Source organism: Spermophilus citellus (assembly GCF_964194105.1).
Source record: "Spermophilus citellus genome assembly, chromosome: 3".
In the NCBI taxonomy this organism is placed as follows: domain Eukaryota; kingdom Metazoa; phylum Chordata; class Mammalia; order Rodentia; family Sciuridae; genus Spermophilus; species Spermophilus citellus.
The window spans coordinates 206,368,396-206,477,274 of record NC_138184.1 but is presented as its reverse complement, the minus strand read 5'-3'; the positions used below and the strand labels follow the sequence as shown (position 1 = coordinate 206,477,274).

Sequence of the window (108,879 nt, the reverse complement as noted above, 5' to 3'; positions counted from 1 at the left end):
AAAGTTCTAAAGAAGGAAGCCTCAGCAGCAAACTGATTTAAATGTAGAAATAAATAGACTTATGACTTTGATAATAGTATTTAGTTTTCTGTATCTCTTGACAAAAAGAAAAGAAAAAAAAATCTCTTTCCCTTGCTTTGCCTTTTCCCCTCCTCCCCAAATAGAATAGTCTGAGTACCTATCTAAGATGCCAGGGTCTTGTGCCTCTCCCACCCTGTCAAGGCTGAAACTCTACAACTACAGAAAGCTCTCTGTAGGCTACACACATGCTCAGGAGTTGCAAGGCAGATTCATCTTTATAATCAAAATCAAAATGTAAAATGTGATTTATTTTATAAAATCTTATGGTGTAATACGTTTGTAGAAATGAAGCCACTGTAAAGTAAAGCATATTTCAACACTCACTACCTAAAATGAATCACAGCAAAAATAAGAGTAAAATAATCTATTCTGGTACATCAGGCTTTTTAAGTTCAGGTCCTACCTGATCTAGTCTCCCTCATGCCCTTCCCACACCCAACATCCTGAAATCCAGCTGCCCTGAATCACTTCTGGTTCCAACCTTCCAGGCTGTTCTACCCGCTCCCCACACCCATCCTCCACTGTCCATCCAACAAGGATGCATGTTCTTCTCCAGGACACAATAAATTAAGCTATTTTTGTTTGGATTTATTTTGTAATAGCCTTGTTTGTTTGTTTGTTTTGTTTTTTGTTTTTAGATTTTAAGTTTACAACAAAAATAAGTGGAAGGCACAGAGATTTCCCATATACCCTCTATCTCTACACATGCAGAGACTCCCACCAGAGTGATATGTTTGTTACAGCTGATGAATCTACACTGACACATCACTATCACCTGAAGTCCATGCTTCACTTTACCTTTATAATAGCATTCTCCCTTGACATTCTGCATTTTGTGGGTCTGGACAAGTCTCTAACAACCTATATCCACCATTACAGAATAGTTTCACTGTCCTAAAAATCCTCTGTGCTCTGCTTATTATTCTTCCCTCCTTCTCCACTAACCCTTCACAGTTGCTGATCTTTTTACTGTCTCTGTAGTTTTACCTTTTCCAGAATGGCATAAGTTGGAATTCGACATTATGTTGTCATTTCAGGTTGGCTTCTTTCTTAGTAGCATGCATTTACATTTCCTTCTTGTCATTTCAAGGCTCATTTATTTTTAATACTGAATAATATTCCATTGTCTGGATGTACCATGGTTTATTTATCCACTCACTTCCTGGAGAAAATCTTGGTTGCTCAGAAAACTTTTTTTTTTTAACACTCAAAGCACTCCCAGGAAACATGCTCTCTCTCTTCTTTGTCACCTACTACTCCCCACAGTCTTGCACCAATACATGTTACTAAATTTATTTCCTGCTTACTAAAATGTGAATTCTTTGTTTTATCATTGAGCTCCCAATATCTATTCCACAGACACTTAAAATAATCGCTAAATGAATAAACACAAAACTTCATTTTCATACAAGAAAACCAACAGCTTTGAAGATCAAGAAAAATATAAAATGAAGGCAATTAACATTATTTTTTTGCTTATGTTGTACATATTGAGCATGGTCCTAAATACGTCAATGAAGTAGCTATTGAAGTCTCTTGTTTTCCAGTGGGGAAACAGAGGTTTTGAGAAAATAAGTAACTTTCGTGAAGAATCATATTTGTGAACACGTTGGCAGTCCAAACAGAAACCCAGATTTTCCTGACTGCAGAGCCTAGGTGTTTCTCTGTATACCAAGCAACAATCAGTGAGAGGGAAAACATTTAAATTTAGCTGCCTGTGGAGAAAACGAAAACGCTCTGTTTTCAACTCAAAGGTCACTTTTTTTTTATGATCCAAACTGACTCTTTTGAAAGAGTCCAGGTGAAAACATTTCATCATTTATCTTTGCCTCATGCACTTATCTGTAAGCATTCCTACTTTTTCTCTTTGCTGTTCCAATTTCTCCAGACCAAGGACAGAGAGGTCTTTGACCTTAGTGTTAGAAGTTCCAAATGGAACAAAGGACTTCATTTACAGAAAGTGCTCCAAGAAAATTTTTTTTAAATCTTTTTTTTTCCCCAAAGAGCAGAAAATCTACCCCCCTTTCAACAAATATTTTTATTGAGGACTTCAATGTGTTAGGTGTGGTGTACAATGGTGCACCAGCTGTCCCATCAAGATATTGCAGTCTAGAGGGATTCTTTAAAGATCAAAGGAGTTAAGGTCTATGAATGTCTTTTAGGATACAGAACTAGAAGTTTTATTACTCATTCTGGTTATCAATTGACTTAAAATGCATGGCTCTTATGATCTCTTATAGTTCTATGGCTTGACTGAACTCAAGTGTTCTTGTCTCCCAAGGGCAACTGTGGTCAGATGTTAACTGGGGTTGTAGTCACCAGAAGTCCTCACTGGCCCACAATATGACTGGCATTTTGATGCTGGCAGTGGGTGAAGAGCTCAGTGGGACTGTCATATAGCCACCATGTAACTTGGACTTCTTTATAGAGTCAGGTGGCTGGATTCCAAGAGAGAGTGATCATCACAGTTCAGGATCTCGTCCTCAGCTTAAAATTTTGTTAGATAGGACATAGGAGAGCAGGCATTCCTGCTTACCAGGGTATACATTAGCCAGCTTTTCATTGCTGTGACCAAAATATCTGACTAGAACAACTTAGACAAGGAAAACTTAATTTCAAGCTCACAATTTTAGAGGTTCTGTTCATGGTCTGCTGACTCCATCATTCTGGCTTGAGGTAAGGTGAAGCATCATGGTAGAAGAGCCTGGCAGAGGAAATCTGCTCACTTAATGGAAGTCAGAAAACGGGGGGATGGGGCTTGCCATGGGTAAAATATAACCTCCAAAGGTATATCCTCCAGTGACCTACTTTCTCTAGCCACGCCTCCCCTGCCAACAGTTACTGCTCAGATAGTCCATCCAAATTATTAATCCATTGAATGGATTAATCCACTAATTAGGTTATAGCCCTCGTGATCTAATCATTTCACCTGTGGATATTGCTGTATTAACACAGGTGCTTTGGGGGATACCTCATACCCAGACCATAAGTATGTCTCATGCCATTCTCTACATTACTCAGTATGTCCCAGCCACATGTCCTTCTTTCTGCACTTCAAATGCTCCTTCAAATAAGCTCTTTCCTCTAACTGGAACACTCTCTCACCTCTCCCAGCCTAGCTTCTGCTCATACTTCAGAGTTCCTTTCTAATTCTTATCACTTCAAACACAGCAAATTTTTTATTTCTTTTTCTTAACTTTCAAACTTTGAAAATAATTATAGACTCATAGGAAGTTGCAAAATTCTTACATAGGTTTCTGTGTACCTGTCATCCCACCTATACCAAGGATGACATGTTGTAACTGTAGTTAAAAACCCAGGACATTGATGTTGATATCATATTGTTACTACACTACTCCAATTTCTTTAATAAATAAATAAATATATACAACTACATATATATGTGTGTGTACACATACACACACACAAACAAAAATTTTCTTTTCTTTTGAAAATCATAGATACAATTCACTTAAGGCTTTTCCCTTTTATTCAGCATAATGGATAAGGCAGAATCACAGGCCTATGGCAATGATATGTTCATCTCCCTATTTTTTGTGTAAAATTATATGACTTTAGTAAAATAAGCATCCTCTTATATGTTATATTAACAAAGGACTATAGATGTTAATTTGCGGTGAAACCAAATGGACACAGGAAGGTATACACTACATCATAAACATCACATCATCAACTGAAAAGATGCAGAAAAATCACTTGATAAAAGTGAACATCCATTTATAATAAAAACCCTGAACGAGTTAGGCATAACTAAGACTAGATATGATGAACTCACAGACACAGGGAATAGAAAAAAGCTGAAAGTGTCATTCTCTGCCTTGTCAGTATGTTCCAGCCACAAAAGAACAGACACTTATTGAGCTCTACTATATGTCAAGGACTTTGCCAAATGGAACATAGTGAGACAAAGACACAGTCTTCCCCTCAGATGGTTCACAAACTGGAAGCAGGAGTGTTCTGAAACTAAAAGGTAAGGGGAAAAATGGATTTAAAAAAAAGACTTCTAATTGAGACCTGAAGAAAAATGTCTGCACTGTGTGGCAGGAAACAGATTGAAGCGCATATTGGCTTAACTTCAGAGGTCGATTCTGGTGCACCAAGCAGAAGGGCCATTAATGCTCAGAGTTGGCTATTACTGGATAAATTTCATGGTAGAATGAGAAAAATAAAGAAGTTGGGCTAGGAAAGTATTGAGCTCAACAAATGGCACAGGCTTCTGTGTTTAGTCTGTATTCTGAGTGCCACATCTGCACTGATGTCACCTGTGAGCCACATGAATAAGCCCTCTTCCTGCTAACAGAGTTCCTCATCTCCATCCCCACGTTCCCAGCACCAGTTTTCGAAGAGGTTGTCCTTTCTCCAGTGCATGTTTATGACATCTTTGTCAAGAATCATTGGGCTGTATGTAGTTGTGTTGTTTTATTTCTGGAATCTCTGCTCTGTTGCCTATTCAGATGCCTTATATTTCTTTCTCTTGTCTAATTATTGTGGCTAAAACTGCCAGTACTCTATTGAATAAGAGTGGTGAGAGTGGACAACTTTGTTTTATTCCAGATCTTAGAGGAAACGCTTTCAGCTTTTTCCCATTACTGGTGGTATTGTCTGTGAGTTCATCATATCTATCAAATTATGCCTAACTTGTTCAGGGTTTTTATTATAAATGGATGTTGACTTTTATCAAGTATTTTTTTCTACATCTATTGAGTTGATGATGTGATGTTTAACCTTTATTTAGTTGATTTGTGAGTGTTGAAATACCTTTGCATTCCTGGGATATTTCCAACTTGACCATGGTGAATGATCATGCACTGTAAGATTTTATTTTCTAGTATTTTGTTGAGAATTTAAAATCTGTATTAATCAGGAATATTGATTATAGTTTTTTGTTTTGTTTTGTCCTTGTATGTTTTTGCTGGTAATGCTGGCCTTGAAAGCACCCTCTTTTTTTAATTCTTTGGAATAGGTTAATAAAAATTGAAATTAGTTTTTATTTAATGTTTCGTAAAATTCACCAGGGAGGCTTTCCAGTCCTAGTTTTTCTTTGTTGGGAGAATATTTACACATTATTGGTCTATTCAGGTTTTTATTATCCACATGATTCAAATTTGGTAGGCTATATGTGTTCAGAAATTTATCTATTTCTTCTAGGTTTTCCAGTTTGTTAGCATATAGTTGTTCATAGTAGTTCCTAATGATCTTTTTAAATTTCTGTCATATTAGTTGTAATATCTCCTTTTTCATCTCTGATTTCACTAATTTGGGTCTTCTCTTTTTCCTTTAATTATGTAGGTAAGATTTGTTAGTTGTTTATATTTTCAAAATTTTGTTTCATCAGTTTTTAAAAGATCTTCTTTTTGATTATTTTTGCTCTGATTTTTATTTACTTCTACTAATTCTAGCTTTTCTGAGTTCTGAATATGCATTATTAGGTCATTTATTTGAACTCTATTTTGTTGGCATAGGCAATTATTGCTATAAACTTTCCTATCTGTTTGTTTTGTCAGTGCTGGGGATGAACCGAGGGCTTTCACCATGCTAGGCAAGATTTCTAAATTTCCCTTTTGGTGCTTTTTTTTTGTATGCTCTATTTCCATTTTCATTTATTTTGAGAAATTTTTAAAGATCTCTTTTGGTTTCTTTAATATCACATTGTTTGTTTAAAAATATGCTGTTCAGTCCCTGTATATTTGTTTAAAGTTTATTTTGTTATTAATTACTAGTTTTATGCCATTATGATCAAATAATATACAATAATATACAATATTATCTATTATGATTTCACTTTTTAAAATTTATTAGAATTTGTTTTGTGGCCTAGTAGATGGCTTATTCTAGAGAATATTCCATAGTTGATGAAAAGAATGTATATTCTGCCCCATTGAATGAAATGTCCTGTAAATGTCTTCTAGATCCATTTGCTCTGTAGTATAGTTTAACTCTGATGTTCTTCATTGATTTTTTTTTGTCTGGATAAGCTGTCCATTGATGAAAGTGGAGTGTTGAAGTCTTTTACTGATATTGTACTGGAGTTTCTTTCTCTGTATAGATCTAATAATGGTTTATTGTTTGTTTATTTTGTTTTTATAAAATCAGGTGCTCAACATTAGGTCCATAAACATTCACAATCTGTATATTTTCTTGTTTAATCCCTTGGTAATTATACAGTGACCTTCTTTGTATCTAACAGTTTTTAAGTCTTCTTTGTCTGATAAAAGTATAGGTTCTCCTGCTTACTTTTGGTGTCCTTTTGCATGTATATCTTTTTCCATCCTTTCACTTTCAGTGTCTGTCATGGTTTATATATGAAGTCTCTCTCAAAGGTCCTGTGTAAATGCAGGAATATTCAGAGATTAAAAAAAATCATTAGATTATGCAAGCTATCACCTAATCAGTCCATGCTAGTTTGAATGAACTAACTGGACTGTAACTAAGCAGGAGGGTCATAGCTAGAGAAGTTAAGTCACTGGGGGCTTGCCCTTGAAGGGTTCACCTTTCCTGTAGCCTCTCCCTCCCTGCTTCCTAGCCACCATGACTTAATGAGAGTTGAGAGGAGGAGAGGGTGCTGTTGGGGAGGGGGTGTTTAAAAAGTACCAGGTCACTAGGAGACGGAGTGGGAGAAGGAAAAGAGACAGAATTAGGCTTTGCCAGAACAGCATAACTGTATTGCCAAAGAAGTTTCCTAATATATACAAGAAGGGGCCAGAAAAGATGAGGAGCAAGGGGTAGAGGAGAATCAGAGGGTGGTGAGCTGAGCAGGGAGAAAGGCTGTCCATATAGAAACTCAAAAGGGAGATGTTGACTGGCTTCTTGGGGAGGGCTTATAACCTAAGAAGAGCCAAAGAAAGGAGTTTAGTCCAATCTAAATGTAGTTCAAGAGATAGTTTAGTGAGAATGTTCTTCAAGGTCTAGTTGGTATATTCCACCTTTCCAGAGGACTGGGGATGGTAAGGGATATGAAAATTCCAGGAGATGTTGAGTGCCTAACAAACATGGGAAGTAAATTCAGGACCATTATTAGACTGGAGTGACTAGGGGAGCCTGAATCAGGGAAGAATGTGTTCAACGAGGATGTTGGCCACAGCAGGGGCCCATTTGTTGGTGGTAGGAAAAGCCTCAACCCATCCCCAGAAGGTGTCAACAAGTACCAACAGAAATTTGTACCACTTTACTGGGGGCATATGGGTGAAATTCAGCTGCCAATCAGAGCAAGGGAGATATCCTCTTGCCTGGTGTAAAGGGAAGGCAGGTGGGCAGAGAATGGAGGTAGGATTGGTTTTTCACAGGAGGCAGAGAGGGTAGAGAGAAATTGTAGCTTCCTCTGGAGAGAGTTTAAGGTGGGAAGTGAGAAACTGTTTTAAAGATGTGGTGTTAGGGTGAAAGAGATTGTGAAAGAAGGTAAGCATCTGTTGAGTGTCAGGTGGGGAAGAGTCAGTCAGGGACTAGGAAGGCAGAGAACCTCAGGTGGAGTAGGCTTTCAGAGGGTGGTGGCCCTTGTCTCAGAGTCTGCCTTGTTGTTGCTGAGTGTCACAAAGCAGGTATCTGTCTGATGGGATTTACAATGTGAGATTCAGATGGCAGTGGGAAGCTTTGAGGCCTGAAGGAGATCAGTGATACAGGGGGCATTAGTAATTAAAGTTCCCTTGGTGGTAAGGAATCTGCACTCCTTCCAAATAGCAGAGTGGGAGAGAAGTATGTGGAAAGCGTATTTAGAGTGAGTGTGGACATTGAGGGAGGCTCCCTTTGCCAAAGTGAAGGCTCTGATGAGGGCAACAAGTTCAGCCTGCTGATTGGATGTATTATTGGGAAGGGGAGCCACTTCCACAGCTGAGGTTAGAGAGACTGTATCATACCCTGCCTGACTCCCTCCTGAAGGAAGGAGCCATCTGTGAACCACGTGTATGTTGCCTGGAGCAAGGGGCCTTCCTGTATGTGGGAGGGGTGTGGAAGAAGCTCCTCCAAAGTTTAAGTGCATGAATGGGTAAGAGAAGAGGTGGAAGAGTCCTCAGGAACAGAGAGGAGAGTAGCAGCACGTGTGGAAAGTAAGGCTGAGATCTTCCACCAGAGAAACCTGTAGAGATAAAAGGCGACAGCAGGGTAAGAAATGTAAGCTCTTGTAGGTGAGGAGTTCCTTTAGATGATGGGGAGCCAGGATAGTGAGTGGGGCTCCAAAGGTGAGTTTCTTTGACTTGTTAATGAGTAGAGAGACTGTGGCCAACGTTTATAGGCAAGAAGCCTATCCACGAACAGTAGGGTCAAGACCTTTGATAGATAAACCACAGGGGTAAAGGTTGGCCCCAGCATGTGTCCGAGGACCCCTAGAGCAAATCCCTGCTTTTCAACCATGTAAAGGTGAAATGGGCGTGTGAGATCAGGGAGATGGAGATCAGGGGCCTGGAGGAAGGCCCGCTGGAGCCTGGTGAAGGCTTTGTAACAGAGTGCGATAGGGGTTCAGAGAGTGGGCCCTGGGCAGTACCATATAGATGCTTAGCCAATATAGAGTAGTTAGGAATCCAAGTTCTGAGGAATCCTGCCACACCTAGAAAGGAAAGGCACCTTAGTTTGGCCTTAATATCGGGATATCTCTGGGAGAAAAAGTAGGTCATTAGTAGTTGTCTCCCATCTGTAATCTCAGGGTCAAGATTAGTATATTGTAAAGCCTTGGTCAGGTGGTCTAGAAATGCTGAAGGGTTTTCATTCTTATCTTGGATGATTTCCTGGAGGTTTTCATAACTGATAGCCTTATGGGCTGCCTTTTTAAATCCTTCCATGAGGCAAGTAATGAATTGGTTTCTACTAGTTACTCCTCCAGGTGAATTATAATCCCAATTGTGGTCCCAATCAGGGATTCCTTCAGTGTCAATCAGATGGGCAGGGGAGATCTGATGTGCCTCATCAGCATATTTTCTACTTGCTCCCAAACTCACCTGCATTCCTTGGGCAGGAGGGTATTAGACAAGATCATATTGACATCGTGGAAGGTCAAATCATATTATTGAGTCAGATACTGAAACTCTTTGATATATGTAGTGAGACTTGAAGTATAGGACCCGGGTGGCTTTACTATCTGTGAAAGATCTGATGAAGAGAAAAGCACATTAACCTGGATTACACCATCTACCCCAGACATCTCATGTAGAGAACACAGAAGATGTGGGTTGGGCAGCATGTGGCAGGAGAAGAGAAGGGTAGAGGGGCCAAGGGAATAGTTGCTGTGACAGCTTCATCAGAAAGAGAATTATGGTATGCTGGGGGCTCATCCGCTGAGTCGAAGAAGGAGGAGTCCTGGGTAGGATCGTCCTTTTGGAAGCAGGCTTGGGGGAGATGAGAGCTAAGAGGGAGAGCTTGTGCGAGAGAGCTTCTGCGGAAGAGCAAGAGTTGCAGAGAGAGGGCTTAGAATGTAGAGAGAGCCTGAACTTATGATATCTCTTTCCATTTTCCCAAACGCTCACAATAGTTAAAAGATCCCTAATAATACTGGAATCTACTAGAGTGCCGTTAAGCAGCATTTAGATCTTTATCCAAAGGATATTGAGGCCAGATCAGATCACACAAGCTGATAAGTTTGGGGGGGGGGTTAGATCCAGGGTGAGAGAGAGAGAGAGAGAGAGAGACCTTAGGTTAGCCGGGAGGCAGCCTAGGGGACTATGGAGGAAATAGATGAGGAGCTGCCCTTGGTGGGAGGTAGGAGGTGAGTTTAGAGGTGGGGCGTACCCCAGTCTCTAATATCATCTAATCAAGAGGACAGTTACACTCAGGGGGTCGTCACCACTGCTGGGTAAGCGTCAGGGCAGGAGCACTTGGGTGCCTGGCCAGGATTGTGTAGTAGGGGCAGAAGCCCATAGAAGGGGCAGAAGCCCTCAGAGATTAACCCAAGGCCGAGAGGTCTCACCAGGAACAACTCCCAATCACCCTTGGTGGCTTTTCTCAAAACTTAGGACCCAAATAAAAGACCACCTATCGGACATTAGGGATCAGCGTATCTGTGAAAGCTGTGGCTGGGGATGACCCTGACCACATAGTAACCCTGGGAGTGCTGGAGGCTTAATAGTCATTTCCTTTAGGTCATTTAGGTCATCCAGAGGCAGGGATTGGTCTTACCTGGAATGTCTGGTGGTGGGTGCAAAGAGGGCATCTGGCAAAATGGAGGGCCTGGTCCCACGATGGTATTTGGATAGGGGTCCTGGGAAGCTCAGTGACCCTCAAAGAGGGGAGTGGGCATACCAGGGATCCCAATCCTGGTTTCAGCACCAAAATGAAGGGAAAGTGAGAAAAGAGAGATGGGTAAGCAAGAAATGAAAGGCAGAGACCAGGCAGAGATACACACGAGAGTTTATCTGTCAGAGCTGACAAATAAAAAGCCATCTCTCTGTAGTGGAGAGTGGCAAAACAGGCTTGGGTTCCAGGACTTTTATGGGGCATACTCAGGAATCAGAGCTGGGCAGGTCCTAATGCCAGTGGTTAGGGATTGGGTTGGTGAGCCTTTCTCAGATACACCCTTGGACAGGAAAGTGAAACTTTTTCCTTAAAATGGCAGCTGTCACTTAAGATGGCCATCCAGATGCTAAGCAAGGACCTTATAATGGGGAGGCCTAGAGAGGGACTAAATGTATTTTGCATTGTGACCATAAGCTCTTGGGGGCCAAGGGCAAAATGTTATGGTTTGGTTATGAGGTATTCCCCCAAAGCTCCTATGTTAATGCAGGAATATTCAGAGATAAAATTATGAGAGCTACAACCTGATAAGTCCATCTGAGTTTGAATGAAGTCATTGGGTGGTAACTGTAGGCAGGTGGGGAGTAGCTGGAGGAGTTAGGTTTCAAGAGCATGCCCTGGAAAGGTTCATCTTTGCTGAGCCTCCTTCTTCTTGCTCTCTCTCCCTGCTTTCTGGCCACCATGAGTTGACCATCTTTCTTTTGCTGCCACAATGGAGTCAGGTGATCATGGACTGAACCTATAAAACTTGGAGCCCTCCTATAACTTGATCCTGTGGGTATTTTGGTCACAGTGATATAAAGATGATTGACACATTGTCCTCATGGATGAAGTGAGTTTATTGTAAGCAGTGTATAATTGTTTATTTCCTGCCACCATCCAGTCTGTCTGTTTGAGTTGGAGAACTTACTTCATTTACATTAAAATTTATTACTGATAGCTAAAGACTTAACTTCTATCATTGTTTTTCTTCTGTTTTTAAGATTCTTTTATCTTTTATTCCACTATTATTGTTCTTCTTTGTGGTTTGATGTCTTACCGTACTGTTTTAGTCACTTTTTTTTTTTTTTTTTTTTGCTGTTGTGACTAAAAGACCCAATCAGCACAATAATAGAGAGGAAAGGATAATTGGGGACTCACAGTTTTGGAGGTCTCAGTCCATAAGCAGCAGGCTCCATTCCTTGGGGTGACACAGGACATCATGGTGGAAAAGTATGGTGAGAGGAAGCATCTCACATGATGATCAGGAAGCAGAAAGAAAGTCTGTACTCTCCAAATACAAATATATACCCCAAAGCCACACCCTCAGTGACCCACCTTCTCCAGCCACATCCCACCTGCCTCCAGGCACCATTCAGTTAATCCCATCAGGGATTAAATCACTGATTAGATTAAGGCTCTCACAACCCAATCATTTCCCCTATGCACCCTCTCACATTGTCTCACACATGACCCTTTTTTTTTTTTTTTGTACCAGAAATTGAAATCAGGGGCACTCAACCACTGAACCTCATCCCCAGCCCACAGTTGCTGAGGCTGACTTTGAACTCACAATCCTCCTGTCTCAGCCTCCCACACTGCTGGGATTACAGGGGTCACCACTGCGCCTGGCACTTCACACATGAGCTTTGGGGGAACACCTCACATCCAAACTGCCCCCACAACACTCATCTCACAATGCAAATACATTTTGTCCATTTCCAAGAGTCCCCATGGTCTCAACAGTTCACGATTGTCCAAAAGTTCAAGCTCAAAGTCTCCTCTGAGACTCAGGGCAAGCTCTCATTGTGCCTATAAAAATCAATAGCAACTTATAAGTATCTAGTGTATAAAGTATAGAGTAAACATTTTCATTCAGAAAAATAGGGACATAAAAATAAGGGATAGGACTAAAGTAAGACTGAAATCCAGCTGGGCAAACAAATCCTGTAGCTTCACATTCAGCATCTGGAACACATGGCATGTGACGTTCTGTCCAAAGGGCTTTCTGTAGCTCCACCCCTGTGGCCTTGTTGGTTGCAGCCCAAGTGGCCTTTCTGTTGGCTCAGCTCAGCTCAATCCCTGCAGCTTTCCTCAGTGGACATTCCACAGCACTGGCAATTTCTTAATCTTGGAGGTCTCTGCTGCAGCTTTGGCTTCTTCCTCACATCTCCATGCATTTTCCTGTCGGGGGTTGCCCACAGGGACTCCGACCCTGCTGCACTAGCCTTCCAGACCTTCCTTTGAAATCTTGGTGGAAGCCTCCATGACCCCCTACCTCCAGCTTTCTGCATTCCTGCTGAACCAGCACCACATCGTTGATGCCAAGTTCTGCTCCATCTCAAGCAGTAGTCAAGCTCCAGGGATCCTGGGTGCAGAAGCCTCTGAGTGCTTGGGTAGTTGAGTATGTCGAAAAAACTTCCTTAGCCTCCTTGTGCAAGAAGAGCTCCCCACTGGTCTCTTCTCAAGATAATTTTTACTTTTACTTCCTTGAGTCTGAGATGGATATGATCTTGCCAATTCCTGAGATGCCCAAAAGCCATCTTTCTCATTGTCTCTGGAAAAAGTCTTTCACATTTCTTTAGTGGCAGTAATGTCTTTAACAACTGCAACTTTCTTGGCCCCAGTTTTACTCCCACTTTTCAAGTCCAAATTTTTCAAATCTTTCTGCTCTGCTTTCTGCTCCTGAATAGCACAATAAACTTGGCCAAAAGCCACTGTCGATATCCATACCACTTCCTGAGTGTTATGCTGCACAGAAATTTCTTCCACCAGATTAAGAAGTTCATTGCTTTTAAAATCAGCCTAACAGAAAGTCTCAGGACATGGGGAAGATGCAGACAACTTCCCAGACAAAAATAACATGAATGGCCTCTAGTCCAATTACCAGTACTGTCCTCCTTTTCTTCTAAATCCTCTTGACCCCTGTCTTCACTGTCCACTATCCTATTGGCATTCTGGTCTTCTGAGCTCCCACCAGAACTGGCCATTAAACTCTGCTTATAATAATCTTAAAGCATGTCCAGCTTGTACTCAAAATTCCTCCAACTGGTTCCAAAATGCTCCAAAAACTTATGAACCACATGGTCAGGTTAGTCATAGCAACAAACCCACTTCCCAGTACCAATTTCTGCTTTAGTCAGTATTTTTGCTGCTGTAACTAAAAGACCCAACAAGAACAATTGTAGAGGAGTAAAAGTTTATTGGGGGCTCACAGTTTTGAAGACTCAGTTCATAGAGAGCTGGCTCCACTCCTCAGGGCTTGAAGTGAGGCCTAACATCATGGAGGAAGAGTGTGGTGGTGGTGAGCAGCTCACATGAGGATTAGGCAGGAGAGAGAGAGAAAGAGAGAGAGAGAGAGATCTCCACTTGCCAGATACAAATATATACTCCAAAGGCATGCCACCCATGACTCACCTCCTCCAGCCACACCTCACCTGCCTTCAGGTAATTAATTCATGGATTGGGTTAAGGCACTCATTGCCCAATCATCTTTCCTCCAAACCTTCTTGCCTTGTTACACATGAGCTTTTGGGGGACCCCTCACATCCAAACCATATCATGTACTGATAAGGTTTGACTATTTATATTTTTATTTTGTATATCTTCTCCCTAATGGGTTTATCCTTTCATGTATTTTTTTTCTTTTCTTTTTTTTTAATTGGATGTTCACAACATTACAAAGCTCTTGACAAATCATATTTCATACATTAGAATCAAGTGGGTTATGAACTCCCATTTTTACCCCAAATACAGATTGCAGAATCACATCGGTTACACATCACATTTTTACATACTGCCATATTAGTGACTGTTGTATTCTGCTACCTTTCCTATCCTCTACTATCCCCCCTCCCCTCCCCTCCCATCTTCTCTCTCTACCCCATCTACTGTAATTCATTTCCCTCCATGTTTGTTATTCCCATTCCCCTCATAACCTCTTATATGTAATTTTGTATAACAATGAGGGTCTCCCTCCATTTCCATGTGATTTCCCTTTTTTTCTCCCTTTCCCTCCCGCCTCATGTCTCTGTTTAATGTTAATCTTTTCTTCCTGTTCTTCCTCCCTGCTCTGTTCTTAGTTGCTCTCATTATATCAAAGAAGACATTTGGTATTTGTTTTTTAGGGATTGGCTAGCTTCACTAAGCATAATCTGCTCTAGTGCCATCCATTTCCCTGCAAATTCCATGATTTTGTCATTTTTAGTGCTGCGTAATACTCCATGGTGTATAAATGCCACATTTTTTATCCATTCATCTATTGAAGGGCATCTGGGTTGGTTCCACAGTCTAGCAATTGTGAATTGTGCTGCTATGAACATCGATGTGGCAGTATCCCTGTAGCGTGCTCTTTTAAGGTCTTCAGGAAATAGTCCGAGAAGGGCAATAGCTGGGTCAAATGGTGGTTCCATTCCCAGCTTTCCCAGGAATCTCCAAACTGCTTTCCAAATTGGCCGCACCCATTTGCAGTCCCACAAGCAGTGTACAAGAGTACCCTTTTCCCCACATCCTCGCCAGCACTCGTTGTTGTTTGACTTCATCATGGCTGCCAATCTTACTGGGGTGAGGTGGTATCTTAGGGTGGTTTTGATTTGCATTTCCTTGACTGCTAGAGATGGTGAGAATTTTTTCATGTACTTGTTGATTGATTGTATGTCCTCCTCTGTAAAGTGTTTGTTCATGTCCTTGGCCCATTTGTTGATTGGGTTGTTTGTTTTCTTATTGTCTAATTTTTTGAGTTCTTTGTATATTCTGGATATTAGGGCTCTATCTGAAGTGTGAGGAGTAAAAATTTGTTCCCAGGATGTAGTTCCCTGTTTACCTCTCTTATTGTTTCTCTTGCTGAGAAAAAACTTTTTAGTTTAAGTAAGTCCCATTTGTTGATTCTTATTATTAACTCTTGTGCTATGGGTGTCCTATTAAGGAATTTGGAGCCCGACCCCACAATATGTAGATCGGAGCCAACTTTTTCTTCTATCAGACGGAGAGTCTCTGATTTGATATCTAGCTCCTTGATCCACTTTGAGTTGACTTTTGTGCATGGCGAGAGGAGGGGATTCAGTTTCATTTTGTTGCATATGGATTTCCAGTTTTCCCAACACCATTTATTGAAGATGCTATCCTTTCTCCATTGCATGTTTTTAGCTCGTTTATCAAATATAAGATAGTTATAGCTTTGTGGATTAGTCTCTGTGTCCTCTATTCTGTACCATTGGTCCACCCGCCTGTTCTGGTACCAGTACCATGCTGTTTTTATTACTATTGCTCTGTAATATAGTTTGAAATCTGGTATCGCTATACCACCTGATTCACACTTCCTGCTTAGAATTGTTTTTGCTATTCTGGGTCTTTTATTTTTCCATATGAATTTCATGATTGCTTTATCTATTTCTACAAGCAATGCCATTGGGATTTTGATTGGCATTGCATTAAACCTATAGAGAACTTTTGGTAATATCGCCATTTTGATGATGTTAGTTCTGCCTATCCATGAACAAGGTATATTTTTCCATCTTCTAAGATCCTCTTCTATTTCTTTCTTTAGGGTTCTGTAGTTTTCATTGTATAGGTCTTTCACCTCTTTTGTTAGGTTGATTCCCAAGTATTTTATTTTTTTTGAGGATATTGTGAATGGAGTGTTTTTCCTCATTTCCATTTCAGAAGTTTTGTCGCTGATATACAGAAATGCCTTTGATTTATGCGTGTTGATTTTATATCCTGCCACTTTGCTGAATTCATTTATTAGTTCTAGTAGTTTTTTTGTAGACCCTTTTGGGTCTTCTAGGTATAGAATCATGTCATCTGCAAATAGTGATAATTTAAGTTCTTCTTTTCCTATTTTTATGCCTTTAATTTCTTTCATCTGTCTAATTGCTCTGGGCAGTGTTTTGAGAACTATATTGAATAGAAGTGGTGATAGGGGGCATCCCTGTCTTGTTCCAGATTTTAGAGGGAATGCCTTCAATTTTTCTGCATTCAGAATGATGCTAGCCTGAGGCTTAGCATAGATAGCTTTTACAATGTCGAGATAAGTTCCTGTTATCCCTAGTTTTTCTAATGTTTTGAACATAAAGGGATGCTGTACTTTGTCAAATGCTTTTTCTGCGTCTATTGAGATGATCATATGGTTCTTATCTTTAAGTCTATTGATGTGGTGAATAACATTTATTGATTTCCGTATATTGAACCATCCTTGCATCCCAGGGATGAATCCTACTTGATCATGGTGCACAATTTTTTTGATGTGCCTTTGTATCCGATTCGCCAGAATTTTATTGAGGATTTTTGCATCTAGGTTCATTAGAGATATTGGTCTGTAGTTTTCTTTCTTTGAGGTGTCTTTGTCTGGTTTCGGAATCAGGGTGATGTTGGCCTCATAGAATGAATTTGGAAGAGCTCCCTCTTTTTCTATTTCCTGAAATAACTTGAAAAGTATTGGTATTAATTCTTCTTTAAAGGTTTTGTAGAACTCCGCTGTATACCCATCCGGTCCTGGGCTTTTCTTGGTTGGAAGTCTTTTGATTGCTTCTTCTATTTCATCTATTGATATTGGTCTGTTTAAGTTGTGAGTTTCCTCCTGACTCAGTCTGGGCAAATCATATGACTTAAGGAATTTATCGATGTCTTCACTATCTTCTATTTTATTGGAATATAGGTTTTCAAAATAATTTCTAATTGTTTTCTGTATTTCTGAAGCGTCTGTTGTAATATTGCCTTTTTCATCCCGTATGTTAGTAATTTGAGTTCTCTCTCTTCTTCTCTTCGTTAGTATGGCTAGGGGTCTGTCGATCTTATTTATTTTTTCAAAGAACCAACTTTTTGTTTTGTTAATTTTTTCAATAGTTTCTTTTGTTTCAATTTCATTGATTTTTGCTCTGATTTTAATTAATTCTTGCCTTCTACATTTGCTATTGTTTTGCTCTTCCTTTTCTAGGGCTTTGAGATGAAGTGTGAGCTCATTTATTTGTTGGTTTTTCCTTTTTTTGAGGAATGACCTCCAGGCGATGAATTTCCCTCTTAAAACTGCTTTCATTGTGTCCCATAGATTCCGATATGTTGTGTCTGTATTTTCATTTATCTCTAAGAATTTTTTGATTTCCTCCTTTATGTCTTCTGTGACCCATTGATCATTCAGTAACGTATTGTTCATTGTCCATGTGATGTAGGATTTTTCCTTCCTTCTTTTATCATTGATTTCCAGTTTCATTCCATTATGATCAGATAAAATGCATGGTATTATCTCCACCCCTTTATATTTACTGAGGGTTGCCCTATGGCATAATATATGATATATTTTTGAGAAGGTTCCATGTGCTGCTGAGAAAAAAGTATATCCACTTGATGATGGTTGATATATTCTATATATGTGAGTTAAGTCTAGGTTATTGATTGTGATATTTAGGTCAATAGTTTCTTTATTCAACTTTTGTTTGGAGGATCTGTCCAATGGTGAGAGAGGTGTGTTGAAGTCACCCATGATTATTGTGTTGTGGTCTATTTGATTCTTGAACTTGAGGAGAGTTTGTTTTATGAACGTCGCAGCGCCATTATTTGGTGCATAAATATTGATAATTGTTATGTCTTGTTGGTGAATGGTTCCTTTTAACAGTATATAATGTCCTTCCTTATCCCTTTTGATTAACTTAGTCTTGAAGTTGATTTTATTCGATATGAGAATGGCCACCCCTGCTTGCTTACGAGGAGCGTGTGCGTGGTATATTTTTTCCCAACCTTTTACCTTGAGCCTGTGTATGTCTTTTCCAATCAGATGTGTCTCCTGGAGGCAGCATATTGTTGGATTTGTTTTTTTAATCCATGTTACCAGCCTATGTCGCTTTATTGGAGAGTTTAAGCCATTAACGTTTAGAGTTACTATTGATATATGGTTTGTACTTCCTGCCATGTTTGATTATTTATCTCTTTTTTTTTTCCTAATTTAGTTTGTTTCTCCATGATTAGCTTTCCCCCGTCCTCTGTCTTTACCGAGGCACTTCCCACTGATGGTTTTGGTTATTGTTTTCCATTTCTTCCTCGTGTAGAGTTTTGCTCAAGATGCTTTGCAATGCTGGTTTTCTGGCTAAAAATTCTTTTAGCTTTTGTTTATCATGAAAGATTTTTATTTCGTTGTCGTATCTGAAGCTTAATTTTGCTGGATACAGAATTCTTGGTTGGCATCCATTGTCTTTCAGTGTTTGAAATACGTTTTTCCAGGATCTTCTTGCTTTCAGCGTCTGTGATGAAAAATCCATTGTCAACCTTATTGGTTTACCCCTAAATGTAATCTGCCTCTTTTCTCTTGTAGCTTTTAATATTTTCTCTTTGTTCTGTATATTGGATATCTTCATAACAATGTGTCTTGGCGTTGGTCTACTGTGATTTTGTGTGCTCGGTGTCCTGTATGCATCTACAATTTGTATATCTGTTTCCTTTTTTATTTCTGGAAAGTTTTCTGTAATTATTTCCTTCAGCAAGTTACTCATTCCCTTGGCATGAATCTCTGTGCCTTCCTCTATCCCGATGACTCGTAAGTTTGTTTTTTTTAAGTTATCCCAAATCTCTTGGATGTTTTTCTCGTGATTTTTTACCAGTCTATCTGAGTTGGCTAGACTCTTTTCAAGATGATATATTTTGTCTTCATTATCTGACATTCTGGCTTCTACTTGCTCCACTCTGTTAGTGATACTCTCGATTGAGTTTTTAATTTGGTTTATCGTTTCCTTCATTTCTAGAATTATTGTTTGATTTTTTTTTATAATCTCTATCTCCTGATAAAGATGCTTAACTTCTTCTTTTATCTGTTTATGTAATTCATTTTCAATGTGATCTTTAAGGTTCCTTTCCATCTGTCTAAGGTGTTCCTTGAGTTCTTTATATGGCCATTTTTCTGATGACTCCAGGTCCTCCTGAATATTTAGGCTGTCTTTCATTGTTTGTACTCCTTTTCTTCCTTGCTTTTTTATGCTCATGATACTTCTTGTTCTGTTTGACTGCTGAGTTACTGTTTACTCTTATAAATTTATTTGATGCTTGGGAGGAGAGGTATTAGATGGGAAGGGAAGAAGTGACTAAAGAGAGTGAGTGTAGGCAGGTGGAATTCAAGAGAGGGGGAATAAGAAAATTGAAAAGAAATGAAAAGACAAAAGAAAAAAAAGTGAAAAAAAAGAAAGAAAAAACGAAAAAATAAGAATTTAAAACAAACAAAAAAAAGTATAATGATAATAAAAAATGGAAATTGAAGTTTAAAAAATAATAATAATAATAATAATAATAGAATAAAAAGAATTAAAAAATTGAAACCATTAATAAGAAAGTTAAAGAATAACAACATCAACTACAAAAAGTGAGAATAAAAAAAAATACTAATAATAATCATTAAAAAAAATAATAATAATGCAGTCATAGAGCTCGATTAACTTCTCTTCCAGTTGGTGGAGCTATGCCCACTGGGCCAGGCTTCTCCTCGTGATAGGTAGGAACCAATCACTGTGCCTCAGCTCTTCTTCCCAGACTGTGCGGGTCTCCAGTCCTGAGTTCCTAGGTCCTTCTCTTGTGGTTCCTCAATCCAGGCCCCACTCACCTGTGACGCTTACCACATTACTGGCTACACGCCAGGTCTGCTGCTCCTGGGAGCCCTGTTTTCACAGATGCCTGGGCACACCCTTTCTGTTTGCCTCCCTCGGACCCTAAGTTTGTAGGGCTTGGGGCTGAGGACCCCCAGCGAATTTGTTTGCCCTCAGGTAGCAACTCCCCTGGTAGCTGGTGCAAGGGACCTCTGTTGTCAGCCCTGGTGGGAGCAATAGCCGGGGATTCTGCGCCGCTAGTCCCACATCACTCCTGATTCCCTGGGTCTGGCTATGGTGCTCAGCTGGCTTTTACCTCTGTGAGATCAGGTGGGCCGACTAGTTATTTCAGTGGGATAGTTAGTGCTGAGTCACGAGAAGCAGGCGATCCGGGGCTTAAATGCAGCAGATTCGTGCTCAGTGTGTGTTTTCTGAGGGGCCCAAAGTGTACGCCCTAGCTCCACGTCAGCTCAGCATTGCCTAGTGATCCTGAGCAAATAGGCTTTAGATAATTTACAGCTCCCTATGCCCGCGCAGTTGAAGAGGTCAGAGACTTGATCTCTCCACGCCTGCCGCCATGTGAGACCTCCTCAATGATATTCATGTTACCCTTACAGTTTCCTGGCATAACCAAGATCTTGGGGTTATACAAACTGCTGCTTCTGTTTCCAGTCCAGTTTTCTAGAACTGAAACCCTGCTGCCGTCACCTCCACCTCTGGGCCGCGCTCTTGGGCGCCGCGCTTGTCCGTGACCTTAGCAGCGCCGCCGCGGCCTCCGCTGCTCCTCGGCCCGGTGCCTAGCACCCAGGGCCCAAGCGGCTGCCGCCGCACCTCTCCAGCCCCCTCCTCCGGAGCACGGGTCCCCTCGCAGGGGGATGCCGAACGACCCCAGAGCAGGCTCTGCCCCAAGGTGCAGCAGGGAACAGGCGACCGAGGCACTTGAGGCCGTGGTCCAGCCTTCAGAGGACAGGGCTCGGCACGCAGCCCAGTTCCAGTCTCTAGATGTGGCAGCTGGACCGTGTAGACAGGGCCATCAAGACAGCATGCAGAAAGCAAATGGCGGCTCCCGCGGAGTGGATTTTCGGCCCCGAAACTACAGCCCCGCCAACAATTCCAATCCACTAACTCTCCCTGTATAGACAATATTCAAAAAAAAAAAAAAAGGGCGGGGTGTACTGAGCTTTCTTTGCCTCAGGTACTTACAATCCACTGCTGATTACCCATTCAGCTTCTCTGCCGGGAGCGAAGTGAAAGAGGAAGCAGATGGGCGCAAAGCGCCCGCGGCTCTGAGCAGGAAAGCGTCCGGGAGCCAAGCGTCTCTTTTTCAATCTCTTTGTTTTTTCTGCTGCTTGGCCGGGTGGTCCACTACAGATTAATGGTGAAAGGAGCTCTAACAAGCTGCGCGAAGTCTCGATTAAAGCCGCTGCTCTGAGCACCAGGCTCAGCACTTCCCTTTCATGTATTTTTATGGTGGTAGTAATCTTTCTTTTACTTCTGTGCATAGGATTCCCTTAAGTAGGTTTGGTAAGTCTTGTCTAATGGGGCTGAATTCTCTCAAGTTTGGCTTGTCTCAAAAGATCTCTATTTTTTCCTCATTAATGATTGTTTTACTGGGTATAGTATTCTACGTTGGTAGTTGTTTTCTTTCAGGACTTGTCATATATCATCCTATTACCTCTGGCCTGTGAGGTTTCTGATGAGAAATCTGCCATTAGTCTAATGGAGGTAACTTAAATGTGGTGGTTTTCTCTTGCAGTTTTTGGAATTGTGTTTGTATGTACTTTTGACAGTTTGACCATAATATGTGATGGTGTGGATCTTTTCTCGTCATGTTTGTTTGGGGTCTTATTTGCTTTCTAGACCTGGATGTCCATATATTTCAAAAGATTGAGAAGTTTTAAGATATTATTGATTGAACGGGATTTCAATGCCTTTCCACTTTTTCTTCACTTTTTCAGATATTCTTTGTTCTACTTGATCTAGTCTGTTGATGTTTTCAACTATATTTTTACTCATTAAACTCTTCATTTCCAAGATTTGCTTGATTATTTTAAAAGATCTCTTTTCTAAGTTTTCCATTTATATCATGAATTATTTTCCAAACTTCAATGCATTGTCTGCATTATTTTGAATCTCAGTTTTATTATACTCATTCTTTTGGATTTCATGAATGTTCTTCTTTCATCAATGTCTGTTGCTACAGAATTATTCTTTTGTGTTCATCATACCTTGTTTTTTCATTTTTTCTAGCCACCTTATGTTGAAATTTGTGCATCAACTGGATCAGTTGTTTCTACCACTGTTATAAGCTGGCTTTGGTAGTAAATGACTTTTTCCTAATGATACATGTCTCAGGGTTTCAATTTGGTAAATTCTTTTGGCTTTGGTTTCAGTTGGACACCACAGTATCGTCTCTTGTAGCCTCTTCGGCTGCAATCAATGGCTTTAGGCACAGGGTGTGTGGTGGCTGAGTCAGACAGCCCTTCTTTTTCCATCCTTGTGTGTGGAGGGTGTGCTCTGGTGGCCCAACAGATGTGATACACACAGCAATAGGAGTCGGGTGCCCATCATGTAGCCATTCCAGCAATGAACGTGGTGATTCAGAAACAATGGAGCACAGTGGATATTTCCTCAGCCATGGTAGCATGCCCAGAAGTGGTTATGGTGACTAGGGACTATCTGTGGTGTTCAGAACATGAAGCCTGGAAATTCTGGCCCAGCAGAGGGTGGCAGCTGCTCAGACTAATCATGGAGGTGGCTTGGACTGACTGCATGGCTAAGCCATTTGGGACAGCAGCTCAGCTATGGCTGATGCAGATTATAGTGGCAGTCCAGGCCAATTAGGATGGCAGATCAGTCCAAGCTAACTATGTGGCCTAAGCTGATTAGAGTGGCTAGGGAAGCAGTGTAGTTCTGCTTCTAGTATTTTGCTCAAACTACAGTAGTCTGGGATCTGGAGGTAAAGGAGATGGCAATGTAAATTCCTTCTGTGAAGCAAAGCTGCAGTGGAGACTATAGGAAGTACACTGAACTGGGCTCCAAGTCTATCCATTCTGTCACTAGTGTTGTTGCTGTTATCTGTGGAGAGGTTGCCCATGATCCCAACAAGGTGTTCTGCGGGAACTCCCCTGACCCCCCTTTCTCCTATTGTGGGGGGTTTTCCTCGGCTGGCAAAACAGGATTACAGATGTCACTACACTTTGATCCACTCTCTGTGCCACTATCCCAAATCTCTAATGGTGCTCTTGTTTCTCTCTTGCTTAATTCTAATGCTACTTGTCTCAAAATGCAGCTTTTTTAACTTGTTATTCTGTTTGTTTGTTTTTTTGTGGAAGAGGAGACAAATGTTGGGTATCTCTATTTGACTATCTGTCCTTCTCTCCAATTTAATTTTTTAATAATTGTATAGTATTCGATTTTGTAAATGCACCAAAATTTTGTGCATTTCTTATTGCTAAACATTTAGATCTTTTGTTTTCAATATTACAAATAATGCTATAATAAGCATCATTGTATATATCTCCTAACTAAATTCCTACAATGGGAATTGCTATCTCAAAGATACACATTTTAAAAACTTTTCTTACATTGTGAAGTAATGATTGAAATTTATATCAGTGACCAAGCTAACTAATAAGGTTTGTTATAGTAGAAATTTTTTATTTATTGTCAGGTTACTAGGCAAAAAAAGCTATTTTGTTTTAATCTTCCTTTCTTTATTATTGAAAAAATGTAATGCTTTTTCTCATGTTTCCATGTTTGGGAATTATTTGAACATATCCTTTGTCAATTTTTTCTTGGAGAAAATGTATTTTTTCTTTTTAGAAGTTCTTTAAAGATATCAATTGCTTACAGTAAATACGGCAAATATGGCCTGCAACTTGTGACTTTCAATCTTGTTTATATGCTTCTGGGCTAAGTTTAAAATTTTTGTAGTTAGAGTACCAATCCTTGTAATATTTTCTTCTTTTTATATTTGTATCAGGATGTATTCAAACTCATGGCACATTTTAAATATCTGCAAATCAGGAGGTTCACCTTTGGAAGGGACCAATTGCTGAGAATAGTGATTTATTATCAATATACAGAAAGAGTAATTGTATTTTTAAAAGCACAAAAATGTTAAAATCCTTGAAGAGTCCTTTATAAGAGCAATGCAAAAGATTTATGTTACATCTGTGTAATATTCACTTCATAATTGCACCTTACTCTACCTCTCAAAATCTTGTATTGATCTGTGCGATAGGCTTCAGAGTATCAGAATAGGAATGCAAGAATCAGCAGGATCAAGACCAAGAGGAAGGAAGCCAGACAGTTCTATGAGACCCAATGTGAAAGGATGTACAGAATAGAATTTATTAGAGTGTTAAAAAATTCCCCCAAATGAATGGGTTTTTAAAGAATCTACTTTTAAAAGCCAAAATTATCCAGAATATTTCAACTGAAAGTATGCATGTATGTGTTTAAATATATTATATATACAAACATATGTATGTATACACACGAACACATTTTGAATAAAAGACTCTAATCATATGAAAGTTTAGTTTTATTATAGGCACTTTATGCAAATGTTTCAGTGTTTTTTGCTATTTATATAATCTATTAGCAAGGCAGTCAGTTACAGTTCAAATGAGAAAGTATAAACAAGATTATATACTTCATCAAAAACAAATCTGCCTGAAATCCTTTTATAAATTCTAGAATGCAATTAAAACCATTATCTGCACCTCCACCCCGTATTTGATGATGTTGTTTCTATTTATCTTCCTGTAATTATAATGTCTCTGAAGATTCTGAACTTGATGAAATAATGTTCAATTGTGGAAGAAAATGTTAAACAGATAACTACATGTTCCAATAAGCACTTGCTTTGTAAATTTGATTAAATGCCATATTTAAAAAATATATATTAAAAATATTTAACATCTCATATGGTCACAGTTCACTAGCGCTTTGCTCCAGCCTGGACACTGACCATTGAAAAATAAATGCCTTTCTGTGCCAGCAGCTGTTGATGCGTGCCCTGCTCCTTGACCTTGCCGTTCTGAAACACGACGATCATGTCTGCATTCTGGATGGTGGACAGGCGGTGAGCGATCACAATGCAGGTGCGGCCTTCTCTGGCTTTGTCCAGGGCTTCCTGGACAACCTGTTGATGAGAGTTACACAAGTTAATTCTGATAATAACCTCTCTGTAACAAGCCCCACAATTTTTCAATATGTCCTTCTTAAATGGTTGGTGCCAGTGAAATACAACAGATTTTAGAAACTGAGGGATCTCTCATACCAGAAGATAACTGACCCCCAGTTTGGATTGCTTCTGAGACACTAGGTTATTGTTCTTAAAGGTATAGCAGTAAACAGAATTCATCCAATCATTTAAAAATATTTCCAAATGTACCTCGCCATACAACTTTCCTAAAAGCTTCTCTCCAATCCAGCACTGCAGCAAAAGGGCCAAACTCAGCCTCCTTGAATTTTAGAATTTTTAAGACAGAAGACATAATCCCTCTTGTTCAGATAGCTGAATTTTTAACCTTTTCTCAAACTGAAAATGATCATCAACATTTATCTTAAGGTACAGCCAGATTTGAACTTTACCCTACCCTCACCCCTCTTCATGCAGTTGCCGAAGAGATGCTGCCAGCAGAGGTGGGAATGAGTCTCCTGAATGCAGCATCTTAGATGAACACAAAGTGAGGCAGAGCTGCTATTTTGAAGCCTAAGTGCTCTAAGACTAATCTGTTTGTATCCTCTTAACTCTCCTAAATAATAGTTACAGAAAGACTTCAAATGCTACTGACATAAGCAACAATCTTTCTGGCTAAATTTTGTTCAGAGAAACATGTAAATTTACACCTTTCAAGGACAATCGATTCATGTGTGGATGAACCCAGTGTAAATTCTCACCTTTTCACTTTCTGTGTCCAGAGCTGACGTGGCCTCATCCAAAAGCAAAATGTGTGGCTGTCTCACAAGGGCTCGAGCTATGGCAATGCGCTGCTTCTGCCCACCAGAGAGCTGAGTTCCTTTGTCTCCGACTCTGGTGTTATATTTCTGTAAACAGAGTTTGGTTATTATGAAAGCAGAACTGATGTTAAAGTTCAAACACACAAATTACTCACAGAAAACAGGAAAATTTTCTGATGGGAAAATTGGAAAAATTTAGGTTCAGAAGTTAAGGATGAGCTCATGGAGTGTTAAACAATAAAAAGCCCTAGATGCTAGGTTTAATCATTCTGATAAAAGACATTTGGGCCTTAAAATAAGTATAAATATGCTATTTAGTATAAATATGCCAAAATTTTTATAAAAAATAATATTGTTGCCATCATCTTATCTTTCATCTTTTGGTTTCATTATATTTGGGACAAAGATGGGTAGGAAAAAGGAAATGTGATTTGTTAACAGGTGGTACATAATAATTGAAGCTCATCCTATTTATAACCAGCAGGTGACGCTCTCTGCATGATTTTAAAGTGAGGAAAGGAAAATTCCTGAGATTTTAGTCTTTTGGTGTCTTTATGAAACTATTCCCAACACCTAAATAATTTATTGGATATCAAGGAATCCCATTTTGATAATCCAACTTACACCTGGAGACTGTAAAATTCACCTTCTATTTAGGGTTGCCTGTTTTTATTTGCTGTATCTGGCAAACCTAGTTCTGTGGTGTTCAGAACAAGGTCTTCCCCTTAAATGGAGTGAGAAGACCCCTGGCAAGGTTTTGGCAGATGCTCCTGGTGGCTCCACCCCTGAGTTGTGGCTGCCTCGGGTAGCAGGTGCATGGAAGCATGTCTCGTGTGAGTGCAGGATAGAGCACTGATTCTGTTGAGGCACAGTGGAGCAGTGATGTAACTCTACAGGAAGGAGGGCAATAAGCAGCCTCCTGCAGGGTAAAGTAAACCCCAGTACTAGCCACTTAGGAGAAGAGGGACCTTACAGATAATACGACTTAAGTGTGCTAGTCTGGGCACTGCCCAAGACAGTCATTATGTCTACAGATGTGCTTTGTGTGCCAGAGACCACAAGTCCAGAAAGGAAGATCCCTGAGGTAGATAAACTGAGAGGGACAGGATATATTTAAAGAGCTAATAATTGTTATTCTTCATATTTGTGTTTTGTAGCCTGCATCAGTCTCAGCTGGGCTGTTAGAATGCAGACTCTACCTCCAATGTGTCTTATTCAGCAGAGCTAGGGGAGGCCTCGAAATCTGCATTTCTAACAAGTTCCCAAGCAATGCTGATCCATGTTCAAAATTTGAGAATCACTGTAGTATGCTGATTTTTAAGTCCTTTGGGTATAGACCAAGGAGCGGGATAACTGGGTATCAAATGATGGTTTCATTCCAAGTTTTCTGAGGAATCTCTATATTGCTTTCCAAAGTGGTTGCACCAATTTGCAGTGCCACCAGCAATGTATGAGTATATAGCAGCTCAATTCACAATAGCTAAACTGTGGAAACAACCTAGATGCCCATCAATAGTTGAATGGATAAAGAAACTGTGGTATATATACACAATGGAACATTACTCAGCATTAAAAGAGAATAAAATTATGAAATTTGCAGGTAAATGAATGGAGCTGGATGATATCATGCTAAGTGAAGTAAGCCAATCCCAAAAACCAAAGGCCGAATGTTTTTTTCTGATTAGTAGATGCTGATCCATAATGGGGAGGGGAGCATGGGAAGAATGGAGAAGCTTTGGATTGGGCAAAGGAGAGAGTAAGGAGGAAAAGAGGCATTGGGCAGCAAAGACAGTGGAATGAGACAGACACAGTGGAATGAAACAGACATCATTACCCTAGGTACATATATGATTACATGAATGGTGTGACTCTACATCGTGTACAACCAGAGAGTTGAAATGTTCTGCTCTATTTGTGTACAATAAATTGAAATGTATTCTGCTGTCATGTATAACTAAGTAAAACAAATTTTTAAAAATGGAGAAAAAAATTGAGGACCACTGACTTTTTATTAGTAAAGGGTTTGTAATTCTATATTTTAAGGGTTCTAGCCTCAAGAAGAGTCAACTAGACTATTAAAAGAGGAGAGGGAACCGTGCCTCCTTCTTGGGGGCCTGTGGTTGAGAGTTACAGTAACTGAAGAAGAGCTCAAGAAAAGAGAAATCTCAGGAGGAGTTAGGGCTACCCAGTGCTACCATCTTTCCCCTAGGTGACTGTCTTCTTCATCAGTTTGAGGCTATTGGACTTTATTTTTTAGAGGGTACTTCCTCATAATAAAGAACATAACTAATGATAATGGGAAAGAGTAGATTAGTTAGGTTGAGATGCATTTCAAAATACAGGATCTAAGAGGGCTTAAGAGATGGTGAGAGATCTAGTGATCTAACTTCCTGCAGGGATTCAAAGGATGGACATAGGACAATGGCCCAGGGAAGTTTTGAACAATCAACCCTATAAATGGAGCTTGGGGTCCACAGAATATACAATGATTGAAGACTACATGACACCAGATGGCTCCTAGAGACAGTCATCTTCCCACATGGGTCCTGCTCTCTGTTGGCCCTAACTCCAGAGAGTGAGGCTGGAAACTTAGAGGATAGCCTCAAGAGGCAGAAGTAAGAGAAATGGAGGAGAGAAGTGGGGAGGCATGATACTTCCTTGGCAAGACAAGAAGCAGCACATTCACAGGTGGAGACAGGCCCTGTACTTGAATTTGGAGGGAAAGGCCTCCCAGGTATTGTACATAAGGGAGTAGAACTTCCGACCTAGAAGCTGAAGAATTGCTTTAGATCTGTTCCCCTTGGGAAATTCTACTCTCCTAAACCCAAATCCATACAACACTTTCACCTTTTCCTTATGTGGAGAATCAGATGATGAAGTAAACATAACATCTGACCAGGACAGGAAGTATGGCTACATACTTATATACAGGTGTGTGGGGGTGTGTTTTGGTTGCTAATTTCTTCTCTTCATCTTTAGGAAACCAGCTCTTTAGAAATCAAATGATAGGGGTTGGGAGGTATGGGCCAGGGTTGCTACATGCTTCTGGGATCTTAATTTGGAGAGAGACTTACATCAGGCAGTGATTCGATGAAGTGGTGTATGTTGGCCTCCTTGGCTGCTCTCACGATCTCTTCCTGTGACACGACCCGGCTGTTGTCCCCGTAGGCGATGTTCTCTCCAATACTGCAGTCAAACAGGATGGGCTCCTGGGACACAATGCCCAGGTGTGCTCGAAGCCACTGGACATTCAGTTGCTTTATATCTTTGCCATCCAGTAGCTGAAAGCAAAAGTTCACAGGGCAACTTTAAGATCAGTGCACTCTTTTTTTAAATCTTTTTTTAAAATTGATTATTTAAAGCATTACATAGCTCATGATATATCATCTTTCATACATTTGACTCAAATTGTGTTTTGAACTCCCATTTTCACCCCAAATACAGATTGCAGAATCACATCTGTTACATATTCACATTTTTACATAATGCCATATTAGTGACTGTTGTATTCTGCTACCTTTCCTATCCCCTACTATCCCCCCTCCCCTCCCCTCCCCTCCCATCTTCCCTCTCTACCTCCCCTGCTGTTGTTCAATTCTCTCCCTTTTTTTCCCTTCCCCTTGCCCCTCATGACCTCTTATAATTTTATGTATCATTGAAGGTCTCCTACCATTTCCGTATGCTTTCCCTTCTCTCTCCGTTTCTCTCCCCCCATTCGTCTTTGTTTACTATAGTCTTTTCCTCATGCTCTTCCTTCCTGTTCTGTTCTTAGTTGCTCTCTTTATATCAAAGCAGACATTTGGCATTTGTTTTTTAGGGCTTGGCTAGCTTCGCTTAGCATAATCTGCTCTAATGCCATCCATTTCCCTGCAAATTCTATGATTTTGTCATTTCTTAGTGCTTCATAATACTCCATTGTGTATAGATGCCACATTTTTTTTATCCATTCATCTATTGAGGGGCATCTAGATTGGTTCCACAGTCTAGCTATTGTGAATTGTGCCGCTATAATCATTGATGCAGCCGTATCCCTATAGTGCGCTCTTTTAAGGTCCTCAGGGAATAGTCCGAGAAGGGCGATAGCTGGGTCAAATGGTGGATCCATTCCCAGCTTTCCCAGGAATCTCCATACTGCTTTCCAAATTGGCCTCACCATTTTGCAGCCCCACCAGCAGTGTACAAGTGTACCCTTTTCCCCACATCCCCGCCAACACTTATTGTTGTTTGACTTCATAATGGCTGCCAATCTTACTGGAGTGAGATGGTATCCTAGGGTGGTTTTGATTTGCATTTCTCTGAGTGCTAGAGATGGTGAGCATTTTTTCATGTACTTGTTGATTGATTGTATGTCCTCCTCTGAGAAGTGTCTGTTCAGGTCCTTGGCCCATTTGTTGATAGGGTTATTTGTTATCTTATTGTTTAATTTTTTGAGTTCTTTGTACATTCTGGATATTAGGGCTCTATCTGAGGTGTGGGGGGTAAAAATTTGTTCCCAGGATGTAGGCTCTCTATTTACCTCTTTTATTGTTTCTCTTGCTGAGAAAAAACTTTTTAGTTTAAGTAAGTCCCATTTGTTTATTCTTGTTATTAACTCTTGGGCTATGGGTGTCCTATTAAGGAATTTGGAGCCCGACCCCACAATATGTAGATCGTAGCCAACTTTTTCTTCTATCAGACGCAGTGTCTCTGATTTGATATCTAGCTCCCGATCAGTGCACTTTTGAATTCAGCAAAGTAGAAATCATCATTTCATACAGCAAAACTAAAAAGTTACTGTGAGATTAAGGAAAGGGTTTTGTTTGTTTTAATTTGAATTGCAAAACTTAATCCAAAAAGATCATCATTGTACACTTTGAGAGAATGTTATGTTATCTTTTTATCTTGGTTTCTGGTATATGCACTAATAGAATAATGTCCCCCTTCTCTAAGATATTCATGTCCTAAACCCAAGAAACCCGTGAATATATTACGTTACACATGTCAGAGGCATTAGAGTAGCAGATGGAATTAAGGCTGCTAATCAGCTAACCTTAAAATAAGGCGATTATCCCGGCTTATCTTGGTGAGCCCAATGTAATCAGCAGGGTTCTTAACAATGGGAGAAGGAGGCAGGGGAGCACCAGAGCAGAGCAGTATGAGGAGACTTGGTCAGTCATCGCTGGCGTTCAAGACAGAGAAAGGGGCCACAAGCAGAAAAGGCAAGAAAATGGATTTTCCCTTGGAGTTCCCAGAAGGAACACAGTTCAGCTGACATCCTGATTTTAGCTTGGTGAAATTATTTGGGACTTCTGACTTCCAAAATTATAAGATATTAAATCTGTGTTAAGCCACTAAATTTGTGACGATCATTTATGGCAACCCAGGAAACTAAGACGAGGTCTGATACTTCTGGGTTGTATCCTGGCATCCTTTTATTTTCACATCTCAATTTTTCACAAAAAATGTGTTCAGCATCAGAATAGAAATAAATAACAATTATGACCACATAATAGTTTTGTATATAAGGTTTCTGATCTGACTTGGATTTAAATGGCTAAATGGAATAGAACCAAGCTTGGCAAGGTAGCTACTGTATCTCTCCATAGTTGTTGATACCGGGGAAAAGAATTAATTTCTTTTAGTTTCCTGTGGGAAAAACATGAATGATGATGATTCACAGATTTACAAAATCAAGGATTAAATAAGATCTTTTGGGCCCTGCTTGGCATAGCATCAGACACAGGCTAAGGAGCTCAAGGGCTGAAAGCAGTTTGTAACTGTGTAGGTGATGCACTTGGAAGTATAGAGGATGAATACTGAGCCCCAGGAGGAGGAAAGGAAAGGCTGCTCTTTCCCTAGGATCCAGTTCCTTAGATTATCCTGCAGAAGACTGGGAAGGACCCTTTATAGCCTTGCTGATGAAAAGCCTTACTCTCTGATCAAGATACGCCTATTGAATAGATCTGCTCTGCAAGAGAACTCCTGGCATTCAAATGAGAGAGCTGTTCACGACCTCTGAAGATGAGAGCAGTGACTCAGCTTTGAGCTTTGCCAATGCAGTGATAAGTATTCACTGAGCCACACACACACTCAGTGTCCTGTGTGGCTGGTTGGGGGCCTCTGAGAGATTGCTGGTCAGAGGTAAGGTAGATAGATCCTTGCTGTAGGAACACAGCTTCTGCCTACAATGCTGGCAGGTACAGGGACAGAAAACACAGCCATGACCTTATTTAGTACCAAGCCCAGTTGCCATGGAGATCATTCTGAGCATTTATGCTCCAGGCTTCCTTACAGTTCGAATAAGTGAGGGTGGAAAAATAGAGGCTGGTGAAAGGCAATAAAAAAAACATGCAAGGATGTGGTTAAAGAGAAAATCTTATTAGATGGAATGCTGTACTTCAGAAATGGAAATCTGAGGAAAGAAAGACCTTAAAAAAAAATATTTCAGGCTTCTACCCCCACGAGGAAAATAGATACTATCTAATATAATCATAGGCAAGTCTGAATAATCTCAATATTAATGAAGCAATTCATTACACTGAATATGATAAACTCTAGGGCCCTGCACAATCCTAGAATTGCAAACTATATAAAATCTGTGTTAACGGAAGAATCCTTTAAGGAAAACATATTTAGAAGCCCAGAATGTAAAACAGATGAAAGCACAATTTCATTGGCTGAGACATGGCTGTAGTCTGTGGGAAGACCAAGGAACTCTAGGGAATTTGTTGAAAACTGCTTAAAGGACTTCGGCTTAAACAAAAGCATAACCAAGAAAGGAAACATTGGCAAGAAATAATGTGAGGCCAAATTACAATGACTAGCTACCTCTATTGGAAAGTATCAAATGTACCATTTGCTTTTATTAGTGCAAAGTTCAAAAGTTAAATACATACATTTTTATGCATATGTACTCTGAAATAATAATAAATTTTAAAATCAAGCACAGATAATATTGTAAATTCTATGACAAGCATGTTTCATACATTCATTTAATATGCACAACTCCTTTCAGGAGGTAGCTATGATTTTAATCTGTATCTTATAGACAAGGAAATGAGCAAAAATTAAGTGACTTCGACAAGGTCACTTAGTCCAAGTAGTAATTAAGGGCACCTGGGTTGGATTTAATTGGATTTAAACACTATGGGATGGATTTGGTAACAAATGTCTCATAATTAAAGATTATTTTCTGTCCTCTCTTAAAAGAGAATGCCTCCATCTTGGCCCAGGTACCTCCTGGGTTATAACCGAACAATGATGAGGGGCTTCTAGCTGTATCCTAGAGGGGATGGAGGACCCTCACCATGGTGCATGGGATGGACCAGAGAGGGGAGAAAGGTATGTTTGGAGAGGGCTCAAGCTAATAAAGTCCCCTTAAACGCATGTTAAGCCTGGTACTTGGACAGTGTTCTCATGGGAGGGAGGCCAGCCTGTCAGGAAGCTCTTCACTATAAGCATTTATGGCAAATTGTCTAAAAAGAAAGGGCCCCAAATCTTTATGGCCCCAGTAATGAGATTTTGTTGAACTTCTTTTTCATTTGAAGTACATATTTATTTTGGAACTTTATTTTTGGATTTGAAATTTTGTTTTCTTTAATAGAATTCTTAGAATTGTGTAACTTTCGGGTCTCACAAACTTGGGTCCTCTCCTCTTAACAATTTCGTTGCGTGATTTTTAAAGATTCTGGACAATTCAGCCTAAACCTTCCTTCAGATTTACCAGTTCAGCAGTTCTCAAACTATAGAATCACCTGAGTATAAAAACAGTCACCCTGGCCTACTTGACTGATCCTGTGTGGCTGTGTTCTTTACTAGCTTTCTAGGCCATTCTAATACACACCAAGGTTTGAGAACCACCATTCCAGGTCAAGGTTTCTCAAAGTATGATAGAAGGCCCGCTGATGCTCATGGGAATTTCTCATTTTCAGGTCCTCTGGTTTAACTCCTTTTTTCAATGCTTATGATTAAGCAATGCTAAAATCTGCAGAGTCATTTGTACACAGCAATAAGAACTAAATGATACTAACCTTCCTGCCAAATTATTAAGGGCTACTAATTGATATTTATAAAGAAAGCTTGGCATATTTACTTGAGTTTATTGGGGGCACTTCTTCTAAGAAGTCTGGCTGCTGTGCATCACTTGGCAGTATTTTAAGGCTCTAGTACAAATGTAATGGAGCAGATAATGGACATCCTTGCAATAAATGAGGACTCTTTGTTTTCAGTGCTCTCTTGAGATGATTATTGTCCTATGCACTCAGCATCCATTTCCACGTTCTTCTGTGTCAGCCTGTCCATACATCAAGGGACTAGAAGGCTAAAATCTCTTTCCCAGGCTTCCTGGATTCTGGAAATGAGTTGGGTCTATCAGTGAGATTCACTGTGAAAAATCTGGGAGGCAGAGCTTACTCTCCATTAGCAGCAGGGACAAACTAACACATGGGTTAGGGCAGATGGAAGTTTTTGTAACAGCCAGACTCAAGTCTTGTGTCTTTAGGTATGGAATAGCTATGGCATTAGCATAACTTTCTGTAACTTCCTGGTCATAGGATCACAGCTGTAGTACTGTGATTTGGAAGCCTGGGAGTAGCTTATTCTATTTTCACTTTTTCAGCCCTTCCAAGGAGTAAGCACCTAATTCCCTTTATTAAATACTTATCTCCTTGAAATACCTAGAACAATTTTTGCTTTCTACACTAAACTATAACTAATATTGCCCACTTTAAGTTATGCTGTGCTTATGTTTATGCACTTGTAAAATAATAATTAATTTATTCTCTTCTTGTGTAATTATTTTACTGTTGACTATGTTTTCAACTCCAACATTTTATTACCGCCAAGTGTTTTTTCCACTGGAAAGTGTTTATGAGTATGCTGGTTGTACAACTTTTAAAATCCTTCATACATAATCAGAAAAGCTTGAGAATCATACTCTTACTGAATTCCCTATTTCAGCAGAACATGCCTCTATTTTCACTGAGATCAAATCACTTACCAAGCAGAGCTTCCATTACGTCTTCCTCTGAACACTACCTTGAGTGCTCACCTATATGCAAATCCTATTTTTCCCTTAAAAACAGCCCTAGGCCTAACTTCTTTTTAAATCTAATGCATGGAAGCATATGACCCATCTCAGTTAAAGTCTTTGAGGGCAAACACTGTCCTATAATTATTAGAACACAATGTTTAACATGCTGTTTAATAACCATCTATAAGGATCTTAATCAGAGACTGAGAACTAACATTTTCTCCCTAGTGCTTCAAAATGTCAGTGATGACTTCATTTAGAATCCTCTGTTCAAACTTTAGCCACAAAATTGAAACACAAAATCAGAATTCACAGAAAACAGAAAAGTAAAAATTAGAAACAAAGTCTTGATATCTATTTAAAAAGAGACTGAGTAAAGCCATAGCTATCTTTAAATACAGTAAAAAAAAAAATTCTGAGTGATTGATTGCTATGGGGAAGTAAAAAAGGGCCCTGGATACAGGCTGAAATTCATTTCAGTCATTAATGCAATGAGGGTCAATATGGCATTCAGTTTTACTAAATGAATAATTCTGACTCTTCACTCATCTTTTTAGTTCAGAAAACAAAAGGTCATTCTCCTCCATATTCTTTATCCATTCTCCAAATGTGCCAATAGTAGTCTATTTTTTGTCTTGGAAGATGTTTCAATGTCCTCTTTAACCCAGTAGTATTATCTCATCTTTTGGCCATAAAAATGCTCCAGATTCTCACTCCCAAATGTGTTCCTTGGACTCTGCCCATTCAGGTTATTGTTCTAACTTGTCTGTCTTTCATCTTTGATCTTTTTAATAGTTTACACTGAAATCTCTCTTTCCCCTCCTAACCATCCTTCAGTCATGCTTACCTGTTTTCTATTATCCCCACTTAAGTGCAAGTATAAAATGTCAGAAATAGCTCATTAATTGCCAGATCCTATCATGTCTTCTCAGTCCTCATCTTATCCAGTCTCTGCATAGCTTCTGTCCTTGCTGACCATATTCTCCTGCTTGAAACAAGACTATCCTTGGCTTTCATCTCACTTGCCTCTCCTAGTGTCCCCTTTGACTCTATGGATATTTCACTTTTTTGCTGGCTCTTCTCACATCAGCTGAAATCTCATCATTGCAAGGGAGATGGGTAGTGAGAAGGCAGCTCAGAAAGCAGGGTAGAGAGGCAGTGTTGAGAGGGAGGCTAAAGAAGGTGGCAGGGCACATGACCCAGCTTGGACCCCAATCTAGGCTGTCACACTTTATTTAAGAAGAGCTATTGTTTAAAGGTTTGAAACCCCTTGGTTTGTCATCAAGAATGAAACACACCCAGTCACTGAGACAATGAAAAATCAGAAATCAGCTGAATATGAAAGTGTGCTCACCACTGTCCCGGCCAAGGGGTCGTAGAAGCGCTCGAGAAGCTGGACCACCGTGCTCTTCCCACAGCCACTGCTGCCCACCAGGGCCAGTGTCTCGCCCTTCTTCACCTGGAGGCTCAGCCCCTGGAGAACTGGGATGTTTGGTCTCGTGGGATAGTTGAACATGACTTCATCAAATGTCACATTTCCTTCCAACATAGGCTAAAATGGGAAGAACAACAGTAAATTTGATGGCCTCAGTCATAAAAACACAGGGTAGAACTAACTTCCTCTACCACCAGGTGTCAGAAAAGAGTGAACAACTATGACAGTTAAGCTTCATCTCTAACTGCTAGAATTTAATAAATAAGATTTAAAAGAGTCAAGGCTTGTATAGCAGGAATTATTAACACAATACAAATGTATGACACAAATGTGTAACTCAAATCTGTTCCCCCAAAATAATGTGTATATAAAAAAAAAACCACCTCATTAATAGGATTTGCTTATAAAGTGGGCAGTATTCTTATCTCCCTGTAATTTGTTAAGATTTATTAATAAATATTAAGATTTATTATTAGCATTTATTAAAATAAACCAATGATCTAGAAAACTTTGTATTATCACTAGCATACAAAAAAGCCCAAATTTTATTAAATTTCCTCTGGATATTTTCATTCAGGAGTTAGGAACAAATTGTATATTTGAAAGAGCAAACTCACTGGCTTTAGGCCTTCCGTACTATAGCTGTCAATCGCTGGGATTTTCTCAATGATCATGATGATATGGGATGCTGACACTTTGGCTTTGGTATAGTCAGGAGCAAATGAACTGACCTGCCCGACAGCCATGGCACCAAAGACAATAGCTGAAAATACCCTGGAGAACAAAAGGCAGAACATGTCACATGGGGAAGGCTGCAATGCTAGTAAACTGCCCCTCTCTGACCAGGGAGTGCCAACTCAAATAATTATGAAACAGAAGTTAAAAAACAAAACAAACACTTTTAAGTTCATGTTAGCGTGAATGACTGCGAAACAGTCCATTTTATCATATCTCTCTCTCTCTCTGTATCTTTATCTTCTTATAGTGTGACCTAAGCCGCACTTCCATTTAAGAAGTGGATTTGTTTTCCTACTCTCTGAATCTGGGTTGGCCTTGTGAGGTACTTTGGCCCACAGGATGTGGTGGAAGTCATTGTTGACAGTACCAGGCCTGTGCCTCGGGGCCTTGGTACTTTGTTCTCATGTTTGTGTTCTCTCTCTCTCATTGCTTGTTGCAGAGAGATGAGTGAGCCCAGATAAAATCCACTATACCCAACCCAAATCAGCCGAACTGACCCCCAGATTTATGGGCAATATAAATGTCATTCTATGTCACTGGGGTTTAGAGGCTAGTTGTTACATAGCATTATTGTGGCAATCGACAAGGAAGGTAGTTAGTATTGCTGAAAGGAGATCAGATTCTTAGAAAACCTGTGAACTATGAAACAAAGAAAAAGGTCCTCATATACCTGAAATCATGCTGCTTTCATGATACATCTGCTTCCTAATGTGTGACATGGGAATCGCAGCCACTTGAGGTTGGAAGGACCTTAGAGGCATTGAATTTGGTTCTCACTGTTTGTGCCTATTTCCCCTAAATTGACTTCCATCCTCTATTTTAGGAAGTAGTATGTTTGATTAAGTCTATTGTTTAAATTTTTTTTTAAACTGCAGGAAAATCTACTTTCTTTTCCACAACACAGCATTTAAAATAGTTTTGAAAAGGTCCTTCACTTCTTTGATAACTCCTTTTACTGCTCTCCTCTGGAAATGTTCATCAATGTGTCTTTTTAAACAGTAGCCCAAATAAATCACACAGATGATTAATTTTGTCCTTGCTATCATTGAAACCTGTAGGATCTTTTCCAAATGGGCTGGTTTTAGCCAGATCTCCCCTTTCGTTTACTTACTTGGAAAATTGGTTTTTCAAACTTAAATGCCCAAGTGTCAGGAACTTTAACCAATTCAAAGGCTCAGAGTAAAGCAATATAATCGAATAATTATCTGATCCAAAGGCAAACAGCACCTGCATATCATTTGTCAGGCATACATATTAGAAAATGGAAATTTTAAATGTTCTGTTAAGCTCATTCTGAATTAACTATAATACACAAACAAGTAATGCCTAAATAGGACAGAAATGCTATAATAACACATTATATTATCAGGCTGATGTATTCTATGTTCAATGTAAAACTTCATTGCTATTAATTATGTGTGCTGTTAAAGGGTAGTGTCTTAGCTTCACCAGTCTAGAAGCTCAGAAAGAATCCCCAATACCAATGATATCCAATTTTGATTTTTAGGTTACAAATACAAACAGCACCTGCATATCATTTGTCGGACATACAGATTAGAAAGTGGAAATTTAAATGCAAATTTATCCTGGAATCTCCCACGTTTGAGTACTTTCATTCATGAGCTGCTCTGTTGGAAAACTCTTTAAAAGGAACCTTGCACAGGGTTAAGTTTCTGCCCAAATGCCAAGGCCTTCTTGAGACTTCTGCATTGATTCACTCTACCACATCACAGATTCAGAAAGGTCAGGCTATGTGTGTCAGCACTGGGAAGAAAAATTCCTGATAAAACCAGCTTCTTCAAAGGAACACATGGAGGAGACTCTGAGGCAAAAGGCTACTTTCTCAATCACCAAAAGGTTTCCTGCAGGTTCACCATAGAGCTTTCTGCCTAGACACAAAGTATGTTTACCCCAGATTTACCTGCAGAGTTAAACTTCCGATATTAGCTCAATACTTACAACAGAACATTTTCAAATTCCATGTCTCCCCTTTCTACCAAGAAGGCACCAAACCGGAAACAAGCAGCATAGGAAAAATACATCATTGCCTGAGTGAAGGAAAATGTGATTCCAAAGATGTGTGCTTTCCTCAAAGAGTTTCTGAAAAGGAGACATTTGAAAACTTACTTGACTTTCATTTCAGACCTTAAAATATAACTTTTGATGGGTGGGCAATGGGGTGACGAATAAAAATGGATTTAATTTCAAAATAATTAAGTTTGATCCTCATTTTACTTGCTAGTTGCATGAGTTTAGGAAACTAACTTATCTCTAAGTCTCAGTGTCTTCATCTTTTTTTCTTCCCCCACATTATTTTATTGGTGCAGTTATTTTTATTATTTTTAAAATTGTATTGGTACAGTTTTACGTAACAGTGGGATTTGTTGTTACATTTGCATACACACACAACATAACAATATGATTTGGCCAGTATTATTCCCCAGCACTTCCCCACCCCCTTCCTATCTCTCATCCCCTGGTCCCCTTCCTGTGTTCCACTAATCCCCCTTTGATTTTCATGAAGATTCCCTCAAGCTCACCACCTTTCTTTTCCTTTTTCTTCTCTAGCTTCTACAATGAGAGAAAATAAAAGACTCTTGACCTTCTGAGTTTGGCTTGTTTTGCTTAATATAATCTCAAATTCCATCTGTTTTTCTGCATGATTTAATTTATAATTTTTTTTCTTTATGACTGAGTAAAACTTTAGGATAAATACCTTGGAGTGGAACAGCAAAGTCACATTGTGGTTCTATGCCTAATCTTTTGACCAGCCTTCATACCAATTTCCATAATGATTGTACTAATTTACAATCCCACAAACAGTGTAAAAGTGTTCCTTTTCCTCCACATTCTCTCCAGCATTTATTATTGTTTGTATTCTTGATGGATGCCATTCTGTCAATGTCTTCATCTTTATGGCAGGTTTAACTACACCTCAATATGTTGAAGTAAAAATAAACTAAGCCTATGAACTCTGTGAAAAGCCTGCTAGGGACTCAGTTGAAAGTTCCCTCTCCCTATTTTAACTACTGGACACAGAACCAATGTGTCCTCTATAGTGAATATTCATTCCACACATGTTTACCCAACATCTATAAGCTGCAGGAACCAGGCTGGGTAACACAGAGGCATGGCACTGCCTTTGGGGACCCAGGAGTTGAGCTAGATAAGTACTTATGTAATAGAGGTACCTTATGAATAATATGGGAAGAAAGAAGCATCACTTTACTCTGGGGGTGTTAGAGAAGATTTTACAAGGGAATTAACATTCTAGGATTTTCTGAGTGACACAGAACTGGGTGATGTAGAGGTGTGGGTAGGAGCAGGTTGGTGAGTGGGCAGTCCTCTGGGCTTCCTAACTCCTTTTTCAACCATGATCAATTTTGCTTTTATCTTTGTCATATTGGAGACTTTATTGGTCTCCTTTCTATTTTCATGAGATCACCTTTCTTTTTTATTAGTGCTTCCCCCACACTCTCTTTAGCTTCCACTTCTGAAAGAAAACACACAAACATTTTCAGAGACAAAGGGTCTGAAAAACAAAAAAGTTTGAAAACCTATCAATACAATCCAGCTCTCTCTCCTCTTAGTAGAGAAAAAAACTGAGACTCAGAGAGGTTGGGCCCTTTCTGGAATGCCCATGTTAAAGGAAGGACAGAAGGCTTCCATTAGGGGAGAAATAAAGAAAGGAATGAAAAATATACTCAGGAAGCACCACTCCTTGGTGTCCCATAGACACTTTGAATTTCATGTGACCTAAAGAGCTTTCATTCCCAAAAAAGCAATAATAGGGTCATCGTCTAACTGGGCATCAGAGAGCCATTCCTCAATGCCCTGTTACTCTCCCCTCACATCTGTTAAATACCACCCTGAGAGGTTCTACCGAAGAGATGCCCCTGCCTTAATTTGTTTCTGATCATTACCTCCTGGATACAGGTGCTTCCTTTCTGGTACTTTCTCTACTTGAGGCCAACCTTCTGGCCAAAGGAATACTTTGTGAAAACAAATCTGATGATTAAATGCTCCTCACACATCCCTCAAACCCTTCAGTGGTTATTACCTGGATGGTATATGCAAACTCTGTGCATACATATTCTCAAACTTCTGCTCCTGAGTCAAAGAAACAACAGTGCGGAAGTTTTCTATTGCTTCAGTAGCAATCTGTAACAGATATCACCCATCATTAAGAGGCACAAGGGCAAACAGGGGCAATTAATTTGAATTCTATAAAGCAGGTTAATAAAATTAATTTTATGATACTATATTATTTTTTATCATTTAGTGTTTACCTATGAACATCTTTTTATGGAAAAGGATACTGAGTAATTTATACAAAAGTTTCAGATTTGGAAGAGACAGAAACTGATTCAATCTTACCTTCTTTATAGAAAGAGAAGCCAAGACTTTAAAGTGACTAAAGCACTTGCCTAAAGCCACACAGCATTACACAGTTTTACAAAATTAACCCAAGAACTTGGTATTTCACACCTCTTGTAGGACTCTTTCTTTTATGATGGTCACATTTAAGTTCACAGTTATTTTATATACTTTATATATTTAAAAAATATAAATGTACATTTATATTTTTCTCTTTGTAACAACTCAAGAATTTTCAGAAAATGTTGAAAAGTCAAGGAATGTATTAAAAAGTTACATATTGGTGTATTTTACACATTAGTTTATGTATTGTAATTTTTCCCCTTAAGCATATGCATCTTTAACAAATTAGGGATTGAATTCTAGACTTGCTTATTCACCATTATTATTTTTTACACCATTATTTTTTGCCTTAACAAATATTAAGAATATTTTCCAGGGTCATTAAATATACATTAATAATGGGATTTTAATGGCCACTTATTCCTGTCAGGCATTCTTTTATTGTTGTACAATGTTTTCAATTGTTTTATTATTAAAACTGTTGTGATAAATGTCCTTGTACCTAAACACTTGCCCATATTGAATGGTTTTCTTAGGAAAAGTTCTTAAAAATGAGATTACTGGGTCAAAGGGAATACACTGTTTTTTTAAGGAACATGGCACATATGGCCAGTTTTTTTTCCGGAAAGTTTCTATCATTTGGTTATATTCTAATTACATGTTACTTCCTGAAAAGCTATTTAATTAGGGCGTGCACATCCTTTGCTACCTTTTGGAGTCTGGGTAAAGGGATGTGGAGGATGCAAGAAACACTGGTATACTAAATCAGATTTCAGTCTATGTCACCATGGGACCTTGAGACACCCCATCTCCTTTTCTTCATCTGTAATGTGAGGGAGTAGATGAGATGGTCTCTCAATTCCTCAAACTCAAATATAATAGGTCACTAAGATAAGTCACTCAACTATTTAAGATATTCTTCCTCTCGCTGACCTTTTTACTGGTCAGCTGATTCTAAAAAAGGCAATGCATTAATTTACAGTGATTTACAACTGAAACGTTGTAAACATGAAGTCCCACTTATTCCTCACTGAATCCTACACCAATTATCTAACTTAAAAGATAACAGCAAATATTTCACAAGACATTAAGTCAGTTTTTGAAGGCTGGTACAAAAAGCTATTCAAAGAAAAAAGTTAATAACATATTCTTAAAAACAAAAACAAAATCTTATTTAAAATAAAATCAAAAATATTCTCTCTTTCAGTGAGGCAAAGACTGAAGTATGTTTACCAAAAGCTACTTAGAAAGGAAGAAAATTTGCAGATTTAATTTATGTTTTTTATAAGCTTCTTTTACACATGTAAACAATAATGTGCACTCATTTTAGAAGATCCTAAAAATACAGAAAGCATGAAATTAGAGGAAAAATTCACCTTCAAACTCCCCAAAGGCAATCCTTGTTCAGACACATTAGAAATATTTTTAATTATAAGGGTTCAAACAAATAGAAGAGGTTTTCTGGATTAGTAATAACATTCTACAAATTACAGCAATGTATGCTGAAAAGCAGATTTTACTGTAAATTTTAATGTAAAAATTTTAAGAAATATTTTGTGTGTAGTGTTTAAGGCAAGAGTGTCTGTGGCTAGAGTATAAATGTCGCTTTTCAGTATATATAAAACTCAATAAGAGAGAGAGTTTGATGGACAGACCTTGCATAGTGAGAACAATATAATCACTTCACAATGTAATCACTTCATCTTAATGCACAATGAAGCAATTAGGAAGAACCTTAATTAGCATCCTGCATCCTCACAGCTTCCTTTATTCCCAGAGTTTCAAACAAAGTCTCAGGAATCACCAGAAGAAAAGAGAACTTCAGTTCAAGAAGTAAATGGCATTGTTTCCCTCATAAAGCATCATGTAGTTGATACTTTTGGAGAAAGGAAAATGCAAATATGCTTCTAGAAAGAAAAACACAAGCAAACCTCCTCACCTTTGTCTTCCTACCTTCAAATAAAATGAAGTTTGATTGTGGCTTTTAATGTTGAAAAGGAAAATGCATCTATTTTATAGAAATGTTCTTAGTCTATATTAATGTGCTAGAACTCTAGAAATCACAGATCACCAACTGAGAGGAGGTTATGAACAGTCTCTGACGTCACAGAGATAATAGGAGCAGGCCCTGACCTCACACAGTAATGAACAAGCCCTGGCCTCCCACAGACCTGCAAGCTTGCCCATCTGCTTCAGGGCAAATCCACAAAGGTAGTCCAGGCCCCTATGTAGCTTTTGTTTTATTAGAGAAGATAAACCATTAATCAACAAAGAAACATTAAGGGCTGAGAAATGTCATGAATTAATTCAGATGTCAGGAAAGGCCTCTCAGTAAAGGTACTACATCTGAGAGTTGAATATGTACAGGAAGAAGCCACATCTGTGGGAACCAGACTAGAGTGTTCTAAGAGTTACAAAAAGACCCATGAGACCAGAGCAGCATGACATAGGAGAGTATAGTAAAGGACAAGAATATAGAGGTCATCAGATCCTGCAGGGTTTTACAGACAGGGTAAGATTGAATTTTATTCCAATGCAATTAGAAGCCATTAGAGAATTTTAAATAGGAGTTAGCATGATCTGATTTGTATTTTTAAGAGATTAGTATACTGATTTTGAGAATAATAAAGACTATAGGTGGACAAGAATTGAAGGAGATCAGTTAGGAAAATTGATTTGAAGTTTGATTTGCGACTTTGGGAAAGATATTTGATCTCTTCCAACAGGCGTAACTCAGCAGGGCTACTGAGAGCATGAAATGAGCAAACATATATAGAGCTCTTCGTATAAAGCCCATTTTTAATAAATATTCAATAAATTGTAACCTGAGAATTAGGATCAGATGGGGTTGACTTTCAATATTATGAGAACTGATTGGTGCAGCAACCACCACTTTCGATATCTGCCTTTGTCCCTCTTCGGAGCCCCCACTGGATTAGAGAATCTCTCACAGTCTGACTTAGAAAATCTACCATATCCACACATACCATTTCCACCTGCACTCTTTCTTCAGCCCTTCTACAGGACTCCAAGAGTCTCATCTCTGATGCACCACCTCAAAGGTGCTGACCTTGGTTTGCAATGATTTAACCTAGGATCTGTCTTCTTCTTTCATAAACAGTCTAAGATTCCCATTCTAAGATTTCACACACCTCAATAAATAATGACATTATTAAAGACTTTTTTGTTTACATTTTGCTCTAGATTTTTCCAGCTTTTATTCAAATAAAGAGTCAACACCATAGGAGAAAAGAAACACAAGATACATTATTACATGAAGTCATTGGCACAGGACTTCCCCAGACTGGTCCAGTGTTTTCCAGGTTAGACCAAACTAGGAACCCTGGGAGCAGCACCATCTGGCTAAAAGCCTGCCAGACATCTCACAGCAGGTTTTTCCCCCACAGACACTGGGAGAAGCACCAAAGCTGGCCCAGCAGAGTTTCCTGGAGATGAGGCAGAATCTGGGAAATGCAGGAGGCAGAGGACAATGTGCCTGTGACAAGGAACATCCTTTAGGACCTGTCACATCACACACTTGTGAGGGACCTGGTCCACAGACAAAGGACTCCTGTGCCTGAGAGCCAGACCCACCATAAACTAACTAGATTCCTGCCCTGACTCTGGAGAGTCTGGAATATCCATTGGTAGATATACTCCTATCTAGACATTAGTCCCAGCTTTGGGACTCTGCCCTGTTCTGACCCCTCATTTCTATAATGATCCAGATCTTATGACATCAGACTGCCTTCTGCCATCTAGAACAGGAGCACAGGTACCTGAATTTGAACCCTGACCCTAAGACTCCTCAGTTCTCTAAGGCACAGGGGACCACTGCCGGAAGCTTCCCCTGGAAAAGGAGATGACACTAGGACTTCCTGCACAAGGTCACTATGAAGAGTAAAGCATTTGCCAGGAAATGCAGTAATGTCACATAAGCATTTGTTAAATAATGAGAAAAGAATAAACAAACACTCAGAAAAACAAGTATTCAGGGAAGGAGAAGCAGAAGTAGGATGAAAGGAGGAGGAATAATAAGAGGGACAGTGGTGATCATTTAAGTCAGATAGAAAAAAGCCCCCAGGATGTTTCCATATTGAACCTTTCCCATCAGACATAACAAAAAGGTCCTACTTTTCTCAATAAAGGAGATTTAAGCTTGCTTAAAAGAAAGAGGGAGAGAGAGAAAAAAAGAGGTGTGGAGGAAGGAAAGGGGGTGGGGATTGAAGGAAGTAAGGAGGGGAGGGGAAGGAAGAGAGGAGTGTGAAGATAGGAGCTTGAAACCAAAAAAGCCTGTAAGAAGCAGTGTCAGTCTGAGCCTAAGGCCACGTTTGCTACTTTACTTCAGTTTCTAATCTGCAGAATAAATGTCAAAAATATATTGCTCTGGGGAATGGTGATAAAACACTCAGAACATAATAAGTAGTAGGGACTAACAAAACAACACTGATTAAAATATTTTTCTCTACTTAGGTAAGCAATTGTATTTTGTTTGACTCACCTTTCCAGAACCTTCTAGTTGTTTCTTATCTTTTAGTGCTTGTCCGGACAACATTTTCATCTCAACAACTCCTGCTATTGCAATGATGGGTACAATTGCTAAGAGTAGAAGTGTTAACTGCCAGCCATAGATTAAGGATATGATAATTCCTGTCCCAAGATTTGCTATATTCTGGGTAATTACAGAAAGCCTGGAGCCTATAGCCTAAAAAACAAATTAGAGACACATTTTTATATTAACTTTAAAATCCACACTTCTATATTCTTAAGAACTGTAACAATTCACTTTCATGAAAATATATTAATTATCTTCTCAGTTATAAAACAAAAATAAAATTTTACTTGTAACAACTTTATTGAGTTTCTAAAATGATGACTTCTGAATAAACTGAAAGTGGATGATCAAAACTCCAGACTGTGATAACATATTTCTCTCTTCTGAATTTTTAATGCCAAGAAAGTCTTAATCAATTAAACTATGATCTCTAAAGCAAGCTCTGAAAATTAGCAAGATAAACTCTGACATTTATATTAAACTGGATGGTAGAAATTTCCAAAATTAGGTACAGTACTACTTATAATTTAAGACTATTATTTGTCATTAAGGATATTCAAAAATATTGAGGCCTATCTGAAATGCTTATTATGCTTAATTTAACCTAGATTTGATTTGGAAAAAATATACACAGAGTTGAAAGCTATAGAATTTAATTTATACTAAGAAAGCATCAAAGTCTTCAGTTTGAATACCAGAGGGAGCCTGAAGCATGACTCTCAGTAGTGTGTGGTGATTGCCAAGCCTCAAACCAGATGTTGGCCTACAAAGTCAACTCAGTCCTTGCTAGATGATTCAATCCTCCCATCTCCTCTACCCTGAAAATACTATACCCTCAACTCATTGCAAATCTTTCTCTGGCTCTCTGATCTGCTTTCTCTGGAAAGGGCCCATGTTATTTTCCATTCCTAAACATTTTTTTTCTGCCCAAGTGAGGCTGATCTTGGGAAAAAATTATAATGGAGTTATATCCAGCATGGCCACTAAGATCTCTGTGACTGAATAATCTTTCCCAACTCCAAAAATGAGCAGGTACATTGATTAAAGCTTCTCTCCATACTAACTTCTGTGATAGACTCCTTCAAAACTCCCATCAATTCCACCAGATTCATCTAACAGCTATTTGATATAAACACTAGACTAGTACTCTGGCGGCTATATGAATGTGTAGAAGGAAACAGGAATAGAGGTACAGAGTCTATTACAATAATACAGGACAGGGGTGATAGTGTCTTAGATTAGTGTGGTCATATGAATGGTGGTGAAATGTGACAAATTCTGGATTTTTAAAAAAGGTTCAGCCTATAAAAATTGTTAGATGGATTTTATGAGGGATCTGAGAGAAAGGGGATTTAAGAATGACTCTAACACTTTGGACCTACACAACTGAAAAAAATAGAATTGGTTTTTAATGAAATTGGGAAATTTGTTGGAGGAGTGGATTGAAGGAGAATTGAGAGCTCTGAGTGGGGCATGGCCAGTCCATGATCAGACATCAGACAGCAGACAACCATGTGCACATGTCAGGGAGACAGGTGGATTTTCTATGTCTGGAACTTAGCAGAGAAGTCATCTGCAAACAAATATTGGTGATTTTCCAGTACAATGGTGGTTTTTAAAGCTATGAGACTGGATGAAAGAGCCTCTGCAGATAGCAAACCCTGGGCACTGAGGTCAGGGCTATAAAGACAAAATAGCAATGAACAGTGGAAGACAGTGGCCAGTGGGAGAAAAAAGCAATGTCCTAGAAAGGAAACCAAGGTTCCTCTTTTAAGACAGGAACAACCTAGGATCTCAAATACTGCTGATAAACTCGTAAGACGATGAAGCATTTCCTATTAAGACTTGTTCTTTCACTTACTTTAGTCTAATTGCTCTGTCACCCTTACTACTTCAGGAATGTTTGAGGAATGCTTGGTGCTCAATGCCTCTGCCTTTGCTGACCTTCTGATTAGAGGTTCCCCTCCAAACACCCACAAGGATGGCATCTTTCCTTCCTTCAGGCCTCTTGCCCATATCATCACTGAGTCTTTCCCTCCCTGACAACCAGCCAGCCCCTACCAGCCCATGCTGCTTCCATTTCCCCACTGTACTTTTTAACAATGGACACTGGCATAGGGTCAGATCATTATCTGTTTCTGAAGGTTCAAAGTTATTTCAAGCAGTGTACATTTTGTTTGGTTACGTTCTATATAACTGGATCCAAATCTTGATTTTTGTTGGTTTGTTTGCTTTCAACAAAGATGTCGGTATGACTTGTAATTATACATCTCTCTCATTCCAAATATAATTTATTCTTCCCAAAATATCTATTAGATAGGATAATTGCTAGGATAGTACTGCCTTACAGGAAGAATAAAGGATAAAGACTATAACACCCAAGGTTGGGGGAGACACAACAGAGATCACATTTTTTTTTTCAAATTCTACATCAGCTTATAGATTTTTGCCATAAAAATTTATAGAAAAAATTTTGTCACTTCTGCTAAAAACCAAAACCTGATGGTTCAGCAGTTTAATAAGTGAAGTTATTCCTTCCACCTTGCTTTAATTTTTTCAAGTGCTTTTCATTTTATTCAACCTACTTTTAAAACATTTTATTGCTCATTTTATGAACTATAATGTCCCTAAACTTTCCAGTAGCAACTATACACATATTTTTTTCAGTAGCAACTACAATTTTCTGTTAATTGAGCACTAAAACAGACTGGTCCTGAATGATACAGTGAAAATACTTCTTTTCTAAATAACCATTCTTCTACATATATCTTGTTAAGAGTATGAATATAACAGCAATAACAAAAGATAGCTTACAAGTTATCTAGACACTAAACAGCATTTAATGTTTAAATAGTTAACATTTTTGTTCTAAAACATTTATTTGTGGATTTGTGTCTATTTAACATTTCCTTCACAATGATAATAATTAACATTAAAATAAGAAAATCAATTTCATGCTGAGGTTCAAATGACCACTTATGACAAAACCAAAAGGAGTCACATACCCCTTTCACTTGAGCAGCATCATTGGCAAGCCTGGTTGTCAATGCTCCAGTGGTGTTTTTAGGGTCATCAAACCAGCTCACATCCTGTGGCACAGAAGAGATTTCATCATAATCACATCAAAGTCCTATTTTGTGAGACTCTTGGCTCCAAGAGGAAAGTGATAAGGTCAATTTTGTTGATCAATTATATCCCCTCTGACATTCAATAGACAAGAAAGGGATTTATATACTAATACATAAACGAATCATTTCATTCATCAGAAAAAGTCTGAATGCCTGCTTGGTCCCAATCACAATTTGAAGTATTGGACAAAACAGTGTGCACTAACAACAAAATTGCTGCTCTCCTAAAGCTCAAGTTCTGGAGATAGAAGGTGCAAATACATTTATGCCATCTCAGGAGGTAATACACGTTGTGAAGAAAAACGGAGGTGGGTAAGGACAAAGAAGTAAGGGAAGGTGCTATTTTAGAAACTGGTGTAGAAACAGAGAAGGCCTTTCTAAGGTAACATTGGAGCATAGAACTAAGTGCAAGAAGGGATGAGCATATCCAAGAAGAAGGAACTGGCACATGCAAAGGATCTGAGGTGCAACTACACTTGACCTGTCCAAATACTAGCAACAAAGCTTTAAAGAGTGCTTGTAACCTAAGAAGTCACTTGTGAATCTGAAAAAGCTGCCTCTTCCTCTGGACAGAGTTCTGTCCTCATGTGGCTTCCTCCCATCTTCTCTTCCCACACACTCAGAAGTCACTTGTGAATCTGAAAAAGCTGCCTCTTCCTCTGGACAGAGTTCTGTCCTCATGTGGCTTCCTCCCATCTTCTCTTCCCACACATACACAGTGAGCACTGTGTGGGGAGCAGACTGAGTGCTGGTCAAGGGTTAAGGTGTAGGAGATGAGGCCTGAGAGTGGGGGGGGGGGGACATCATGTATGGCCTTTTAGGCAACTATAAAATTCCATACTTCATCCAGAGAGGAATGGTCACTTTCAGCAGGTTTTAGGAAGAGAGATATGGTTTGACTTAGTTTTTAGAAAAAATGGCTCTGGCTGTTGTGAGGTGAATCTACTGGATTGGGATACAGAGAGAGGCAATGAGACCAGCTAGGAAGCTATTGCAATAGTAAACACAGAAAGAGGAGTCACCATGGTTTTTACCCTGATCAACTGGTAGAAGGGTGCCATCACTCATGGACGTGGGAAAAGAGTAGGTAAGGGGTAAGCCTATAAAGATTAAGCTGGGGGCAGTGAGGAAGGAGGATGGCAAGTTCAAAGCCCATCTCAGGAACTTAGTGAGGCCCTGAGCAACTTAGTGAGACCCTTTCTCAAAATAAAAAAATTTAAAAAATGAGCTGGGAAGTTGCTCAGTGGTTAAGCACCCCTGTGTTCAATCCCTGGTACTTAAAAAAAAAAAAAAAAGAGTTCATGTCTAAAGTATTAACATTGGAAACATTTATTAGACCTCCAAATAGAGAAGTTGAACATGCAGTTAGATAACTGTAGTTCAGGGTGAAATAAATAAACAGGGTTAAAACAAATCAACAAAACAAATCTAAATTAAAATGTGACATTCAGTATCAAATGGAATTTTCTTTGTAAACCACTTAAAAAATGAGTTTAAAGAACTTATGTCCACCATAAATAACTATGGTTACTGAAGTGGTGAGCTGCATTAAAATAGTAATTATCATTTTTATCTAAAATGTTCAAGAAAAGATGGAGTGTTATAATTCATTACAGCAAATATCAATCTGCCTTTTAGTGTTCTTAAGTATTCAAGTTTCTCCCCATGGTAACGTAACTTCCTTGAAGACAGGAACCATTCAAATTGAATGACTTAGAATACTTGGTATGATGTCTTATAAGCACAAGGCTTTAATGGGTTTGTTCTTCTTAATTCATGGAGAAGGCATTATACAAACCCTCAGCTCAGCTCCCAAAGTATTATGGACCTGGGACTTGGCCTGGAGGCTGACGGGGTAATGAGACATTTGGCCCTGGACCAAGACCAGCCTAAGTGGGATCTATGTTATAACTATGGTTTGACTAGAGGGTCCAAAGATAGAGTTCCCCACCATATAGTGCTCTCTAATTAATCAGACTCAGTCCTGGATCTGTCCATCAGTAGCTAGAAACTTTCAAAAATATGTCTTTTTAGGTGGTGACAGGAAGAGTGGGAAAGGACTACAAAATCAAAGACAGGTGGAAACCTGTGTGTCCTCTAGAAATCCTAGCACAGCCCACAGAGGCTTCTCAACCAGGGTTCAAGTAGCCCTGGCGTGTCTGGAGCAGGTTTCTAGAGCATCATTTTATTCAATGGCAAGTGATTAATGATTTTAAAAAGGAATGTTTTAAGGTACATATAAAAATTTCCTGATTATTAAATAAACTTATTCCTTTCAACCAGGCTGCTATAGGTTACATTCCTAAAATCCTTTATTTCCCTTTCTAAGGAACACATTCAGAGTGTCTGTTGCAAGGGTCTTGAAGGTACGAGAAAAGAAAGGCAGTCCATTGAGTCCTTACTAGATGGCAATGCTGCAGTTTGAAGTGCTGTATCAGTCTAGCCACAGCAAAAGAACTGGCAGTAAGGAATGGGCCATGTGAATGAGTTTGGATTTGTTGAAAGGATGGGGAAAAAGGGCAGGAAAAAAACATGACAGAGTATCCTAGGTTTCCCAAGAGAAAGAAGGAAAGAAAGGGAGGAAAGGAATGGGGGTATTGAAGGTCACTTCCACTGACACTGCCTACAACTACTCAGACAAAAAGCTGGAGGTGAAAATACTCAGGAAACGACATCTGTCTCAACTGCAGTTCCTTGTACCCACCTATATACATCCAACTAATTGACCCAGGGGATGGTTTAAAGACACCTCTGAGAGGAAACTGAAGGATGACCTACACAGGAGCATTCTGAGCAGCCTGGCTGAGCTCCCCCCATTCCTGAGTTCCCAAGTACAAAAGAGGAGTCCCACATGCCAGCTCACCCCTTAACAACATACCTGTCTCAGCATGGACCTAAAAACCATGTATCGGAGTCTCTTGGTGAGGATCTCTCCAGCTTTGCCAAATGTGAAGCCCTGTGAAGAATAAGAACATGCCACTCATTTATATAAGTGACTGTTATTTACTAAGGCCTCACCCAGGCCTGCACACTTGGGCACACGAACTCTCATAGTCGCCAAGAGGCAACATTACCCCTGTGCTACATACAGATAGAACACTGAGGCTTAGACAGTTAAAGTATTTATTTGCCCAGGTGCTTGTGGCACATGCTTATAATCCCAGTGGCTCAGGAGGCTGAGGCAGGAGGATTGTGAGTTCAAAGCCAGCCTCAGCAACTTAGCAAGGCTCTAAGCAACTCAGTGAGACCCTATTGCTAAATCAAATATGAGGATCAAATATGAGGATGTGGCTCAGTGGTTAAGTGCCCCGGTTTAATCCGCAATATACTACTACTACTACTACTAATAATAATAATAATAATAAATTTCTCATTTTGCTAAGGACTCAAAATTGGGTACTTGTGCAACTGGTACTCAAACCTAGCATAGCCAAGAACAGTGGCACACACCTGTAATCCCAGCAGCTCAGGAGGCTGAGACAGAAGGATCGCGAGTTCAAAGCCAGCCTTAGCAACAGTGAGGCACTAAGCAATTCAGTGAGACTCTATCTCTAAATTTAAAAAATACAAAATAGGAGGATGGGGATGTGGTTCAGTGGTCAAGTGCCCCTGAGTTCAATCTCTGGTACAAAAAAAAAAAAAAAAAAAAAAAAAACCCAACCTATGTCTAACACCAAAACCCATATTGCCTTAGCATACTAAACTTGTAGAGCCACTTGATGCCTTTAAAAATTTCATTTCTGCCAAATGATTCACAAGTTGTAAAATCTGACTCTAGGGTCTGAGGCTGTAGCTCAGTGGCAGAGCACTTTGCTTAGCATGTGTGAAGCATTGGGTTCAATCCTTAACACTAATAAAAATAAACAAATAGAGGCATTCTGTCGACCTATAACTACAAATTTTTTTTAAATATGACTCTACAAATATTTCCTACAGTTTTTATTTGAGGATTGACATTCTTTTTTTAATATTTATTTTTTAGTTGTAGTTGGACACAATACCTTTATTTGTTTTCACGTGGTGCTGAGGATCAAACCCAGGGCCTTGCGCTTGCTAGGCGAGTGTGCTACCACTGAGCCACAATGCCAGCCCCTTGAGGATTGACATTCTTTCATAGTTAAAGAGTCCTTTTTCCTTTAGAAAAAGTTGATTGATAAATTCTTCAAAACAGTGTAGCTTGTTTAGGAAGTTCTTATTTGTTGTTGACTTTTAGAATACTGGAAGACATTTCTTGGGGTATTTAAATTCACTGGCAATACTTATATTCAAACTTATATCTAGAGTCTCACCAAAGCCCATTTTTGAGTTCTCACCTTTCATTTACAATCATGATATTAGATCAAACACTGTATCCCTCTAATTACGCCAATATTGGCAGCTGAGGGAGGAGTCAGAAGGGAGGGGAAGGAAATCCAGAGAGCCACAGGATGAAAACCAATATAGCTGTTAGTAGCCAAGTTAACAGAGGAACAATGCTACTAAAAGGAAAATTACACAGATGGCCATAAATTCCCTCAAAATGAATAAAGTAAAAGTGTAGACACTTACCTGAAGGAAAAATGTTACAAAAGAAACGATTCCTAGGATTAGAAACAACAGCGAAAATATGTTACTGTTCTGTCGTTGTATTTCAGGATCATTATTTTTTGTAAATACCTATGAGAAGATATTTAAAGGACTATTAGTTTAATCACTGAAAAAATCATGCCAGGTCTGCCCCACTCCCCATCTGGCATTATTCTGGGGGTCAGGAGAGCCTTTGCATTCTGGGAATCAGGGTTGCCTCTTTTATCTAATATTGACCTTAAAGGTATCTGCCTTCTTCCCTCCTTAATAACCAAGAAGAGGTCTGTCACTCATCAATTGATCCAACATTTTGTCTGCTCAGGTTTCCTCTTGGAGTAATAAGTGCCACTGGGCTATGTAAAGTAGCAATGCAAATACTCTTTCTTCCTTGGTGAGGAACTATATCGTATGGCAATTTGTTGTTTTGCTATGTGAACATTTTGAACTATTCTGAGGTATCTGGAAGGAAACTGTTGATGTGCTTTTGGTGCACCAGAGAGAGATGCTCATGCATCTGGCCTTTCAGAAAGGAAGGAGGCTGCTGTTAGCATTCTTTGTCATATGGTCAGTTAGATAGTCACTTGAGAGCTGCAGTCAGGTGACTGAGAACCATACATGGAAACTTTTACAGAAATGGTTAGAAGGGCAAATAGAACATCTTGGGCTCAAAGAAAACAGAATATCAACCACAGGGAAAGAAAACACACTTCTCCCTTCACAAGGTCAAAATCATTCTGTGAGAGTCACATTCCTAACCCAGCCCAGATAACTTTATCCTTTGTGAAAAAGGAGGGGATAGAAGAGATTAAATCATTTTTTCTTGCCTAGTCATTTCAATAGAAATAAACAACTGACAATCACTGAATTCTGACTTTGTGCCAGACAATACTCTAGCAAATCCATGTGTACTGTTCCTCTTGTCCCACAAACATCTCTTCAAGTTGCTTTATCATCACCATCATTTTATAGAGAGGGAAACTAAAGCACAGAGAGATTGCAATTAACCTGCTTAAGATAACACAGCCAGCCAGCCAGGGATGACCCAAGCGTATAGACCAAGCAATCAGACTCAAAGCCCACTGTTTACAAGACAGATGGCTGATTGCCTGCCCCAATACCTAGGAGCTATGTGTCAGCTCTGCATCATTGACCTTCAGGCTTACTGTTATAACAGGCATGAGAAAAACATTAAATTCATAAGGTGAATTTTTGTTAACAAAAGCTGAACCCACTCCTAAGTCAACCACTTCTATTTCTTTTTTTCTGATGACACCACTGTCTATCACTCTGCCTACAAGACATATATTAGAACAGGGTCAGCAAACTACAGGCCACAGGGCAGATATTTATATAAAGTTTTAGTGGAATACAGCATGTTCATTTGTTTCCATATTTGTGCCACAAGGGAAGAGTTGACTATAAGCAACAGAATCCACAGGACCTGCAAAGCCTAAAATATTTACTCTTGTATCCTTTATAGAAAAGCTTGCTGGCCTCTGTCCTAAAATACATGCTCCATGAAACCAGAAATTTTGTTTTCTTGTTGGCAATTTTACAACACGTAGAAAAATAGCTGGCACAAAGCAAACACTGAAAAAATATTTCTTGAATGAGTACTTAATACATGAATATCAACCTGAAAAAAAGCTAGTCATGCATGGATAGACGTGAATGGTTATGTACTTTTTATTTTAAAATCAAAAGTTAGTGTTGGCTTATGCTACTTGTGGTGCTCAATTTCTTTCTCCACAATGTTTTCAGCAGTATGGCAAGGGTATCCTTAGCTTGATGATTGAAAATCTGTCACTAAATAGAGAGCATGCCTGCTTCGTTTGTAACGTTATTATTGAAAATATCACTGTTAAATCAGGTGAAACCATTATATGTCAACCTCAATATTTAGGAAGCTATTTCTTTTTCAGTTTTAGCAACAGAGATGAAAATTACACCTTCCAGAGACTGCATGCTAGGCCTGGTCATGTCCTGGCAAGTGTGAAGGTTAAGTAACAGCTTATTCTTGAGTCAGTTTGAAAAATACATGAGGAATCCCCTTTGTACACTGGTGAGATGACAGTTCTAGAATTTTGCTTAGACCCCAATGTTGATGGTACAAAAGAGTCCTGTTACTGGTTTCACTATCTCAGGGATCTAGTCCCCTGAGATGGAAATTGACAGGGCCCTAGATATGAATTTACAAATTCAACTTTCCTCTCACATACCATATTCTATTTTTATATCTTTGAGCTGGTTAGTGTCATGTGAAGAGATGTATTCTCGATGGCTTATGTAAGTTTATACAAACACACATGCTCCATTCATTCTTCATTTAGGACTCTAAAGTAAATATAAAACCAAAATGGATGTAAACATTTACCCCTATAATCCTTGATAATATTATTGAAAATGCTGGCTGCAGGCCTCCATTTATAATAGAACAAAATACACCAACCACAAAATAAGGCCATTCAGTTAAATTCAGCTTTAGAATCCTCCAAAAGGAAACTAGAGGTACATTTTCATCCTAGAAAACACAAAATAGCACAAAAAGCTAGTTTAAAAAAATTGATAATTGATTTTATGATGTACAGTTCTTCCATATGCACAAAACTTCTTAAATGAATACATTATTTTTCCTTATCAGTTACTGGCTATTTAGCTTCTAGAAAGTGCTGACAGATTCTGTTACTGTATCCCTTTGTTTTTTTAAGAAATGAATGATGTTTGCACAAACATTTAACTCTTGACCTGGCATTCAAAAAATAACAATAATATTTACACTTAGGGATAAACAGAAATGAAATTTTAATATTTAAAGATCTACTATAGTCTTTACGTTATAAATTCTAATTCTAGAAATCTTTCTATAAGTTCTTAATTTTAAATTCTAAACTGATTTTAAAATGATGACATTTTGGTTCGTGGAACACCCTGGAGAGTATCACAAAATGCTGGAAAATCATTTCTTGTTCCTATTCCTACCTCAGCCCCAGCCCACCCAACTAGGAGTGTTATTGTTTGGCTCTGAAATTCCCCCAAAAGCTCATGTGTTAAAGGCTAGGTGCCTGATCATGCAGCAGTGTTCAGAGGTACATTCCTGGGTGATTAGATTATGAGAGTTCTGACCTCATCAAGGGATGAAACCATTGATGGATTAATCATCTGATGGCATTATTGAGAGGTAGTAGAAACTATAGGAGGTGGGGCCTAGTTGGAGAAAGTAGGTCAACAGGGGTATGCCTTAGAAGACTACATAGTGTCCCCAAACCCCCATGAGGTTAAAGAGCTTTCCTCTGCCCGACCCTTCTGAGATGTTTCTGCATCACTACAAGACAAAAAACAAGGGAGCCAGCAGGCCAGGGACTGAAACCTCTTTTTTGTCTTGGCCTTGTGGTCCATGGATACTCTTGAGAGTTGATTTTCTTCTTATTATACTGGATCCTGAATCTTTTGAAGGCATATGGAAGACATCAATGTCAATTTTGGATTCACCAACTTCATTTTCTAATTCAATTTCATTTCCTCCTGTCTAAAATTAATAAGAAATATGCATACACTGGTTAGGATTAGTTAACCAATGAACATCAGATACCAAGAAAAATGGTAATTTGCTTCAAGTAGTTACAGGAATGAATGAAGTTAAACTGCTGTTCCTTTCTGTGTAATATATGGAAAAATAAAAACTACTAAATAAGGATTTCTAGTGAATATGCAGAAATGTGAAATCCTTTCCATGCATCTTATCTGGTCATCTCCTTTATGTGGAAATTTAGATCAATCAAGTTTGCTTTGGACCAATCAACAGAAAAATGGTATGAGCAATAATATAAGCCACATTTTTCATTTAAAACTTTCTAGTAGCTATATTTTAAAAATGTGAAAAGAAAGAGATAAAATCAATTTGAATTATTTATTTTTTTAACCTAATAACATTCAAGATATTCATATCTGATATTATCATTTCAATACACAATCAATATAAAACATTTGAAATATTTTGCAATTCTTTTTTTGTTCTTATTTTGTTTTGTTTTTGTACTAAGCCTTCAGAATCTGATGTGTGTTGTCTACTTACAACATTTCAATTCAGGTTAATCAACATTTAAATGTTCAATGATCATATGTGGCTAGTGGTTATTATTAGTGAATAGTACACCTTTAAATCACTTTAAGCTTTTCTGTATTTATTCTTTAGTTCCTCTCTTTCTAAGAAAAAAAAAACATTTTAAACACTGGCTTGATCCTAAATCCCCCAGTATTTTTTCTTACTTTTCAAGAGAATAAAATCAAATAACATTTATTTATAGCTTTACTCATAGCAACATTAGTTTATCATTGACATAATTTAAGGAAGTTCTAGAGTCAAATCATACCTGCATTGTGACAAGTTTGAAGTAAACACCTTTCTCTTTCATGAGTTCATCATGATTTCCTTTCTCCACTATGACTCCATCATCAAAACCAGCGATGACATCAGCATTACGAACTGTGGACAAACGGTGAGCTACCACAATGGTGGTCCGGCCTTCTCTGGCCTAAAGAGGGAGAAATTTGGTTTTGAATACATTCATACTTACATGTTAAAAAAAATTATTCTTTCCAATTATATTCACCAAACACCAGTGCTTTGTATGTTATAAAACCATCAAAGCTATAGACCATCATCTCTAACTTCAGTAAACATATAGTCAACTGATAATGGTTTAACATGATATTTTATTATAATAAATACAAATACAAGTAAAGGCCAAGATTAAGAAGAATTAAAAACAGGATGTTACGTTCATAAATAAGTTGTTTTGAACCAGGGCTCACAGACCTTATCCAGAGCCACCTGAACCACTGCTTCACTTTCTGTGTCCAAGGCTGACGTGGCCTCATCCAGCAGGAGGATCTTAGGGTTGCGGACAAGGGCACGGGCAATGGCGATTCTCTGTTTCTGGCCCCCACTCAGCTGAGCACCCCTTTCTCCAACCAGGGTGTCAAATTTCTACAACAGGAAAAACACAGGAGGAGTTAGCAAAAGAACAAGATGTTCATGTATTAAATCATTGTAAATCAGGGAGTAATCCCATGAAACCAAGCCTCATCGTAGGCAATACAGTCTAGCTCATTAGAACTTAGCAATAACCAACCCTAGTTTTAAAAGACATATCTACTACTAGTTAATACTGCTAGAGATTAACGATTCAAAATAATTTCAATTTCCCTTGTAAGGAGGTTTTCCCAATATACAGTAGATTCCTAACTTCCTATGGACTGTTTGGCCACTGTCTATTCTTCACACCTTTGGAACCATGAAGGTCAGGCTAACTCACATGAGGCAGTTTCATGATAAAGTCATAAGCATTGGCTTCCTTAACGGCTTTCTTAATCTCATCCATGGTGACATCTTCACGACCATAGCGAATGTTTTCCGCTATTGTGGTGGCAAACAACACAGGTTCCTGGCTCACCACACCAATGATTTCCCGAAGGTATCTTACATTTATTGTCCTAATGTCCTGCCCATCAATACTGATCTGAAATAAGAAATAAGTGTGATTCTCAAATACTTGTAGTTGAAATCACATCATCAGAGTGATCTGTAATGGAAATAGCATCTAGCTCACCACTCCCTCAGTGGGGTCATAGAGCCTCTGCAGCAGCTGGACCGTTGTGCTTTTCCCACAGCCACTGTTCCCAACCAGGGCTACTGTCTGCCCACTCTCCACCTTCAGGTTGAGGCCCTTCAAGATCTGCCAAGAGTGAAAAATAAACTTAAAGGCAATTTTGCATGTACAGTTATAGAGTCTATGAACTATCAGTCAATTCAATACTAGGTTTAAAAATATACATGAATTTTTCTTTTTCTGTATTTTCTTAAGGAAATTAACAAGCTCTTCATCCAATAGGTTGTTCAATCATTGATTTGTCATTTATCACCATACCTTAACTTCTTTTCGAGATGGATAACTGAAGTGAACGTTTTTGAATTCCAAATTTCCCTTAATATTGTCTGGTTTGTGCCCACTCATCGAGAAGCTGTCAATGCTTGGTTTCTAAACAGAATAAAATTTTAGATTAGTAGGTTACAGTAACTGCTTGTTAGTGATCCTTTGTGGAGAGCTAGAAAAGTGATAATGAAACTGAATCCTAACTAGAAAACATTTTAGGTGAATGGATAAATGGCCAGTTCAGACTTACATTATCAATTATCTTAAAGACTTCATAAGCAGCTCCTCTTGCGTTTGCAAGTGCTTCAATGTTGGGAGATGCCTGTCCAATACTGAAAGCTCCAATTAACACAGCAAAGAAGACCTGAGGAATGGGGAGGAAAACCATCAAATTACTTTGTGTACATCACAATTATTTTCATACTTCCTCTTCTTTCCAACATAGCTAATTCCATTTTAAAATGGGAAGGCAACACAAGAATATTGGGTATTAAAAGTGTTTTAAAGGTTTGTAGATAGTAAATTAGTAAATTACAAATGTATCACCACAAAAAAATGTCAAGTAAGTGAGGTGATAAATGTTAATTGGCTTGATTTAATCAGTGCATATTATACATATATCAAAGTATTATATTTTATAAAAATAATACAATCATGATAAATTGATTAAAAATAAATTTTAAAAATGTTTAGCATGTAGAGTTAGTCTTATTTACTCAGTGAAACAACAATGTAATTCTATATAACCACAATATTATAATAGAACATTTTTTATATTTCTTCAATGGCTAAGTATTTTTATTTAGACCATTAAGAGGGGAAAATGGAGACAAACACTAGAAGATAAGTCAGAAGACCTAGGTCCAAATCCTAAATAAGTACTAATTACTATATGTCTTTAGGACATTCTCTTATAATCACTGAACTTTTATTTCTTCATTTGTAAAAATAGGTAAGACTGTTCTTTTTGTACATTGTATCTGATGAAACTGCACATGAAAATATTTTATAAATTATAAAGCACACACATAAGGCTAAGTCTCCCCCATGTTCACCACCAGACCATTCTCTGAGGTCTAATAGATACGTTTTTGCTGTCTTTGTTTTGCTTAAGTCAGTTTCTTATTCGTAAACTTACTCAATTTTGCTTCTATTGGAAGTTGAAGAGAAGTTAATGTCACAATACATTTCTTTCTAAATCATATAAGACTTATATTGCCCAATAATTCATATAGAATGAACTTTGCTAAGCAATTCTATATTCATTACTTCAATTAGTCCTTACTTCAACACTGAAAAGGCATACTCCATTTGGCAGAAGAGGCAACAGAGGCTTGAAAAGTTTAAATGGCTGCCCCATTCATTTAGCTAGTAACTGGCACAGCTGGAATCAGAAACATGTTGGTCTGATATCAAATCCTGAACTCACTATTCCAAATGACTCCAGTTTGTGAAGCAGATTTGGGTTCAGTGAATACTGGATTTAAACTGCTCATCTAGGATTGGGGGTATAGCTCAGTAGTAGAAGCTCTTGTCTAGGATGTGTTAGGCCCTAAGTTGAACTCCCCAGCACCACAAAGAGTAAAATGAAATAAATTGCTTATGTATATTAAAATGAGGCAATATACATCTCTTACTACAACCTACCCTCACCCACAGCATCACTATCCTAAAAAGTCTTTTTCGTAAAAGCCATTCCTTCTCAGGACAGCCTCACAAATGCTGGATGATGCAACAGGCTGAAAAAAACCCAAGAGGAAATTATTACAAAATTATTACAAATGTGAATCCTGAGAAAATAAACTATTTTCAGGAACTCAAGGAAACACGGTCTCTGGTTAATGCAATATACTTGTGCTCGGCCTAAGAAAGAAATGGAGTGACCTTCCCTAAAGGATGCAGATTGAACTTGGTTTGCCAATTATTTCATTGTCTTTCATCAATTTGTGAGGTAGATTAGTTGCCATTCAAAATAATTTGAAAGTAAACTATGTGTTTTGCCATCTGTTAATGTGAATAGTAAATTAGAAAATAAAAATGTTTAGTATTAATTTTGGCACAAAGGAATGATCTCATTAAATGAAAGTCTCTGCTAGAGAGATTGATAATGTTACTATTATTTAGGCTACAGGAAGAATTGTGCAAGAAATTTGCAAAAGAGACCACAAAATTGCTTGCTGAATGCATCGGACTCCCTTACCATTCTAATCTAGTAACACCTATTTCTTTGGAATATTCAATAACTGTTCAGAGTATATTCTTTTAAAGTAAAGATAAAGCCACTTGATTTCATTAGCATTTTAAATAATGACATTTCTTTTTATGACTCATATATAACTTACAGTGAGCACTTTTCCAATAGTATACTCCTTTGTGATGACCAAGGAAGTCCCATACCAGAATGCCAGTGCATATGATGCATAGATCAGCAAAAAAGCAGCACCCATAGAAATGTTGGCTGTGATAGCTTTTTTAATTCCAATTCTTTTAGCTTCTTCTAAATTTTTATTGTACCTTGGAGAAAGAACAAAAATTATCATATATACTCATAAATCTTATGAAAATGTCAATGCAGCATGACGGTGATTGAGTAGCTAGAATATGCTCATCCTAGTAACATACATGTATTTTCCTTTTGCCCTTACACTGACATTATGTTATTACTATTTTATTCTCTTCTTGTAGAACATGAAAATGAGGCTTACAGGGACTAACTTATTTGTGGATGAGTATTCTAACAGTTCCTTCTCTGGCTTTAGCAATAGTGAAATAAGTGAAGCAATGTTTAGCAAACATACAGGATATGTACTGTTTCACACACAAAACAAAATAAGAAGCCAGAATTTGCATGCCTCTTCCATTAATTAATATAATGGAGACATAGTTCTAGAAAGTACTAAACACAAGAATGTCATTTAAATCTCTGACCCTTAAGGACAACTTGCTCCGGAGCCTGCCTCCCTTTGGTACTCTTGGAAGGATCAACTGGGAGATTACATGTGTGAGAGATTTTTCGTGCTTTGAATTGCCATGTAATACATTTAAGCTATACAATTTATCTTGTTTCCATAGATATCTATTTTAAAAGTCACTGACCTAAAAAATTTATCGAGGCTTAAAAATATATAATATTCCTCCAGTATTTATCAGTGTCCCCTTCTTTTATTCTTTCTACACACTGCCTATATTTTTTCTTCCAACATTTTTCATGCCATGGCTGCCTGCTGCTAGGGGTAAGTGGCTTGGGCCACCCAAGGCTTTCCGGTTATGAGGGCTAAGAAAAATAAAAATTTCAACATTTATAGCCCTGCTATCCATGCACAGCACAATGTCTTGGAGAACGCCCATGAGACCTCTTGGCATAAGTATAAGGAGTTACATACAAAACAAGCAAGCAAACATAAACAACAATGAAAAATGTTGGAGTCCACCGAAACATTTTCTTTCTTCAATTCTAATGGCTTAACAGGCTTTAAAGTACTTTAAACCTTCAACGAGTGGACAATTTTTGATGTTAAAGCAAAAGGAGATAGTGCCTATAATTTTACCTTCATTTAAAAGAAACATACAAAAATTGATTTAAGAAGATAGATATGGAGATAAGCTAACAGGACCAAGAGTTAAAGAAAGACACAAAACTTTACAAATATAGAAACAAGGTAAAATTATTAGAGAAATAGGACAAATGGTAATTTAGCCTTAAAGTTGTCTTTATCCTCTTTGTCAGACCTCCTATCAAAACCCAGAGTATTGCCTTGCAGAAAGGAGCTCAGGCTATTGAAATGAAGAAACTTATTGGCAGAATTCAGAGTTGGGAATCTTTGGTCCATTAAATACACCAGTATCTGAATGTTACAGAGTATTATGTTTTCTTTGAAGGATTCATTTCATTAATACAGCAGAATTCGACCCCTGACCAATATGAGCATGAATTCTCTCTGGTCTTTATGACTACTTTTTATAAACAACTACTTTATCACAAATATAAAAGCATGCCAAATGAAATTTATATGTCCACTAAGAACAAATTCAAATGGAACTTTATAGTCATAAAATATGCAGATCCTCAACTTTTCAGTTATAACATGTTTCCTTTGCAGGGTTCGGGGGTGTGGCACACATAAGTGTGTATATATCTCCCACTTTAGGAGTTGAGCTGAGGTACACAGTACCATCTGCCATAAATTACACATGATTACATTAAGAAAATTTAATGCTTATAACCCACACTCTAACCATCTCCTTTCTGGCCTTTCTGACTACTTTTTTTTTTTTTTAACTAGCCACTTTATCATTACAAAAGTATGGCAGATGAAATTTATATGATGATCACATCCACTAAAGACCAAATTTAAATGGAAATTTATAGTGATAAAATATGAACATCCTTAACTTGCCAGCTACAACATGCTTCTGCAGAGTATGTGTATATCTCCCACTTTAGGACTTGAGGTATAAGGTACTACTTGGCATAAGTTACACATGATTACATTAAGGAGGTTTAATGCTTTTGACTCACACTCTACCATCTCCTTTTTTTCCATTCTTGCTTACTGAGACTAATGCAGAAACCATTTCACTGATATGCTACTGTCCTATACAGCCAGAGGAAACATTTGCACAAGAAAAAGCAACAACAGGAAGAAAATAATTTAGACACCATAAAAGCTAAATGAAGATAAGGGGGTAGAAGAGAGAGCTGACATAAACAATATTCTTTTGACATAGGCTCTTTGTTAATTTTTCCATAAAATGTCAGTCAGTATAAAACCAGATTTTAATATCATTTTTCCATTAAAAGATTTAACATAGGAATAATAAAGTAGAAGTTCCTAAAATGAACTGAATATAGCAAAACATTAATATTTAGAAAATCTTCTTCTTAACTATTATGAAAATACTTGTCAAAGATGAAAGTAAATGCTTAAAAGGAGGAATAATCTTGGTTAAACAAATGGAAAATAATACTAATAGACAAATATATTTGCAAAGCACACATAAGAGAGAAGAATATTATTAAATTAAGGAGAACAAAATGATTCTATTACATTTGTTTACAATTAGGATTAAATTTCCATTCCAAGATAGCTAATTTCCTCCTGTATCTGCTATTTTGAAGAGAAAATCAGACCAAGACTTTGATTGCTAGTCCATATGGAAAGAGATACAAAGAGAAAAAGAGCCAGAGAGAAAACTGAAGGAATATGTTTGTTCTAAAAATAATCTTATCCATTGTGCTTTCAAATTAAATCCCAAATCTAGGTACTTGTCACTCTTGTCTCCACTCTAGAGCAGGCTACAATAATTCCACTCCTGGGACTGCTGTATCAGCACTCCACTGATCTCCCTGATCCCACCCTTTATCTGTTCTCACCCATTCACCAGGTCAAAACAACATGGTCATTCTTCTGTTTAGTACCCTCAGCCACTTCCCCAGGCCCATGGAATAAAGTCCTAGCTCTTCTCTGTGGCCTACAGATCCCCACATTCTGGCCTCTGTCCATATCAAATTTCCCTCACTCATCTGACCTCTAATCACACGTCTTATGATATTTCCTAGAACACAGAAAGCCTTTGACACCTCAGAAAATTTGGAAGATTCTTCTTCCAACCCATCCATCCCTATTCCCACCATGGGTGGCTCTTTTTCATCTCATAGGTTTCAACCTTCATGAAACCTCCTGAAGAGGGCTTCCCTGACCACCATACTTAAATCTTTCCTTTTCATCCTCATCAACACACAGACTGATTGTTTTTCAGGGAATTTAAAAAAATCTATAATGTCTTTCAACCCCCTCTGATTCTCTCATCATTTTCCCAAATAATATTATCTCCAACTGGTGCAGTAGATACTTGCTCATTTGTAGTCTGTACCCTTCCCTTCCTCCTGTAAAAATTTAAGCTCCAAGAAAGAATGGGCTTTATTCAATGGAATGTTGGCATGGCCATTAAGCAAGACTTCCCATTTTATTAGTTAGACACAATTGAAATCAAAAGCAAAATCCTTAGCAAAAATCAAAAGAGAACACATATGTTGTTTTCCTTTGAACTTTGATACTTAGCTATCATACATTATCTTAGTGGGTATAAAATATATCATATGAACAAACAAATGTGTGCAGTATAAAAACAATTCTACAGTGACTATGCATGCAATCATATCTAAGGTCAAGAAACAGAACACTTCCAGAGCCCGAGACTCCTGGGCCATGTGTCCTACTCTTATCAGACAACATTACTTCATCACCAGAAGCAACCATTGTTTTGACTTTAAAATTCCCTTTATGGATTTACCACACAATGCTATACCCAAAACAATATATTTAATTTGTGTGTAAAAAAACATTAAAAGATTATATCAGAATATTAGAGTATCTATTAAATTTTAAAGAAAGTCTCTCACTGCTCAGAAATCAATGGATCTGGTGAATGTTATAAATTTCAATAAATTACTATCTAAACTCTCAGAAAGCTAATAAAAGAGAACAGTCACAGGACAATAGTAAACAGCACATAATAAAAAAGATTTTGAGCTTTTGTACAAATTTGTTTTTGGTTACATTTTTATCTTCCAAATTATGGAGCATATCCATCTAAGTAGAAGCCTGGATAAAAAGGGGAATGAACCACAGATTAAAATGTTCCTATACACTTTACAGGAATTATTCAATCTTACAGAATCAAGAATTAGCTTGATAGACCAAAAACAAAAAATCAGAGATATAAAATACATTTCAGACTTAGTAAATTATTTTTATATCACTGTCTACCTATAAAACCGTAGAAAACTCTTTGAATTAACAGATATAAAAAGAATGCAACTAGAATTGTAACTTCTCCAGAATATTAGCAATGCTATAATGTATTCATTAAGCTATTTAAGGAAATACATTTATATTAGGAAAAACTCTTATAATTAACACTGTCAACATGAAAGGTATATGAGATGACACAGAATTGAACATTTCTAGCAACTTTAAAAAGAAACTCAAACCTTTCAAGTTCTTTATTTTGTCCTCCAAATGCAATCACAGTTCTAATGGCTGCTAAGACTTCTTCAGCTACTGCTCCAGCCTTTGCATATGCCAAGAGTTCTTTATCAGTAAAGGATGACAATATCTGTTTAAAAGTGCAATTCAAGATACTTCAAAATTTTTAACAAGTTATCTTTCTCTTTTGCAAAGTAAAAATAAACAGATATACACAAATGCTGTTTGTAGATTAATGCATGTAAAGAACAAAATCTCTCTTTTGTCTTTGGTCATGATGTTGCATTTTTTAGAATACATATTCATTCTGTAAACCACCTCAAAAATCTCTATGAACTGTGACTGTCTGTAGTACATTAGATTAATTACAAAATTTATTTTCCCAATGAAAACCTCATTGACATAATTATAACTGGAACTTTTGGGCAATGTTAAATTTCATAAAATGTATACCATACTATAATCATAAACAAATATAGAAACAGATATTATATCAAGGAAATATGATATGTGTTTAAAGCAACTGCTTTTGATACTTTGGTTAAGAAGTGTTAAGTTCCAGGAGGCTAGAGGAATGCAGGGGACCAAGTGACTTCAGGAAGGTTTCACATGCCAGGGTAAGTACAGAGTTTCCTCTGCTGTTAGAAAAACAATACATTCAGCCACTAGGGAGGTCTTTATTTCCTGGAAGCTCTTTGATCTTGCTGTCTGATTTATGAGCATTTATTCCATAAACAGAACACTACTGGTTACCTTATATGCACAAGATCTCATTTATTTGTCTCAGTTGCACAGTGAAATAAGTATTATTTCCCCCACTTTGTATATAATGGAAACATGAGAAGCTAATTAATTTGCTAATAGTGGAATATCCAGGATTTAAGCCTGAGTCCACTAGCTTCAAAGCCTAGTGTGAATCTCTCCCTGAAACCAGCTGCTAACATGAACTATTAGGAAAGCTGAATCAATTCGTACACATGAAGGTTACTGCTTGCACAAGGAATGCCAAAGTGGTCAACCATCTAAATAAGTATTACACATAACCAATTTATAATAAAATTCTGATTAAACAGTATTATACTCTTTCAGCAGGTAATTCACAGTCATTTGTAAGCTCATTAATGTAAGTAATATCAGTCTATTCCTTCTCAGCCTGAAAAGATCAAAGTTGTTTTGATTTTAACAGTGCATTTCTTCCTTTCCTGATGTGCAAGTAAATCGAGCTATAACAGACACAGGAATGGGTAGATGAAAGTTTTTAACACTTATTAATGATGTTCTATGAGCAGATGTCATGCTGCATGTACTTGTCTTCTTCAGTACCCAAACAATATCCCATAGATTCACTAGACCTTCCTGACTTTGAGCCCTCCTTCTAGGGCTGGTCTACCACACTTTTCTGAATAATTCACAAACTTATGAGACTAGTCAGAGCCATCCCTGAGCATATAGGTCTGCAGAATAGAGGAGGCTCATAAAATATGCTTTAACAATGCTTCTCCACTCCCCTGTACTGCACTGACACAGCTTAGGCAGCTAACAACAGAAGAGTTATCAAGAAATATTTTTGGAGTTTTAAAATATGCTATTTTAATTTACTATAAATGTATCAAGTACCATAATGAATTCCTTTCTCCTTCTATGACCTTCCTAAGCAGACGAGAACATGACAGGATCTTTATTAAGTGTCTTTTCAATAGATTATATGTGTCAAAAGAACAAAACTCTCAAACCTATTCTCAAGGATATTAAAAATTAACTTCTACTATTCTTCCAATATAAAAAATAGGTGACACTTCCATTATTCTAATTACCCATATAAAACTATATAAAGTATCACTAACCATCCCTTTCCAAAGTCTGATGGTTTCTTAATAAAGCCTAATAGGTATTAGTTTGAGATATATGAAACTGTTATTTCTACAAGTTAAAAAGCTGTTTAGGGCTGGGGCTGTAGCTCAGTGGTAGAGTGCTTGCCTTGCACATGTGAAGCACTGGGTTTGATCCTTAGCACCATATAAAAATAAAATAAAGGTATTATGTCCATCTACAACTAAAAAAGAAAAAATCTGTCTAAAAAGTTGGGGATCTAGCTCATTGGTAGAGTGCATAATTAGCATATTTGAGGTTATGGGTTCCATGCACCACCACAACACCAAACACACATACACATACACAGAAAGAGAGAGAGAGAGAGAGACAGACAGACAGACAGACAGACTGACTCAGTCAGTCTTATATATACAGTTTTTTTATCCTTCAGACTACTATATTCAGAAGGAGTATTTGGGATTACTATAACAATTGTGACCACATCCTTATCCCATTTTCCCACTTACAAAAAAGTAGTCTTTTGTTTTTTATAAATGTTTTATTTTTAATTTTTTTTAATTTTGAGGTGAGTGTAGACTCACATGTAGTTGTAAAAAGAATACAACGAGGTCCCATATGTTCCTTATCCAGTGTCCCCCAATAACAATATCATGAAAACTACAGAATAAGATCCAAACCAAGAATTTATTGATAATACCCAACAATATCATTCACATCTACCATCTTATATGCACTCATGCATGTATGTGATGTTTAGTTTAAGCAATGTTATCACTAATACAGATTTATGTGACTTCTGCCACAGTCATGAAGAACAATTCCATCATAAGGTATCTGTCCTCCTGCTACCTTTTACAACCAAAGCCACCTCTGCCCTCACCCCTTGCCTCTTCTTTCCCCCAACATTCCTAAATTCTAGCATCCACTAATTTATTGTCATCACTATAATTATGCCATTTTAAGAATGTTATATAAATGGAATCATACAGCATATGACCTTTTAGGATAGGCTTTTTTCTCACTCAGTATAATTCTCTAGAGATTCATCCAGGTTGTTGCATGAATCAATAGTACTTCAGTTTTTAATTGTTGGGTATATTCCATGGTAGGGATGTACCAGTTTATTTAATCATTCACCTATTAAAGGAGATCTGGATTGTTTCCAGTTTAAGGCTATTCTCTCAATAATGCAGGAGTGCAGTGGCTGGGTTATATGGTAACTGCAAATTTTGTTTTGTAAGAAACTGTGAAACTGTTTTCCACAGTGGCTGTGCCATCTTACATTCCCACCAGCAATCCATAAGCAACTAGTTTCCTCTGTAGTCTCTCCAGCATTTGGCATTTCACTTTTTAAAAATTTTAGCCATTCTAGTAAATGGGTAGTGGTATCTCTTTATGGTTTAATTTGCATTTCACTGTTGACCAATGCTGCTGAACAACAGCTTATTTGCCATCTTTACAGCCCCTTTCCTGAAATGTCCTTTCATGTCTTTTGTTCTTTCTCTTATAGTTTTTCCTTTTAATTGGATGTTGAGAGTTCTTTATATCCTACATAGTAGTTATTTGTCAGATAAGTGGTTCGCATATAATTCTTTCCCAGTCTGTAGCTTGTCTTTTCATTCTCTTCACATAGGCTTCCACAGAGGAAGAGCTTAATTTTGGTGAAGTCTAACTTATCTCTTTTTTTTTTCCCCAAATAGGGATTATGCTTAGGGTTTTAAGTCTAAGAACTCTGCCCAGTCCTACATCCAAAATATTTTCCCTATGTTTTTTCTAAGTTTTACAGCTTTAGGTTTTACATTTAAATCTGTGATCCATTTTGAGTTAACTTTCCTATGAAATACAAAGTTTAGGTTGAGGCTGTTGCTATTTTGCCTATGGATGTCCAATTAAACTCTGGCACTATTGTTGAAATTGTTGAAAGGGTTGTCCCTTCCTCCATTAAAACACTTTTGCACCTGCATCAAAAATCAGCTGGGCACATGGGCATAATTGTTTTTGAGTTCTCTATTCTGTTTCATTGATCTGTGTATTTATTCTTTCACCAATACCACACTGTCTTGTTGACTCTTAACTATACAGTACACCTAATACCAGGTGGACTTCTTCTTTTTTTCCCCTACGATTGCTTTAGTTCTCCAGGGCCTATGTTTTTCCATATAGATTTTTAGAATAGCCTTGCTTGTCTGTCTATAAAAAAAAAGCCCTACTGAATTTTTATAAGAACTGTCTTAAACTTCTAAGTCAGTTTGGAAAGAACTGACTTCTTTAAGCATTGTCTTCTAATTCTTAAACACATGATGTTTCTTCATTTTTGGTCTTTAATTTTTCTCACCAGCACTGAATAATCTTCAGCACAGAGAGCCTATACATTTAAGTGGTTAAATTTTAAATTTTAATTTTAATGATTTTAAAAGGTGTTATATTTTCAACTAGTTGCATTAACTGTATGCATTAACTTAGAAGTTCTAGCACTTTGTTAAAAAAAGAATGGTGAGAGTAGACTTCCTCAACTTATTCTGATCTTAGGAGGAAGATAGTCTTTCACCATTAAGCATGATATTAGCTGAGGGGTTTTGTTGATGATCTTTACATATTTGAAGTAACGGTCTTCTATTCTTTTTTAAAAAAATATTTTATTAGTTGTTAATGGACCTTTATTTTATTTATATGTGGTGCTGAGAATCAAACCCAGTGCCTCACACATGCTAGGCACAACTCCAGCCCCAGTCTTCTATTCTTAACTTGCTGAGAGTTATCATCAATGGGTGTTGAATGTTGCCAAATGTTTTTATGTGTCAACTTATATGATCATGTTTTTTCTTGTTTAGTTTGTTGCTATGGTTGCTTACAAAGATTGATTTTCAAACATTAAACCAGTATTACATAGCTGCAATAAATCCCATTTGTTTATAATGTATAATTCTTTTATACATTTGCTGGATTTGTTTTGCTAATATGGTGCTTAGGACTTTAATTAATATTCATATATGACTTATAAGAGTCTACTGGTAACATTTCACCACTCATAATTTTTGGTTTCAACCATCAATATGATTTATAAATCTCAGTGGGAAAAGTAAAGTCTATTGTATGTATATGTCCATACTTCAGCTCTTTCTGTTGTTCCTTATCTCTTGCCAATATTCCAATATCCCTTCTCTTATCATTTTTTTTCTGTTTGAAGAATGTTACTTAGCCAGTCTTCAACAAAAGGTACACAGTGAAAATATTTTCCAATTTTCTTTAATCTCAAACTATTCTTACTGATGTTACATTCTGGTTATTCCTGGAGGATAATCTTACCAGATCTAGTATTTATGCTTGATAAGTTTATTTTGTTTTTGGTTTTGAATACTTGAAAAATATTGTGCTGCTTTCCTTCTGGAATTCATGGCTTCAGATGAGAGATTTGTTATCATCCAAGTTGTTGTTCCCCAATAGGTAATGTGTTATTTCTCTCTGGCTAGTTCCATATTTTTTTCTTTGTTTTTCAGTAGTTTAATTATGTTCCATAGCATGAATTTCTTTGGGTTTATCCTGTTTGGGGTTAGCTTCTTGCATCTAATGGTTTGTCTTTTACCAAAAATGGGAAGTTTTGCAGGGCATGGTGGTGGCTCAGGAGGCTGAGGCAGGAGGATCTCAAGTTCAAAGCCAGCTTCAGCAATGGAAAGGTGCTTAGAAATTCAATGAGACCCTGTCTCTAAATAAAATTCACAATATGGCTGGGGATGTGGCTCAGTGATTTCAATCCCCAGTACCAAAAAAAAAAAAAAAAAAAAAAGAAGAGGAGAAAGGGGGGGGCGGAGTTTTTAGCCATGACTTCTTCAAATTTACATTAGCTCCATTGTTCTCTTTCTCCTTTTCTTTTGGAACTCTGATGATAATATGAACTTAGGATTTTTTGTTATGATCCCACGGGTCCCTGAAGCTCTTTTCCTTTTCTCTATTTCAGACTGGATGAATTCTATTATTCTACATCCAGGTTCCCTGATTCAATTCTATCATTCCCATTTATTTTCATAGATGATACCCACTCAGCATGATTCTTATTCCTATTGTGTCTATCAGTTCTCTAATTTCATTTTGATCTTTTTAATCACTTCCATTTTGCTGTTTTTTGTTTGTTTGTTTGGTTGTTTTTTTTTTACTTCAAAAAAATTGTGAGGCATTTTTATGATAGCTATTTTTAAATTGATGTCAGATTATTCCAATATCTCATTATCTCAGGGTTGGGGCCAACAAATTGTTTTCAGTTTTATTTTCCCATTCAAGTTGTAATGCCCTTGATTCTTGGTATGATAGATGACTTTCTATTGCATCCTGCACATTTTTTTTTTATTTTCTTAGGAAATGCTGTTGTCTGTTATTTAACTCTCATAGTTTAGCAGGCAGTTACTCTCTTTAGGTATTGCGTGGTATTTCTGGCCTACATTTGTGAGTTCTTGTAGTGTTTTGGTCAGCTGGGTTTATCTGGAGCTACTGGGATCTTTATGGCTCCTGTTTCCACTTTCCGAGAAAGTGAAAGTGGTTTCTCCAGGTAAGACTTGCAGTATCTCTTGGTAGGGAAAGAGTGTGGTGGTTACCCCTATTTCTGCTCTCCAGCTGCCCCAGTATCTCTGGTCAGGGGAATAGGGTCTTGGGCACATAGCTACAAAGGCAATTCCCAGACCAAGCTATTTGTTGGGACTGGAGCCCTTCCTGTTCTTGCCTTTTGCTTTTGTATCTCTGAGTTGCAAAGGAGAGCCTCATGCTCACTGGGATAAAAAGGCTTCCCAAATTAGTACATATTTATTTTTTTAATGTGGTTGATAATCAGATACTTTAAGAAATGTTTTGAAAATCATATCAAAAGATTATTTCAGAGTAGAGATTATAATTTAGGTCTCAGCAAGTAGCCTAAGGCTCCTCCTCCTACTTAAATAGTATCTGAAGAAATAAGTAATTAATTATTAAAATATTAAATCATGGCCTGTATTCCTAACTTAGATATTAACAGATTTTAAGTAGTTTTTCAATCAATGACTGATGTAAAGAGTTTGCACCTAACTTGCTTAGTGTCCTAGTAAACAGAAAAAAAATCAATTAACAACAAGAAATTTTTGCCAAATATTTTAGCTGACCGATAACCATTAGGAACACCATTTAAATCCTTCATAACTATGAGCAACAAATTGGCAGAGTCCTCAGAACTTTAATTTCTTCCTCCATAAAGTAAGATAAGACCCATGCTTCAGAAATATAATATATGTATTTGCTTGACATAGCAGATATTCAATAAATGGCAGTTATGGTTTGCAGTAACAAAACAACATCTATCCCATAGGGGGAAATTTCTAAAAGTATACTTACGGTCTGACTTACTCTGTGTCGGGCGTGGCTGTGGTTGGTCTTCCACTACTTACATCTTTTTGGTATATAAATTTGTAGCACCCTCTCCACATTATATGGAACCCAACAAAAAAATTATATAATGGGCCAATCTCTTTATTGCATACCCAGTCTTACATCAAATCAGTTTGTAAAATGAATACCACTATCAAAATGGGAAAGGAGTTTCAAAAAAAATCATTGGAAGAACTGTGCAGAGTTGGGAGGACCATTTGACTGGGAGAAAGAGAACTGAAAGCTAAGAACTTACATGTAACTAAGGCTTGAAAGTATCTATTTTCTTAAATTATTATTCTAACAATGGATCTGAATATATATAAACACAGAACCACTCACAGTGATGGAAAAACTGTAACATAAATTTACTAAGTAAGCAAAATCTACAAAACCAAAACTATTAACATTGAAAATGTTAGTTGAATAGAATACACGTGTCATTCACTGAACTTGAATATGGCATTGTTCACTACAGTGAGTTCAATGTGAGTGAGTTCACTATATTATTCTCTACATAACACAGATCTTTGGAGTTCAGCATGTATTTTTCATGAAGGCACAGGATGATATGTAAAAGCCACTTCCATATTTTTCATCTCTTCCCCAAATTCTCACATGGCCAAGAACATCACAGAGCAAGGGTTAGTACTCAGTGAGGTGGGATCAGCTTATTCTGCCAATTGTGAACAGAATATTTGAAGGCAAATATCAAATTCAGAATCATTGCTATCATGGTTAAAAGATCCTTCCATGGGGTTGTGGGGAGCAGTTTAAAATCTGGATGTGTAGTCTTTACCTACCTTTGCCCAGAGAGCAGCTGACAGTCCAAGAACAGGGCTGATGGACAAAATCACAAGGGTTAGCTTCCAACCACGTGTAAATCCTATTATATAACCAGTGAAAAATGTTGCCAGTGACTGAAATAACATTCCAATTTTGTCACCAATTCCTTCATTAATCTTGGAGATATCACTGAAAGAACAGATAATGTTAGAAAATGTCAGAATTGTACTCCCAGAACTTTTTTTCCTGAGTTTTGTTAGGTGTTGAGTATATTAATTTACATCTATAGTCTTTGTTGTATGGGCTTGTTTTATTTGGCAGGGTGTAAGTTTATAGTCAAAAAAAAAAAAAACCAACTGTCATTAACAACAAGAAGCTGTAATTCAGATGACCCTAGGAAATGGAGATGGTATAATTAAGAAACTGTCAATGCAGAAATTTCAAGTAGCTTAGAAATTGCACTAGAAGATGTGATATTAATGCTGTACTGTACACTGCTTTCTGCATATTCTCAGAGTATTTCTTGATTTTGGCAAGTCTAATCCCTCATCCAGTGCTAGTCATGCAGGTTCCCTCATTGCTTGCCAGGAGACTGAGAACAAAAAGGTGCATAAGACATGGTTGCTGCTTAGTCTTATGAGTGATACATTAATACCTCCTAACAGATCTGATGACATCTATTTCACTTCATTAAGGATAAGACCCACGTCAGAGTTAAGAATAAAACTAGGTACTTACTCTGTGAGCCGGGTATTAAGCTCGCCAACATCATGCACGTCAAACCAGCCTATCTCCTGCTTCATTATAGCATGAAAAAACTGTTTTCTAATTTTGTGGACTTGTCTTCCAGCGGCCATGCACCAAAATGAAACCTGAATATAAGCAGCAACAAGCACACCAGCACCGATTCCACTATAATAATAGGCATACCTGAAAAAAAAGAAGACTGTACATACTCTGTTTTCTAATCAATGCATCTCTCCCTACCAGACCACTCACTTACTTTTAAGTTTTCTGGGCATTTCTTCATCCTTAACAAATAATAAGGGGTTGTAACAAGCAGAATTGATGGTCAGCATCCAACTATCTCTGGGTCAATATCAAGGAATTTGTAAAAATGGTTTCCTCTTTGGCTTAAACCCTAAGTTTTTACTTAACAGCAGTATAATCTCATCAAGCTGCTTAGTAATATTTCCAAGACTCAGTTTTCTAACTGGATAATGGAGGTAACAATAGTAATGCAGTATTGTGTGAATATACCTGGACCAGTGCCTGGCACATAGTAAGCACTGAGAGAATGTCAGTTACTATGGAAGATCATGTGTGCTGGGACCTCAGAGAAATGCATCATTATAATCTTGACTACTTTTATTAGATCAGCATTGATCAATAAGCCTCTGGAGTGGTCTCTGCACATTAGAGGATGGATAGAAGTGACAGAACTTGTCAGAAAGTGAAACCAAGATAGGGAAGTGGTCCCCTGGCCTTTTGGTCTGTTAGTCTAACACAGTTTAGATGTTAATTGACAACTGAAAATAAAAGGAGTTTTTATATTATCTATGCAACTGGACATTATCAACAATCATGAGCTATCCTAAAATGTTCAATGAACCAAATAGTAGCTGTTCCAGTTTAAACTTCAACAATAAAAAATAAGCATCTTATAAAACCAGATGCTTGATATCTATAAATGTTGAATTAATGTTTTCTTATATTTCAAAAAGCAAATAACTCTTGGGCTTCAATAAATATTTTATTGTTGTTGTTTTTGGCACCAGGGATTGAACTAAAGGGCACTTGATCACTGAGCCATATCACTAGCCCTATTCTGTATTTTATTTAGAGACAGGGTCTCATTGAGTTGCTTAGCTCCTTGTTGTTGCTGAGACTGGCTTTGAACTTGTGATCCTTCTGCCTCAGCCTCCCAAGCTGCTGGGATTACTGGCGTGCACCACCGCACTCAGCAAAAATTAATTTTTAGGTTAAAGGAAAACATTCTAAAACAGGATACCAATTTCCCCATTTTTAAAAGTTCTCTACTTGCTGTCTTCTAATAAGAATGCATGCCATGTAGAAGCTGTAAAAATGGCCATGCAATAAACAGTCCCTGATGTCACTGTTCACAATTTTGAGTTCAACCCATCAGGAATCTTGCTAGACAAATCTTCCCCTCAAGCTCTATCTTCTAGTTTGCAATTTATTTGTCAGAGAATCTATAATCAGAAAACTAAATTTTAGTTAATAGGTAACTCTGGGTTAATTATTATCAAAGTGTTAATGATATACCAAGAAAGAGCTAAATGAAATCCCATTTAACAAGTAGAGCTCTTGTTTTGAGAGTCAGTAATATATTCTAATGTAACATTTTAAACAACCAAGACATTCTAGTTTTCCCTGTATAAAAAAACAATTCTTCTTCACAGAAATAATTGGAGGTATTTGCTTCTCATCTTTCAAAATAGAATCAAGTGTGTCAACTGTCTGCACTTTTCTTAAACCTATCATTTAGATTATAACATACAATCATTCTGATTCACTAATATATAACTTTGGACATCTGTTATAAATTGTTCTGGGGGGTAAACTTCATGATTCATGAATCATTAACAAAAAGTTTCCCTGTGTTAGGTCAGAGTGACTTTATTTCCTTTGGGATGTTTTATTACTGAGAATTAGATGTTGGCCTTTAAAAAAAATTTTTAGGCTGATCTATCATGTCATGATTGAAAGCACTCAAGAAAAAAAACTGAATAATTACAAAGTCATTAAAAATAATGATTCATAATTCAACTATATTTTAAAAGACTACCTTGTCCTCTTCTAATTTCCCTGTGTATGTATTCTGTCTTGGCCAGTGCAGATATAAATCTAATTTAGGCTTAATCTTAACTTTGGTTCATCTTGTGCAGCAAATATTTTTCTTTAAAAACAACCACAAGAATGATAAATTATACTCCATGTATGTGTAAAATGTCAAAATACATTCTACAAGTCAAAAATATGTAAAAAATTCTATAATGCATACCCCTTGAATCCTAATAATGGGTTTTGTTCTCCTCAAAAATTTACTTGTTTATTATGACACTGCAAAGTTTTGAAAGATACTATAAATGGACTGATACAGAAAATGTTAACAAAAAAAATGTTTAATTACGTGGTCATTTCTTCCTCCAGACTGATGTTCAGTTGAAAGTCAGCTCCACCTAGATCACCATAAAACAAACATAAAATTTATGTCTCTTTGGTCTCCAGTAAAAATAAGAACATAAAAATGAATCAACTTCATCTCACTTAATAATTTACACAAAATAGGTCAAACTGACTCAGTTTTAATTGCAAAAAAGCAGTATGTCATCCACTTAAATTCTTCTTTGCTGGCTGTGTGCAACCACATACAGACTAAATTCAATGAGGCTTACTTGCAAAAAGACATGCAAATTGATAATAAATATCAACACATACTTGACACATATTTAAAATCTAATACTGCATTTCTCCAGTTTTTATTTTTATTTTAAAATTATTAAATAATTATCACTATGAACAATGTATCAAATTATCACAAAGAATTGTGTAGTAAACATCACCCAATATTAGCAAAATGCTAACATCTTTGGGCCAAGTACTTTAAAAAGTCCTTCACATCTTTATCCCCCTCCATACACACAAACACACAACAAATAAACACTTATTCAACTTTTTGCATATATATTTTCAGATTTCATACATGCATATATACACATGGGCAAATACAAACACATGCTTAGTTTTTTAAAAATGGACTCACAGTCTACATGCAATGGCCATTTTCCTTGTCAGTATATATGTGAATATATTTTTTCAAAGTGTAATCTATTTTAGTTGTTTCTAATATTATACCGCAATAAATAATGCTGCATTAAACATACTTGTGCACATAATATGGTAAACATTTTGTAGGATAAATTATCACAATCAAGACTGCAAGATCAATGGGTAGATACACTTTAAATCTTATAGTCATTACAAAAAGCTAGGTTACAATGTGAGAGAAGTCTGATCTTGATGAGTGTGGAAAAGAGGAGGAAAAGTATTTTTGGCAAGATGAGCAATATGGGCAAAGTATATGACAAGTTTGAAGAATAAGCAAGCCAGTGTGGTGGGGGAATGGGATATGTTTCATGGAGGTAAGAAGGGCCATATGTGCCTGGAAAAAATAGTCTATTCAGGCATGTATGGAATATGAAAACAAACTGGCAATCAATCAGTGGTTCTGAGATAAAATGGCTATAATCAGAAATATGATCGAGGAAGATTTAGCTGTCAGTAATGGGCAAGGTAAACTGGAAGAAAGACTAAGGAACTTGAACTGTTACAATTATATAGGGGGAAAAGGCCTGAATGAGAATAGAAAGTTAGGAAAATATAATATTTACAGTGGAAGAAGTCACAGGACCTCATTAATGGAATGCAAGTAGACAGTAAAAGTAAAAAGTGATCAAGACTCTAGCCTAAGCATCTGGAGAATGGCAGTACTATGGTGGGAAATAAGCCAGTAGAAAGAGTTGCTCTTAACAGATGAAGGAAGATTATGAGATCAGTAGTGAGCACTTTTATTTTTTAGTGCTGAAGATATTCAACTGAAGATGTCCAAAAAGTACTCAGACTATGACTTTTCAGTTTGAGAAAGTTCAGGCTAAGACCATGTAAATACATATATTTTCAAAGTCAAAACTAGATCCTCAGGGCTGGGGTTGTGGCTCAGTGGTACAGTGATTGCCTAGCACATGCAAGGCCTTGGGTTCAATCCTCAGCACCGCATAAAAATAAATAAATAAAATAAAAGTATTGTGTTCAACTACAACTAAGAAATATTTTTTAAAAATTGGATCCTCTGCATTTATATACACAACAATACCACATATATAGTTTCATTCATCAGAAACCAATTCTGAAACTAAAATAGTCACTTTGACTCTTGTCTTCTGGCTTCTTGAAACTCATTCCACTGTGACCACATTCCCTTAGTCTCCTGTTCACTGGCTCTCTGTACTATTCCTCCTCCCTAAATTCTGGTGTTTCCCAGAATCCTATGCATGCTCCCAGAATGGTCTTGGCCAGCTTCAGCAATTCTCAAATCTGTATCTGGAGTTATTCAAATACCATCCTTCCTCATGGTTAATGCTCTGGTCCCCCATCATCTGAACCCCTACATTAGCTTGTGGTCATTTGCCCACATTCCTTACAACATGGAGACTTAGAAAAGGAGTTTAGACCAAGATTTTAGACAAGCGTTCTCATTAAGGGGTTGGTGCCCAAAGTCATTGTTTTTAAACATTTATAAATTATTTTAGACATTATTTGTGCTGCTGTTAGTTTTATTTTTGGAGTTAAAACATGCTTCTGAGGGTGGGCTGAGAGGTAGTATCTAGTATGCCATCATCCCCAGCTCAAAATAAAGTCAAAATATGTTAATTATTTTTAAAAGAAAAATATGTATTAGAATTTATATTTTATGAAACCCATTTAGAATAATAAAAGCAGCATAAAGAGTATTTTATAGAAATTAGATTTGATAGTGTTGAGAACTACTATTCTGAACCTTGAATTTGGGTCTTAATTTTCTGAATAATTCTCTCATGAGAGCTGAGGATGTCTCTCAGTGGGTTTGTGCTGCCTTGCACATGCAAGGCCCTGGATTTGATCCTCAGCACCATCAAATTTTTTTTTTCTTATGATCAACTGTTGTTTTGAAACATAATAGTGCCTGAGTCAAATAATACTAAGGTTTAATTTTATACTCTTAACTATGCCAGATTACGTAGAATCAGACTCTCTGGAGGGAGGGTCCTATAAATCTAAATTTTTAATAAGTACACCAAGTAATTATGCTTATTAAAGTATAACACAATTGTGGTGTTGCTAAAGTGTGAAAACCTCATCTAAATCTAAAGAGTACCAACTGCTGTGATCTCAAAAATCTGTTCTGTGGCTGCCCATGGTGGCACAAGCCTGTAATCCCAGTAGCTTTGAACCTGAGGCAGGAGAGAAGGATTGCAAGTTCAAAGCCAGTCTCAGCAGTTTAGCAAAGCCCTAAGTAATTCAGTGAGACTCTGTCTCTAAATCAAATTAAAAAAAAAAAAAAAAAAAAACACTGGGGATATGGCTCAGTGGTTGAGTGCCCCTAGGTTCAATCCCTAGTACCAAAAATAAAATAAGATAAAAAGGACTGGGATTGTAGTTTAGCTGTAGAGTACTTGCCTAGTATGTATAGGGCCCCAGGTTCAATGCCCAGTACTACAAAACAAACCAAAAAACAAAAAACTGTTTTGTTTGGCTTTCAGTCTGTGTATGTATATATTTATATATTTTAAATTACTTGCCAATATCTAATACTAGAGAAATTCTATACAAAAATCCAGACTTCAGATTTCTCATTTTAAAAAGTAAAAGATCCTAATGCTCGCTTTGCACTCTCACATGACAATCGGCTAGAACTAAGTAGAGTTCAGCCTCCATTCAGCTCTTCACCATTCCCTATTATTTTACCCGAAGATTCGGGGATCTCCTTCACAATTACCTGCTTATCCCCTATAGATACTGTATGACCCACGATGCCTGATTTACAAATTCATTACGAGTAAATTCTTTAGAAAGGTGATAATCAAGTGAATCTTTTATTTAGTGAGGATATTACAGGAGAAAAGAGCCAAGTCAAGACAAGATTTGGCATAGTATTTTTAATTTATTAAAAATAACTTTTGTCAACCTCTACTTAATTAAGAACCTTCTACCTTGACCTTCTATTTCAATCAGGTCTTCATGTTTTCATCATACTTTATCTGTTGAAACAATATGATTTTGTTGTTTCCATTTGTAATCTTCAGTGACTATTTCCATTGCATCAAAGATAAAATCCAAGGCCCAGAATACGTCATATTAATCCATTTGCAATCTTGTCACAATGTACACGTGACAGAGCATCATATTTTTGAAGTATCAACCAATGGTTTTCCAGATATTTTCTTTATCCCCACATCCTTTTCCTCATTCTAGTAGCTATGAGGAAATCAGGAAATCACTGCCACAGCTAAAGAGAAAACAGTGTGCAGGTTTCTTTTTGACTTTTGTGAGCCCAAAGTCTATCCCTGAAGAGTGGGAAAGGAAACTGAGCAAGGCAAAAAATATTTTGCTTAAATTCTATGAAAATGACTACTACCTTTTTTAGACTAAAAAAATGTGCTGAGAAAAGATGCAGTTAAGAATTGATAACAGTATAGACCCCTGAGGGCCCAGGAGAGAAAAGCCATCTCCTAATACCCGATTTCCAGAAGAAAAGCCTGTTCTCCCGTAGAACTTGAAAAAGAATGATTATATAATTAATTGAGGAAGCTTCGGGATAGCTCCCGAGAGTCTTCCTGGACCTAGAGAGAGGCAGAAGAAACAAATGTTCCCAGTGCTCCTAAGAAAAGGGAACACGAGTACCCAATGGGATGCCCATGTGGAAGACAGTGCTGAAGGACACTTGACCTTCACATGTGTCTGGAGCGAGGCTGGCCTCCTAGCACATCCCAAGGAAAGGTGAAGGCTACCCTAAAATAGCTAAGATTGGGTTTCTATCACATTATTTGAGAAAGGACTTGAAACTGAAATTAACTTGTTGTATAAAATTATTATATTTTTTGCACGCTTGGGTTCTAAACAACACCTTCACTGCATCCCTTTCCAGCCTCAACTCCTGCAACTCCTGTACCCCACATTCCCCAGTTCTTTCCTTTTCATGGAGCTCTGGCTTGAAGCCCAATGAGAAGTTTGTTGTTCCCTAAGTTTTCTATGTTCTTCCTTCAACATTTAATTCACATTTCTTTCTACCTGGAATGCCCTTTGCCAAAATTTTTCTCCTATATGATAATTTTTCTCCTTACAAGTGAGGTAAAAGACGACCTTTTATTAAATGGCTTACACCTAGCAGAGTCACTCACCTGGCCTTAGTAATTGACACAAGATTCCAATTACAAAGTCAGTGCTAGAATAGAAGTATGACTGCTCTGGCCAAGTCCTCTCATTCCCACCCATGTGAGCTCTGAGAAAACTGAACTATATCCTAAGTTCATCTTTGTCTCCACAGAGTTCAGCCTGTTCTATCTGCAGTAACCCAGCCTTCCCGATAATGATAAATGGTCCCACAGAACCACCACAAATGACAGACCATTTGTCAAAATGCTCTATTCTAGCATTCTTCTACCATAGAAATAAGTGCCTCATATGAGAGCACAAAGAGATATTGTAGGTCATTATACCTGGTAAAGAAGGCCTTTCCCAAACCCAAGCCAGGCTTCAAAGGAACTAAACTGCCCATGACTCAATATTCTACATCGTTTAGGCATCACATTATATTACAGTTTTATCTGACCCAACTACCTCATATATTCAGTAATTTTAACTACTGAGAACTTAGAAAAAGCAAAGAGATTATGTTGAAAGGACGCTTTTCAAAGCAGTCTCCACAGACCTTCATGCCAGGCGCTGTTCTAGACGCTGGGGGGTACCATCTAGAATCAGAGCCACTTTTTCTCATCTTATTGGATTTATGTTCCAGCAGGAAGTTCTTTTATTTCAGGCCCCAAAACTCACATAACAGGGTAATATTGCCAAAATATCTAGCAAATTTATCCCCAGGAACTCCACCCCCACCACCACCTTATGCCTTTCTCGACTTGTGATAAGTTGTAATAAACAAGTAAAAAAATTCAGCAAGATAATTTTAGAGTAATGACTCTTAATAAGTAAAGGAATGATGCTATAGTGACTTTGGGATGGCTGGGGACAAAAGATCTTTCAGAGGAAGAACTAAGTGATAAACAGCAGCCATTAGAGAAAGACAGGGCAGGGTCTAATCCTCCCCAAGCTGGGAAAGACTGGAGGAAGGACAGTGTGGGTAGCCTGTGGTGAGTAAGTAAAGAGCAGACTGATGGGACAGGCTGGGGTGAGGTCACATAGGACATATAAACCACTGTACTGAATTTGTATTTATTCCATTATATGGAAGGCCAATGGGAGAGATACAAACTGACTTTTTTTTTAAACTTGAAATACATAGGCAGCAAAATGAAAGTAAGCTCCTATCTCTCACCATGCACAAAGCTCAACTCAGAGTGTACCGAAGATCTAGGAATTAAACTAGAGACTTTGCACCTAATAGAAGAAAAAGTAGGGCCAAATCTTCATCATTTCAGATTAGGTCCTGACTTTCTTAACCAGACTCCTAAAGTGCAAGAAATCAAGTCAAGAATTAATAAATGGGATGGGTTCAAACTAAAAAGCGTCTTCTCAGCAAAGAAAACAATCAACGAGGTGAAAAGAGAGCCTACATTTGGGGAGCAAATTTTTACCATATGCACATCAGATAGAGCACTAATCTTCAGGATGTATAAAGAACTCAAAAAACTTAACACCAAAAAATAACCAATCAATAAATGGGCTAAGGAACTGAACAGACACTTTTCAGAAGATATATAATCAATCAACAAATATATATAAAAAAAAGTTCAACTTCTCTAATAATTAGAGAAATGCAAATCAAAACTATTCTAAGATTTTATCTCAGGACAGTCAGAATGGTAATTATTAAGAATACAAGCAATAATAAATGTTGGCAAGGATGTGGAGAAAAAGGTACACTCATACATTTCTGTTGGCATGGCAAATTAGTGTAAGCACTATGGAAAGCAATATAGAGATTCCTTAGAAAACTTGGAATGGAACCACCATTTGACCCAGCTATCCCACTCCTACTCAAAAGGACTAAAATCAGCATACTATAGTGACACAGCCACATCAATGTTCATAGCAGCTTAATTCACAATAACTAAACTATGTAACCAACCTAGATGCCCTTCAACAGATGAATGGATAAAGAAACTGTGGTACATATACAGAATGGAATATTACTCAGAAATAAGGAAGATAAAATTATGGCATTTGCAGGTAAATGGATGGAATTGGAGAATATCATGCTAAGCGAACTAAGCCAATCCCAAAAAAACAAAGGCTGAATGTTCTCTCTGATAAGTGGATGCTGATCCATAATGGCGGGGGGGTGGGACATGGAGAGAATGGAGGAACTTTCATTGGTCAAAGGGGAAGGTTGAGAGGGGAGGGGGGCATGGGGGCAGGAAGGATCATTACCCTAGGTACATATATGACTGCACATGTGATGTGACTCTACATCATGTGCAGCCAGAGAAATGAAAAGTTGTGCTCCATTTGTGTATAATGAATTGAAATGCATTCTGCTATCATATATAACTCATTAGAACAACAACAAAAAAGAAATGCATTAAGTTGTGTTTGTCTTAACACTTAAATAAAATAAGTATTTTGCTCTTTAAAAAAAAAAAAAAACCTCACTCTGACAATGTATGGAGAACTGGACTGATGGGCAAGAATGGAAGCAGAGTGAGGAATTAGGAAGTTAGAGCTGATAGGCAAGGCATGGAGATGGCTCTGGATACAGGTTGCATCTGGAGATATAAGTAGTCAGATTTTGGGGAATGACCTTAGCACTGTTGTGGGTGGTAAGAGGCTGGCCATCAGCAGACCTTGGCTCTGGGCTCCCCTCACTTAGTTTTAACCTGGACAACCTCCTTTTGAGATGTTCTCCCTGGTGAGTTTTCATGACAGATGGGGTGGGGTGGGGTGGGTGTGCTCTGGTCAAAGAAGAGTTAGTAAAGTCTCCTTGGGCAGAAAGCTCCATCAATGATAAGCAAGAGGAATTGGACCTTTTGCCTAGATGATCAATCCCTCTGGCATTTGCCCTGGCTGGAGCCAGCCACTCAGTGTGGTGGGCTTGCTTACTGACGGTGACATATTCAAGGGACCATGATTTCCTCACATGTGCTGCTTCTACTTCTGGCCTTTAGAGCTGTGCCTCCTGGCTGACCTTCCTGACATACCAAAAAAAAAAAAAAAAAAAAAAAAAATCAAAGCTACAGGATGATAACTGTGGGAGAAAAAAGACCAAGAAAAAATTGTTGGAATTTGCTTCTATTTTAGGCAGAGTTTGAAAAATATCATCAGAGAGGGGGAAAAAAGACCAAACTAAAATGCAGGATTCCTGTTCTAGGAACTCAGCTCTGTAAACTAGCAAGCAACCCTGTCCTGAACATATTATTTCTACTTCTTAGACATGTTTTTTTTTTCCTATCTATAAAATTATGGGTTCAGGCCAGATAATGTCTGGGATCCTTTTACCTACAAAGATGATTCAGTCTTTTATTTATTTATCCCATTTCTTAAGCACCTAGCATGGGTCAGGGTCTATGTGGCTATTATTTTTATTTCATTTTATTTTATTGTTATTATTTTTTGCTAGTCTTGTATTGTGGAGATTAGATTGTAATTAGCCTATTTTGGGGGCTTGAAAAAGCAGTACCTCAAAAATAATAAAAACAAACAAAACGCTGGGTATAGTGGCACACAGCTGTAATCCCAGCAGCTCAGGAGACTGTGGCAGGAGGATTAAGAGTTCAAAGCCAGCTTCAGCAACTTAGCAATTTACTAAGCAACTCAGTGAGTTATTAAGCAACTCGGCAAGACCCGAGTTGCTTAATACAAAACAGGGTTGGGGATGTGGCTCAATCCTCAGTACCAAATCAATCAATCAATCAATCAATCACAACAACCTGACTGTATCTCATATTACTCAAGAAAAATTAATCATATTTTAAATTTTAACCTAAAAGTTAAAAAATAAACTGACTCAATTAAACAATATACTTTGAAATATTTTATCCTTATATGTTACTCAATTTTCCAAAAAAAATTATCAAGAATTTTTCCAGTGAAATGTTAAAAGCAGAGGAAAGCCTTGAGCAGATGAAAGAAAACAGATCCATCATAGACCCTTTTATGAAATATTAAGAATTTCAATGTTAGCTAACATTCTAGTTGGCACATACCCATAATTCTGGCCTTGAGGACGCAGATAACAATGTTTCCTTACTTACAATACCGAAGTTTTGAAACACACATACAAAATCTGCACATAATTTATATACTCATATTTAAATATCAAAACATAAATACAAGTTAAATATTCCTAACCTATAAATCTGAAATGCTCCAAAATCCAAAATTGTTTGAGCATTGATACGATGCCACCAGAAGAAAATGATACCACAAAATTTTGTTTCCTATATGCAATCATTTTAAAAAATATTTTGTAAAGTTATCTTCAGGTATAAGGTATATGTAAAAATAAATGAATTAGATGTTTAGAGTTGGCACCCATCCTCAAGATATTTTGTTATATATAGGCAAATATTCCAAAATCTGAAAAAGCCCTAAAATATTTCTGATAAGGGTTTTTCAACCCATACTATTCTGAGAATTGGCATTTCACAAGTAGTTCTCGCACTCCTGATGAGTTTTACAGAAGTGAGAGAAGAAATGATAAATGTAAGTTATTTCCATTTTTCCTCTTGCTAATCAAGGGAAATTTAGCATCTGGTGAGGAATTGGTTCATAGATGGCACATTCCAGTTGTGTCCTTGAATGGGGGAAGGGACCAGGCAGCTATTTGAGTGTCTTTTATATGTACACAGCCCTCATAATCTAGGACACACATCTCAAAGCCACCACTTCCAAATAGTATGACATCTGGAGCAGATTTCAGTGTATGAAGTTAGAAGGGCATCAACTTTCAGAGATAGCACTGCCTGTCTTCACACATCTTTGGATGGTTCAAGTAAAACTGGTAATGATTGGCACTTATACCTAAAGAGATCATTTGTTTCCTCACAAGTATAAGAGCAAATTAATGTTTGGGTGCTAGAGATATAATATACACAAATGTTAATATAGCTAAAAAGAGGCCAATGTATACAACAAAAGCTTAGTTTACTGTGGTCAGTCTAAGTTTAGTTCCGTTAGTTTCAAAGAGCTATTTGATGTTCTGCTCTTCCCAGACTGGACTAAACTTCAACAATTGTTTTAATAACCTATAATTTCTTTACTGACAGATAACCACAGCACCTGTTTCTTTATGTAGTGCACAGAGAGCAGCATAATAAATATAACACCTCATACACTGTTATAACACTGTTCGTGAAAAAGTGGATTGGATCAGAATAGGCATACAGGCACACATTGGGTCAGGTGAGCTACCAGAGAACACAGAAAGATATTATTATTCCACTATAAGGTAATAAGACAGAGAACTCAACAGAATACTGCCAAACATAGCATGTACAGGAACCAATGAATGCAGAGAGCACTAAGAACTTGCCTTCACTGAATGGTATAGACGAAAGGTGCCAGTTCATAGGTGGTACATCATCTTTTTGAGGGTCCTTTTGAATGCCATAAAAGGAGGTATAAATGCATACGAATTTTATAGAGCTCAAATATACTATCCATTTTTCTGGCCCAAGTCATTTTCTGCAATCACAGAATTGAAGTATTCTCTACCTCAGGGCAAACAATGTATTCTTCAGAATTACAAATTAGTTTCCAAGACCACAGGACAAGTATCAGAAAGGTTCCAAATATACCCCAAACTGGTATGAATATTTAAGTACATGTTTTGGAGGATAGCATCTATAGTATTCATCACAGACATAAAAGTTAAATGTTGATGTGCAAACTCATGGATATGATGCCCAGCAAACACACACACACACACACACACACACACACACACACAGTTCTAATGTTGAAGGGTCGTTGGAAGCTAAATGGTATCACGACATTTTTGAGTATATTCTCAAACAGGCATTTTCAACATTTTTACCACCTGAAGGTAAACTCAGTTGTAAGTTGTTGAGTACATTAGTTTAAGTCAATCTATGCTGAACAAGAGGTGACCTGAAGACTGAAACTCAGAATTATCAATCAATATACATACCCTTTACTCAAGAGTATGTGTATTACTTCCTTTTTTTTTTCAAGTCATTCACTTTCCCACTCTCTTACAGGACTGTTTTACAACTGTTTTGCTTACTATCTCACTGCAAAAAAACGGAAGTACAGTAGTCCCTGCTTGTCCATGGTTTCACTTCCTGTGATTTCAGTTGCCTGCAGTCAACCACAGCATGTATCATCTCACATCATCACAAGGAGAAGAGTGAAAACAGTACAGTAAGAGTTTGAGAAACCATACTCACATAATCTTTATTAGATAATTACTAGTTAATGTTGTTAATCTCTTATGATGCCTAATTTATATATTAAACTTTATCATAAGTATGTATATACAGCAAAAAATATAGAGCACATAGGATTCAGTGATATCCATGGTTTCAGGCATCCACTGGGGTCTTAGACCAAATCCCCGGCAGACAAAGGGGTACTACTGAAATCAGAAGAAAATTTCCACAGATTTTCACTTCCTTATCTACCCACCTTTGGACAGTGATGTCCAAATATTCTCTATTTCCACCTATTATTGTAGACAAAATGCTGGTTTTTATCTAAAGTAAATTTTTCCTCCTCTGCTTTGGATTTCCTCCTTTCTCAAGAATATCTAACAAATCTCTTCCCTCTCTTTTAAACATCATTTATCACCTTCTCCTCTCATTTGGATTATTTCCATTCACACACAAACAAGTTAATATTATTCCCATCCTAAATACACACACACACACACACACACACACACACACATTTACACTCACACCCTAGTTGTCTTGGCTCCTTTTCTTCATTCTTGTATCTGCTTCCAGACAGCCCAACCCTGGACAATATCCAAAACTAAATTTCTGGAATTTTCTGCCCAAACCTATTCTTCCTCCGACTTTCTCATCTTAGTTGACAGCAACTGCATCTTTCTGATTTTTTAAGCTAAAAGCATTAGAATCACTTGGATTCCCCTCTCAGTCACGTAGCCAATCTATCAAGGACTCTCATAACTGATTCCAGTGTATAAAGTCCTGCTTAGTTTCCTATACTTCCTCCTTAAGCTTTCTAGAATATTTCTGACTTCAGAGAGCCCTCTCCTTTTCTACATATTTCTGATGGCATTTCTATTAGGTGTTCTATTATCTTCTCAAACTCATTACAAACATGAGCTGGAACTCAGACCCTCTATCTCCCACAGTATTAAATATATTTAGTAAGGGCTCCACAAACATTGCTCAAAGTGATTTCCAATAAAATCAATGCCATAAACAATACTTACTTGTAAAGTTTTCTGGGATTAAGTTTCCAAAATTTGCAAAGGTATCTGTCATGTCTCCAAACACCAGCATCATGGCGGGGAGGGCAGCTCCGTGGACAATAGCAGCCAAAGTTCCCAGCACCATGTACAACTTATCAAGCCAATCTGAATAGCGAAACTAAGAAAAAGAAAAGAGGGGGAAAAAAGAAAAAGAAAAGAGAGCATAAACATAATCAGCAGTTTCATGAATGATTTTCTCTACCTTCAAAATATATTTTAAATGCAAGCTCTTTTTGCATGCTACTTTCTAACACTTTGGTCCAAGCTACCCTCTACCTTTGTTACTGCGATAGCTGAATTATAAATGGGCATTTGATTCTTCTACTGAGTTCTGGCCTAATTTTTCATATTAGACTCCATCTATCTACTTTTCTTATATGAGGACTGATAAGAATTATCAAAGTCTTAGAAATCCAGTATTTATTGTTCTGATTTCCATAAATAAAAGTCACTTTTAATTTCATGAAAACAAATTTGAATGTCATAGTCTCCTCAGAAGACACAATTCAGGAAACATTTCATCACCTTAAGAAAGGGTTAAAGATCTGCTGCTGTACAATAGTATTTGCGTAAGTGTAAAATAATTTTAAAATAATTAGGCCTTAGTAATGAGAAGGAGGAGAAGAAGATTGACTCAGATACATGCTTCTCAAGGAACATTTTTCCTGAAAAGGTAGAGTATGGCCACAATGAACCACCAGTGCAAATCCACATAAGTTTTTAAGTCTCAGGAAGGCAAGAAATGCTCCTTTGGATCCAAACAGTGATGGGAAGAGGGCACAGTAAGAAGAATGGGAATTGAAAGGGATGGAAGCATTCTAAACTCATTCTACAAGATCATCACTACTCTTCTACCAAAACAAAAAAAGACACCACAACAAAAAGAGAAAACTATAGACCAGTATCCCTGATGATCACAGATGGAAAAATCCTCAACAAACTACTTACATATCAAATCAATATCATTAAAAAAAATCATACACCATGATTAAGTTGGCTTTAGAGATGCAATGGTGGTTTAACATGCAAATCAATATGCATAATCCATCACATAAATAGAATCAAGGATAAAAATCAGCTGGGCTTGGTGGCACATGCCTGTTAATCCTGGCAGCTTGGGAGGTTGAGGTAGGAGGATTGCAGGTTCAAAGCCAGCCTCAGCAACTTTGAATTTTGAACAGGTCCTAAAGCAACTCAAAAAGAGTTGCTGTCTCTAAACAATATAAAAAGGGCTGGGGACGTGGCTTAGTGGTTAAGCACCCCTGGGTTCAATCCCTGGTACCAAAAAAAAAAAAAAAAAGGATAAAAATCATATGACATCTGATCATCTCAACATATGCAGAAAGACATTTGATAAAATTCAAATCCCTTCATGATAAAAAAAAGCAAATTTGGTATAATAGGATCATTTCTCAACATAATAAAAGCTATATACATCAAACTCATATCCAACATCACATTGAATATGGAAAAACTGAAAGCATTTACTCTAAGATCAGAAACAAGACAAGGTTGTCCACTCTCATTGCTTATTCACTAAAAGTTTTAACTAGAGCAATTAGGCAAGAGAAAGAAATAAAAGACATATTAATAGGAAATAAGGAAATCGAATTATTCATATTTGCAGATAATATAATTCTATACACAGAAAAGTCTAAAGTCTCCACAAAAAGACTTAGAACTGAAATATGAATTCAGTAAAGTAGCAGGATACAAAATCAGCATACAAAACATCAGTAGTTTTTCTATACACTAATAATGAATTTGCTAAGAAATCAGGAAAAAATCCCATTCACTACAGTCACACATAATAACAATAAAATACCATAAATAAGCCTAACTAAGGACTTGAAATACCTGTACAGCAAAAATTATGAAACATTGATGAATGCAATTGGGGACAATACTCATAAAATGGAAAGACATCCTATCCTGTTCGTGAATTGAAAAGATTAATATTGTTAAAATGTCCAGACAACACAAAACAATCTACAGATTCAATATAATCCCCATGAAAACATAACAATGACATTCTTCATAAAGCTATAAAAATATTTCTAAACTTCAACAGAATCATGAAACATCCCAAATAGTCAAAGCAATCTTGAGCAAAAGGAACAAAACTGGAGACATCACAATAACTGAGTTCAAAAATATCACATACAGAGCTGTAGTAACCAAAGCAGCATGGATTGGCTTAACAACAGACATGTTGGTCAATGAACATAATAAAGATCCCAGAAATAAATCCATGTATCTTCAGCCAACTGATTCTTGAGCAAGGTGCCAAAATCATATGAGAGAAGGAACCATCTCTTCAACAAACGGATATCCATGTGCAAAAGATTAAACCATAACCCTAGTGAAAAGTCAACTCAAAATGAATCAAAGACCTTAGTATAAGACCTGAAACTCTCAAAATATCAGAGGAAAACATAGAAGAAATACTTCAAGATATAGGTACAGGCAACAATTTTCTGTATGGAAATCCAAAAGCACAGAAAACAAAAGCAAGAATTGACAAGTGGAATTACCTCAAATTAAAAAGCTTCTGCACAGCAAAGAAAATAATCAACAAAGAGATAACATACAAAATGGAAAAAAAATCTTTGCCAGCTATTCATCTGGCAAAGCATTAATATATAAGCTATGTAAAGAACTCAAAAAACTTAACAACAAAAAGAAGTAATCCAATTAAAAAATGGGCAAATGATTCAAATAGACACTTCTCAAAAGAAGAATTACAAATGGCCAATAAACATGAAAAAATGCTCAATATCATAAGCCATCTGGGAAATGCAAATTACAATGAGATTTCATGTCACCTTAGTTCAAAGGGTTATTATCAAAAACATGAAAAATAACAAATACTGACAAGGATGTGGAGAGAAAAGAACACTTACACACTGTTGGAGGGAATGTAAATTAATATAGTCATTATAGAATATTATAGAATGTGCCTGTATAACAAATGAATGGATAAAAAAATACGATACATGATACACAACAGAGGATTATTCAGCCATAAACAAGAATGATATCCTTTCATTTGCAGGAATATGGATGGAACTAGAGGGTATCATGTTAAGTAACAGAAGTCAGACACAGAAAGACAAGTATGGCACATTTTCTCTCATATGTGGAATCTAGGGGTAGGGAGAGACCTGAAAGTATAATTAGGACTAGGAAGGGGGCCAGGAATATAGGAAAGAGAGGTTAGAAGTAGATGGAGATGATCAGCATATAATGTATGCACATATGGAAATATCACAATGAAGTCCATTCATTTGCATAGTAAATGTGTTAATTATAATAATAAAAAATGGGCACAGGGTTCTCCAAAGAAGCAATTAAGGATAAACACTGCAGGGCAAGGTGGCACATGCCTGTACTCCCAGCAGCTGGGGAGGCTGAGGCAGGAGGATCCTAAGTTCAAAGCAAGCCTCAGCAATTGCAGGGTGCAAAGCAACTCAGTGAGACCCTGTCTCTAAACAAAATACAAAATAGGGCTGGTGATGTGGCTCAGTGGTTGATTGCCCCTGAGTTCAATCCCTGACACCTCTCTTCCCCAAAAAGGATAAACCCCAAAGTAGGTGGATGTGACTATAGACAGCAGGTTTTTAACCCATGCAAACTGCATGAAAAGTTTTAGGTCTAGGCAGAGAGTGTAAATCAAAACAAAGATTATGGATCAGGCAATGCAAAAGACGTAGCAGCAAAAACCAAGATTTTAGAGCTTTTATATACTTCAAGAGAAGACAGACACCAATCTAAAGTTAGTTAATGAGGAACCTTCAAAAATGCAGTAGTAATGAGTGGGAGTAAGTGCCAAATTGACCAGTGGGAAAACAAAGAGTGTAAAAGCCCTTGGCAGTAGCAAATGGCAGCCCATAAAACAGAAGGAAGAAAGTGAAATTATGTGATAAAATGATAAGTGAAAGTTAGGGTTTGGAGTAAGAAGAGTGTCTAATATAAAGAGTACTCAGGCATTTGGATTTAAATCTTTCCTAACTTTCAAAAATGTAATCAAGTAGTTAAGATGGGGTTGATGACATAACTTTTCATGACCCCAAAACACCATCGCCTTTTTTTTGGGCAATTTTTTTTTATGTTTGATTGAATCACAGGCCAGATTTTGCTGCTACTTATATTATCTTGACTAAGGATTCATCCTCTTCCTCTAAAAAAAACAAAAACAAAAATGAAAGGGGAGAGATAAGCAGAAACAATTTATTTTATCTTAGAGACTCTACTGAATGGGCAAAATAGCAAATTCCTCAGTACAGGAAAGAAGATGACCGATGTGCAAAGATATCCCTCACCACCACCACAGGATATTTTGCCTCCACAACTACTCATCGGTGATAATAAAAACAAGCAGCCCAACATGTAAGTATCTGCTGAGTGCCATCTCAAGGACAGATAAAAGCCAGAGAGTAAATGCCAAAGATGGAAACCTGCCCTCACAGAGTTTAAAACGGAGGAAGATAAAGCAAAAATTTAGGCAATGAATACTCCATAGGCTTCCATAGCACACTGTACAGAATAGACACAAAATTGAGCACATGGGCTGGGTGCAGTGGCGCACCCCTGTGATCCTAGTGGCTCTGGAGGCTGAGGCAGGAGGATCACAAGTTCAAAGCCAGTCTCAGCAAAAGCAAGGTGCTAAGCAACTCAGTGAGACCCTGTCTCTAAATTTAAAAAACAGGGCTGGGGATGTGGCTCAGCAGTTGAGTGCCCCTGAGTTATATCCCCAGTACCAAAAAAAAAAAAAAAAAAAAAATTGAGCACATCCCTTCTTGATGGAAAAGAAGCATATTGACACACCCTTCAGGAAGCTGGGACAAGCTGGCAGAGACAAGGGCTTGAGGGAATGGAGAGGACAGAAGTCTTATTGAGTCTTGTCTGAATGCTCATCTGGGAAGTGCTATTCAGAAAGTACATGGAAAGAATTCAAAGTCTGAGGCATAGTTTTGTAGCAGAAGTCATAGGAGTGGATAAGTTTATCCAGAAAGAGATAAGAAATACATAGAATTAAGGAAAAAAATAGAGATTAAGTAACAGAGATAGCATGTTGACTCTCATTTAGATGATCTTGGGGCAAAAGGAAGAAGAGAGAGGGTAGTTGCTAGAGTGGGATTCAGTGTCAAGGGAGACTATTTAATGAAGTCTTGCATTCATAGGTAAATTTTCCAAAGAGACAACTGGTGAAATGTAGGAAGTAAATTAGGATGAAACAATGTTCTGCAGAATAAACAAATATTTCAAGAACCTGAGGCAGGAGATCATCAGTAGATAATATAAGTATTAGGTTAAAAAAAAAAAACTCCTACAATGCCCCAAGATTTCTCCATAGTTGCAAGGGGTAGAGATCCCGTTACAGTGTGCATTAGGAAGGGTCCAATCTGTCATCACCTAAACAAATGACTAAATTTAGCATCATGAAAAGTGAATTCCTTGGCATGTGATGTTTCTGGATGTGATGGACATGAAGTATACAGCATCCCCTGTGCAATTTTCTTACCAAAAAATGTTTGGTCTGAATGTATTAAAATCTTTAGACCTAACCATTACCATAAAAAGTACAAAGCATGGAAGATCAAGTTAGATGATGCTCCAGGGAAACAATCAAAATAGTCCAGCAGGTGGGACATTCTACAAGACAACTAGTACAGTCTTTTCAATATGTCAATATCATTTAAAAAGAGGAGGAAACTGTTCTAGACTAAGAAGACATAATACCCAAATATTATTATTGACTGGATTCTTCTTTGAACAAATTAATTGTTAAAGACATTTTTTGGAAATAATGAGAACATATGAATATGAACAGAGCTCTATACAATATTAAGAAATCATTGTTCATTTTGTTAAATATAATCAATGCATCATGTTACACAGGAAAATGTTTTGTAGAAAAAATTTCAAGAAATATAAACCAAGTTAGTTATATATGTAATATCATGAAATCCATAATGTCAGATGAAACATGGAAAAAAGTTATAAATGATGACTACATAAGTGTGAATTTTACTATCCTATTTTTTATGCTTGAAAATTTTCATCATAAACTTGGTAAAAAAAGGGATGGTTCTGAAACAGAAGGAACTAGAAGGAACAAACATTAGAGTAAATAGAGCCAGGCATGGTGGCACATGCCTATAATGTCAGCTGCTTGGGAGACTGAGGCAGGAGGATCCTGAGTTCAAAGCCAGCCTTAGCAATTTAGTGAGGTCCTAAACAACTCAGCAAGATCCTGTCTCAAAACAAAATATAATTTTGGGCTGGGGGTGTGGTTCACTGGTTAAGCACTCCTAAGCTCAATACTGGTACCAAAAAAAAAAAAAAGAGAGAGAGTAAATATAGACAAAATTAAGTTTCTAGAAATAGACAGAAATTCCAGAGAATAAGAATCTCATATTTCTATATTATATGAAGCAAGATTGATTTCTGGAGAAAAAAAGAAAGAAGATTTGAGAACAGTGGTAACATAATACTGAGTAGGACAAAAGCCACCATCAAATGGCCTAGTTCTATAGTTTATTAGGAAAGAGCCTTTTGAGGTGGCATCTCTTAACCTTTAACCTCAATTTCCTTATTTATAAACTGAGAAAAATATTCATAAACACAGAAAATCCCATATAGTTGTTTTATGAGGATTAAAATGAGACTTAATATGAGAAACTTTTTATGAAGCATACAATATAAAACACAAAATAAGAGGTTACTATTATTGGTTTTATATATGTAATAATAAGAATTTTCAGGCTCTCACCTTGACTGTAAGAGACAAACAGTCAAAAAGTTATAACATATTAGGTGAAATGTAAGAGAGAAATTTAAACTAATTATAACTGGAGTCCTTAAAAAAAGGAAAAAAATTATTTGGTTAGTTACTGATAGGAAAGAGAGATATGGTGAACCAGAACTACATAAAAAGAAGGGTAATCCATGCCAAAAACTAAGAGTCAGGCTCTCTGGGGCAAAGTAGAGGGTGCTGGTAGGAAAGTGGTTTAGGTAATATGCAACAGGCTAGATGGGAACATGGTTCCCAGGTTAGAGAGGGAAGTCAGTGAATTCATTCATTCATTCATCCAACATTCAAAAAATATTTAAAAAAATAAGAGTCATGCTTGGTTCTAGGTACTGACAATGACAGTGACTAAGACACATCATTCATTTGTCCTCATAATGCTCACACTCAGGATAAATAGTAAAAGAGGGAATAGAGGTATTTAATATTCATTCAATATCTAGGTACTTAGTAAAGTTCCAGGCACTTTTTTAGGCAATTGACATACAACACTGAATAAAACACAAAAACTCCACCCTCACAGAGCTTACATTCAGAGAATGGAAGACATGATGAACAAGAAATCAGTGGTTAAGTATTCAGAAAAAATATCATAGAGGGCCATGGCCCACTGACAAGCATGGCCAGTGGGTTTAGACTGGCTAGTCAGGGATTGTCCCTGGGAAGGGACCTCAATGACAGAGGGATACAGTTATGTGATGATCTGAGGCTGAGCATTCCAGGCAGAAAGAGCAAACACAAAGATCCTTGGATGGACATAAGCTTACTGTGCCTCAAAGATCAAACAGCATGAACACTGTGGCAAGAGCAGAGTATGGAAGATTTGTATACAATAAAGTCAGAGATGAGGTGAGACCAGGTCAGATTATGCTGAGTCTTTTATAGCAACAAGAAAGAATTTTGGTTTTACTCTACATATTCCATGTAAGTAGAAAGGAAGAGCATTCAAATTGTACATTCTACAACATGTACAATTTGAAGGAAGAGATTGAGTGATTTGATGTGGCTAGTATGGGAAGATATTTAGAAGGGAAAAACTGGAAGAGGAATACCCAGAAAAAAGAGCAATTGAGAGTAAAGTCTTGACCAGGTGTGATTGGCAGAATAATGTCCCCTTCACATCCTAATCCCAGGTTCTTGTGAATATGCTTTCCTGTTTGGTAAAGAGACTATCAATGTTAAGGATCTTAGGATGGGGAGACTATCCTGGGTTATTCAGGTGGACCCAATTAATCACAAAGCGACTTCTAAGAGGGAGGCAGAAGGCTCAGCATCAACAGTAGGAGACATGATAGTAGAGGAGGCTGGAGTGATGCAGGAAGGGGGCCAGAGGTTCAGGAACACAAGTGCCCTCTAGAAACAGATTCTCCTCCAGAAAGAAAGGAATCCTGCTGACACCTTGGTTTTAGCAGTTCGACCTCCAAGTTCAGAACTGTAAGGTAATAATGTGTGTTGTTTTAAGCAATAAAGTTAGTGATGTTTTGCTAAAGCATAAATAGGAGATGCACATATGATGTCAAAAGGGGAATAACCAAGAGGAAGGGCAAAGGTGGAAGGAAGCAGAAATTGTAGTCAAAGAGTAATATATCAGAGTTTATGACTTTGTAGATAAAAGAAATCGTAGTCAAAGTAATACATCAGAGTTTATGACTTCGTAGATAAAATAAGAGGTTACTATTATTAGTTTTGCATATGTAATAATAAGACTTTTCAGGCTTGGGGATTAGCCTAAGGTTCTCACTCACAAATAAGGACTCAACTGAAGGTTGAGATAACTGAAGAAACTAAAGAATGTTGAGTCTAGGCTTATTTATAATTTTACTGAAATATTCAGTATAACTGGAGCTAGGTGAATGAAATTGAAGCAGTCAAATGCCACAGTCTTCAATGAAGGAGTAATTAGAAGTTTTTAGAGGATACCTCTGAAGATGGATACAAGAAAACATAATCATACAGAGACTCAAATGAGAAAGAAGTTTTACATGAGGATCAAAATTTAAAAAAAAAAAAACAGCTGTGTAGACCTAGAATAATGTCAACACCTTCACTGGCTCATGTGATATGGGGTTGAGGAACAATAACATCATAGGTAAAGGTGACACAAGAAAAAGCCAAATAGCTGGAAAGCAAATCATTACACTCTGATATCACAAAGGCAAAGAGAAGATTCTAATATGATGGACCATGTCAAGGGCTATAAATAGGTCAAGATGGAATTTTTAAATGCCCACTGAATTTCGTGAGTGTTGAGGACAGAAGTCAAATTTCTATAGGTTCAAAACTAATACACACACATTATTATCTTATATACATACATGGTTGCATGACTGATGTGATTCTACAACATGTACAATCAGAAAAAGGAGAAATGATACCCCATTTATGTATGATATATCAAAATGCATAAATGCATTGTATTGTCATGTGTTACTAATTAAAACAAATTTAAAAATTAGATATGTCAAGATCATTGTACTGTCATGCGTAACTAATTAAAACAAATAAAAAACTGATAGGAAGATGTAACTGAGATAGAAAGCAAAGACAACTCTTGTACATGGTTTCAAGGGCATTAGGAAGATGAAAGAGACTTGATGGAGCAGAACCCACTTCAGGGACAGAGACTGAAGATAAAAAGAATGATAATGCCAGGTACTAAAGAAGGCCAGGTACTTAAGATGAGAGTCAAAGTCCAAGTGAGTGAATAGTATTAAGAACTGGATAGTCCCTCTGTTTTAACAAGGGAAACAGAGAGGGAACATTTCCAAATTCAGGTGGGTTTGTAAGATTATAGCAGTGGTGAAGGTCAAGGAGTGGTTTATGCCTATAACCAGAAAAATCACCCAAGTTGGTAGAAGGACCAGGAAGGGAAAAGTATATACTGAGACAGGTTACAAGATCTTCACTAACAGGTGGGCAGAAGGTAACGGCATTTAACAAAGAATTCTTTATAAGCAGACAACAGTTTAACCAATCATAAATCCCCATAAACAATCACAGCTTTTAGAAGCAACAAGGCATGTCTGGACAAAATCTGGGCCTGCCTCCTTGCTAGTAATGTGACTCGGTGACTTTAAATGCATTATTTAACTTCTGTGAGTCTGTTTCCACATCTGAAACATAAGGATAACATAAGCTCTTACATCCTAGGGTTATTGTGTGAATTAAGTCAGATAATACATGGGGAGAGTACTTAACAAATTCCTGGTACTTAACATTGATAGCTATTATCTATTTAGAAAAAAAAATATTTCAATAAGATATATACTGTGGAGAGCTCAGAGTTGAATCTGCAGTATGCTTCTGGCAGGAGCGTATAATCTTTAAGGAGTTCATTTTGTACAGAATCTGCAGCCCAATTTTTCTCTCTCCTTCTCTTAATTCCTCTACTTGTCCCTTTTCCCCACTTGCGTTCAGTTTATTCTACTTTTGTGTTTCTATAAATGCTGACGTGAGGCCTGCTATAAATAAAGCAAAGACCAGTAGGAAGTCTTTTTTTTTATTGGTTGTTCAAAACATTACATAGTTCTTGATATATCATATTTCACACTTTGATTCAAGTGGGTTATGAACTCCCATTTTTACCCCATATACAGATTGCAGAGTCACATCAGTAGGAAGTCTTAAATCTGTTCCTTATTTTTTTTATCACTTTCTCAAAATTGATAAAGTTTCATAGTAAAAATAAGTTAACAGACACCATGAGCAGAAGAGTTCTGCTGTATTTAGAAAGATCTGCATACAAAATTGGTCTTGACTGGTATCTGAAACTCAAATCTGGGGAGTGTTACCACTATTCCAAAAAACCCATCTCTAACAGGTAAGAGTCTTTTTCTTAGCTGGAAACTATAACTGGTTAGCAATACAGTCACATCAGCATTTGCCATTAAGCTTTCTGCTTATGTTTTTGTATTTAAGGTTTTGTGTACAAGTTAGGTTCATTGTTTTCTATGTCACTGTTCAGGAAAAAAGATATAAGGAAAGTCATCCCAGTAGTATCGTACTTCATAGAAAGTTTTAGAATACATTCTATCTTGGCCCTGCTGTATATCCTGGGAAAAGTAAATGCCTGGCCTCAATTTCTTCATCTGTAAAACTGTAACATCTACCACAAAAGGAGTCCTAAAGATTAAATGAATTTCTACATAAAGTACTTAAAACAATGCCTAGCACATAGTGTTATATGTGTGTTATTACTATTTCCTCACATTTGAACTCCAGATTTTATTCTTTTGTTGACTTGAATTGAGTTCTGATATATTTGAATCTGTAACATTTTATAAAACATAGAAATGCTAAATTAAAAAAAAAAGTTTAATGTACAAATAATAAAAATCAAACTATAGGGCTAGAGGTGTAGCTGAGTGACAGAGCATATGCTTAGCATGCATGAGGCCCTGAGTTTAATTCCTAGTGCCAAAAAAAAAAAAAAAAAGGAAAGGAAAGAAAGAAAGAAAAAAACCCTAAACTATAAAATACAGAAATGTTTTGGTCTCAAAATAACAAAACTGAAATTAAATGCTGGGAATAAATTCAAATTTAACATAAACATTTCTTTCCATACAGAGTGTAAGTACGAAATCTAAAACAAACAAAAGCTGTCATTTGGTAATATAAGTAATGCTATTGTGAATGTCTGAGTCTCATCTTCCAAATATTTCAAAGGAAGTGGAAATAGAACAAAAGGAGGAGCCACAGTAAGAGCAAATGTAGCACAAGAAAATGAAGATGGTATAAGATAACCAAGGTCCTCAATGCAAAAGTCACGCAACTTTTTTTCCTACTTATAGCTATTTTTATACTCAATTTACCAAGATCCATTTTATATAGCAGTCTATCCACTCCTCTCTATTTTAAAAATATGTCTAGTGTATATGAGTAAACTGTAAAGTATGTGCAGCAAGACTTAATTGATTCACTAATCTTCTGGGTTCACCCCTGGAACAGTTCACCTAAGTTCATCTAAGTTTGGACTCTTAGAAAAAAGGAAAGATTCAGGGAAATAAAATTATGAAAAACCAGCCACACCAAAAAACACCTATCTTAATCCAAGTGGGATTAAAGAAAAGCTTCAAAACAACCATCATGCAACTAGAAAAGGAAATAAAGAGTTATGGTAAGGTTTTCAGATTCCAGATTCTCAGCTATTCAGAACAGAGAACAATGGCCTATGCTAAATCATGGTAATAAATAACCCATTGCTACCTTTTATTATTATGGGCTCTTGGGACTTGGGACTTGGACTTCAAACCTACCAGCATTTCAGAGCCATTAAAAGACAGCATGCAATGTAAGAGGTTCTCTCTATCAAGATGACAAAGACCATCCCTGGGAGAAACATTTCCAGAGGCAATAGATAACTGGCAACATAACTAGTTAGGAGAATACTGAAATCCAAAACTCAATTCACACAGCAAAGCTATAATCATCATTCCTCTGAAAATAAGCTAAATCCAACTAGTTCATTTTGCCTTTCCATTACCAAATCATGTAAGAAAATATTACACCAAATAATATATCTCTTTTATAGATAAGAAGTCAAATTACCAAAGTATTTTTAATAGTGAATTAATTCAAAACTCACCATTGCAAACACACTGACAGTTGGTTTCTTTTCCTCCTTCTTTTTACTGAAAAATATAGCAAAGGAGTTACACAAAACTTTAAAAACTACAAAAATTTTTAAACTAACAAATTAATGTACAAAGTTTATATTTAGTGACAACTGAAACAAAGAAAAATGTCCATAATGTACTTTTTAATAAAAAAATCATATTTAATAGTATATCATTTATGACGTTCAAAAATAAATATGCTTACATTTATCTTAGAAAGATATGGCATGTGGTGGACTGGGGCTGTAGCTCATTTGCAGAGTACTTGCCTAGCATGTATGAGACACTGGGCTTGATTCTTAGCACCACATAAAAATAAACAAATAAAATAAAGGCATTCTGTCCATCTAAATTACAAAAAAAAAAAAATTTTAAAGATGTACCATGTGATTACCACTGGATACTATCTATAAAAATATTTTCTTACTTGTACCTTAGATACTTCCTTATTTTCTACGATGATTACACATATACACACTCCTTTTACAATTAAAAAATATATACTAAAAATGAGTCTCCTATTTTTATCCTAATTTAAAATCATTCATGGGTTCCAGCAGTAGATATTCTATTTATCTACTACCTAAATATTATTCTTAATCATTCCCTGTACTAATGGAGAGCAGAGGTGATCAGATGTTGGGATTAACTAACCTAAGGAAAAAAGTAATTCAATCACTCTATGAACAAATCTAATTCTGAAAGGATGTCTGGAGCCCTAAGTGAACCATTATGAAAATAAATGCAATCTAGAAAAACTGTTCTCCAAAAAAGATGTTCTGTAAACTGTCAAATGGCTGTTCTTCGGCTGGGATTGTAGCTCAGTGGTAGAACACTTGCCTAGCATATATGAGGCACTGATTTCGATCCTCAGCACCACTCAAAAAAATGAAATAAAGGTATTGTGTCCACCTACAACTAAAAAAATATATTAGAAACAAAAACGCTGTCCTTAGGCATAAAAACCTCAGTTATCATTTTGAGCCTAGATTCAAATGCCTGTAACTCAGTAACCCACTGTATATAACTACCACCCAGGCAGGGAAAGCAAACAAACCACAACAAATCAGCTTCAGCTGCATTTTTCATACAGATAAAAGACTATTTTTTTTTTCAAAAAAAAATAGCATTAGTTTTTCATGGATTTCTAAGTTCAAAAAGTAAATTAAAAAAAAAAAAGGAAATTCGTCTTTGTTCTTTACACCAAGTGAGGTCAAAAGAGGTGAAGAGACTTCTAAAGAAAAAATCCAAAGTTTACTCATGTTTGGCTTCGGAGCAATGTTACACGCAAATAAATACACAAACATTTTCAGGTTTGGCTCCACCCTATTCCCAGTAAGGGCCTGATTTCCATATTCCTGGGGCCAGGATGGGAGAAGAGAAATAGCCATAAATAGTAGAGTTTTAGTGCTGAGCTTTTTATTTATTTATTTTTTGTTCTCTAAAACTGATGCTACTTGGGAGAACTAGAATGTCCCAGGCACCAACTGTAAGCACTTCCTATACATGATTCATAAACAACTGTCCAAGGCACATTTTGTCCTCTTAGAGATGAGAAAACCACAGAGGAGCAAGAAGAGTTTACTAACTTATCCAAGGTCCCACGCCTGGAAAAAAAGCTAAGATGTAAACTGCAAAGCCTTTCTTCTGATCACCAAATCTGTAAGGTGTGAGCTCAGACTTCTGAGATGCTGCACTGCCTGTAAGTACTTTCACATGAACTCTCTCCCCTGCTACTTTACTCACTTACCCCTGCAGCATGAAACAGTGCCTACAAAGGCAAGCAACTCATCAAACATCACTTTAATGAAGAAAGTTTGTAAATACAGATATCCCCAGTTAGTGCTCTATTCCAGCTTTATCTATTTAGTAGAGCCAAATACTTCTTCACAATTTATGTTAACAAACATAGTTTTAAGAACAGACCAAAGTCAATGGTGATGGGCACAGTTAATTAGGAATCACTTAACTAAAAGAATGGTCTCTAGAGCTGGGGCTATAGCTCAACGGCAGAACACTTCCCTAGCATGGGTAAGGCACTGGGTTCGATCCTCAGAACCACATACAAACAAGTAAATAAAGTTTAAATTCTAAAACAAACAAATAAACAAAAAGAATAGTCTCTAATTTGAAAATTCTGTAGACCTTTTCTGCAGACCATGATAGAACCAATAATTAATGAAGAAATGAAGACGTGTAAAGGATCAAGCAATTTTCTTTACCAATTCCCTCCATAAATCCCTCAAAACTTCTTACATAAATACACCTAAATGTTTCTGTCTTTTTTTTTTATTGATTGTTCAAAACATTACAGAGCTCATGATGTATCATCTTTCATACATTAGACTCAATTGGGTTTTGAACTCCCATTTTTACCCCAAATACAGATTGCAGAATCACATCTGTTACATACTCACATTATTACATAATGGCATATTAGTGACTGTTGTATTCTGCTACCTTTCCTATCCCCTACTATCCCCCAAATGTTTCTGTCTTAATAACATAGTTCTTTAAGCTACCATGTTTTTTAAAAAAGGTCAAAAAACCAAAAGACTTCTTGAAGTCTTTTTCTTTGTTTACATGTAAAGCTTTTATTGTGGAAAAACTTCAAATAAACGGAAAAAATGGAAAGAATAGTATAATGACTACTCACATAACTCATCTAGATTCATCAATTACTAATTTTTAACCACATTCTCTTTGAGAGTATACACTGACATTTGTTAGTATTTTGATAAACTATTCAAAAGCAAGTTGCAAATATGGAATCACACATTCTCCTACCATTGATACCGCTGTTGACCAGTGACCAGTCCTTGCTTCCCCGATATTGAAGAATAACACCAAAGAAGCACGCCGAGGCAAGGTCAGAGTAGAAATTAGAAGTTTATTAAAGATTAGCAGAAAAGACTTCTCCCGGAGGAAGAAGGGGACCCAAGAGGTGGAATCCGTGGAAGTGCGGTTGTTTCCCCTTTTTGTAGTTTTGGTGATGGAATGTAGGTGGGAAGGGTTAGGACACAGGTGGGCCAAACGGGCAGGAAGGACTTTTGGGATGGGCTATCTCCAAATCTGTTGGGGGCTGTTTCTTTGAGGTGGACTTTGGCCTAGGGACTTCATTAACATTCCATGAGTTGTCCTGTGTTTTCCCTGAGTCATTCCCAGCATGGCCTCCATTTTAGATTTCACTCGGTATTAGACCCGATTTACCTAACTACACTGACTACCTAACTTTAAATCCGACTTCACCATTATCACATCTATGAAAACTAATAACAATTTTAACATCATCTAGTATCAAATCCACATTCAATTTTCCCAAAAATGCTTTCTATAATTTTTTGAACTCTAATTTAATCAAAACTCATGTTACATTTGGTGGTTATGTCTCTTTTATCTCTCTTAATCTAGAAGTCCCTATTTTTTTGTCTTTTGACATTGACCCTTTTAAAGAGATAAGAGCAGTTGAAGAATGTCACATTTCTGGATATAACTTGTCCCACATCTTGAAGATATCTGTTCCAAACTGAGTACAATAAAGATATACAGTATATGTAAAAATGTACATCAAATTGGAGTACTTAGTTTGAAAAAATAATGTAAACTATCTTATTAATAATTTTGATTATATGTAGCAATGACTATATTTTGGAAATATTATTCAATTAATTTTTAAAAATTAATTTCAATTGGTACTAGAAATGTTTAAATGATAAGTACAGCCTACATTATATTTCTGTTGGACAGCACCATAGTCTAGAAGCTTGACTGGGTTCAAATTAGTGTTTGCAAACATACCCTCTACATAATATTGTGTACTCAAATTCCATTACATGCTAAGTAACTTAACATAGTCTGTTCCACCAAAAGTGATGTTAAATCTGATCACTTGGATAAGGTGCCAACTACAAAATCTCTGACTGGACAGGTACCTTTTCCTTTTCCCATTAGTAAGAATTGTGGAGATAACTGTTGGTTACAATTTCTCTAAATAGTTTATGTTCCATTGATAATTCTTGCCTGGATCAATTACAACAATGCAGTTTCTAATACGATCACTGCATTTTTCTGTAAATGTTCCTTTATTTTCTGTACCTCTCTCACCCTCTTTCAGTTTCCTTCTTCTCAGATTATAAAGGATTCATCAATTATATTCTATTCAGTATCTCAAAATCAATTACAGCTATTGTTTCCCTTGATGCTCAAATTGTCCCAGACTTAACCAGAGGAAACCTGTCCAAACTTCCTCCTGTGTCTTCTGACTACTTCATTAACCTTCACTTCCCTGTTTTCAGGTATCACAAAGTACTCTAGGTCTCTTTGTATTTTTCCTACCCAAGACTTGGCTAAAATTAGCTGTTTTTCTATGGGGTGCTCATTCCATTTAGTGAGCAACAGTATTTAAAAACAAGATTTGGCATTAGGAGCACTTATTTCTATTGTCCCTTTCAGTGTATGGAAAATGAACTATTAAATAACCATAAATTTATATTGAAGTTTCTAATTCATATTTAACATTATTTTGATTATTTGATTTACACGTTTGCTTTTGTTTTCTTATAGTGAAAAGCTTGTTTTCTAATAATATTGATATATTTTCTAATTGGTTTTGTCTTACAATTTACAACTTTCTACTAACAATGTACCTATTGAGTGAAGTGTAAAATTTCTTGCAAAGGCAGACCACTGTGATAAACTTTACTTACTTTTTCCCTGTAATTACATCACCAATTTTATATATAGTCACTAAAAGTTAAAGTTAAAAAAAAAAACAACCCTAAGGGTAAGTTTGGCTTTCTGTTCCATTGGCCATACCACAAATATGCATTGTTTAAGTAGCTGTTTATCAGAAGCAAGGTGCTAAACCACAAGAGCTGAGCCTACCCAGCATATGGTGCTAAATATGCATTGTTTAAGTAGCTGTTTATCAGAAGCAAGGTACTAAAAACCACAAGAGCTGAGCCTACCCAGCATATGGTGCTGGTGCGTGGGCGATCAATATTGCTTGTAAAGGAGAAGTCAATAAAATTTTAAAAAGGGATGTGAATACTGGCCTGTCTGGGGCCAGGAAGCTGTGGAAAAAGCCTCACCCAAGACCTAGAGAGGATGCAAAAACTATGTCCAGTTCAGCCAACTGCACTTCTACTCTAAGCAGAGAGAGTGGGGACTGCTTCCAAAGGCTGACTTGGATATCTTAAGATCAACATAATAATCACCAACAACATTTATTTCAGGGCTGAAGGCTGTAAACAAACTCCCCAAATCTCTCAAGCGCTATAAACTAGAAATGTGAAACAAACTGGCTACCTTTTTTTGTTGCTCAGCTTCAAGGAGTTCTCTCCTTCTTTTCCATTGACGTCCCCTTCAAGCTCCATCGCGACCTGGGAAGAAACATTACATTACATTACATTAGCCAAATAGCCCCTAGGAGTTAGAGGGGAGGCTGACCTCTACTCCCCAGCGGATCCCAGAGTGCGGCAGGGCAGAGCACTAGCCCTTATCCACCAACTGCCCAGGCGATGATGGTCACGATGGGTTTCTCTGGGCTGCCAGCGCTTACACACAGCTGTTCATTGAGCTTGGAGGGCGGCGGCGCTTTCTGGATCTCGTTGGCTGCAAACGCAGCTCTACCTCGGCGTTTTCTTCGCTGCACATAAGGTTTTTTTTGTTGTTGGTGGTGTTTTTTTTTTGTTTGTTTGTTTTTGTTTTTTTAATCCACCCGCCGGCAGGCTGAGACCCAGTACCCGCACCACACTAATCCGCGCGCTGGGGGCAGCAGGATCCACTAAGCGCGGTTAGCGCTGAAAACTAAGGGCTGAGAGCTTCTCAAGTGACTAGCACTCACCCGACTTATTCACCATGGATTTGGCCACGAAAAATCTTTCACGCCCTCCACCCCGCAAGAAGCCCTCCTCCGATGGGGTCCGCGCTCTGGAAATTGAACATCTCCACTCTTCCTGGGAACTGCCCGCTTCAAGTCCATAACTTCGCGCGCCCCTACCTGTTGTTTTCCTTTGGAACGCTCACTAGGACGTGGATTTTGGAAGAAGAGACTCCCCGTTTAGTTGAAAGGACTGGCGGATGTGAGCAGCACCTTCAACGTTGTTGAGCTTCAAGGAACCGCTGCGCAAGTGCGCGGGAGCTTCCTGTAGCCTGGGAGCAAAGCGGGTGGGTGTGCGAAACTCCCAACCCTGCACAGTCCGGCCCAGCCAATCAGCCTGAAGACAGGGATTCTTGATGGAATGTTGATTGCGCTAGAAGTTGCGAAATAGTTTGGATTTCCCCAAGGAATGGCCTCATTTCTGTTACCTCTCTGCAAGGCCACATTGCCTGAATCGTCAGAGACACACGTGGAGAGTCTTGTCTCTACAAGTCCACATAAATCTCCAGATAGATATATAGATAAACGTATATATGTAGGTACACAGATGGATACCTGGATTTAGAGAAGCTATGGGAAACTTTCTCTGTCATCACATTATAATTAATAAAACAACCTCCATCCTTATCTATTCTGTAGTTACATTTCCCTTTCTTGCAGCACCTCTAAAAAGGCTGGGAGAAATTTCCTGCAAGTCTCTTTTTAGTATGCTTGACAATGATGAACAGGAGGAAATTAAAAGGAAGATG

At 37.4% G+C, this 108,879-nt stretch overlaps 1 protein-coding gene across 1 annotated transcript; it reads right to left on the bottom strand.

The window, feature by feature from the left end:
• Positions 1-24,384: 24,384 nt before the first annotated feature.
• Positions 24,385-108,366, bottom strand: ABCB1 (ATP binding cassette subfamily B member 1). Its single transcript, XM_081287890.1, has 28 exons — positions 108,251-108,366; positions 107,557-107,630; positions 102,219-102,264; positions 89,782-89,938; positions 77,779-77,827; positions 75,363-75,554; positions 74,642-74,813; positions 66,626-66,750; positions 61,974-62,145; positions 59,882-59,995; positions 59,626-59,736; positions 59,308-59,433; positions 59,014-59,217; positions 58,515-58,685; positions 58,069-58,230; positions 57,066-57,224; positions 56,073-56,219; positions 53,681-53,788; positions 52,011-52,088; positions 49,010-49,093; positions 45,951-46,154; positions 41,070-41,170; positions 38,969-39,109; positions 36,889-37,045; positions 36,191-36,388; positions 28,901-29,107; positions 25,767-25,913; positions 24,385-25,005 (listed from the first exon to the last, which is right to left on the bottom strand). The coding sequence occupies exons 2-28, from the start codon at positions 107,622-107,624 to the stop codon at positions 24,802-24,804; spliced, it is 3,804 nt and encodes a 1,267-aa protein (XP_081144016.1). The 5' UTR covers positions 107,625-107,630; positions 108,251-108,366; the 3' UTR covers positions 24,385-24,801.
• Between the last annotated feature and the right edge of the window lie 513 nt (positions 108,367-108,879).

Bases quoted from the DNA above. Each gene is read 5' to 3' on its own strand.
- ABCB1 (XM_081287890.1), bottom strand. From the start codon at position 107,624: ATGGAGCTTGAAGGGGACGTCAATGGAAAAGAAGGAGAGAACTCCTTG. The intron at 74,814-75,362 runs GTAAGTACCTAG...CTGTTCTTTCAG, and splicing joins CTTAATACCCGGCTCACAGA to TGATATCTCCAAGATTAATG. The intron at 49,094-52,010 runs GTATGTTGTTAA...TCTGTGCCACAG, and splicing joins TTAGGTCCATGCTGAGACAG to GATGTGAGCTGGTTTGATGA.